General features: G+C 41.4%; 1 protein-coding gene across 2 annotated transcripts; it reads right to left on the bottom strand.

The window, feature by feature from the left end:
- Nucleotides 1–23,247: 23,247 nt before the first annotated feature.
- DSE (dermatan sulfate epimerase) lies at nt 23,248–87,848 on the bottom strand. 2 transcript variants are annotated; one of them, XM_089652144.1, is made up of 6 exons: nt 87,555–87,848; nt 46,115–46,583; nt 43,980–44,233; nt 34,801–35,040; nt 25,800–26,007; nt 23,248–25,278 (listed from the first exon to the last, which is right to left on the bottom strand). In XM_089652144.1, the coding sequence occupies exons 2-6, from the start codon at nt 46,528–46,530 to the stop codon at nt 23,529–23,531; spliced, it is 2,868 nt and encodes a 955-aa protein (XP_089508270.1). In that variant the 5' UTR covers nt 46,531–46,583; nt 87,555–87,848; the 3' UTR covers nt 23,248–23,528. The 2 variants fall into 2 exon arrangements, with proteins under 2 accessions (XP_089508270.1, XP_089508271.1); XM_089652145.1 differs by lacking the exon at nt 87,555–87,848 and having other exon boundaries at nt 46,119–46,252.
- Between the last annotated feature and the right edge of the window lie 56,331 nt (nt 87,849–144,179).

Below are 144,179 nucleotides of genomic sequence, written 5' to 3'. Positions count from 1 at the left end.
TGACCTGAAGGGACGCTTTTTGGACGCCATGGACATTTCCCATGGACAGTTTTAAGGCAGAAAGAACAGTAAAAATGCAGGCAGGGCACAGGACAAAGCACTAGGGACAAAATGTATGTGAAATGGTTTGATACAGTAATGTTTTACTATGTGATTTTAGTGTATTTAGTGAATGTCACTTTTAAAATTTTCACATTTCCCGCCAGTTCCGTCCCTGTATGTCCTGTCGTCGCAGGGAATGGAACCCGGAAGACAGATGACGGCATTGGCCGGAGGACATTGCCGGGGACGCTGCAGTGGGGACATCGCAGGAGCGTAGGGCAAGGTAAGTGCAGAAAAGATCCCTGAGCAACGCTGCAAAGTATTCCCGAGTGTAGCTCGGGGTGCTGAAACTTTACCCCGAGCTACACTCAGGAATACCTCCAGGGAGGTTAAGGACCCGTGGGTGTATGCCATCTGGTCCAGGTGCTTTATTCACCTTTATACTGTCTAAATATTTTTGGATCATATCAATTGTGAGCCAATGTGGATCATCTGGAGCTGTGTCATTACCATGCCCATTATGTACAAGAGCTCCCCCATGCTCCTTTGTATATACAGAGCTGAAGAAGGTATTTAATACAGTTGCCTTCATTTTGTCCCCAGGCACCCACTCTAGATTATTTTGTAAAGAGCCTACATGCTCGGACTGGATCTTTTTACTATTAATATACAGTTGTGGCCAAAATTATTCAACCCCCAATGCTGTAAAGGGGTTTAGGGACTATAGTGTACATTTGGAATTGTATTCAGAATCAAATCCTACAAGGACGTTGTAACTACCCAAATGCAACTAAAATGACATCAATTGTTTATGTAATACAGTAGTAAATGGTTCTTATGTGGTTTCTTCATTGCCACAATTATTCAACCCCTTAAAGACTACCACTCTGAAGAACAGAGGTTCATACAGGTGCTTTCCATCAGGTATTGAAAACACCTGTGGATGTCACCGAGCAGCAATCAAGCATAATAAGCACCAATTAGGCAGCTTTAAAATGACTGTGATACTCAGCTCCTTCTAGACATTTACTGGTGTGGTTACAAACATGGTGAAGGCAAGAGAATGGTCCAGGAAGACAAGAGAAGAGGTGATTTCTCTTCACAGGAAGGGCAATGGCTATAAGAAGATTGCAAAGATGTTAAACATACCAAGAGACACCTTAGGAAGCATCATTCGCAAATTCAAGGCAAAGGGCACTGTTGAAACGCTACCTGGTCGTGGCAGAAAGAAGATGCTGACTTCGACTGCTGTGCGCTACCTGAAGCGTAGAGTGGAGAGAAGTCCCCGTGTGACTGCTGAGGAACTGAGAAAAGATTTGTCAGATGTGGGTACAGAAGTTTCAGCCCAGACAATAAGACGCACACTGCGTAATGAAGGCCTCCGTGCCAGAACTCCCAGGCGTACCCCCTTGCTGTCTCCAAAGAATAAGAAGAGTCGACTGCAGTATGCCAAAAGCCATGTGGACAAACCACAAAAGTTGTGGGATAGTGTTCTGTGGACTGATGAAACAAAATTAGAACTGTTTGGGCCCATGGATCAACGCTATGTTTGGAGGAGGAAGAACAAGGCCTATGATGAAAAGAACACCTTGCCTACTGTGAAGCATGGTGGAGGGTCAATCATGCTTTGGGGCTGTTTTGCTTCTGCAGGTACAGGGAAGCTTCAGCGTGTGCAAGGTACCATGAATTCTCTTCAGTACCAGGAGATATTGGATGGAAACGTGATGCAGTCCGTCACACACCTGAGGCTTGGGAGACGTTGGACCTTTCAACAGGACAATGATCCCAAGCATACCTCCAAGTCCACTAGAGCATGGTTGCAGAGGAAAGGCTGGAACATTTTGGAGTGGCCATCGCAGTCACCAGACTTAAATCCGATTGAGAACCTCTGGTGGGACTTAAAGAAAGCAGTTGCAGTGCGCAAGCCTAAGAATGTGACTGAACTGGAGGCCTTTGCCCATGAAGAATGGGCGAAGATACCCGTAGATCGCTGCAAGACACTTGTGTCAAGCTATGCTTCACGTTTAAAAGCTGTTATAACTGTAAAAGGATGCTGTACTAAGTACTAAGATTGAATGTCACTTGGGGGTTGAATAAAACTGATAATGCTGTGAGCACAGAAAAGACATTTGTGGTTATTTCATTATAACTGTTATGTTATATTTGTCTGACCTACAAGTGCCTCTTTAATGTAAATGTAAGCAAGATGACTGAATGATCAAAAGCAATGTCAAACTGGCCAAAACACTCAATTTCAGTGGGGGTTGAATAATTTTGGCCACAACTGTATCTGTAGAATTTTTGGGGTTGGTCCTGCTATCTTTTGCAATCTGTTGTTCGTTTTCAATTTTTGCAGCCTTTATTTCGTCTTTGCATATTCTGTTATATTCTTTGTAATGTTTAAACGATGATAGCGTTCCTTCATTTTTTTATTTAATAAAAGCTCTTTTTTTATTATCTATAGCTTTTTTAACTTTGGGCGTAAGCCAAATAGGTTTGATTTTTAGCCTTTTAAACTTTTTGCACATGGGAATATATTTTGCAATGTTTTCACATACAGTCTTTTTGAAGAACTCCCATTTCTGTGTTGTGTTCATTGATGCCAATATTCCCTCCCAGTCTAAGTCTTGTAGAGCAGCTCTCAGTCTTGGAAAATTAGCTCTCTTAAAATTGAGCAGTTTTATTTTTCTGTGCTTGCTGTTTACAGCTAACAATAAATGAAATCATGTTATGGTCACTGCTACCCAGATGTTCTTTTATATGGACATTCGTAATAAGCTCTGCATGGTTTGAGATTACCAGGTCCAGCAGAGCATCATTCCTAGTTGTTTGCAACATGGTAACCTTCTTATCATCTGCTATAGCCCTCCCCCCATCTTTCCCCATTCCACCCACCAATAAGTACTGACCCCTGTCTGTCTGATCTATCTACCCCATTATAATCGAATTCTCCCTCCCCCCTCGATTCTAGTTTAAATACTCCTCCAGCCTTCCCATAAACCTCTCTGCCAGCACAGCAGACCCCCTTCTATTTAGATGTAAACCATCTCTAGCATATAGGCTGCACCCTAATGAAAAGTCGGCCCAGTGCTCCAGAAATCCAAATCCCTCCCTCTTACACCAGGTCTTTAGCCATGCATTGAGTTCTCTAATCTCCCCGTCTTTCCTGAGTTGTACATGGCACAGGTAATATTTCAGAGAATATCACCTTGGAGGTCCTTCCCTTTAACTTGCAGCCTAGTTCTTTAAATTGATTCTTAACCTCCCTAGCGGTTATATTATGTCAGTATTTCTGTGCTCAAAGCGGTACATTTTTTTGCATGGTAATATGTCATTTTTGTAATTGTAGGCCTATAATTTTTAGGAATAACTCACTGAAATCTGTCCGAACAAGAGTCTAGTAAACATCCTGGGTATGATAAAATTTGAAACACGAAATTATAAATTATAATATAAAAAATAATAATATAATAATACATTTAATTCAATAATACCACCCCTCCCAGATGGTTTACCCTCCCAGCTGTTAGGGATAACAGTGACCTCCAGGGCTGCCACCCCTGAGCTTGCCACCCCCACATCTTCACCCAACTTGGCAAATCAGTTTGGGTGCACAAACCCAGGGCCAGCCTTCCTTTTCTGTGACACCCTACCACTCCCTCTCTTTACAGTAACCCATCTTCCTACCTGATAATCCTGATTAGCCCCTCCACCCTCCACATCAATCCCATTAGCTACCTGCTCAGAGAGCAGAAGACCCCTTTCAAGGTTGTTAGGTCTGCCCAGTACTGCAACTTGCTCCTCCAGATCTCTAACGCAAATTTCCAGTAGGGCAATCTGCTCACATCTGTCACAGCGGTATCCATCCTGGAGATGTTGCTCCATTGTTGCATACATGCATGTTGTTATGCATGCATTTAAGGCCCCTTTCACACGGGCGGGCCGATCGGGTCCACCCGTCAGTTTTTTAGGTGAACCCAACTGGATCCTCCATGTGATGACAAACCTAGCTAACAGGTGGGAAGCCTCACTTTAATCATTCACAGCGTGTGCTGCTAGTAATACAGAGTTATGTCAGAGCTTAATGAGCTTCGAAGAGGGCAAATTGTTGTTACCCACTTAGCTGGTGCCTCTGTGACTGAAGTTGCCAGTTTATTTGCCGTTTCACAAGGTGCATTGTCAAAGGCTATGACGGCATATACAGTTTCTGGAAAAACGTCATTGGATAGGCATCAGTGTGGTCAACATGGTCACCTGACCGAAAGAGACAAAAGGACATTGCACAGGATTGTGACCCAGACAAGGAAAACAACTGCTGCAAAAGTGACTGCCGAGCTCAATCTCAGTCTTCATGTCGTCACTTTCACACCTGCAAATCATGTAGTGTTTCCTCTTTTTTATCTAACCCCTGTATTTGTAAGGTTTTTATTGCTTTCTTTATCCACATGAGGTTTCTGTTTCCTGCCCATCTTAGTTGCTAGTGCCAGTTGTGACAGGATGTGAGGGGAAATTCTCGGGACAGACAGCAATAAAACGTGACAAATAAAATAAACTTATATATAAAATCTATATATAAAATCGAGCGCAGTGTATAGGTGTAAGTACGGTAGCTGCTTGCACAAAAAGGCACCTCGGGAACCTCCAAAGTAATTGATAAAGAATGAGAGTGCAGCGCTAACCCAAATAGCGATTAAACATATGATAGACCACATATGATAGTGGATCAGTAAAATGTCAGTGTAAGTTCATCAGATGTGCTGAAAGTGCATACAGTCTCCAATATGTAAAGAACCAAAAGTAGTGACTTTCAGAAATGATAATAGCCAAATAATGCACTAACCAGATAGCGCATATTAAAGCGCATGGAGCATTTAAGACCTGCCCCTGGTGCTCAGCCACTGTATCATTGGAGCCAGGAGATGTCATCTATAGGGTGACCACTAGATGTCATCTATCCGGATGGAAGCTGAGTCCAGCCACTGTATTAGAGGATCAGGTGGATGTCATCTATAGGGCGACCACTAGATGTCATCCGTTCCAGGGGGAGCTGTGTCATGGATCCAGGGATGTCACTTGCAGATGTGTCCTTTGCTCAGCACAGCCCCAGGACCTTCAGAATTACAGGCTCCCCAGAAATAAAGAGCCCGTGGAAAAAGGCCTCAAATAGTGTGATATCGTTTATTAAAGTAGGTAAATAATCAGAAAAGAACTTACTAACAACGGTTCAGCTGCTCATAAACGGCCAGACCAGAGGTACATGTACACAGGATATAAATAGCTTGGCACTTCCCTAACGCGTATCGTGTGATGATGTGTACTCATCATCACACGATGATGAGTACACATCATCATCGTGAGCACCAGGGGCAGGTCTTAAATGCTCCATGCGCTTTAATATGTGCTATCTGGTTAGTGCATTATTTGGCTATTATCATTTCTGAAAGTCACTACTTTTGGTTCTTTACATATTGGAGACTGTATGCACTTTCAGCACATCTGATGAACTTACACTGACATTTTACTGATCCACTATCATATGTGGTCTATCATATGTTTAATCGCTATTTGGGTTAGCGCTGCACTCTCATTCTTTATCAATAAAACGTGACAGATTCTAACCATGAATACAGAGCTTCTTTTCATTGGCCAAGGTGGAGATAGTAGCATCATGTGGCCGCCTCTCTACCTCCCTCAATCAGAGAAAGCCTTGACACTGAAAAAATACAAGGCTTCTCCTAAATGGTGGAGATGTAGTATGGGTGACTCTATATCTGGCAGTAGAAGGGAAGTCTCTGGTACTGCTGTCAGAGCACAGCCCCACTTACTGTACTCAACTCAAGCTACTACAGTATATTACAGCCTGTCCTATCCAAGCTGGCCCAAATTATTTAAAGTGCTGGGAAACCTGGAATTCTCTTTTAAGTGTTGATACACACAGGTGTATTTTGTGTTTAAGCTGTATTTTTTTTTAAAGGATTTGAATTTTTTTTCTTTTTTAGAATCGTGTTTTATACAAAATTCATTTTTATGCAAAATTGGCACTTTTTTAATTTCCCTATGAAGTCAAAGGGAATGCCGTGTGAGCAAATGATAAATCATTTGAAGTGTATCTCAAATGCAAGCCATTTTCTTCTCGCGCTTGACCTGCTTCTGTGTTTGATAAGTATGCATACCAACACAGCGTGGTGTAGATATTCCCCATTGTGATCATTACACCTGTATGACTCAAATTTTCCATCTAGTCCAACTGAGTAACCTTTCCTTGAATGCGGAAAAAAACAAAACTCAAATTTGCACTTCTTTTTACCATTCCAATTTCAAAGCAAACACAAGGGGTCACTATAGCTCATGCTAATATGTATTATGGAGTCTGACAAGCATTGTTACTTCCCATACACTTTGTTACCTGTTACTGTTTATTTCACTAGATGTAAAGCTTAGTTCTTCATGGAAATATAGGAATGCCAGTTAAAGTGTTTCTAAACCCAGGGCCGTACATACATTATATCTGGTCTCCCACAGTACACAGAACATGGAAATGCGATTATTTTACTAAATAAAAACTGCTAAATACCTTTTCTCATCAGCAGTTAGATTAGTCTTGTGACTTCTACCAGTGTTCAGCAGAACACTGGTTAAAGCTTATAGGAGGAGTTTTCTCTAGAAGGATGCAGAACCCCTGACCTCTGTCTGGACAGTGCTGATTTGCCCTGTGTTGATCACATTCACTCTCCCAAGAAAAGAAAAAAAAACCTCTCTAGCAATACATACCAAACTGGGCAGGTACAGATTGTCTCCACATGATATATGTCTTATCAGGAGATAAGTGGGGAGCATTGGAAGAAGGGGAGGATCAGAGAAGTCAGGATCAAACAGCCTTTTTACACAATGCAGAGGAATAACCGCTTAGGTTCCACAGCGAGTATAACCAACATGTTTTACTTCATATATAGATTGATTTTACTGTTGTGGGTTTAGTAACACTTTAAAGTGTTACTAAACCCACAAAAGTAAAATCAGTCTGTGTATGCAGTAAAGCATGCTTGTTATACTTGCTGTGGAATTTAAGGGGTTAATCCACTGCATTGTCTAAAAAGGCTGTTTGATCCTTTCTTCTCTGCCCCTCCTCTTGTTCAAATGACCACCTGATGCAAACTGAATCCATAGCCCCATGCACATGCTCAGTTTGGTGTGTATTGCTAGAGAGGTTTTTTTTTTTATTCTTGGGCGAGTGAATGTGATCAGCACAGGGCAAATCAGCGCTGGTCCAGACAGAGGTCAAGGAATTTCACATCCTCCTAGAGAAAACTCCTCACACAAGCTTTAACCAGTGTTCTCCTGAAGTCACAAGACTGCTATATACGGTTGATGAGAAAATATATATAGCAGTTTATATTTACTAAAATAATTGCATTTCCATGTTGTGTGTTCTGTGGGAGACCAGATATAGTGAATGCAGGGTCCTGGGTTTAGTAACACTTTAACTAGAAACTAATATTCTTTATCATCACAGTTCCTAAAGTATACTTAAAGCAGTATTAAACACAAAAGCAAACATTTATTATATTGCAGCTTACCAATTTTTAGATGCGATGGCTGCATACGTTTTCTTTTTTAGGATTTCTTTCTTCTAATTTCATTTGGTGCTCCAACCAGAAAGTTTGTTGTTTTTCAAAAGCACAAGCTCTCCTGCAGAATGTATCAGTTTACATGGATGAGACAGACCACTTACCAATGATTAACATGGTCAGCTTTTATTTATATGTAAAACCTTTATCCCAAAAAGAAAAAAAAAATCAGTTTGCTGTAACTGAATATAACGTGTGAGCTGGAGTTTGGCTTCAATTTGTTATTATATTTAAATCCGCTAGTTCATTTAAAAATCCCCTCCCCCCAGACTGACAATGCTGCTGTCTGCTGTGTCCTGACTCATTCCTCCACAGTCGTGTTTACTATATAAGACAGTGAAACACGACTGTGATATAGATTTGTTACTGGCTAGAACAGATGAAAAGAGAGAGAAAAAAAAAAAAAAACTTATGCAGCTACCACCTTTACCTCGTGCTTGGCCGAACGCAAATGTGCGGCCTCCCAGCGTCTGGGCCTAGACACTGAGCGGCTGCACATTTGCATTCTATTAAAAAAAACATATGTGCTGAGAGTGTGTGCCCTGTGCGCTCCCAGCACACGTCTGGTACTCACGGAAAGGTCCCGATCTCCTCTTTCGATCGGGACCTTTCCCGATCATGTGACCGCTGTGACGGCGTGTCATGGTGGTCACATGATCCTAAACCCCGCCCCGCCTCCCGACTTCTGAAACCCTTAAAGGGCCGGGAGGCGCAGGCACCAAGGGGTTGAAGGCTGGTAAGCTGCAATATTTTCCATTTTTGATTTTGGGTTTAATATTGCTTTAGAACCCCAATAAACTTCCCTTATTTGCTCCATTTGGTTGACAAAAATAGTATTAACAATATCCTGAAAACATTAATGTTCCATGTACACGGGGCATTTTAATAACACTGGTAACGTTAGCTGTGTAAAGTCACGTTAAAAACTTGAGTTTTTCAGTGTTTTTAGATTAGCGTTTAGCCGCATTTGCGTTGTTTAGCTTTTTTTTCTAAAAGAAGTCCAAAAACGCCAGTTTGCTGCGATTTACCACGTTTTGCTGTGTTTTTCAGCGTTGGAGCATTTTTACAGCTAAAAAACTCTTCTAGGAACCCATTAGTCCTGGGATTTTTTTCCAGCCAAAATACGCCCCTGCCAAAAAACCTTGAGTACAGTCTATGTGTGCATGGACACATAGTATAACATGCTGGGGAGTTTACTGGCTGTAGAAAAAAACGTCAAAAGCCAAAAACAGCCGCTGTAAAAACATCAGTGTGCATGAGGACTAAGGATTCTTCCATATTCTGCGGTTCCCATAGAGTTATATTGTGCCTTGCGGTTTTGGTGTGCTTTCTGAAAATGCACCAAAACTCCTGCATGCTGGATCTTTGGTGCGCTTTCTGAAAGTGCACCAAACACATGGGACATTATTTAACTCTATTGGAAAGTGCAGGTAAGGTGCTCCAAACACATGGGTACATTACACTGCTCCAGTGGTGCGGTCAGACCGCACCGCATCAGTGTGAAAGCAGAGCTAGTATCCCAAATCTCACAATATGATTCTCCAGCACATTCTAGGAGTGTCTTCTCTCTAGATTTTGGATCCTTGGCACTTCCAAGATCTTGCCGGAAGTGATGTCACCATTGCCTAGGCACTGTAGACCATAGACATTAGAATAAAATAGAAAACACCAACATCCAATACAACTAATTAATGCAAAGAAGTATATTTTATCAATAATTATTTATTTCTAAACTGCACTTCTTTGCATGATACAAGGATTGAATGGTTGGCACTCTTTTGAATATGTAGCACCCCAATATTATTTTTTTTAGTTATGAATAGTGTGCAAAATGCATACAGTAGGCAGGTGTAAAGCTGGCCATACACTTTTTATTTTTTTAAGGTACTAATATAGCGCTGTCAATTTATACAACACTTTACATATATTGTACATTCACATCAGTCCCTAACCCTCAAGGGGCGTACAATCTAAGGTCCCTACACCTAACATACACATTAGGGCCAATTTAGAAAGGATCCAATTTACCTACCAAGAATGTCTTTGGATTGTAGGAGGAAACTTGAGTAAACCCACACAGGCACAGGGAGAACATGCAAACTCCATGCAGCCAGTGTTGTGATTGGGACGACCCTAGTACTGCTAGGCAGAAGAGCTAACCACTTAGCCACTGTGCTGCCCCATGCAATTGTACAATCTCCCTTAGATTTATCAAAACTATGTAGCATGAGGAAAAAACCTAGACAATCCATTCAATAGAAGAAAATCAGGCAGACCCTTCCACTACATATTTAATGGTAGATCTGCAGGGAATTGTACAAGCAAATTGTATGTGTATGGTTACATTAAGGTAAGTAACTGTTTAAATAATTTTCCACAGGTGTTTTCTCTACAGGTATAATCCACTTACATTTTGGGCCTTGCATTTTGGGTCAACGTCCGCTCTAAAAGCTAGGTGAGAACTTTTAGGGATGGTAATAGTTGGGGGGTGCACCCCTTTTCTCCAATCATGCTCATACGGACTTGTACTGTACTTTATTTAAAAGAGGTCCATAAGTAAAATGGAATCTGCACTGGAGCAGTTCCACACTGAAGATTTCAACAATATCATATTGCAATATCATAATGCATTAAAGTAAATCCAAATTTGAGAAAAAGTGTGCTATAATACAATTTATAAATCCTTGGGTGTGGTCGCTGCACTAGTTTTCCTTTCTTTGCATCTGCTGAACCTGCTATCAATATATTTCCTGTTTTAGGGTACCAAGACATTTCTGGTTTGGAATACAAACACACTACCCCCTTGCTTCTCCAAAATATAGAGGGTGGTTCTGTAGTTTGTAGACATAGCTGGAAACAAAGTGACCTACAGCATAGGATTGTAGCACAGGCAGATAGCACAGGAAGTTATGATACCATTTCTGTTAGAATCAACAGGTATATTTTATACTTAATAAAGAGATACAGTATGTCTGGATTTTTGTACTTACTATAAATCCATTTGTCTGAGACCATTGAGGGACACAGGCACAGAAATAAACACAATAGGTTATATAGTGTCAGCTCCAGTTAGAATGGACACTAAACCCAGTAACATTTGTAGATTAGCCCCTAGGGCTTATATAACCCTTCCCACACCAGCCACAATTAGTAGTCTGCAAGCAGTATGTGAAATAATAAGGGCTTTAAGGCCGGCTCATACATCTAAATTTGTATTTTATTTATCTTAGGGCAGAGTTTTGGGAAAATCAGTGAGCCAATCACACAAGAAGTAAAATTACATTTTTGGGGGGTTCTGTACACTTATTTTTTATTGGTACCTGCTCACTTTTCTGCAATCCTTGCCTAGGCAAGGATGATGTACCTTGCCCCCCCCCCCCCCACTCCCTAAGCCTCCTAGAACACCTCACATGTCCCAGTAGGCTATGCTTGTTTCAAGTGAACTTGCACTTGCAGAATGGGGAACCAACTCTGGTTCCTCAGGAAGCCAGATTCAGCTCCTATATCCATGATGGTATTGCTGGGGACCCACAATGGTTAGAAGACAGTGCTAGACTCAAGGCACTGCTAAATACTTAATTTTGAGTATTTGTTCCTCTTCAATGTTCAGGGAAGTTCCAAGGTTCTCCACAGAGGTTTTGCGATTTGTATGGAAGACATCCCCAGGAATGTAGCCTAGATGTAGCCCATGAAACATGGGAGTAAGAGGCCACATCTCACAAAGGTATAACTGTGCACGTTGCTCAGATGCAGGATTTCTTGCAAAGAGTCAGGGCCCCTATGAGGTGACAGAGAAAATCAGTGATGCCAACTACCAAGTGCTGTATACCAGCCCGGAAAGAGAAACCTCCTCAAAATATACCATGTTAACCTAATTAAACCTTGGAAGAATCAGGAGGATCTCTCAACAAAAAGCATCCCTGAAGTGTCACCAGCAAAAGGTATACCTGAGTTTAGGATCTCAGAAACTCTGTCTGCAGATTCAGGAGGTGAGAGAGCTCTTGCAGAAAGATCGAGAGATATCTTCAGAATTAACTGGCTTAACATGATTTACCATGACATTGTGACTGAGGCATAGTAAGTAAAGTTAAAACTTTACAGAGGAGATACAGAAATATTATCCATTGGAGTAATGGAGGAATCTAACAACAAATGGTCAAGTATCATGTGCTCTTCCCTCAACCAGATGGCAGCTTGAGGATCAGCAGCAACTTCAGAAAACAAAATTTAATTTCTTAATTTTATGCTTTTCCTGTGCCCTGGGTGGATGATAAAAGAGTTGGGTCCAGCTAGGTACATTACTATCCTTGATCTTACTAAGGGGTATTGACAGATTCCCTTAACAGACAGGGCAAAGGAAAAGAGCTTTTGTGAGACTGGGTGGACTCTACAAGTACCTGGTTCTCCCTTTAGGCCAGTGTTTCTCAACTCCAGTCCTCATGGACCCCCAACAGGTCATGTTTTCAGGATTTCCCTCAGATGAAACAGCTGTGGTAATTACTAAGGCAGTGAAACTGATCAAATCACCTGTGCAAAATAATGGAAATCCTGAAAACATGACCTGTTGGGGGTCCATGAGGACTGGAGTTGAGAAACACTGCTTTAGGCTTACATGGGACCCTGGCCTCATTCCAAAGAATGATAGACCACATACATTAGCTCCACCAAGCATGTGCTTCAATACTTCAACATATCTGAATGATGTTGTCATTTTGAGTCATGACTGGAATCCTCACCTACAGAAGGTCCAGGCAGTTTTAGATTTCATTCATAGGGGAAAATTAACAACCATCCTCAAAACAGATGTTTGATATTTGATCTTCAACTTTGGGCATGGGGTCATATTCCCCCTGATCAACAAGACTGAAGCAATGAAAGCCAGTATAAAAAAAAAAAAAAAAAAAAAAATGATTGGAGCTTTTCTAGGACTAAAAAGTATAAAAAATTGCATGTGCTGTATGTCCTATAAAAATATATCTTATCACCTATGAAATATACCACAAAATGTGTGCAAACATATCGCATGCGCAAAATTGCTGAATAAATAAATATAAAAGCCAAAACACACAAAAAAGAAAACTTCCAACATCAAATAAATTAATTTAAAAAAATACATTTTTGTAGTGTTCATATGTGATAACGTTGAATCATACACCTCCAAAAAAATTAAATATGGTGCAAATTCATTAAAAATTAATCCTCTTCAATAAAGTTCATAAATCAAAGTGTCCCAAAATTAATAAAATTATCACTGAAGTCTAGGATTGTGAATAAATGTATCCAAAAAATGCTGTTGTGCAAAAGTCAAACTCTGCCATTATAAATCAACATTACATCATAATCCAGAGCTCTCCAGGTACTCACCCTCAACCTCTAAAAAAAATAATTCCAGCAAGTGTCCCAAGCAGAGGTCAATCCAATAGTTTTATTTCTGTCAGGGCAAATACTTTCCTCCCCAGTCCAACAGACACTCTCATCTCCACCACGATGAGTGTTAATACTCCTCCAGCAACTAGTAATCCAATCTTGTCCTCCGCTCATACATAAACAACATGGGGAAAGAAGTACTGATAGTGTAAATCTTCTTAATTTATTGCGTCATAAAACTGAAAATACACTTACAATAATCCGAACAGACACTAAGGAATAACCGCTTAGTCACATATCTTCCCTTTCAGCTCCAGCTGTCATCTCAAACTGCCTTTTCTAGGGATTGCAGGATACTACCAAAGGTCTGTGCCTAACTTTACTATTCAGTGATCCCACCAAGAGGAGCAAGTCCATCATGGTGAAATGGAACAAAAAACAAGAGAGAGAGAGCTTTCCAAGAGCTCAAGTTAGTGTTGTGTAAGTGACCAATACTAACCATGCTCAACTTCTTGCTTCGGAGCAGTCTTTTCCCAGGAATTTAATAGAGAAGACCACCTAATGGCATACCTCAGCCTGATACTAACCCCTGAAGGATGAACTGTTCAATAGCAAAAAAGAGGTGTCTGTCCATAAAGCAGGCACTAGAGTCAAAAATTTAAGGCAGGGCATACCGATTGATGAAAGACAATGCTTCACTATAGTGGATGGCTTGCCACAAAGAAAACAATGCAAGGGTCTGGCTTTGCAAGACTTCACATTTCATTTAGAACACACAGGCCGGGGAGTGGGTGGCAACATGTGCTCCTTGCCACAGGTCTGAGCAGAGGGGAGAGGATACATGATACACTGGCTGGCAGGATTGTGGATAGTGTATATGTGTCACTAGCAATGGGCTTCATGTTCGAGTCGAACATAAGTTCAACTCAAACATGGGCCGCTCGTATGTTTGGCGAACACACAAATCGTAAGGGCGTTCGGCAGACTATTCACCCTGACAGGCGTTTGGCAGGCTATTTGCCCTGACAGTGGTGATTGGCCAAAGCAATGCACCTGATAATAGGTCAGGTGCAATGCTTAAGCCAATCACAGTGCATGATGATTTCACAAGGGGGTGGGGGTGACGTCATCACAGTATTTAAGAACTGTAAACCCCGCACACCTGTCAAACGGCGAGAACCAGCGTTGAGAACGGAGAAATTTTTTTTTCTTTTTCCGGGTCGGCGGGCATCATGATTAATGTTGAATCTACTTCGGGGGACATATTTTTTATTTTTCCTGATCTGCTGGGCTGCATGATCGGATAAAGGTCTGGTATGGATTTCAGGGCCCCCCCCATGCCATTTTTCCCCTCCAAATCCATACCAGACCGGAAGGGCTTGGTATGAATGGGGTGGGACCCTAAGCCGTTTTTAAAAGAAATGTATTAATTACTGGGCAATGCCGGCAATTCTTTTTGCATTGCGTGGAAGCCTGCTGACAGCTGAAATATTAAAGAATGTATTCACTACTAAAATACCGCATTACTTAATAATATAACTCATGCGGTATATTAATAGTTGTGCGGTATCTTACTGGATATTCAGATGCAGTAAGATACCGCTTAGTGAATTGTTCCTGTTCGAAGTTCACGGTCGAACTTTCGGTAGGTTTGAATGTTCAACCACGAACCAAACGGGGGGGGGGGGGGGGGTGTTTTGACTCATCACTATGTGTCACCCACCTATATATGGTGAGGGACTCCAGGGTTTGTGCCTATTATGAGGGAAACATGCTTTATTATATTGTGAAGCTTTGGGTGGAATAAAACCTCCAGTCCTAGGTTCACATTTTACCTGTTAGCTAGACCTTACTAATTTGTCAGCTGTCCACAGACCTTTTTATATCGGAGCTAACATATGCTCCAGGCTCTCTCTCACTCTCTTTACTGTGAGAGCCTGCTGCTGGGTGAAAGACTGACTGTTGACAAAATGCTAAAATAGAACATGTGCTGCTTGCATATTATGGGGAACCCAAATCCGTTAATGAGGAACCAACATAAGTTTAGTTACTGGCTCAGACAAGCAGATGTTTTGCTTGTTTTTTTGCTATAAACCTTCTGTACAAAGCCATACTGCATTGACCTGTTTGCTTACTGTCTTGTTGAATACAAATGCAGGACTAACCTGCTTGGACCACTTATGAATGTCCTTGACTCATGAATGGTTTACTGCTACCACTACCAGATATATATCTGGTAGTGGCAGCACTGGGATGGTTGCCAAACATAAGTCCTGTCACATTTGTAGAAGGAGCATTAGGCTACCATCACACCTAAGCATCACTTTTTCAAGTGTTTTTTCAAGTGTTTTTTTCAAGAGTTTTTAAGTGTTTTTTGGGGTAGAATTGCATGTTTTTGCAGCTTTTGTCAGTCATTTTTTAACTAGGCATTCTTTATATGGTGTGAGAACTCGCATTAGGCGATAGAACCTTAAAAGACACCGCTGCTCACTTTCTTCTTTTTTAAGGGCTATTCTTGCTCAACTTTACTTAAAAGAAAGCTCCATAAATTATAAATCAGAGGGTTTCCCACACAGGGGTCGTCAGATTTTCTCTCTCACAAAGAACACATGGAGCCTCCTGGTTTACACTTGCGCTGCTTCTCTGGCCTTACACTTCAGGCCTTTTTCTATCGTTCACAAACCATCTTCTTACACAACTCTGTGCACACAGCTAGCAGAGTTGCTAGCTCTGGCCCCCACATCTCACCTAGGTGGAGCCCTTCTGACTCCTAGGTAGAGCCCAGAACCATGGTCAGGTCACTACTAATAGCCCAGTTCACACCTGACCAACTAGTGTGCTGGTGGTTCTGAAAACCCAGATCCAGGACTGGAGACTTCATCCCACTCGGATCTCTTTACAAATTTCCAGGCTCCAGGTACCAAAACAGACTTTAGAAAACAATGAGGAAACTGAAAAGCCAGTTTCCTCTGCATTTAACAAACCCCCTGGAGCCCCTCAACCTGCCTGGTTGAGATCATGGATTATAATCTTCATTTAGACACTGGCAGGATACCGCACTACCACAATGTCTAATGGAAATCTGAAAGAGGGGCAGAAAGCTGCTGTTTGAGCTGAAAACGTGCGACAACATGCTAAAAAAAATAACACTTGAAAATGCTCATGTTGCTCCTTTTCAAGACATCAAGTGCTTGAAGTAGCAAAGCAACCCCAAAACATCAGTGAACCTTCACTATGTCTCACTGTAGGGACTGTATTCTTTTCTTTAAAGCCCTCATTTCTTTTTCCTGTATAATAAATTATATTATTATTATTATTATTATTATATCTCCTCACCTTCCTGGATCTTAGACCAGTGGTTGTCGACTCGTGCTAAAGGGGGCCTCAAATGCGGCCCCTGACATCACCACATATAATGTTTACTATATGTAATGCTTTAGAGGACTGTCAAAAACTGAAGACCTAGTAAAGGAAATGAGGGTCAAAGACTGTGGAAATGCAAAATTTTTTTGCTGGGGATATGATGCATTATATGAAACTTGTTACTCGAGGCTAGTAGGGATTTTTTTTAATACTTTACTCAAGATGTCCAGAATTCTGGGAATGAGAGGTGCAAAAAGAACACTCATATACATTGCAGTATAAAGGCATACTATGGTCATAATAAGGATAAACCAGCGCATAAAACCACTAAGTGCATAGATGTCCAGACAGAGAATGCAAACATTAAGTCAGCCTCCAGGGAAGAGACCAACAGTGCCATCATAGAACTGAGCAAATGTGGGACAGAACCTCACAAAAACCATGAGCATGCATAGGACAAAGGAATTTCACTTTAATTTGAGAAGTAGGTTGGTAGTGTGGGAACTCAAAAGGGAGGAGAAAGGAAAAAAAAGGGGAGGGGGGTTCACTGGAAGGATAATAACAAGATGCAGTCGTTTAATAAGTGTTCGATTTGAAAGGGGCTTTACCCTCGTCTGAGAACGTGAACATATTGCAATGAGTCCAGGTTTTAGAGTAGCACTCTACTCTGTCGGACTCTACTCTATGGTTATCTTGAGCTAGATGACTAGGTCTTTCATTATTTTCATCTCTTCAACTCTTGTAAGCCATAAAGAAATGGAGGGAGGGTATGGGTCCCTCCATCTCGGTGGGAGGGTATAGTCAGTAAATTTTTGTGCAATTCTGCACACCTTCTTCTAAAAATGTTGCAGTTTAGGGCAGGACCAAAAAATATGTAGGAGAGTCCCCCATTCCTCCTGGCATCTCCAGCAGCAGTCCGATACAGAGGGGAAATACTTAAGGAGTACCGTCAGCGTGCGGTACCAACCCGTGAGGATTTTGAAATTGCCTTCTTGAACTCACATGCAAATGGACGATTTCAGCACAAAATGAATGATACTAAGTTGAACTGGGGTAAAGGTTCTTTTTCCCACCTCCGGAGATAAGCGGATATAAAGTCTTCAGGTGGCACAATCAGGAAAGAGTACATCTAAGAGATGGTGTGGGAAAGAGGGCCAATGTCAGTGCAAAATCGTTCAAAGGCTGTCAAGGGTCTCTGAAAGCTGTCAGGGGACGGAATGGAGATCAGGAAGTGTCCGAGTTGTAAAGCTCTCCAAAAGTCAAGGTGGTACTGCCCTGTCCGCAACATCAACCTTGAGTTAGAGAGCCATTGAGCAAAGACCAAGAAATGAGAGGCTTAAAAACATTCCTTCTCCAAGAGAGAGCGAAAGGGCCCCCTTGGAGCGCAGGAGGGAAGCAGGGGTTCCCCAAGATTGGGTAGAGAGGGGAGTGAACTGTCAATAATGAAGTAGTGGAGCAGGTACGAAAGCAAATCTTCAAGGTGTGTCCCAGTGTTGGGTGTGTCTTAAAGGGGGGGGGGGTCCGCAAAGCAAGCATCAAACTGCCTGGGACTGCCCTCTGCAGCTGTTGTTCAAGTTGTGACCATAGCTTAAGATCAAAATGTCAACCAATCAGTCTCCCTAATTTGACCGCATGGTAATATTTCTGTATATCAGGTACCGCAATGCCACTATGTCGCTGGGGTAGAGTTAAGAGTTTTTGCAATCTGGGCCCCCTGTTCACCCATATGAAGTCGGTAAACAGAAAATTTATTTGTTTGAAAAAAGCCGTAGGGATGTGAATTGGCAAGGTTTGAAACAAATATGTAAGTTTGGGTAGGATAAAAATGTTTATGATATCGAACCGACCGAACCAAGAAAAAAGGTCTGTATTCCATTTGTGGAGTAGGTCACGTATTTTCCTGAGGAGCGGAGGAAAATTTAGGGTTTAAGCATAAGTCTGATTTAAAGGCGAAGGATGAAAGTTCCCAAATGTTTTAAAACTGTCAAGGTCCATTTAAAGTTAAAGCTGGATATCAGGATATTAATTTTGGGCTAAAGGCATAGCAATGCCTATCGCCTCTGATTTAGATTTATTTTTAGGTTAGACAGGGAACTATACACATCTCCATCTAAAACTAAGAAACCTTTCTGAGCTTTAAATACACTTTAAAGGATAAGTTCACCTTTCCACAAAATATAATAAATGCATTTTTCTGCAGGTAAAAAAAAATGTGCATTTATTTTTTTGTGTTAGGAGCCTGTAAAGTATTGCACCAACAATCAGCAGATCGCTGATGCCATGCAGGTCTCCTGCACACAGGAAGAATCAATGAACTACCACAGCACTCACAGCGCCGTGGTAGTTCATTGAAGACTACAGACAGCCCCTAAGGTTGTCGGGACTTGCAGTCCATTCATTCACAGAACACTGTGAATGAATGACGCGGCCGTGTGGCTGCACTGTTTTTGAAAACTGACAGCTAGTATGGGAAACTTCTCCCCATACTTGTCACAGGGAGGGGGGACAGCGGGCGGCAGCTGCAAGAACGGTAACATGTTAATGTTCCCAAAGGTGAACTTATCCTTTATAGGCATCGTCCTCTATTGCCTGGTCATAATACCTTTCTTAAAAGGAATTTGTTAGGATATAATTTTTGGAGCTATTATTTCTAATGCTCATCATACCAATTTCAATCAATTTTAGATTTACCAAAACTATTTAAAAGAAGATCCCACCTGAATGATACAATTAATCTGTATCCAATATGGGCAGCACAGTGGCTAAATGATTAGCACTGCCTCCTGGCAGTACTAGATTGTTGGTTCGAATCCCAACTACCTGCATGTTCTCCTTGTGCCTGCGTGGGTTTCCTCCGGGTACTCCGGTTTCCTTCCACCCCAAAGAGTTGTAGGTTAATTGCATCCTGTCCAAATTGTCCGTGGCATATGTACGTATAAACGTACGTTGGGGACTTTAGAGTGTATGCCCCTTGAGGGCTAGGGACTATACAATATATATGTAAAGCGCTGTGTAACTTGTCGGCGCTATACAAGTACCTGTAATAAATAAATAATAAAATAAATAAGGCACTCATACTGCATAGTTGTTAGTAGATATAAAGGCAATTGTGCAGTTAGATTGTAACATGCATAGTGAGCTTAACTCTTGGAAGCAGTCTCCAGCACTGTTACCCTTACCTATCTTTCACTACCTGGTGAACCAATGACCTGGAACAAGCCTGCACATATAGGCTCTATTATTATTATTATACAGTATTTATAAAGCGCCAATAGTTCGCTCAGCGCTGTACATTACAAAGGGGGACAGAACATGTGACAGAACAATACCAATACAATGCAAAACATGAGGGGATCAAGGGCCCTGCTCTTTCGAGCTTCCAATCTAGGCTCTAGATTTGCATATGCTAGTTCTGAGGTCAGTGATTCAGCAGTGAAGGGTAAGGACCACAGTGTTAAAAAAAAATGGAACATAATATTAAATGACAATGTTCATTGTTACACATTGCAATGCACTCTGTTTTGAAAAGTTTATCATGAAATACAATTTAAAGCCATTTAATTGATTTTGGGCAAAAACATAGAAGGTGTGAATCTGGTCAACAGCACACTCCAGTCAAACCTTTCCTGTCTTGATTTGAACAGAGTGGGAAACGGTTAGAGACCTGGAATGAATATTGGTAGGAAAGTCTTATTACTGAATATCGTAATTATCATGTTACTGCTTTTACGTAAATATGTATACATATACTGTATATTCCTGCACAGTTGTTGGCCGTTCGTCTCTGCTGTCACACCTCGGCAAAGAGGGTTTGCATACTTGATGAAAGTTTTTGGACTGATATGGTATTACAGCAAATTGTTGCCTTTTACGTCAAGTTGGTGTGCTGGCTTTCTCCTGTGCATGGAATTGTACAGTGCCGCCGTTTAGTCATGCATCCACCTTTACAGAAAATTCAGCATGAAGTATGCGCAGGTGGTTTGTGGTATTGCAGACAATAGAAACCTGACAGAGGTTATAACCCTGTCCAACTCTAAAACCAAAATATTACATTTTGGTTGGAGATGGCCTTTAATAAGAGAGCAGCCTCATTAGCTATATTCTAAACCTAACCTAATTATAGGCCACCCTGCAGCAACATCCACTTAATAAAGAAGGCAAAATGTAAATGTATGAATGTGCTTTATAAATCAAATTAATCCTGAATTAATCCAACATCTAGCCCCACATTTACCTGGCCTATCTAGGGCCTTAATGGCAAAATGATATTAAAGTAAAGTGAAGTGTTCAAAGCCCAGCACTCACTTGTTGCTAACCATTTGTTCTTGGAACTGATTTTTATTTCACAGCAAGCCGCTGCATTGTTAAAAAAAAAAGTGCAAGAACAGTGTGCACCTAAAACACCTCAAATTATGGGTAAAACTGCTAAAGATGTATATAGAAGTTCCTACTTTAGATGACAAATGTAAAAAAAACCCTGTACTGTAAGAAATTCAGGGGTTGTCACTGATGACCTCCTGCTAAATTCCCTAGTTGCCTGACAATATCTGATTTAGGTGATTTGGAGGAACAATGGAGCGAATGATCCCCAGTAGAGTACATCTCATCTGCATGCTTGCTTGAGGTCAGAAACTTAGATAGTACTTTGGACCCTGTCAACTATCATTTTTAAAAAGGGGTGATTAGCAGTAACAGCAACCATATTCCTCTCAACACATATTTCCTTTATAGTGATTTATTAGAATGTTACAATCAGCATTGACCTGTGGCCTCCTTTATAGTTATATGGTCTGATGAAATGTGTTAAGCTTGTGTTGCGTTATGTCTGTACATTACGTTAAAAGTGATTCTAAAGGCTTGTTTTTTTTAAAGAAAAAATAACAAACATGTCTATACTTACCTGCTGTATGCAGTGGTTTTGCCCAGAGCAGCCTGGATCCTCCTCAGATCCCCTGCAGGCTCTCCTGACTCCTCCCTCCTATCAGGTGCCCCCACAGCAAGCAGCTTGCTATGGGGCACCCGCTACTCCGTGTGCCCATTCACACACGGAGCTACGGCTTGGCCCTGCCCCCTCTCCCTTCTCATTGGCTCACTGGCTGTGATCCTCAGCCAATGAGGAGGGAGAGTCCTTAGAGATCCGAGGCTCTCATGTACATCGCTGGATCACAATCGGGCCCGGATAAGTATTGGGGAGTCGGGGGGGGGGGGGGCTGCTGCACACAGAATGCATGAAGGTAAAAACTTTGAGCCATTACAACCACCTTAAGATATCCCATTCATTTGTATGCACCAAAAATCAGTACAGTGCACAATAGTGTATAACTATGCATTGTGGTGCACTACAATGTAGTTGTGTTAAGAGGCCATTCAAAATGAATAGTTTGCAATGCACCATAGTATATGCATTGAGGTGACTTCTCATGTGCATGGCCAGAGGTAATGTTTAAACAACATCTATATACAATAAAGAACATAAAATAGATAACTTTGCACATACTATCCCAGTAAAACAAAATACCTCAACTCAATTAGCAATCCCATTCCCCACCAAGAAAGCAACCTGTTTCCATTTAGTAGGCCTACACCATTTCTAAAAGAACTTCAGTAAGGACAAAATTTGTTATAAAACTTGGAAAAATATCTGATTACATCTTTTAGCTCAATAGTTAGTTAAACTGTAGAACATAGTCCCTGGTTGCATAAAACACCTGCTTGCTTCTAGTTTAAAACAGCTGGCTCTGGAATTCTATATAAATTTGTTCAACTACATGGCATCAGCACACTCAGCCAAGATCTACGGAATGACAGAAAACAGCCATGGTCAATCTTCATCTGTAAGACAATGTCCTGTGCTATGAACCAATGAAATATTTTCATAGAGCCACTACTACCACCTGCATGGATTCAACCTATGTCTGTAGCCCTTTAAATGTCTTCGGTCATTTCTAGCCTCTGAGCTCAGGAGAAATAAAGCTCCGAACACCGAAGTGTACTTACCATCACTCAGCAGCAAAGGAGCAGATGAAGAAAAGTTCGAAGTACAGTATGGTTAAAAAAAATGTTTATGTTCAGCTTGATCAGTAAGCAGCCAGCAAATTCACATCACCCATATGAATGGATAATCATACCAAACCACATATAGCCAGCACTCAAGAACCCTTACCTATAAAAAGACCTATTTAACAAAATAAGAAAAAATGAAGAGGAAAGAACAAAAAAATTGAAGAATAAATATACCAAGCTCCTCTTCATAACAAACTACAGCCAATATAAATGAATGACCATACAACAGGAGAAAAAAACACTAATCTTTCTAAAAAACTTTTCAGAGGAGAAACTTCTCCTAATTGTAAATAATAGTCCTGCAAAAAAAATAAATTGTATTTGACAATATCTTGATTGCGACATAAACTGATAATAGTCCTGCTGTCCTCTGTACCAGGACAAATTAACACTGACAGTACACAGGTTTTTTTGTACTGTCAGTGTTATTTTCTCCTGGTACAGAGCCAAATCAGTTTGTGCTGCAATCAAGACATTTAGGAGAAGTTTCTCCTTTGGAAACATTTTTAGAACTTTTCATTAACCCTTCTGTGGACTGTCAGTGTTCATTTCTCCTGTTGTATGGTCATTGATTTATATTGGCTGTAGGTTGTTGTGAAGAGGAGTTTGGTATGTTTATTTTTCCAATTTTTTTCTCTTAGTTTTTTCTTATTTTGTTAAATAAGTCCTTTTATAGGTAAGGTTCTTGTAGCGCCGGTTATATGTGGTTTGGTCTAAGTGCAGTATGTTGGTCATCAAGTAAATTTAAAGCTAAATATATGAAAAATAATGTGAAGCTTTCCCGTGTTATTAAATATCAGCTAAATTTAATTAGCAACAGAATTTCATATATTTATTTAGGGAACTTGAAAAAAACAAACACTTTAGTCCTCCATTAATTAATTCCAGTCTTAATTGTACAGAGTTATAAAAGTCTTTTTATATTCTTAGTGCCTTTCCCTTTATGAAACATACAAAAATGATGTGCCTTTCAGGCATACATAGATAAGGACATTCCTCTTTCACAAGACAGCAGACAACTGACGTTTTGGCATAGGGTAAAGACTGCTGAGAGTATGTACAACTTTAACACTGTGATCGATAACATGACGAGTACAACCAAAGTAAAATGCAACAGTCAATTGAGAGTATGGCATAAAGACATTTTTTCCTCTGCATATTCTTAGTCTTTAGAAACCGGGATAACTGTAATGCTAGAAGAACTATGAAAATGGCAATGTTTAGGATTAAAAATAGCCTAGTATAGGAAGCAGATATGGATACAGCCCCATTATGTGTAGTCAGCGTGTGGTGAGAACCATATCTGCTGTAAGAACTAGACTTTTGTCTAACTGATGGCTTATCCACAAAGTCCAAAAGATCTTTCATTTCTTCATCCTCATTGACTGGAACTTCACTTTGAGCCAATGCCATGGCTTTTAGCCGTGTTTGCTTTTCGTTTACCTCAATTTGGGCAAATAAATCTGGAACAGCATTGATAAACTTATAGTTTCTAGCTCCCTTTCTTGTTCTTGAGATCTTGCCTTGTTGCTTCTGCTGTTGAGATATGGCAAATAGCTTTTCAATTGCCTCCTCTGTATTCCTTTTATCTGAAAACCTAAGTAACCTTTCAGCAGTCTTCCTAAAACTGGCGGTATTTTTTACATGAGACAAGATCTCTTTTTCCATTTGTTGAAAAACAGGTTTGAAGTGCTGAAGGTTTTGCTCCACAACCTTGACATAATCCTTAACCTCAAGGGGAGAAAAACTTTTGATGGATGAGGCTTTATCAAATACAATCTTTTGTCTGTCTGCAACTATTTTAGCATAGACTGACTGACTTGGAGTTTCTCCTGTAAAGAGGTAGACAGCATAAGCATGGTCACTAGTTGCAAGGAACACATCCACTTGTTGATAATCTCCATGAACACTGAAGCTTTCAACATCAATAGAAGGTCCAATAAAAAGATATATTGACCGTGTGATTGGTTTCCTGAGATGGGTTGTCACATTCACATAATTAGTTCCATTATACGGATAACCCTGGGGATAGTTTATTGATGTGATGACAGCTTTTTCACTCAAGCCAGTGTCATCCATCCAGTACATTTTATAAATATTCTCCCTGTGCTTAAGTATTGCCCCATGAACACCATCAATAGAGGTTTCCTCAAAAGGCAAGTCTACATTGTGAAAAAAAGTAGTTGTTGCATCTACTGTGCTACTATGATCCAAGTGTATATGGTCAACAAGTAGCAGAAGCTGTGGATGGAGTAAAACTAGATTTCTTTGAACACTTTTTAATTTCAGTTTAGGGCTGTAGGCTGACGCACCTTCACCCCTGATAAAAACAACTCCATTTTTCTCCATTGCTGCCACCACCCCTCCATGAGAGTCAGCTGCCTCCCCTTGTTTATATTTTAGCCACTTTGAAGTACAGTCCTCGGTCACCTGTCCTTCCCAAGGAGCAAAGCAGCTTTCTGACACTGATGGTGAAAACATAAGAACGTTATTTAAAAAAGTATATTTCGGTCCATACAAAGCCTCAGTTATAAATGGAAATCCATTAGGAGCAAATGTAAATGAATTTTGGTCTGGGTGCTCATGGCCAGCATTGAAATTCCTCCATCCCTTTACCCAATCTTGGTATTTGTTTTTGTGAACAATGTCAAATATTGCACGTCCTCCAAGTTTTCCTGATTTGAAGGAAATAAATGGCCTGTTGATCTCTGCAGGTAAAGAGCTTCCATAGGTCACTACTCCCCAGTCTTCAAAAACATGCAGTCTTGGGGTCCCAAAATCTGGTGGTGGTGTAGGCGTCAACAAAGCATCATACCTAAGTATACAAAGATAAGGGACACATTTAAATACTATCAGCCAAATCAAGTTCTGGCAATTTTCCAGCATAATTATTTGCACAACTTTTTAAATTTTTTTGGTTGCTACTAGTTTACCTTTTCCTTGTATTACTTAATAGCACTTGAACACCTAAAAGTGCCATAAAATGAAAACGTCAATCAAAACAAAACAAAAAAAGTATTAAAGTGTAGCTCCAACCAGAAGTGTTCTTTCCTAGTTATGGTAAAGTATGGAAGGGTTTTCATTTTTTTTTTAAATGAGGGTCTCACTACAGAACTCAGTGGTAACAAATACAGATATGATCATGACTTTGCATTTGTCCTGAGTCTAGCAAGCTCTGTAAAGAATATTGAATAAATCAGAGCAGAAACAAAGGGGTGAATACAAGCCCTCTGCTAATAAGATGTACACAGTATATTTATTTCATAAGATTTTTAGTGCCCGTTTCAATAAAATATAGAAGTCTGATAGCACAGCTCCCGTGATCTGTCTACTTACCAAAGAAACTCTGTGTGCAAAGTGCACCAACGTTGTCCTTTGGCAGGGGTCCCTGGTCCTTCTTGCACTCTGTTGGCTTGGATTTGTTCTGCCAACCAATTTCCACTTCCATTTCTCAGAACAAACTTATCTAAAAATACTAACTGACTCTCGGGACCATAAAACCAGTTGTAGTTCGAATCTGCTATGGCAACTGTTCTCTGAAAACCTAGAACACAGCACATGGTATAAAATCAATATATACTATATTGCAAAATGAAGTCACTATTTTGCAGATGGAGAATTGAACATGTATCAAATAATTCACCCGATTATTCAGATGCACCACAAAATGTATTATGTATAATGAGCAGTAAATTACAATAATGATGGTTTAAATTCTGGCTGTGATGGAAACAGAAGGTGAACACAAATATTACTGAAAACATTACAAGCATATAACAAGACCTTTGTTATGGCATGATTAAAGAATAAAAGGTACAGCAATATCAGTGGAGCAAAACGTTATTATAGTTTTAAAATACAGTCAACAATCATAGTAAGAACTGAGGATAGTTGAAAATGGGTTGGTGTATCTCTAAAATTAGTCATAAACCTGTAGATCTTGTTAACAAGCCTGACGATCAAATGAACAGATCTTAAATAAAAGATAGTGATTTTCTTATGTTTGAACAATATACCAGGTTTTGTATATAAGCAATTAAAAGATATCTAAGCCCAACAGAAAAAAAGCAACCTGTAAAATTTTGCAGCTTATCAGCCCTTCAATGTGGTCGCTGCATTCATGGTGGTGGCAGCATGAAGAGCAAAGAAAAAGAGGATGACATTTGTACTCATCAGTGGAGCATCCTAGGGTGACAACTCTGATTCCCTCCAGATACACTTCTATGAGTGTCTAACCGAGCGCTGGTTAATCTTGCAGGAGTTTTCATTCTCCTATGATTGTCCTATGAGGATGCATGACCCCTGACCCTGTGTCCAGTCAGTGCTGATTGACCCTGTGCTGTTTATATGCACCCTCCCAAAAAAGAAAAAAAACCCCTCTCTAGCAATACACACCAAACAGAGCACGTGTAGACTGTGTAGGCACTACTGCTCTAACTATTGCAGATGGATTGGGCATAGTAAAAGGAGAGGATCAGAGAAGAGAGGATCAAACAGCCTTTTTACACAATGCAGAGGATTACCCGTTAGGTTCCACAGTGAGTATAACAAGCATGCTTTACTGCATATACAGACTGATTTTACTGCTGTGGGTTTAGTAACACAATTTTTAATATAAAAGCAATAACACGTTTGACAGCTAAACACGCTTCTAGTTTCATGAGTATAATATCTTACTTTAACCACCTCCCGCCCGTCATATAAGGAAATGACGGGCGCAATGCGGTTCTCTCGTTCTGGGAGGATGTCATATGATGTCCTCCCACTCTAACCGCGCATGCGCGGCTCTGGAGGCGCGTTGCGCAGCGATCAGTGGTGCGCTGTGTCCCACCGATCAATGGAAAGAGCCAAAGACGTCGGCTCGGTCATGTGATCAGCTGCGTCCAATCACAGCTGTTCGTATGTAAATAAGGAAATGCCGGTTAGCGGCATTTCTCTCCTCACGAGCTGTCACGCTTACACGCTGTCACCTATCAGTGCCCATCACTGCAGCCTCATTAGCGCACATCAGTGAAGGAGAAAAAAATCACTTATTTACATTTTATAACAAAAACTAAGGAAAAACTTTTTTTTCAAAATTTTCAGTTGTTTTTGGTTTGTTTAGCAAAAAATAAAAAACCCAGGAGGTGATTAAATACTACCAAAAGAAAGCTCTGTCACAAAAAAATGATAAAAATTTCATATAAGTACAGTGTTGCATGACCGCGCAATTGTCATTCAAAGCATGACAGCGCTGAAAGCTGAAAATTGGTCTGGGCAGGAAGGGGGTATAAGTGCCCGGTAGGCAAGTGGTTAAACAAGTTGCAATGGTTGTTAAATCAGTTTAATTACATGCGCGCAAAGGTTCACTTTGCCATAGTGGTAAACTGAAAGTGAGAATGGATATAGAATATTTTCTTTCTATGAATCAACCTCAGGCAGTCAAGACTTGCAATTACAGTGCTGATTCATGTTTTGTGCGGTTATAGTGGCATATGGTGCTTTGTAAACAAGTCAGAGAACAGCTAGTTCTTCAAAGAATACTTGATGGACAGAGAAGACAACTTTACTCACAAAAAGCCAGACACAGCTATGCAAGCACTTTTCTAACTGTCCTAAGTAAATATAAAACGTCAATACGAAAAAGGAAAAAAGTTACATCATGAAAATACACAGTCAGTCATTCAATAGAAGGGCATTGTTTAAGATAAAATCAGACACAAGTCACAAGTCACACTGAGGAAAATTGCTGGATCTTCCGCAAAATGTCTCATACACACAAAATATTTCTGGTTAAAGCTGAATAAATAAAAACCTTTGAGACTGCAGAGGGTTTTCTTTATCCAAGCCCAATTGGTATTATATTACTGCCTATTTAATAGAATTAATTTAAAGTGTCACTAAACCCAGAACTTAAAGTGGTATTAAACCCAAAACATATTATATTGCAGTTTGTCAATCATGAGATGTGGTAGTTGCATTTGTTTTCTTTTTTCCCTTTGTTTTAACCTGTGATCTGACCAGTATCACACGTCCGATGTTAGTGAGACACCATTCTGAATGAAGGAGCACATTGGGGAGCACAGCAGGCAGCAGCATTGTCAGTCTGGGAGGAGGGGGTGTTATAAGTACTAGCCAATTTAGATACACCGACAAATTGAAGTCAAACTCCAGCTCACACTTTATAAGCAGTTACAGCAACATTTGTTTCTTTTTGTGATAATGGTTTTACATAAATAAATAACAGCTGACCATTGTAAGCACTGGTTTGTCCCAATCCTCTAACTGCTAAATCTGAAAGACAGTTTGTTCTTTGTAAAACAACAGACTTACTGGCAGGTGGATCAGGTGAAAGTAAGAGAAAGAAAGCCCCAAAAAAGAAAACTAATCCATCCACCACCTCTATGAAACGCTAAGCTGCAATATAATAATTGTTTGCTTGTAGTAAAGTGTACTACTTTAAGATACAAACATATATATTTGATTTTGCATGCTGTTAGTCACTATTAAGAGTCCATGCAAGTCCCTATTCAGAATGGCAACACTCTTCTAACATACTCCAAATTCTTTGTATGGCAGCTGAAGACTTCCTGTTTCGTCCTCAGCAATCTGCCCCATGTGGCACTTCTGCAAGTCACACATGGTGACTCAAGGATTGCGATGGACAGCTCCACTGCATATCATTGCTGCCTTTTTGAATAAGTGGGAGTTCTGGTGGTTCTGGTGGTCACATAATTGAACAAAAATAAAATATAAATATTACATAAAACAAAACACAAGTAAGCAGTATTCACATTTATATGTTCTCCTTTATAATGTTTTGTTTACATTTAGATTGGCTGAAAAAAAAAACAAACAAACAATAACATGAATTCCAGAGCTCTGCCCACTTGCAGATAGCCAGCAATGATAAACACAGTAGAGCGATGAAGAAATGCTCCACCTTCAAGTACGATCCTTGAGCTGCCCTGTATGACTTGCAGAAGTGTCTCTTCAATGATAAAGAGCATAATAAGTAAAGTTGATCACGAAAGAGGAGATGACAGAGTAATGAAAAATGTATAAAAGCTTTTGAAGCTGGTAGCCAAATCAGAAATTATATATATATATATATATATATATATATATATATATATATATATATATATATATAGGGAGCTGGGAGGGGAGGGGGTGCACTGCTGGTGCTGATCCTGTCACACGGAGCGGCTGCCAACACTTGGTATAGGGATCATTAGGCTTTCTCCTCCCTCCAGCCTGCCAGGGGGTGATATACAGCCGGCATGAAGCAGTGAAGGCAGAGTGTCCTTCCTCTCTCCTTCTCTCCGGAGGGGGGAAGAAAGGAGAAGCTGCATTCACAAGAAGATCTGTGAGTACAAGGGAGCAGGTGGGGGGGGGGGGGGTTACAACTGATGTAAGGGGGCACTGTGATGGGGACACTTGATGCAAAGGGGGACACCTGATGCAAAGAGGGGACACCTGATGTAAAGGGAGACTTTGACGAAATACCTGATGTAAGGGGGACTCTGACTGGGACACCTGATGTAAAGGGAGACTCTGATAGGGGACACCTAATGTAAATGGGGACTCTGATGGAGATACCCAATGTAGAGGGGGACTCTGATGGGGACACCCGGTGTAAAGGGGGACTCTGATGGGGACACCCGGTGTAAAGGGGGACACCGGATATGAAGGCGGACTGTGGTGAGGACACCTGATGTAAAAGTGGGCTCTGATGTGGATTCCTGGTGTAAAGGGGGACCCTGATGGGGACACCTGGCGTAAATGGGGACCCTCATGGGGACACCTGGTATAAATGGGGACTCTGATGGGGACACCTGGCGTAAATGGGGACCCTGATGGGGACACCTGGTATAAATGGGGACTCTGATGGGGACACCTGGTGTAAATGGGGACTCTGATGGAAACACCTCATGTAAGGTGGAACATCTGATATAAAGAGGGACTCTGATGGAGACACCTGATGTAAAGGGGAATTCTGATGGGGACACTGGATTTGTAGTCCTCTATAGCTGGTGGCATTCTGCATTGCTGTATAATGTATTGCTTGGATTTGTACTCCTTTAGAGCTGGTGGTATTTTGCACTGCTAAATTATGTATTGCAGGAATCTGTAGTCCTCTATAGCTGGTGCTATTCTGCATTGCTGTATAATGTATTGCTTGGTTTTGACTATGTAAAGCACATATTTTCCTTTTATGTTTACATTGCTTTATGGGTTTTTTTGTATTGTAATTCTTTATTTAGGAAGGCATTGTGCATATACAAGAAGTACCATCACATAGTAAACAATAAAGAAGATCTACATGCATTTTGGAAACGGTTATATGTGCCGCAAGGCACAACGGTTCACAATGTTCCTGGGATCAGGAGTAATAGGCCATATACATCCCATCTGTTACATATAACTATTGTAAGGCCACTCATGCAGGAAATGTAGGGCGATGAGCCTGCAATACACAAAGTCTAAAACAAAATTTTATATTTGAAAACCCAGAATCGGTCCGTCATGCAAACAAGGAGAGAAAAAAAAAAAAAGGGGGGGGGAAACTACTAATCTTCTTAACTCACTGGGAAGGAAGAAGGGAGAAAAAAAAAAGTGTGTGTGTGTGTGGGGGAGGGGAAGACGAGAGAGAGAGAGAGAGAGAGAGAGAGAGAGAGAGAGAGAGAGAGAGAGAGGACAGAGTGGGGGCTGACAGAGTACCGGAGACAAAGCTGGGGGGTGGAAGGGCAGAGTAGCACAGGGCCCTCTGTTCCTTCTACCCCCCTCCCCCCCTGCAATACCAATCATACGGTTTGGTGGCTATTTTACCAAAGGTGACTTAGAAGAAGTCTCAATCCCTCCCAGAGGAGTTGGGCACCTCATCCAGATATTGCGCTGAGCAAGTATACATCGTCCAAGGCCGCCACGTCTTCCTTATTGTTAAGGGAGGCAGTAAGGCTTTCCATTGAATTAATTTAATTCAACTTCGCAAACCAGTGACCCATAGTTGGGGGAGAGGTTTGCTTCCACAAATCCGGAATGCATGCCTGTGCCGCATTCAAAAGATGGACTGCCAGGGAGCGTCTATAGCAGCGTAGCAGTACCGAGTTGAGATGAAAGAGGTAGGTCAATGGGTCTGTTCCCAGATCAATGGAGGTCAGCTGTAAGACTAAGTTCCTCACTCTCCTCCTGAACTGAGTCAGCAGAGAACATTGCCAGAAGACATGCAGTAAAGTGCCTTCCTCCCTCTGACATCGCCAACACAAACTGGAGATTGAGGGGTAGAATTTGTTCAATAGCACCGGGACCCTATACCACCTGGACAAAAGTTTGTATCCCTGCTCTTGGAAACAATTAGCTACCGAGGAATTGTGAGCTAATTGAATGATCCGGACATTGCTTTATGTTAATATTGTTAAAGTTGTTGTTAATATTAATTGGTGGTGAGTAACTCTTAATGCCTGGCTAGTAGCCGTGTGTGTGTGTGTGTATATACACACACATATATACAAACACACACTGTATGAACTGTGTGCTCCATTTTACGCTCTCATGGTTACTTAAGGTTTTAAACCAGTTTGATCATTTTCCATAAATCAAAATTAGGAAGGGGGACAAACAATATGGGACAAGCATCTTGGCCGGCACATCAGTACTCAAAATTATTATTTTATTAACTCATTATTTAAAAGTCCACATTAAATTACCCAAACATAATGAAGCCTAAAAAGAATACAGTTTGAAATATACACAGCAGCTTTGCCCTATAGCTCAAATGTATCATCACAAAAATAATGTTATGGAAGTGTTATCATACTCTGTTGTGAAAAAAAAAAGCACACTAATGTATATAGGCTAATTGATCAGCTCCACATTGGCCTATGTAATTATACCTATACCACAGCATAGAATCAACACATAACGTCCATAGGAGCTGATCATGTTGTTAAAGAACTGTGTGCTTGAGGATAAAATGTGCTGCAGTGTAAGCATGCCCTTGAGCCCTAGATCAGTCTTTCTCAACCTTTTTACCCAAATAATGTTTGGGTCTCGGGGAACCCCAGGTAAAACCAATATATTGGGGGTAGTGTGAAGAAAAACCCCCCTTGCAGTCATGTTCAAACTGACACCATTATAGATAGCTAAAATGATTTGTGTCATACCACTGACTCATCATGTGGCATTGGACCCAAAACTAAGCAGGAGCTATCAAATGGGAGGCCAATCAGGCATAGCTCAAGGAATCCCTGGCAACCTCTGGAGGAGCCCTAGGGTTTGTTAGTCATGTCTTGGACGCTTTGCGCAACAGACTACTGACATTCTCTGTTATCTCCACAGTACCCATTAGTTCGTTTAGGCATAGAGGAATCCATTTTACAAATGCAATTTTGTATATCCATGTAAGATTCAACTATTTGAAGAGAGTGACATTATATCCTAAAGTGTGTGTATTGGATGCATCTTCAGCCTTAAGCTTACACTGGATTGTATTTTATCTTCAAGCACACAATTCTTTAACAACTTGATCAGCACCTATGGAGATTATTGTGTTGATTACCATGCTTCTATACTTCCATGCACAGTAACTCCCCTATACAGTACCTTCAATACCTATATCTCCTAAGCTATGCAGAAGCCTAAAGGGCATGAGCACTGGATAGCTGATGATTGAAAAAAGTCATCCCTTTAAGTGAATCCTTGTGTCACCATATTGGCAGGTGCAGGTGTTGAAAAATCCATTTAGAGTAAACTCATGCATGGCATTTGTCGAAGGAAGTATCCAACTACATTATTAACCTTGTTGAGTGCTGCAAGCAAAGATGTCTACATTGTAGCTTTAACCACTTGCCTATCAGGCACTTATACCTCCTTCTTTACCAGGTCAATTTTCAGCTTTCAGCGCTGTCGCACTTTGATTGACAATTGCGCAGTCATGCAAGATTGTACTCATATGAAATTTTTTTTTCTCACAAATAGAGCTTTCTTTTGGTGGTATTTAATCGCCGCTGGGCACTTTACTTTCTGCACTATAAACAAAAAAATTGCAAACAATTTGAAAATTTCTTTGTTTCTATTATAAAATTTTCAAACAGGTAATTTTTCTCCTTCACTGATGTGCGTTGATGACGCAGCACTGATAGGCACTAATAGGCGGCACTGATGGGCACTGATAGGCAGCACTGATGGGCACGTATAGGCAGCACTGATAGGTGGCACTGATAGGCAGCACTAATGAGGTGGCACGGATAGGCAGCACTAATGAGGTGGCACGGATAGGCGGCACTGATAGACAGCACTGATAGGTGGCACTGACTGGCATCACTGCTGGGCACTGACTGGCGGCACTGCTAGACATTGACTGGCACAACTGCTGGGCACTGACTGGCACAATCACTGGGCACTGACTGGCACAATCACTGGGCACTGACTGGCACAATCACTGGGCTGCACTGATGGGAACTGGTGGGCACAGGTGGGTGGCACTGATGGGCACATGTGGGTGGCACTTCTGAGCACAGGTGTGTGGCACTGCTGGGTGGCACAGGTGGGTGCACTGCTAGGCACAGGTGGGTGCACTGCTGGGCAAAGGTGGGCGGAACTGGTGGGCGGCAGTGCTGGGCACAGGTGGGTGGAACTGGTGGGCGGCACTGCTGAGCAGCAATCATCAGGGCACTGATCATCAGTGCCCTGATGATCGGTGCCGATCCCTGATCTGACAACGCGTTCTGACAGCGTGAGGGAAGTGCAGCCGAGAACCAGCAATTGCATTTCCCGGTGATCAGCGTGTCATTGGACACGGCTGATCACGTGGTAAAAGGCCGCTGTGATTGGCCTTTTACCACATCACGTGATCAGCTGTGTCTGTAGAACACAGCGATCACGGAGATCGCCGGGTGTGCGCCCCCGGGGGCGTGCAGGAGAGCGCATTCTTGGAGGACGTCATATTACGCCCTCCCAGAACTGGCCAGCCGCAGTGTAGCCGTCATTTGGCTATCTGCGGTCGGCAAGTGTTTAAACGTTGGACATAACATTCCCATGATGTGTGGCATGCTGTTACTGTGGCCACTGCAGGGGTGGACTGACAACTCATGGGGCCCCCGGGCAATAGGGGATCATGGGGCCCCTGTGTCCTTGCCCAAACTCAAAAAAGCCTATGAAAAAGGTACCAGGGGCATCTCATGGAGGCCCCTACAGACCCCAGGCCATCGGGCAGTGCCCGAGTTTCCAAATGGTCAGTCCGCCCCTGGGCCACTGCACAGACTCCAAAAAACCAAATCACATCCTGTAGTCTAGTGACATAATTTCAAATAAATGGAAAGTTATTATTTAAATGCACCACTTTAATGTCTCTTACCTGGCAGGATAGTTCTGTACATAAAAGCAAAATGCTCTTTTAACCAAGGATGGTTGAAGTGGTCGATATCAAAATGCCTTTGGACAAGAAACATATACTGAAAAAGTGATCTGGTGGTGTAGCTGCCATAGGCCACGCCTTCATACAGTGACCCATCTGTCACATCATTTAACAGGACTATTGACTTCTCCATTATGGTGAGAACCTGTTTTGTCCAGAAGTAAGCTTCTTGCAAGTACCCTGTAAAAAAAAGGAAAGTTTAACATTTTATAACATTTATTAATATCACAGCCTGACTGAAGTACACATTAGCTGCTTAAATATCTCCAGGACATCTAAAAATAAGGGGTTTTAAAAGCGACCCTTTGCAAAAGAAAGACTTACTATTTTTATTTCTTTGGTGGTCTGTCCTACTGATTTTGTTCAGTTTAAGCTTTACAGCATTTGTCAGGAACTTCAGGATTTTATGCATTTGGGAGTAAACAGGACTTGCATATCCCACCATGTATGAGTGGTTTCATACTCTGATCCTAACATCACTTCTGTGTTATGAGGTACATCACTGCTGTGTTGTGAGGTATGAAGTAGGACAAAAGAACTACAGAAATACTTTACACTGAAGCGAAGTTTGGTGGCAAATCCAGCTATGAGAAATATGCCTCTTCTTTTGCATGAAACAGTCTAAGATTTTTTTTACAAACCAACAGTGTTACTCTAAAGCGGATCTTCACCCTCAGTTTGATATTGTCTCCTCTCCACTACTCCACACCACAATGCACAGAACTTGTTTATGCCTGATGCCCACTGTGCCTCCTGGGATATGTACTTCTATATCCCAGGAGGTACAGTCCTTCATTGAGGAAGGAGGAGAGGGGCAGGCCTATCAGCACATCATCAGGAGAGCCGCTGGCTGAACCTGGAAAAGCTGGCAGCTTCCTGAAGATGTTATAAAAAAAGATGGCAGTGTGAACCGAGAAGGGGACAGAAGAGAAAAGGATCTCAGCAGAACGCTAGATCTGCTGGGCAGGTGAATATCTTAACTGTGCAGAACACGCAACCAAGGATTAACCGCTTTGCCCTGCCCTATAGCAGAAATACAGCTACAGGGCAGTACGGGTGCACAAAATCGTATGTGTGTGTGTGTGTGCGCGTGCTTTTGCAGTTCTGGGTATGTGGCGCGCGCGCCTTACCTGCACTGCAATTCACAGCCTCGGCTGTCAATCACTGGGTCCTGGCCGGTGATTGCCTGCTGGCACCTGGCGATCACCGACGAGGGAGAGACCTGTGTATAAACCACACAGATCTCTCCCGTCAGCTCCTGCACACTGCTTTGTATGGCTCAGCATAGCAGAGACATACAAATCAGTGTGCTTACAGTGTAACGCAGACACACAGCGCACAGTTATTAGCACTGATCACTGTATTGGTATCACTGGGGATGTCAGTGACACCATGTCAGTTCCCCCCAGTGTCAGTATGCCCACTGCAGTCCCGCTATAAGTCGCTGATCACCGCCATTACTAGTAAAAAAATAAAAAAATTCCAGTATATATACCGCCATTTGTAAACGCTATAACGTTCACGTAAACCAATTCATTTACATGTATTGGGATTTTTTTTGGCAAGGACATGTAGCAGAAAACATTTTGGCCTACATTTATGATGAAACTTGATTTTTTTTACATTTTTTTAATGGATGTGTTTAATAGCAAAAAGTTAAAAATATATTTTTTTTTCAAAATTGGTCTTTTTTTGTTTATAAAAATAAGAAAACGCAGAGGTGATCAAATACCACCGAAAGAAAGCTCAATTTGTGTGGGGAAAAAAAAGGATGTAAATTTAGTTTGGGTGCAGTGTTGCATGACCGCACAATTGTCAGTTAAAGTAACGCAGCGCCATATCGCAAAAAATAGCCTGGACAGGGGAAGGGGGGGTAAATCCTCTGGAGGGCAAGCAGTTAAATAAAATTTGGGGTAAGGGGATGTTGAAGAACTGCAAGATAGTAAAGTCATGGAAATCATTGCCTTCTGTACACTAGGTTTAAATAAGGAATAATATATTTAGAGCTACAGTATATTCTGCCTATATTCTGCATTCCCTAGTCCCACCCTTCCCTCCCCATCAACATGCCAAAGACATTTTTCATTAAAACCTTTCCATTTTCATTACATACCTTATTTTAGGCCCAGTGATGACATCACTGGGTCTGTGCTTTTCTATGCAAGCAGGCAAACCATGGCTGCTGAAAGGGCAGCAGGATGCTTTACACAGCTTCCTGAAAACATCACAGCACCTTGCCTCAGTACCTTCAAGAGCCTTCAGCCCTGATGCAAGCAATGAGTTGGCTCCTGAGAGGAGTTATGCAAATATCAATGGATTGATGTCAGTCTGGAGGAATGGGTATACCTAGGCAGATGCAGATGAAGAAATGAGGCAGGCTCTGAAGTTTGAACCTGCAACTTCTAATTCATACTGTGAAGAGCTCACAGTGTGCAGTAAAATCACAGTAAGCAATTTTAGTACAGGAGCATGTAAACTGTGCAAGGCTAAATGAACTCTATAAACACAATTTCCTTTTTGTATTCTGAAGTGAAGAAGTTTTCATTTCTTCCACTTAAAGAAGGCTCCACAGTGGATTAGTGGGGTGTTTTTCTATTTACATAAAATGTCCACATCACCAAAACCTGTTTGGTTTTGCTTTCCTCAGAACAAATGTACACAAAGTAAAATTTTACAGACAAAGCGATGTGAAGCACTTCAGTGGAATTCCCTTTTTTAAATTACAGCTGTACTCATCTTTCTACACAATTTATTTTAACAGCTAGCTGCAGGGTCTTGCAATTTATCATGAAAGTTAACCAGTAGCAGATTACTGCTGTTCCAGAATATCATACATTATACAAAGGGTAATGACCACTTGAATGTTGCTCACATGACAATTGTGTTCTTTTGTAAATGACTGTTTAACCCAGGGGTCCTCAAACTTTTTAAACAGGGGGCCAGTTCACTGTCCCTCAGACCGTCGGAGGGCCAGACTATATTTAAAAAAACAAAAACAAAACTATGAACAAAATGCGGACACAGTACAGGAGATGACCAGAGACTGCGGACACACAACGGCAGCGGGAATACTGGGCCGTCCGCTCCATAAGACGCACAGACAGACATTTCCCCCCAAGTGTGTCTTATGGAGCGAAATAGTGCACCATCATTGGTGTCAGTGGGAGGAATAGTGCCCCATCATTGGTGTCAGCGGGAGGAATAATGCCCCATCATTGGTGTCAGCGGGAGGAATAGTGCCCCATCATTGGTGTCAGCGGGAGGAATAGTGCCCCATCAATGGTGTCAGCGGGAGGAATAGCGCCCCATCATTGGTGTCAGCGGGAGGAATAGCGCCCCATCATTGGTGTCAGCGGGAGGAATAGCGCCCCATCATTGGTGTCAGCGGGAGGAATAGAGCCCCATCATTGGTGTCAGCGGGAGGAATAGCGCCCCATCATTGGTGTCAGGGGGAGGAATAGCGCCCCATCATCGGTGTCAGTGAGAGGAATAGCGCCCCATCATTGGTGTCAGTGGGAGGCATAGTACCCCATCATTAGTGTCAGTGGGGGGAGGAATAGTACACCATTATTGGTGTCAGTGGGGGGAGGAATAGTGCCCCATTGTTGGTGTCAGTGTGGGCGGGAAGAATAGTGCCCCGTCATTGGTGTCAGTGGGAGAAGGGGATAGTGTCCCAACATTGGTGTGAGTGGGAGGAATAGTGCCCCATCATTGGTGTCAGTGAGAAGAATAGTGCTCCATCATTGGTGTCAGTGGGAGGAATAGTGCCTCATCTTTGTTGTCAGTGGGAGGAATAGTACGTCATTGGTGTCAGTGGGGGGGAATAGTGCTCCGTCACTGGTGTCAGTGGGAGGAATAGTACGTCATTGGTGTCAGTGGGGGGGGAATAGTGCCCCATCGTTGGTGTCAGTGGGAGGAATAGTGTCCCATCGTTGGTGTCAGTGGGAGGAATAGTACGTCATTGTGTAAGTGGAGGGGAATAGTGCCCCGTCATTAGTGTCAGTGGGGGGATAGTGTCCCAACGTTGGTGTCAGTGGGAGGAATAGCGTTCCATCGTTGGTGTCAGTGGGAGGAATAGCGTTCCATCGTTGGTGTCAGTGGGAGGAATAGCGTTCCATCGTTGGTGTCAGTGGGAGGAATAGCGTTCCATCGTTGGTGTCAGTGGGAGGAATAGCGTTCCATCGTTGGTGTCAGTGGGAGGAATAGCGTTCCATCGTTGGTGTCAGTGGGAGGAATAGCGTTCCATCGTTGGTGTCAGTGGGAGGAATAGCGTTCCATCGTTGGTGTCAGTGGGAGGAATAGCGTTCCATCGTTGGTGTCAGTGGGAGGAATAGCGTTCCATCGTTGGTGTCAGTGGGAGGAATAGCGTTCCATCGTTGGTGTCAGTGGGAGGAATAGCGTTCCATCGTTGGTGTCAGTGGGAGGAATAGCGTTCCATCGTTGGTGTCAGTGGGAGGAATAGCGTTCCATCGTTGGTGTCAGTGGGAGGAATAGCGTTCCATCGTTTGTGTCAGTGGGAGGAATAGCGTTCCATCGTTGGTGTCAGTGGGAGGAATAGCGTTCCATCGTTGGTGTCAGTGGGAGGAATAGCGTTCCATCGTTGGTGTCAGTGGGAGGAATAGCGTTCCATCGTTGGTGTCAGTGGGAGGAATAGCGTTCCATCGTTGGTGTCAGTGGGAGGAATAGCGTTCCATCGTTGGTGTCAGTGGGAGGAATAGCGTTCCATCGTTGGTGTCAGTGGGAGGAATAGCGTTCCATCGTTGGTGTCAGTGGGAGGAATAGCGTTCCATCGTTGGTGTCAGTGGGAGGAATAGTGTTCCATCGTTGGTGTCAGTGGGAGGGATAGTGTTCCATCGTTGGTGTCAGTGGGAGGGATAGTGTTCCATCGTTGGTGTCAGTGGGGGGGGATAGTGTTCCATCGTTGGTGTCAGTGGGGGGATAGTGTTCCATCGTTGGTGTCAGTGGGGGGGATAGTGTTCCATCGTTGGTGTCAGTGGGAGGAATAGTGTCCCATCATTGGTGTCAGTGGAAGGAATAGTGTCCCATCATTGGTGTCAGTGGGAGGAATAGTGCCCCATCGTAGGTGTCAGTGGGGGGAATAATGCCCCATCATTAGTATCAGTGACACCAATGATGGGGCACTATTCCTCCCACTGACCCCTGTTCCAGCCTAGGTGTACTGCAGCCAGCATACCTGGTTGCAGCAGCACCATCTACATGGCATACTTACCTGTCAGCTGTCTTTCTTCACTCCGGCCTCTCCCTCACTCGATGTTAGCGGGGCCGCTCTAGCTCCGCCTCCTCGCAGGTGATTGGCCGCCTGTGTGCCTTTCCTGAGCTACAGTGCTGGCGCCCAATCACTGGTGAGGAGGCGGAGCCGAGCGGCAGGAGTGAGGGAGTGGCCGGAGTGAATTAAGGAGCAGCGCTTCCTGGACTGGATCGTCGTGGGACTGGTACCGGAGCCAGGTAAGATATAGCAGCCCCCTGCCCGCCCCTGTACTTCGTGTCCCTTCCTGTCCCGCCCCTGCCGGCGGGCCGGATAAATGGTCTCGGCGGGCCGTAGTTTGAGGTCCCCTGGTTTAACCTGTAACAGCTATCAAGATGCAGGATACCTTTGTATTGATTAAAAGTATGGCCAAACCTTTTTTGTCCATACTTCTCTTGTGGGTCAAAGTAGTGCACTTACTTTTGCTCTCCTGTGACCCAGAGTCAGCTTATAGCTGGGCTATTGACCTTTCAGCTGACATGACAGCGCTGCTCCAGGCTTTGAAAGGATCCCAACTATATTGTCGGGATACACCCAGCTGTCTAAATGACAGATGGCTTCAGCTTTCAGCATGCAGCTGAGAGCCAAAGCCAACTGCACGCACTCCTTCCCGAGCCTGACACTCCAGTGAACATTGAAGGGGCTGAGCAGGGAGCAGTGACTGACAGACTAAGAGCTGAATGATCAGAGGTCCTGTGATCGACTAGTTCTCGGTCTTAGAGCCGATGCGGGACAGCTGCAGAAACACACCAATGCTGCAGCATGGAGGTATGTACTCAGGGATGTTCAATTTATATCGCTGGGACATGTAGTTCCAGTGCTGGGCAGGTAGTTTTTTTTAACCTTTAGCCCTGCTGCAGGCAAACACTTGTCAGGTGGAAGCATTCAGGCGGCTGCACTGCCACGCAAATGCTTCCACACACTCCGCTACAGTGTCAGCCTCCAGCAGCCCCCCCCCTTCTCCTCTCGCTATGTCTCCCGGGCTCCGCTTGCCCCTCTGTGGGCCCAAGACAGATTCAGCAAGTGATGGCGGGTATAGGGGAGGGGAGTGGTCACATCTGCTCCCCTCCCCTTCTTGTCCTGACCCAGAAGTGACGTTGTGACGTCACTTCAAAGTTCCCGTCGACAGATTTCCCGGCCAGGAAAGAATGTAATGCAGTGCGATGTGCACTGCATTATATCAAGTGGAGTACAGGGGAGACATCCAGGGTCTTTTAGACCTTGGATGTCTTAATAAAGAGAACCTATCACCAAAAATCATAAAATGGTGGACTTTGTCCCCTATGTAAAAGGAAAAAAAAAGTTTTGTAAAAAATGTAAGTTTTACCTAAGCACATAACCCCCCCCCCCCAATAAAAAACTGAGCCCCCCCCCCACATACATATGCATGTACAAAGCATATGCTGGGGCGCCTATGCATGAAAATGTCAATTGCGATACACATGTGCCATATCACCACGCACAGCAGAATGAGACCACTAATTCTAGCAGCAGACCTCTTCCATAACACTAAACTGATGACCTACAGGTGAAACTCGAAAAATTAGAATATCGTGCAAAAGTTCATTTATTTCAGTAATGCAACTTAAAAGGTGAAACTAATACATGAGATAGACTCATTACATGCAAAGCAAGATAGTTCAAGCCGTGATTTGTCATAATTGTGATGATTATGGCTTATAGCTCATGAAAACCCCAAATCCACAATCTCAGAAAATGAGATTACATGCAATCAATAAAACAAGGATTGTACATAGAACAATATCGGACCTCTGAAAAGTATAAGCATGCATATGTACTCAGTACTTGGTTTGGGCCCCTTTTGCAGCAATTACTGCCTCAATGTGGCATGGTATGGAAGCTATCAGCCTGTGGCATTGCTGAGGTGTTATGGAAGACCAGGATGCTTCAATAGCGGCCTTCAGCTCTTCTGCATTGTTCGGTCTCATGTCTCTCATCTTTCTCTTGGCAATGCCCCATAGATTCTCTATGGGGTTCAGGTCAGGCGAGTTTGCTGGACAATCAAGCACAGTAATCCCACGGTCACTGAACCAGGTTTTGGTGCTTTTGGCAGTGTGGGCAGGTGCCAAGTCCTGCTGTAAAATTAAGTCAGCATCCCCATAAAGCTCGTCTGCGAAAGGAAGCATGAAGTGCTCCAAAATCTCCTGGTAGATGGCTGCGTTGACCCTGGACTTATTGAAGCACAGTGGACCAACACCAGCAGATGACATGGCTCCCCAAATCACTGGACTTCAATCATCTTGCAGTGTGTGCCTCTCCATTCTTCCTCCATACTCTGGGTCCTTGGTTTCCAAATAAGATGCAAACGTTGCTCTCATTAGAAAAGAGGACTTTGGACCACTGAGCAACAGACCAGGTCTGTTTTTCTTTAGCCCAGGTAAGACGTTTCTTGTTCAGGAGCGGCTTGACAAGAGGAATACGACATTTGAAGCCCATTTCCAGGATCCATCTGTGTGTGGTGGCTCTTGATGCACTGACTCCAGCCTCAGTCCACTCCTTGTGAAAGTCCCCAACACTTTTGAATGGCCTTTTCCTGACAATCCTCTCCAGGCTGCAGTCATCCCTGCTGCTTGTGCGCCTTTTTATTCCATACTTTTCCCTTCCACATAATGTTTTATTAATGTGCTTTGATACAGCACTTTGGGAACATCCAACTTCTTTTGCAATTACCTTTTGAGGCTTTCCCTCCTTATGGAGGGTGTCAATGATGGTTTTCTGCACAACTGTCAGGTCAGCAGTCTTTCCCATGATTGTGATTCCTACTGAACCAGACTGAGAGACCATTTAAGGGCTCAGGAACCCTTTGCAGGTGTTATGGCTTAATTAGCGGATTAGAGTGGGACACTTTAAGCCTAGAATATTGCACCTTTTCACAATATTCTAATTTTCTGAGATTGTGGATTTGGGGTTTTCATGAGCTGTAAGCCATAATCATCACAATTATGACAAATCACAGCTTGAACTATCTTGCTTTGCATGTAATGAGTCTATCTCATATATTAGTTTCACCTTTTAAGTTGCATTACTGAAATAAATGAACTTTTGCACGATATTCTAATTTTTCGAGTTTCACCTGTATAAGGAGCTTTTATATTTTTACCAAAAATTGGGTAATTTATTGCTTTTTTGTGCCATAAAATTAACTTAACCTAAGTGTATTTTTTACTGACATTTTGCATTTCCTAGACCTTTGTGGTAATATCGTGTGACATAAAAATTGGAACTACCATAATTGTATTCTCTAAGGTGTCTGCTTTCAGAAAATATATGTTTGGGGAGTATAGTGTAATCTCCAGGCCTAAAATGATTTTTTAAATGTGTGCAAAAATGGCTCTGGCAGTGAAAGGGATAAAGGATAAGCCCAACACTCCCCTTTCCTGAGAAGCACCCAATCGGTGCTCATTACACTGCAAGGTCTCTCCTCCCTGCTAGTCCCCGGGTGTTGTGCTGGAGACAGGCATGGAGGTGAGGAGCAGATAAACTGCGCAATGTTAAAAATATAAACCGTTTAACTCACCATAAAAACCCTGACATTCCTAAAAGCACCTCGAATTTAAATATGATTTTGGTTACTTTTTTTTTTATCATCTGGACAAGTAGATTGTCATGAGGGACAAGTAGATTGGGACACAAATTTAGTCCCTAGACAAGTAGTTTTTTAAAAAATTTCCACACCCGTTTATTTTTTTAAATACACACCAAATTTCCCTTTAATCTGGGTGCTCGGGTTTTTGCACATACTAAAGAATAAGAATAAACAGGATCTGAAAACAGAGTAAAAAGAAACATGCAAAAAGAATAATTAAGAATTGTTACTGCTACATCTGCTTACCTTGATTCATCATGACTAAACTTCCTGTTAACAGTGCTATACAATTAGTAGGTTGATGGTTGTGGAGATACTGAAACCCCCATCCTCTCCTGTATGACGTTTCATACATATAGCCTGAAGCATTGGCAATGACCTCAAGAAACCTCTCTTTTTGGTGTTTAGTAAAAGAGTTATACAAAAAGTCATAAGCAGTGGCAAAGGCCACAAGAGAGTGTGCCAGGGGTACCTCATCCCAGGGAGCATCTTTCACCAACCTAACATAAGAAAAGAAACAATAAACGTTTGGGTTCTTTCCAACTGTTAGCATACAAATTAACACAAATGACTAAAAACAGTATTTCAGCAAGGTGACCTACAATTTCAAGTGTACATAAAAAGGTACTAATAATCTAAAATACCAACAGTAAAATAATCTTAAAGAATATGTTACCCCAGCATTTCATATTCCTGATATTTGCATGTTGTACCATGTACTTGTGTTAAAAAGTATTCTGTTCTCCTCATATTGCATACTGCGTGTGAAATATTTGAAATATCCTACCAGTGCCTCTACTTTCCTATTTGGAAGTGACCGCACTAGGCATGGGAGCACATCCATCTCAGCATTCTCAGTTTTTTGGCTGTGCTGGGAGAACAGCCTGCCTGTCCACCATCGGCCAAGGCTTGTGTGCTGATAAGCCCCCCGCACAGCCATTTTCAGGGAAGATCAGTGTACTGCTGTTTCTCCACCCTCATCTCTCTGAGCCCCTCACACAGTTGGTTATTTGTTTAATATCCTCAAACTAATGTAAAGTGTGCTTTAAAGTCTTCAACAAAGTGCCTGGATGCTGTGAAAATGCTTTGTAGAGGTGTCTGTACACACTGCTGTTATACATTCTGAACCACACATGTACAAGTCCCTAAAGTGGTTGTAAAGGCTGAAGGTTTCTTTACCCTCATGCATTGTATGCATTAAGGTAAAAAGCCTTCAGTGTGCAGCAGTTCTACTCAGCTCCCCCAATAATTACCTGAACTTCAGGGACAGGTCTCTCTCTTCTCAATGGCTAAGTCAGCAGTGGGATCAATTGGCTCCAGCTACTGTTAATCACAGCTAGTGAGCCAATGAGGACAGAATGAGGGGCAGGGACGAGCTGCGTCAGTGTGTGAATGAACACACAGAGCAGTGGCTTGAGAGCAATCCTGCTTGGGTGCCCCCATAGCAAGCTAATTGCTGTGGGGACACTTGGCAGGAGGGAGGGGCCAGGAGCGCCGGCGGAGGACCCGAGAAGAGGATTGGGGCTACTCTGCACAAAACCACTGCACACAGCAGGCAAGTGTGACAAGTGTGTCATATAGAAAAATCTGTTTTTACAATCATTTTAAAGTGGTAATAAACCCAAAACCTAAAATGTAATATATTTCAGCTTACCAATCATTAGATGTGGTGGCTGCTTTTGTTTTAATGCTTTTTTCCATCTGTTTAAACCTGGTGATCTGGTCAGTATTACACCTGCTGTATTAAAAAGCCCCTACTCTGGATGAAGGAGCACAGAAAAACCTTTGGACACCAGCATTGTCAGTCTGGGGCAGGGGAGGGGAGTGTTAGATGTACTAGCAGATTTAAATACCCTAATAAACTGAAGCCAAACTCCAACTAACCCTTGTAAGCAGTTACTGCAACAGTTTTTTTTTCCTTTTGGAATAAAGGTCTTAGATAAATAAATAAAAGCTGATCAACCCTGTCAGTGGTAAATCGTCTGTCTCACCTGCTGCTGCTACATCTGCAGCACAGCTTGTTCTTTTGAAAAACAGACTTACTGGCTACTTTACCAGGTGAAAATAAAAGAAAGAAAGAAAGCCTAAAAAAACAAGATCAGGTAATGATAAATATTGTATGGGTCTGTTAACTGATAGCTCTTGGCACATAAAAAAAAAACAAAAAAAAAAACAACATCTCTAGACTTTGCGTGAAAGCATCTCATAACTAGGGGTACCCAAAGACTTAATTTGGCTTTAATTTCAGTTACTGTTTTTAATCATTCAGTAAAAACACTTAATAAATAAATGAGCAGCGTCAGGGATGTGGTAAGATGTGCTTATTAGAACAGTAAAATAACAGTAAAGTGCATTAAAAATAAACATGTTAAAAAATCTACCAACTAGGCTGTGCTGCCATTCGTTCCATATAATCTCTTGCAAAGCCAATTGCTTCAGTGTTGTCAGGATTCAAGATGCAGAACATTGCCAGTGCTCCTAAATTGTTGCCATATATTTCATTCCATCTGGCTGAAAAGTCTTTTGGTTCCCAAGGTGGAAGGTATTCAGTGGGGTTAGTCAGCATTGTGTGAACAGCTTCATCAATACGTGATGCAATGTGTTGATGGCTGCCTGCTGCTTGGGCACGCAGTTTCGCCACTTCGCCTTTGGAGAAGTACAACATGGGATAGCCGTCATATTTTGCATTGAGAAATGGGATTTTAGAATTTGTGCTCTCTTCTGTGCCACACACAATTATACAAGAAAGCAGGTATATGAAGAACACACTGGGGGCCACCCGTGTGAGTGTCCTCATTGTAGCATAAGATCTCCAGGCCACACACTCTGCCAGATCATCTTTGATACTGCCTGGGGAAGAGAAGAGCATATTTTGAAGATCAACAAAAGAGGAATAGACATTCTATATGCAGCCACTGGTAAAGCCTAAGTGATTTATAAAACATTGTGTCTCCTTATAGTCCTGTACCACTGCATGTTATGACTTGGGACTTGTTTTTTGCTAGGAATCTCTTTAAAATATTTTTTCTCTCAGTGCAGATGCAGCTTCCTGCGCTCACAGCAGTGATCTGTGCTGGCATAGCTGAGTAATAGCCACACCTCTCATCAAGATTCTTTGCACAGACGTACTGTACAGAAGGAAAGAGGGTAATATTTAGGCACCCTGTCCAGCTGCTGCAAAGGAGAAGTGGAGGTAAGACTATGAAAATTAAAGCAGTACTCAACTTCTCCCCACCCTTCCATGTTTTTTCCCCCACTTACCTGTAGTGCTCTTCCAAGCTTATACTAACCAGCACAGCAAATCCAGCGTTGTCCCAGTGTAGTCCCCGCTGTTCGGGTGGCAAACTCTCATGCCGCTATCTTGTTCCTCTTCTGCTGGCTGCTTCTTCCAGGCATTAGCAGCAAACTCCAATGATGCATTGGACCCCCCCCCCCTCCCCTGCTCGCCCTCTGACTGCTCTGTGTGCCTATTCTGCAGCCTTTTGAGAGATGTGATGTAAGTATCCTAGAAAGCTATTCAGGACTAGGTACAAATCATTCTGGCCCAAGCCGGAATGCTGGTAGTGCTAAAAATGAAAGAGTAAAAATAAATAAATAAAAAATATGAAAAAGATCAAACAAACATTTCCTGCAATTTTTTTTGTAGAGGGTGGGGGGGGGGGGGTTCTGTAATTTCAACTGGGCTTCAAAAAACTAGCAATTATATTTCTAAACTCTTAACCAGTTGTTGAACTCACCCAAGCTCAACCATTAATTAGTAATTCCCAACTGGAAGCCTGTGCTCAGGCTAAAACCATCCACTGGTACCTGATAACGTAAAATACTGGTCGAGAGTAAGTTTGTGACCAGCTTGTAGGTCTGGACTCGAAATTTTAACCCCTGAGTACAGGATCCATAAAAGCATTTATGGATCATGTACTTAAACATTGTAACCAATAAATAACTGGATTTAGAAGCAATCGAGTTGCCGGCTAATATTTTTGAAGTCTCTGAAGAAATGCTGCAGACCGAGGGCTCTCCTGCACCAGATCACGTACATGTACGTGATTTGGCATTTCCGGGTAGGGGGTGAGCTGTCATTTGCTACAGCACAAGCTGATTAGTGGGTACCAGTCAATGATTTATGGCCAGGACCCAGTGATCAGCTGAGCAAAATGACACAATAGAGCCCTGTGTTGGTAAACAACACAGACAACACAGGGTTCTCTACAGATAGCAGAAATGTGCTGTTTTTTCTCTCCCTGAAAAGCAGGGAGTAAACACCAGCACATTGCTTAGTAGTAACAGCACACAGTACACACAGTAAACATTGTTAGGCACACAGTTATCCCCTTTACTTGCCCCTAAATGTTAACCCCTTCCCAGCCAGTGTGATTAGTATATTGACAGTGTATATTATTAGCACTGATCACTGTATTAGTGTCACTGAAGATGTCAGTGTCAGTTAGCCAGTTCCTACAAAGTGTCAGTTTCAGATTGCCTGCCACCTTGCCAGTCCCACTATAAGTCGCTGATCACTGCCATTACTAGTATAAACAATAAAAAAATTTGGAAAAATTACAGTATATATACACATACCATTGTTTGTAGACACTATAACTTTCGTGGAAACCATTTAATAAATGCTTACTGTGATTTTTTATTTACCTGACATGTAGCAGAATACATTTTAGCCTAAATGTATGAACAAATTAGATTTTTAAAAATTTTTTATTGGATATGTTTTGTAACAGAAAATAATGAAAATAAAGATCTTTTTTCATTTATATAAATAAAACACACAAAAAAACTGTGGTGATCAAGTACTACAAAAAATTTGCGTGAAACAAATGATATAAATAATAAATGAAAAACTGCTCAAAAGTCACACGTCAGGTCAAAATTCAAAGCTGCAAACACACCCAAAGGATATCCCCCTCTCAATCAACATATATAAAAATCAGTGTTGAGCTAAGAGTGAATGCAAAGAACAATCCTTGTGAGTGAAGAAACAATATCTTGAATTAACAAGCAATGGTGAAAATTCTTAATTCCATCCAAAAATCACCAATGTGACTGGCAACCACCATGATAGCAAGTCGGAGGCTTGCCAGATTTTCAGACCCCTTAAGCATAGGAGGTCATATTGGGCTCAGTGTTAATATGAATCTGTCCGGACAGATAAACTATAATGGAACCCAGCGCTCTGCTCCGATACAGTCAAGCCGTTCCAATAGTAAGGATAAGGGTTGGCTCATAAAAATATAATAAAGAGGTGCCTCTCATATTGCAGTAAAATCAGTTAGTTTATTGAAACAAACAAAATTGCACTTACAGCAGCGCTGAAAGTAAAGGAATCAGTCTTTTACATATACAGTGGGGATCGAAAGTTTGGGCACCCCATCTGTGTAACTTGATGCCATCTGTGAAAAAGCTGAAGTTAAAGAAAGGATGGCTTCTACAAATGGATAATGATCCTAAACACACCTCGAAATCCACAGGGGATTACATCAAGAGGCGTAAACTGAAGGTTTTGCCATGGCCTTCACAATCTCCTGACCTCAAGATAATTGAAAATCTATGGATAGACCTTAAAAGAGCAGTGCGTGACAGACAGCCCAGAAATCTCAAAGAACTGGAAGACTTTTGTAAGGAAGAATGGGCAAAGATACCTCAAACAAGAATTGAAAGACTCTTGGCTGGCTACAAAAAGCGTTTACAAGCTGTGATACTTGCCAAAGGGGGCAGTGCATGCTATAAATTCTGCAGGGTGCCCAAACTTTTGCAGACGCCATTTTTTTGTTTTCTGTTATTTTGAAAGTGTAAATGATGGAAATAAAATCTAACTTTTGTTGACATATTATAAGAATGTCTAATCTGTAATGTGATGCCTTTTGGAGATTTTTCCATCTTTCCTTGGCTTCTTTATGCACATTAATACAAATTTTTAGCTGGGGTGCCGAAACTTTCAATCCCCACTGTAGGTGTTCCAAGATGGCGGACAACACGATGACGTCAGAAGGGAGGCTCCACCCGATGCATTTCGCCATAAACAGGCGTCTTCCGGATTGGGAGACCGCCCTCTGTCACCGCGTTAATATAGACCAAAACCAAGCCTCAATCTGGAATAAACCAACACCCGGATATAACAAACTGGAAGGAACAACACATCCGGAAGTAAAAGGATAATATAAGAATAGAGAGCTGTGCCATTCAAGCCTCTCTGTCATAACTAAATTTAAAATCAAGAAATAGTTGTTTGAATAATACCATATCAATGTCACATAATTAGGGATTCGTGAAACTGGGAGGTAAAGACACCATAATTAAATATACCATTAGATATTCCAAATTAATGGCAATGGATGATTGGACATCTAAACCAGCAGGGAGCCATCAAGTGTTTGAAAACTACTACCCTGATAAACTAAAAATAAATCCATAATGGAGTAGGTATCATAATCAAATCAGAGAAAAATATAAAAATAATACAAAACTAAATAAAAACTATGAACTATAAATAATAAAATCTTGATGGATAAAAACAATGAAAGCTACTCTAATAAATAAAACTAATTAGGCTGTCTCACAGCCCATAATATGACTCACAACCTCCTACAAGGTATTCAACTATGGTGAAGAGGATAATAATAATGGAAAGGGTAATCCATTGTGGAAAGGCCAATGTTGTGGAAGCACGAAAAAATAGTTAGGCATTAATAAAAGTGTTTATATCCCAATCGATGTTTAACCCATATGGTAGATAACACTTGACATTATGAATCCACTTGGTCTAAAGTTTGGAGATTTCTCTCCCAATGGAACTCCCTTGCCAGTGAGGGATAAATTTATCAATCCCCCAAAAAAAGGGTACCCCAGGGGTCCTTATTGTGTCTCATGGCGTAGTGTCTAGAGACACTATGCCCTTTAAAACTTCTCTTAATATTCCTTATATGTTCTCCCAGTCGAACTTGAAAAGTACGGGTGGTCCTCTTATATACTGGAGGCCACAATGGCACTGTAAAAGATAAACTACATTGGAGGTAGTGCATGTGACAAAAGGTTTAATAAGACGATTCCTAGAGATGGCAGTGGACATAAAGGACGTAACACTTTTGTGTGAAAACGTGTTAATTTGACACACCGCACATTTCTTCTATTTATAAAAGTCCTTTAAATCCTGAAAAAATGTAGTGTAACGGGGGGTGGGGGGGGGAGGGGGTGTCATATACATTAGGGACGACTAAATTACGTAATGGTAGTATCCTACGAAAGATGACTTGTGGCTTTGCGGGTAGTTAATAAAGGCTTGAAACTTATTCAAGCTCCTAGGTGAACATAATTGAGACCCTTATCCAAAATCAAACTCTCCGAATCAGTTGATTGTTTAGAACTTAGGTTGAAAACACTCTCCCCTTTTACACTCTCAATTTTTTTAGGGTATTGTTTCCTCCACCCTCTGACACCTCTCCTCATTTGGCTTGCCTTTTTGTGCCTTGATTGGCCCGATGAAAACCCGTTGTTTGAGTCCTATGGGGGATTGAGTATGCACATAACCCCTCTCATTAAGGTTTCTATTTGATGGGGGATATGGTCTCTCATGCAAAGAGTTGTCTCTCCCTTCCCCCCCATTTTTGAAGGGTAAGGTACACCCCTCTACCCTTATATGAATGGCCTTGAGAGTTGTTGTAATCATAGTTCAAATGTGGATCCCTAAGGGCCTCATATCTATTTTTAATGGGTACACTGTATTGAACATGCTCAACCTCATTATGATGATTTCTATAACCGCTCGTCCCTTGGATGGGACCCTGGTGATCCATGAGAGTTTATGACGAAACGCCTTCTGACATCATCCCGTTGTTTGCCATCTTGGAACACCAATATGTAAAAAAATGATGCCTTTACTTTCAACGCTGTTGTAAGTGCAATTTTGTTTGTTTCAGTAAACTAATTGATTTTACTGCACTATGAGAGGAACCTCTTTATAATTTTTTTTATGAGCCAACCATGATCCTTACCATTGGAATGGCTTGACTGTATCGGAGCAGAGCGCTGGGTTCCATTATAGTCTGTCTGGGCGGATTCATATTATCACTGAGCCCAATTTGACCTCCTATACTTAAGGGATCTGAAAGTCTGGTAAGCCTCCGACTTGCTATCATGGTGGTTGCCAGTCACAGTGGTGTCTTTTGGATGGAATGAAGAATTCTCACCATTGCTTGTTAATTTAAGATATTGTTTCTTCACTCACTAGGATTGTTCTTTGCATATGTGGACTTTGAGCACTATAGGGTCCTTTAAGGACTATTATTACTTGTGTGTTTAGAGCACTTTGTTTATTTATTTAAATTTTTTGTTTATATTTGTTCACTCTTAGTGCATCACTGATTGTTATATACAGTTGTGTTCAAAATAATAGCAGTCAGACATCACTAACCTGATCAATCACTGTTTTGGGTAGAAATGATATTTCTACATGGCAAATAATTTTCTAGCAGGTGTAGTAGAGTAATAGAAATCCAACAGACCCAACAGTCATGACATGCATGCTGCTGATTCTGTGTAATTGAATCACTAATTAAAAGGGGCATGTTCAAAATAATAGCAGTGTGGAGTTCTATTAGTGAGGTCATTCGTTCTTTGAAAAACAGGTGGCAATTATTGCCCTTATTTAAGGAAGGAAACAAATGTTGTACATGCTGGTTACAGTGCATTTCCCTCTGAAATTCTGAGGCAAATGGGTCGTTCCAGACATTGTTCAGAAGAATAGCATACCTTGATTAAAAAGTTGATTGGAGAGGGGAAAACATACAAAGAAGTGCAGAAAACGATAGGCTGCTCAGCTTAAATGATCGCAAATGCTTTAAAATGGCAACCAAAACCGGAAAGACGTGGAAGAAAGTGAAAAACTACCATTCGAATGGATAGAAGAATAGCCAAAATGGCAAGGACCCAGCCAACAATCAGCTCCAGGAAGATCAAAGAAGGTCTAAAGTTACACGTGAGTACTGTTACAATTAGAAGACGCCTATGTGAAGCCAAGCTATCTGCAAGAAGCCCCCGCAAAGTCCCACTGTTGAAAAAAAGACATGTGCTGAAGAGGTTGCAATTTGCCAAAGAGCACATTGACTGGCCTAAAGAGAAATGGCGCAACATTTTGTGGACTGATGAAAGTAAGATTGTTCTTTTTGGGTCTAGTGGCCGGAGACAGTTTGTCAGATGACCCCCAAACACTGAATTCAAGCCACAGTACACTGTGAAGACAGTGAAGCATGGTTGCGCAAGCATCATGATATGGGGATGTTTCTCATACTACGGTGTTGGGCCTATTTATTGCATATCAGGGATCATGGATCAGTTTGAATACATCAGAATACTTGAAGAGGTCATGCTGCCTTATGCTTAAGAGGAAATGCCCTTGAAATGGGTGTTTCAACAAGACAACGACCCCAAACACACCAGGAAACGTGCAACATCTTGGTTCCAGACCAACAAGATTGACGTTACGGAGTGGCCAGCCCAATCCCCGGATCTTAATCCAATAGAAAACTTGTGGGGTGACAATAAAAATGCAGTTTCTGAGGCAAAACCAAGAAATAGAGAAGAACTGTGGAATGTAGTCCAATCATCCTGGGCTGGAATACCTGTTCACAGGTGCCAGAAGTTGGTTGACTCCATGCAACACAGATGTACAGCAGTTCCTAGAAACAGTGCTTATATAACTAAATATTAAGTGATTCAAAGGAAAGCAAAATCTTCAAACATTTTTCAGTTTTATATAGTGAATGTTTGAGCTTGTAAAGAAGAATACAAACACTGCTATTTTGTTGAACAGTCTAATATTCACTTTGCTTCAATTTTTTAGAGGAACAACACAAATTTGATATATTTTTCTTCATGTTTTGATTTGGAATAGAATGTGTAGTGTTCCCAATGCATTTGTGTATGGAAATAAAAGCTATTGGAAGGATTTTGAGATTTATTCACTTTTTTCAACACACTGCTATTATTTTGAACACAACTGTATGTTGATTGAGAGGGGGATAGCCTTTGGGTGTGTTTGCAGCTTTGAATTTACGTGACTGTGTGACATTTGCACAGTCTTTCATTTATTATTTTTGTCATTTGTAGATATTCAAATCTACTGCTGCACTGTCCAGATTTATGATGTATGTATTTGATTTTAGAGCTAATTTGACCATTAAACTGAGAAGGTTTTTATTAAAACAGCCCAGATTGGAGATACAGATATGGGTGGCATTTTTGTCCACCTGAAAAATGTTCTGTTTTCTGAATTACATACCAAATGGGACATTGTGTTTCTAGAACAATATGTTTCTGAAGAGATGGTTCCGCATAGCCTTAGATGGGATGTGAGTCCCCAAAAGGGTGAAGCTGAATTGATGGATTGGTTCAAATATTTTAATGAAGCTGGTGTTAATCTAAGATTTTTGATACAACGGAAAAAAGATAAACTTAAACGGATAGATCTTGAAATTAGATAGCTTAAAGATAAGTTGTCTCCCTTCATGAGTGACAATGAATATAAAGATCACTCTACTAATCTTTGTAACATTTTAGAAAAAGAGGAGTTTGAACAAAAAAATAATAATAAGAAGAAAAACAACAGAAACCGTAATGTGCATGTGGGTTATGTGCATACTCAACCCCCGATAGGACTCAAGCAACGGGTTTTCATCGGGCCAATCAAGGCACAAAAAGGCAAGCCGAACGAGGAGAGGTATCAGAAGAGGGAGGAAACAATACCCTAAAAAAACTGAGAGTGTAAAAGGGGAGAGTGTTTTCAACCTAAGTTCTAAACAATTATCTGATTTGGAGATTTTGATTTTGGATAAGGGTCTCAGTTATGTTCCACCAAGGGGCTTGTACAAGTTTCAAGCCTTTATTGATGTACACAGATTTATTATGAAATTAAATATTAAGAGGTATTTTTCTAGTAATCCATATACATCTAAGCCAAATGCCTATACCAATGTTCAACATTCAGGTTTAAGTAATGCTTGTTTGTTTAATCCCCCAGGTGTGACGGCTTCCTCTATTAAGGTCTTTAGGGATTTGATTCTTAGAGATCTTGAGGGTTTAAAGGCTAAAAAACCAAAACCCCAACTGGACCTCGAACAGGGGATACGACAAATATGTGACAATAAGGACCTTATAGTCAGACCAGCTGAGGGGGGGGAATTATTGTTCTTGATAAAAGTTCTTATATTAACCTCTTGCCGACCGCGCATAGCCGAATGACGGCTTCACCGCGGCCGGCCAGTTCTGGGTGGACGTCATATGACGTCCTCCCAGAACGCGCTCTCCTGCGCGCCCCAGGGGGCGCACACCCGGCGATCTCCGTGATCGCTGTGTCCTACGGAATCCATTAGGTTCCACAAAGAGCATACCAAACATGCATTACTACATATACAGACTGATTTTACTGTTGTGGGTTTAGGAACACTAAGTGGTTAAACAATAAAGTAGAACTGGTGTTATGTTACAACTCAGTCTACTATAAAAATCTACTATGAAATGAACAAATGTAACTGATGGAATATTACAGTATCTAAGGCCATGTATCTCAAGTGGTAAGTGGATCATTAGCAGTCCTAGATACCAGAGACAGACATGTATCAAAATGGTTTAAAAATGCACCACAGTGCACTTATGTTATTACTGTAGTCTTGAAATGATTCAAAAGTATCTAAATCTTTAATAACTCTTTATCTCTTTTAGCCAGGCCCACAATAAATATACAATCCATAGTAAAACCAGCTAAAAAATAATTGAATAAATATCTTTTTATGTGACGTCTGTTCAGCCATTACACTCTGCAGGGACAGGGCAATGCGTAGGTCATGTATGCTGCCTGATTGCAAATTCAAGAAATATTTATATCACTTTCAGTGGGATCACCATAGACAACTCCTCAGCTTTTACAGCCATTTTTCTTTTCTATGGTTTTGATAAATAGACCCTATTTGTGAATGATTGCCAATTGTTTTGCACATAAATATTTAACTGTGGTGTGTGCTCATAACTCAGGAATCATAACAGTCTTCCAAAGACAGCAGAGCAGAAGGAGTTTGCCTTTATAAGTTCTCTAATTTAGAAACTTGGAAATGGTCTAAACAGAGCAATTTAACTTTAACAGTTTGAGCTATTGAGCTCTGTAAGACTGCTTTTTTCAGCAAAGCATGTAATGATACCATGGAAAACGTGAAAAGAACTCTAAAGCTCCGTCCTCTGACGTGCCATAAAAATATCAAATATTCATTTATAATATTTACCTGTTAAAACAGGCAGTAAACTGACTAAATAAAGAAAATATATGCAAACCACTACATATTCCCTTTATTATCCCTATAATATCTACTACTATATTCTACAACCAGAACTGGCACCCTCCCAGTATATAGTATTCAGAGGCACGGAACTCCTCACTTAACATTAGGTTGTTGGAGGTTGCAAATAAGATCCTGTTCAGCCTCAAACAATTGTGCATCTGCGTCTACCACCCTGTGCATGAGAGAGGCATCATTATATTTTTAATGCATCTTTTTTCTTTCATTTTTATAGCACTTACATATTATGCATTTTCTGTTGGAATAAGTGCTGCATTTAAAGATGTTTATTTGACTGCAAACGTAAGATTTTTCAAATTCAGAAACATATGCGCAGTAGCACACCACAAACCCCCATCATGGCTATTGATTGCCATCCCACTCAAACTGGTCATACATGGATGAAAATTCGTCTGGCCCAGCAAGGGACTGGCCAAATTTTGATTCATGTATGGGCAGTCTGGTTGTACAGAATTCTATCTACCGATTTCTGCACAACCAGTCTGCTGGGAAATTTCTGCATTATCAGAGCCGCCACTGTATTATGACAGCGGAGAAACATCCCCGCTGTCAGAAAACAATACCTCTGCATGAGTGATTAACCCCATCCACATCGAGTTTGTGGATGGGGGAATCGTTTTATTTTTTTTCTTTGTTCAACTTGATGGGTGAAAAAAAAATAATGTATGGGCTGCCTAAGAATCAGCAGCCCCAACAGGTTCAGAGCTCTTTAGTAACACTCTCTAGCATACCCCTTTGCTGTTCTCTGGTTGGTAAATAACAATGTTATGCAAGGAGGTGAGGGGAAGGGCAGAGGAGCTGTGCCAGCACAGACAGCAATTAGACACTTTCATAAGAGGAGAGATATACATGAAGAAGCAGAATTGACACTTGACCTGGCAGGTTTAGAGGCATATTGCAATCAAGTCAATAAAATCATGAAATTTATGGAAATGAAAAACAAAAACTAAACATTTAAGCCAGGAGTCAAACAAATCCCAGGTGCCAGGTTGCCACAGCAACTAGAAATTGTGTCCTGGTGCATGGGCTCAAACACTGCCTCCCACTGACTTCAATGCAAAATTGTGTCCCATAGACTTCAATGAAAAACACCTCCCATAGACTTCAATGCAAAAATGCATCCCCTAGATTTCAATGCAAAAACACCTCCCATAGACTTCAATCAGAAACCTCCTGTCAATAGCAATCCTATGTGAACACTTATCCACGCATGCCACTCTACTCTATCATTTACGAGCCTAGAACACAATGCTACAAACTGGCACAGGACACTTTTCGTAATGGCACTCAAAACACAATGCGTGTGGATCACATCTGTGTGAACCACCTCAATAGGAACACATAATATCTAGCCTGTCATGCTAATCTGTGAGTTTAAAAATGCATCCAGAATCGCATATGTGTGAACCAGGGCAGCTCCATTTACACCTGGGTGTTTTGGGAATGCGGAAGAATCACTGTGATTGCAAAATGCAGGTTCGGGTGCCATTATTGTTAATGGCACCCAAAACATGGTGTGGTTTTGCTGTGATTGTCATGCAGGAAATCGCATCGTGTGAACCTTGTTGCCCAAAAGTTTCCTTGCCCCAGGCGCTGAAAAAAAACTGGCTCCTAACTGAAACCCTGATTTAAGATACTTTATTTTTCTGTGCTTTACCTTGCAACACCACAGGTTCTCTAAGGAGCAAGATGCAGCCCATTTTTGGAAACCCAGTGCTTTTAATTGCTGGCCAAGATGTTCAAGCAAATTCAAAATTCAGTGAGTTAAAGCTGTGCTAAAAAAAGCTTACCATTTTTAACGTTTTCAAGTGATGCTATCTTTTAAAACCACTAAGCAGCTCTGTTCAAACAAACTGGTGGGTAATCTAGAAGAGATAGCTGTCACCACACAGTCACAATGTCCCTTGTACCATAGGCCTGAACAGAGCAATCTTTTTTTATTTTCTAAAATGAAGCGGTTAAAATTTGCAGTTACTCATTGTGTTGGCCATCGATGGCAGGCTGTATAAAGGCAGTCCTAGGAAAATGAGGCCATGAGCCAAGTTTATTGTGAAAGTGCACACTCATTCAAGCAAAAAAAAAAAAAGAAAAAGAAAAAGAAAAAGAAACGGCAGATTCCATTTTCACTTCTGGATAGTATATTTAACATGATTCTGTCTTATGATTTTCCTTCTGCACTAACCTTTCCCCTCCGAAGAATGTAAAGAATTCCTTGTCCTTCCTCTAGGGATTTTTGGCTTGTATTAACCCAGACAAGAAGTTGAAAGTAATACTTAATGGCTAAAACATGCAAGAACGTTGCCTGCTGATTACTTTTGCATTTCTTTATACCTATGGTAGTTGTACCTGTATTATTGCACTTGCCTATAATGCCTGGAGGAATTACTACTGCTAGAGCTTTCAGTGTATGTTTAAATAGACAGATCTGGACAAGAAGATGATTCAGTATACCAAATAGTAATGCAGCTACTTCCTGTAATAAAAAAATAACATGCACACAGCCCTTTTGCCTATAAGGCAGCAGCAAGACAAGGTCATGCTAGTATACTCTATCAGCCTTATATTGAAATATTATTTACATCAAAGTAGCAGAAAACAATTACCTTTTATGCAACCAAATTTACCCATATATTTAGGCCATTTTTCTCATAGTCAAAAGGAAAATGGCAATCTTGGCATTATATTGTAGCTTACCTTCAGCTATACTGAAACTCTAGTCCCAGACCTTGGTTCCTGTTCTGCACATTAACCAGCAAACTACACATAGCTCCCAACTGACCCTCATTTGGAGGGACTGTCCTTTTAAAACCAAATCTCTTCATCCCTTGTACAGTTTCAGTTGTCCTCTTTTTGGTCTAATGTGTACATTTCTATACAAAGTGTACTAGTTTACTATCACACATAGTATGTTGCACTATAGTTTTATCCAACTATGTTACTAAATTTGTTATTTTGAAAAGCAAATTAAAAAAAAAAAAAAAATGTAAAAAAGCACTTGTGTTGATTAGTCAACAATTTTTCGGATCTTTGTGGTCTGGGTAACAAAAGGTCGTGGCAGGTACATGTGTTTAGCCTACATACTGTGTGCTACAAGGTGTCCCTCTATATCATTTCAGAAAGTTGAGAGGTATGTATTACAGCCAACCTTTGGTATTTGGCAGCACATTGGACCTTGCCTATGGCATTTGGCAGTCTATTCTATCTAGGATCCAGCTGCTCACAGCACTTGGATCATTGACTCCATCTCTTTCAAAAGTGCACTGCATCCTATCTGTGGACCACCGTCATTAATCTTCAAATAGTTTCTGTATTGTCTAATCAGCATTCTATGTATTGCTGTGCTTCTGTAAAGTAAAGGTTGGTTACCTGATCTTTTAATTACACACAAACAGAAATGTAATGTCTGGTAAAATATTCCAAAATATCGGTTACCCATTCTGAAACAGTGACCCTGGTTTTCGAAAGGAGTAGAGCTTGTTCAACGCTAAAAAAAATACATTCTGGGCTAAAGTTCTAACGAAATTAGATTTTTAAAAAAGTATTTTATTGGACATGTTTAATAGCAAAAAGTAAAAAAATATAAGTTTTTTTCTCAAAATGGTTGGACTTTTTTTTTATAGCACAAAAAATAAAAACCGCACAGGAGATCAAATACCACCGAAAGAAAGCTCAATTCATGGGAAAAAAAGGGCGTAAATTTGATTTGGGTGCAGCATTGTATGACCGCGCAATCATCAGTTAAATTAATGCAGTGCAGTAACACAAAAAAATGGCCTAGTCAGGAAGGGGGGTAAATCCTCAGGAGGGTAAGTGGTTAATGTAGTGAAACAGCATTTTTTGCATGCACATGACTGGATGATAGTAGTCAACAAAGTTCATTCAATAAGCTATGGGGACAATTCCCTTGCAAAGAGAGCCGTCTATTTTTACTTTAGTAAATCACCCCCTGTGTGTATATGTTATTAAAGGAGTAGATCATGTTCAATGAACTTTCACTTTGTAAGGAAATCTAATGATAATTGGTGCATCGCATACTAGCACATTATGAAAGACTTACCTTAGAATGAAGCGCTCCAGTGGCGCGCTGTCACCGCTGACAGGGCTTCCATCTTCACCCAGTCTTCCTTCCAGGTTCGCAGGCTCTGACCACATGATTGGCCGAGCTGCAATGATATCACTCCCGCACATGAGCACGGGAGTCTCGGCCTCAGCACAGAGCTCTGAAGGGTATGAGGCTCCTTCAGACAGTGCATGTTTAGGAGATATTCCTTGTACCTACAAGTAAGCTTTAATATAAGCTCCAGGTACAAGTGTCTAGTGGGAGTTTACTCCCACTTTAATGGTTGTAGGCTAGAAATAATTGAAATCCAAAGTGGAATTGAATATATGATTTAAAATTTTGACCATAGATACATTTTAAATGTTTTGTTTGTGTGTATTTGAGAAATGAAGGATGGCATTTCTATCTGTAGGTTTAGAAAAAAAAAAAAAAAAGAAAAAAAAAAAAAAAGGTAGAAATCTTACTAATTCTCACTGATATGGCCACATCCAGAACAATCCATGCAACTGTTGTAAAAAAAACAGGGTTAAATTCAGTAATGGCATTTGCAGCATTAAAAAGCTAATGAATTTATCAATTCACAAGATGAGATTTTCCAAACTGCAAAAATATTGTCAATGTATTGAAACCAGGCCTGAACGTAATATTAATACAATGATGAGGTAAAAATGCATTTCTCTTGTAGACCTACAACAAGTTGGCAAAGGCAGAAGTCCATCTATCACTGTGCCTAAAATTGGGTTGTATATAGTGTCTTTAAACCTAGAGAAATTATTTTCAAGAAAAAGGCCTTGCAAGATGAAATCTGTAGGTCTGCATTTTGCTGTGCAATGTGCAACCATTCTATCTGTGTTAGAAATGTTTGTATATAATGAACTAATGTCCATGCTGGTCAAGGTATAATTTGGGGATAATTCAAAGAAAGTGATTAGTATCCTGAAAGTAAGAAGGCATGGCAGCTGCAACAATGATCCAAAAAATTTGGTGAGAAATACTACCAAACATAGCTTGTTCGTGTTTCAAAGGATTAAAGCCCTTATGGACTTTCAATAATCCACACACGGTCCATACACAAATGTACTAAGATACATCCGGATTATACCTAACATGGAGACTCCAAAACTCAATGTAAAAATGTGACATTTACTCAATACACTAAAATCTCATAACATTACTGCATCAAACCATTTCACATACATTTTGTCCCTAGTGCTTTGTCCTGTGCCCTGCCTGCATTTTTACTGTTTTTTCTGCCTGGAAACTGAGAAAAGTCCATGGCGTCCAAAAGGCATCCCTTTAGGTCAAAAGCGGTTTTAGATCAGCTAGAGAACAGCGATAGTAAATTAGAAACACTTGCAGAATTGAGTGATAATGATTCGTGGGGAAATTCGTCATCAGACACTGAAAACGGTTTTGCGACTTTGCTCAGTGATGTGCGAACTTGGCGCTATCATTCAAATTTCAGTGTTTTTGGTTTGATTACATTATTGAATTTAATTATTATTATTTTTTAGGATTATTTATTATATTATAATTTATGATTTCGTGTTTCAAATTTTATCATACCCGGGATGTTTACTAGACTCTTGTTCGGACAGATTTCAGTGAGTTATTCCTAAGAATTACAGACCTACAATAAATAAATAACATATTTCCATGCAAAAAAAGTACCGCTTTGAGCACAGAAATACTGACATAATCAGACCGCTACGGAGGTTAAAAGTATCCAAATTGGTGTATGGCTTCTTATGGTTGGCATATGATAAGGTGTCTCAGCAAACTGTTTTGACTAATTTATACAAATTTCCTTGTGGAATAAAGGTACACCTCAATTTAAATTGTGTCCTCTGCTTGTTTGTAGCCAGACCAAGAGATAAAGTGTTGTTTGAGAACTTCAGGACTGCCTAATGGTAAATATACATCAAGGTTTTGAAGTGGTCTACCTGCGTTATGGCTGCAGCTGGATGTCATAACCCCAGTACTAAAAGTTTCCTCAACTGCTGCTCTTTCTGCTAAAAGAGCACCCGATTAGATGCTTGATCACTTTTAGAAACAGCAGAAGGGGTTGACCTACCCCACCCCCGCTTTCCGATGGTTCTCGGGCTTACCTGTCTCATCAGGAAGCCCAGGAACTGATCCGGAGTTTGGGTGGCTGGCCATAGAGATGACCAGAGGAAATATGGCCTTCATCAGCTCTATAACCTAGGAGGGCAGGGGCGACATCATGTCGTCACTTCCAGCTTAGGGCTGATGTAAACAATACCATTTTTTTGTTTGGGGGGGGTAGTATTTTTTGTTTTTTTTGTATCTAATGCATTCCATTGTGGAGGAGAGATGTGGGGTCTTATAGACTCCAGATCTCTCTATAAAGAGAACCTGTCATGATGTATTTTTATCACAAGGGATGTTTACATTTCTTGTGATAGCAATAAAAGTGATTAAAAAAAAAAGGGACAGTATAAAAACAAAATAAAAAAAAATGAATAAATAATAAAAAAATGTTAAAGCTCCATCCCCCCTGTGCTTGCACACAATTGTGAACACATACGTAGGTCAAGCCCACATATATAAACAGTGTTTGCACCAAGCATATGAGGTGTCGCCACGAATGTTATAGTGAGAGCAATAATTCTAGCACCAGACCTCCTCCTATGTAACTCTAAACTGGTAACCTGTAAAAAAGTTTTATATATTGAGATTTTTATGTACCGTAGTTTGGCACCATTCCATGAGCGTGTGCAATTTTCAAGCGTGACATTTTAGGTATCTATTCACTAGGCATAACATCATCTTTCATATTTTCCAAAAATGTACATTATATAGTGTTTTTTTATGCTATAGGGCTTCTGATAAAAAATATATAATGTTTGGGGGTTCTAAGTAATTTTCTAGCAAAACAAATTACTGATTTTTACATGTAGGAAAGAAGTGTCAGACTAGGCATGGTCCTTAAGTGGTTAAGCAATCTCTCAATTTTGAGTCATTCCACATCCAGTTGAAATACACAGACACAAATTAGGGTTTGGTGGACAGAAGGGTCAACAGTTTAATAGTTTTATTTCTCCCACTGTGAGCTGGCAGCTGGAGATGTTAATAACTGCAATTTACTTGTTGGATTTTGCTGGCTTCTTGAAAAACCACAGATTGTTCCTTTTATTTTTTGTTTTTCCTGCCACCCCTCTTGGATATCCCACGGCTAATCAAAATATCCTCAGCATAACCAATAATGTAGCCAAAAAGGAGGAAAAAACAATGCAGGGTGTGCGTTGCCCAACCAACCAGATCTGGCCCTATTCCAGGAGGAAAAGAGCAAAATGCAGGGTGCTTTTTGCCCAACTATTCATATCTATCCCTTGTCCAAAAGGTGGACCTTGTACAATGTAGGAAAAAAAAGTAAGTGGCAACCTACCATACAATTCCACACAGTTGAGACCTGCAATCAAGTGGTAGAGAGGGATATTAAAAGCACTAATTGGTCCCATAGATGATTGCGTCACAAACCACCTAAATACAGCATGACAGAATGGGATACACTAAGGGCCATTTGTGATGAAAAATCCCTGGTTAATAAACCAAAAAAATATGAACAGCTTTAATTATTATTCTGATGTTATGCTCCAACTTTTAGACCCCCATTCTGATCCTCTGCCCTCTACTCAACTTGATTGTCTTAAATCCACAAAAATCAATGCCTCACCAGGTTATCCCATTGTTGTCAGCACTAATACTGTGTTTAAACCGCTTGCCGTTTTTCTTCATTTAATTCTTTAACCCAAATTGAAGACAATTCAGGAAATGTTTTGTCTCCTGGAGGAAGAGGGCACGGCACGCTGTCTCATACTAGATCTCAGCTTTACAGCTCTAATGAATCTCAGCCTTTGCTTCATTCCCAGTGGTTCTCACTTTTAACTCTCACTCCAGGCAAGTATATTTCAGACTTGTGCATGCTGACTTCAGCCTTTCAAAAACCAAAAACAGGTAATTGGCTTGCTGTGCTACTTACCCCTAAAGATATGTACCCTTGTGGCCATTACACTCAGTGCAACCCCATATAGAAGGGTGACTATCACTGTCACCCCTGCACAGGTACCAATTCCCTACCTCACTTTTATAGTTGTAGTACCATTAACATAATCTAATTTCCTAAATGCCCATGAGGTCTTGGCTATATTGATTAGACCACACAGGAGTAAACATTGTATCAATATACAGTTGCAAGAAAAAGTATGTGAACCCCTTGGGATTACGTGGAGTTTTGCATGAATTGGGCATAGAATGTGCTCTGAACGTCATCTAAATCACAACAATAGAAGAACACAGTCTGCTGAACATAATACTACACAAACATTAGATGTTGCCATGGTTTAATTGCACATAACATGTAAACATTCACAGTGCAGGGAGGAAAAAGTATGTGAGGCCCTAGCTTAATGACTTCTCCCAGAGCTAATTGGAGCCAGGAGTGAGCCAACCTTGACTCCAATCAGTGTGATGATATTGAATGTGTTGCTGACAGCTGTCCTGCCCTTAAAAAATACACACCTGTTTTGGGTTTACTGGTTTCAAGAAGCACTGTCTGTGAACCATGCCTCGCAGAAAAGAGCTCTCAGAAGACCTACGATCAAGAATTGTTGACTTGCATGAAGCTGGAAAGGGTTACAAAAGTATCTCCAAAAGCCTTGATGTTCATGTGTCCACGGTAAGACAGACTGTCTACAAATGGAGAAAGTTTAGCACTGTTGCTACTCTCCCTAAGTGTGGTCGTCCTGTAAAAATGACTGCAAGAGCACAGCGCAGAATGCTGCATGAGGTAAAGAAGAATCCCAGAGTGTCAGCTAAAGACCTACAGAAATCTCTGGCACATGCTAACATTTTTGTTGACACATCTACAATAAGGAAAACATTAAACAAGAATGGAGTACATGGGAGGACACCACGGAGGAAGCCATTGCTGTCCAAAAAGAATATTGCAGCACGTTTGAAGTTTGCAAAAGAGCGCCTGGATGTTCCACAGCACTACTGGCAAGATATACTGTGGACAGATGAAACCAAGATTGAGTTGTTTGGGAAGAACACACAAAACTATGTGTGGAGAAAAAAAGGCACAGCACACCAACATCAAAACCTCATCCCCACTGTAAAACATGGCGGAGGGAGCCTCATGGTTTGGGGCTGCTTTGCTGCCTCAGGGCCTGAACGGATTGTTTTCATTGATGGGAAAATGAATTCCAGAGTTTTTCAAGACATTTTGCAGGAAAACGTACGACCATCTGTCCGCCAACTGAAGCTCTGCAGAGGATGGGTGATGCAACAGGACAATGACCCAAAGCATACAAGTAATTCAACAAAACAATGGCTGCAACAGCACAGAATACGCCTTCTGGAGTGGCCCAGTCAGAGTCCTGACCTCAACCCGATTGAAATGCTGTGGCATGACCTTAAGAGAGCGATTCACACCAGACATCCCAAGAATATTGCTACACTGAAACAGTTTTGTGAAGAGGAGTGGTCCAAAATTACTCCAGATCGTTGTGCAGGTCTGATCTGCAACTACAGGAAACGTTTGGTTGAGGTTATTGCTGCCAAAGGAGGGTCAACCAGTTATTAAGTCCAAAGGTTCCCATACTTTTTCCTCCCTGCACTGTGAAGGTTTACATGTTATGTGCAATTAAACCATGGCAACATCTAATGTTTGTGTAGTATTATGTTCAGCAGACTGTGTTCTTCTATTGTTGTGACTTAGATGACGTTCAGAGCACATTTTATGCCCAATTCATGCAAAACTCCACGTTATCCCAAGGGGTTCACATACTTTTTCTTGCAACTGTACACGCCTTTGAGTTTGCATCCCCAGTTGCAAGACACTTTGCTGAATTGGGACATAATCCTGTTTTTTAAATACTTTTTCACATGACATGCACATAAACTTTAAGAATGCTAGTCTTGTGTTCTTTTGGCTGTACCCCTCCTGGATCTTCACTTGTACTGTCCTCTTGAAAATGAAGTTCAGTTGATTACAATTGGGCAGTGTACATTTGTTCTGTATCACTGTCAGTTATTTATTAAGCAGGTTATGGTCTGATGATGTGGGAACTTTTTTTGGAATTGCTTCTACTGCTACATGTAAGTTGGAAGCATTTGTGCTGTGAACTAACGCATTCTTTATTGTAGCCCTGGCTATTTATATTTCTCTTTTTTATCACATTTCACTTTATCTTTCCTACAGAAGAAGAGATCAGTTTCTATACATTGCAACTCTGTGGTAACAGAGGACTGCAAATTAGACTTCTCTTGAAGTGTAAGGCCTCTTTCACACTGGTGTACTTTTGCTGCACTTTTCCAGGGCAACAAAAGAGCATGAAAATTATTCCTTATCAAATCCTATGCAGCTGTTCACATTGCAGCTGTGCTGCGCTTTGAAAAGTCCTGCATCTTTGTTGCAGGTTTTCAAAAGCGCACTAAAAAGTCACCTTCCATTGTAAGTCAATGAGAAGGCATCAAAAGTGCATCAGTGTGAAAGGGCCTTAACATAATAAAAAACGCTTAAAAAAGAAAAAAAAAATTGTTCCCCTGCAGGTTAATGTCATAATGTGCAAGTACGCACAGCATAATAGCACATTATGACAGACTTACCTGTACAGTGTGGTGCGCTAGCACCACTAACAATGCTTCCATCTTCCCCAGGTCTTCCTTCCGGATTCACATGGTCGCACGCCGTTTGAATAGCTGGGCCATGATGATGTCACTCCTGTGCATGTGAATGGGAGTCACAATCGATGCACAGAGCTCAGAATGGATGGCACACTTGACTGTGCCATTCATTTAGAGTGCAGTGTGCATGCACCAGTGGTGTCACTGGGTGCTACAAATGTGATTATCTCCTAAATGGTTAACCTTTAGGGTTGTTTTGCTGCTTCAGGCACTGGATGTCTTGACTGTGTGCATGGCACCCAGACATGGTTTAAAGCAGAACTCCCTTTAAAACTTTTATTTTCCCATGCAGTGGGGCTGTGCCAGCACTGCATGGGTTAAGTGCCTGTTTTGTCCAGGGATTCAGGGAAAAGCTGTACTTACCCATTCCTCCGATCCTCTGGAAACCCGCACTCCCCCATGTCCAGCGGTGTACTGTTCCTGCTGTCCTCACGTCCAGAGCTGGTCTATGGGAGTGATGAGGTCGCAAACAGCCCATTCACAAGACCACTAGCATGCGGGGGGGCAAGAGCAACGGGGACCGCTCGCAGGCTCAGAGGATCAGCGGATTAGGTAAGTATATCTTTGCTTTCTGAGCCCCTAGAAAAAAACGAGCATTTAAACCATGCATTGCAGGCACAGCCCCAATTTCGCCTGGATTTCTTCTTTAAGACAAAGCGGAGAGTACTGAACTGGCCAGCAATGAGTTCAGATCTCAATCCCATAGAGCACCTTTGGAGAGATCTCAAAACAGCAATCTGGAAAAAGGAACCCTTCCAATCTGAGAGACCTCGAGCAGTTGGTGAAAGAAGAGTGGTCTAAAATTCCAGTAGAGAGGTATAAGAAACACATTGATGGTTGCAAGAAGCAAGTTCAGTTATTTTTTCCAAGGGGTGTGCTAACAAAAGAAATAAACATGGGAATGCCTGAATATTTGTAATTACAACAATTTTCTGGGCAAAATGGTTCATTATCTTGCATAAATGCAGGGTTTCCAATATTTTTGGCCATGACTGTATTTAAAACTGGTAAAAACAGGTCAAGATCCCTCTCTACTCGCCCCTCCCTACCTGTTGCCATACCATACTACCCAGGGCCTCCCAGGACTTCACCATGTACATCACAAATAGCTGCACAAGCTGAAGTAGTAAAGTGGTATTTACTTTATCATGTGCTATTTTGTCCTTCCCTGCCTTTGCCATGTGTACATTAATGGCATTTTTCTCTCAGTTAGCTTTGTCTATTACTTAGCAACATTTCTGTCGCACTTGGTTTTTGGGTGGAAACACAAAGGTGCAGTGTCCTCCCATCCACCCATACATGCGTGGGTTTAGTTCTTCCACTCTCCATCACACAGGGCAGGCAGAAGTTTATTTTGGCGTTTTGTTTTTTATGTTGGCGTGCTGCCTTTAGCAAGAGAAACCTGCCGAAGTCCCTTCCCTTCCCCACTTCATCAAAATGTAAAGAAGCTTTGGCTTAATCTGGGCTTTAAATGAAGATATGATCTCAAATAATTTTTGAGCATGTGTAGCAGAAATGTGGGCAGTTTACCAAACAACTTCTCACAAATTCAAGTATCAAATGGTAATTTCAATTCTTTAATTAAAATGAAGAAAGAACTTGACAAAACAGGAAGTATGAGGCACTAGGTGAAACCAGTACGTAAATATTATTTTTCAGTTCCCTTAAAAAAAAGCACGTATTGGAATCTCTTATTTCTACCCAGTGTTCATTCTAAAATTACTGTATATTTACTACAGCTAGCTTATATAGAGGAGTGCTTAAACAAACCCTGTATGTGGGCTGCCTCTGCCAGTCTTTTGCTAAAATGCTAGATATCTCAGTTAGGACTCCTGATCTGCACATTGTTTTATGGTGACGTAAACATTTAACATTTTTAACATTGTGCTGTAAATTTCCTCCTCCCCTCCCTGCCTGTCTCCAGCACTGCACCCAGGGAATAGCAGGGTGTGGGGGGAGACCTTGCAGTGTAATGAGCACCGATTGGGTGCTCGTCAGGAAAGGGGAGTGTCCGGCTTATCCTTTATCCCTTTCGCTGCCAGAGCTGTTTTTGTGTTTTTTGCATAGGTTTAAAAAATAACTTTAGGCCTGAAGATTACACAAAACTCCAAAACATGATATATTTTCTGAAATCAGAGACCGTAGAGAATAAAATAGTGATAGTTCCAATTTTTTATGTCACACGATATTATCACAAAGGTAAAAAATACACTTAATTTTAGGGCACAAAAAGCAATAAATTATCCAATTTTTTTTGTAAAATATAAAAGACGAGGTTGCATCAAGTAAATAGATATCCAACATGTCAAACCTTAAATTTGCACGCACTCGTGAAATGGCAACAAACTTTAATAACCTATATTTTCTATAGGCGACGCTTTTAAAGCCCCTTATACAGGTGAAACTCGAAAAATTAGAATATCGTGCAAAAGTTAATTTATTTCAGTAATGCAACTTAAAAGGTGAAACTAATATATGAGATAGACTCATTACATGCAAAGCAAGATAGTTCAAGCCGTGATTTGTCATAATTTTCGTGATTATGGCTTACAGCTCATGAAAACCCCAAATCCACAATCTCAGAAAATTAGAATATTGTGAAAAGGTGCAATATTCTAGGCTCAAAGTGTCCCACTCTAATCAGCTAATTAAGCCATAACACCTGCAAAGGGTTCCTGAGCCTTTAAATGGTCTCTCAGTCTGGTTCAGTAGGAATCACAATCATGGGAAAGACTGCTGACCTCACAGTTGTGCAGAAAACCATCACTGACACCCTCCATAAGGAGGGAAAGCCTCAAAAAGGTAATTGCAAAAGAAGTTGGATGTTCCCAAAGTGCTGTATCAAAGCATATTAATAGAAAGTTATGTGGAAGGGAAAAGTGTGGAAGAAAAAGGTGCACAAGCAGCAGGGATGACCACAGCCTGGAGAGGATTGTCAGAAAAAGGCCATTCAAAAGTGTTGGGGACTTTCACAAGGAGTGGACTGAGGCTGGAGTCAGTACATCAAGAGCCACCACACACAGACAGATCCTGGACATGGGCTTCAAATGTCGTATTCCTCCTGAACAACAAACAATGTCAGAAGTGTCTTACCTGGGCTAAAGAAAAACAGACCTGGTCTGTTGCTCAGTGGTCCAAAGTCCTCTTTTCTGATGAGAGCAACTCAACTCAATCTCATTTGGAAACCAAGGACCCCGAGTATGGAGGAAGAATAGAGAGGCACACACTGCAAGATGATTGAAGTCCAGTGTGAAGTTTCCACCGTCTGTGTTGATTTGGGGAGCCATGTCATCTGCTGGTGTTGGTCCACTTTGCTTCATTAAGTCCAGGATCAACGCAGCCGTCTACCAGGATATTTTGGAACACTTCATGCTTCCTTCCGCAGACGAGCTTTATGGGGATGCTTACTTCATTTTCCAGCAGGACTTGGCACCTGCCCACACTGCCAAAAGCACCAAAACCTGGTTCAATGACCATGGGATTACTGTGCTTGATTGGCCAACAAACTCACCTGACCTGAACCCCATAGAGAATCTATGGGGCATTGCCAAGAGAAAGATGAGAGACATGAGACCGAAAAATGCAGAAGAACTGAAGGCCGCTATTTAAGCATCCTGGTCTTTCGTAACACCTCAGCAGTGCCACAGGCTGATAGCTTCCATTCCAAGCAGCATTGAGGCAGTAATTGCTGCAAAAGGGGCCCAAACCAAGTACTGAGTACATATGCATGCTTATACTTTTCAGAGGTCCAATATTGTTCTATGTACAATCCTTGTTTTATTGATTGCATGTAATATTCTAATTTTCTGAGATTGTGGATTTGGGGTTTTCATGAGCTGTAAACTATAATCATCACAATTATGACAAATCACGGCTTGAACTATCTTGCTTTGCATGTAATGAGTCTCATATATTAGTTTCACCTCTTACGTTGCATTACTGAAATAAATGCACTTTTGCACGATATTCTAATTTTTCGAGTTTCACCTGTATGTCATCAGTTTAGCGTTATGGAGGAAGTCTGGTGCTAGAATTATTGCTCTCATTCTGGTGTGCGTGGTGATATGTAACGTGTATCACAATTGCCGCTTTCATGTGTACATGCCCAGCGCGTGCTTTTATGTTTGTATGTGCATATATGTGGGGGAGGGGGGCCTTGAAAATTTGGGGGGGGTGTAACTTTCATTTTTTTTTTTTTTTTAACTTAGCTTATTTTTTAATCACATAGGGGACAAAAACATCACACTGCAATCTGCCTCGATGGCCGGGAATCTGTCAACAGGGACCCGCAAGTAACATCATATTACTTCCAGGACAGGACAAGAAGGGGAGGGGAGGGGAGCGGATGTGTCTGCTCACCTTCCTCCTCTATACCAGCATCCTGCTGGCAGCCACTGAACTGGTCCCAGGCCTGCAGATGGCCAAGCGGAGCCCTAGACATATAGCGGGCGGGGGGAGTGGCGTCTGGCACTGTGGGTTGTGTGGAAGTAATTGGACAGCAGCACTGCTGCCCAAATCCTTCCACCTGACAGGTGAGCCCTGCTGCTTGCCCACAGCAGGGCTGAAGGTGAAAAAAAAAAAAACTACCTGCCTGGTGCCCAGAACTGTATGTCCCGGGCGTCGGGCAATATAAATTGAACATCCCTGAGGTCACTGGTGGGCGCAGCTATTTGCAGCTTTCTGCACAGCCAACGATTACCTGGGGTGATAACTGCTGGATATCCAACATTGGTCTCCGTTTATGACACAGAAAATAGCTGCGATCCAGAGGATCGCAGCTACTCTCTGGTCATTCACAGTTTATGACACTCAGGAGATCAGCGGAGAACATGTTTAGCCCTTCACTAGCAATCCAGAGCTGGAGAATCGGAGGGATCGCAAACTAAGCAGCGATAATTTACCTCTGTTTAGTAAACTGATCTTTTACTGTAATCTCGCGAGATTATAGTAAAATCAGCCGTTTTCCAGCGTTTGTAGACCGTTCTCCCTTCGTTCGGAGAACTGATCTACACCGCTTCATAAAAGGCATTCACAGGAGAACTGGATTCTCCGAGAATTCCAGAGAACTGAGCAGCGATCGTTTACCGCTGGTTCATAAACGGACACCATTGTCAGCTGAGCTGGATTGTGAATACATTGTATCTCTGTGATTTATTAGGAGCAGGGCAGCTAGTGGCCAGCAGGAGTCTGCAGCTCATCCAGCGTGCTGTTTTAACTGCATTAATGTGATGTTCAGGCATCTTGTGTTTTGCCTACAGTCTATTATCATTGTGTGAGTAGGCTACCTATATTTTACATAAAGTGTTTTTACCACCTCAGCTCTGGAAGGTTTTACCCCCTTCATGACCAGGCCATTTTTTGCTATTTGGCACTGCGCTATTATAACTAGTAATTGCATGGTACCCAAACAAAATATGTATAATTTTTTTCATACAAATAGAGCTTTCTTTTGGTGGTATTTGATCACTAGGTTTTTTATTGTTTATTATATAAATGAAAAAAGACCCAATATTTTTTACTTTCTGCTATAAAACATAGCCAATAAAAAAAATTGAAATTAAATTTCTTCATAAATTTAGGCCAAAATGTATTGTGCTACATTGTCTCTGGTAAAAAAAAAAAAAAAACAGTAAGTGCATATATTAATTGATTTATGTGAAAGTTATACAGTCCTCAAACTATGGTTTACATACTGGAACTTTTTTTTATACTAGTAATCAGCGACTTATAGGGGAATTTTGCGGTGGGCAATCTGACACACAGGGATTTATTTACTAAAGATGACTTCTGCATAGAAAACAATCAGCTTCTAACCTCAGCTTGTTCAATTAAGCTATGGCAATAAAACTTGGAAACTGACTGGTTTCTATGCAGTAGTAAGCCTGATTTTGCACTCTCCAGCTTCAGTAAATAAATCCCAGTGTGCCAGATTGACTGCCGCAAAGTTCACCTTTAAGTCACTGATCACTACCATTACTAGTATAAACTAACAGCGAGTGGGAACTAACTGACACCAGTGACACCAATACAGTGATCAGTGATACTATACAGTACACTGTCACTGTACTAATGGCAGTGGCTGGAAAGGGGAATAACATCTCAGGGAAATCAAGGGATTAAGTGCATGCCTAACAAGTGTTAATGTTTGTAATATGTGCTGCTTTTTACAAAAAATCTCAAAGAGATCATTCCCTGTGTTGTTTACTGATTCTTGCTGCTCAGCCTATTTAGACTAAGGAAAGTCTGGCAGCGGCCATGACTGTTCGCAGGTAGCCACATACAGTGTGTCAGCTGTGGTTGAAGACAGTTGTCCAAACCTGGTCACAGCTGGCTGTGTATCTTGCAAATTCTGTGCCTGGGAGGAGGAAGGGTTGTCAGCCACTGAACTAAAAATCTCCAGCGTGTGCTGTGACTGCATAGCACTCAGATATAAAAGGCAGACATGCCCTGCCACTAGATGGTTCTATACACCCCCAACCACTGCTTTGTCCTGCAGAAGCTGCTGGCCCCCTTATATCTTCCTCTGCCCGACACGTTTTATAAAAGAGAATACTCATAATTAATGGCAGCTATGGCAACATGGGGAATAATTAAATGGTGCTTTGGTGCACAATACTTTACCTTGCAAGTAAAGCTTGCCATAAGTAAAATATATATTGGTGCAGAAAATGTGTAGAAATAACCAATCCAAATGACAAAACGCATGTGGGTAATGAATGCGTTTTGCTCATAAAATATACTTGTACAGTAATTGTAAACTCATTAATATCTGAAATTAATCTGAATTAAAAAAAAGGTACAAGTGTCCACAATAAACACACAATCATAACATGCGTAAGGATCATAAAAAAAGTCAATAACTTCTTAAAATTAGATGTGGTCTCCAAGTCATTTCAGTAAAATCCCAGTGTGCTTATTCTCCTTAGAGCAATAAGCATAGGCTGCAGACCCCCAAAATAAAAAAAAAATAAAAAAAAAAACCTACACCCATTTTTTTAACCTAGCAGACATTTTTAAAAAATGCAGGGGGAAAAAAAAAAAAAAAAAAAAAGGGGGATGTGAGAGAGGCTCAGCCACTAAACATAACCTACAGTGAACTACACAAAAAAAGTAGTCCTAAAGGACTTTTAGGTTTCTGACCTGTAAACACAGAGGAAGTACAAGAGAATACGAAGCCCATAACACTGCAATCCAAAGTAATTTAGTGCACTACAGCACAATATTGCATCTAAATCTTCCTACGATCGCAGCCTGCTTTCCCTAACCTTCTCCAACACACACTGACAAACAGCTGCTGGGAACCCACCCTTTTATAACAAAGTGCCCATTATTAACCCCTCTAAGCCAGCTAAGTTCAAAGGTAAGGCAGTGCATTATAGTTACTAAGAATTTGGTCTGGTGAATTTCCACATTCATTTACCAGAACTGTGACTTTCCAGCTTGCTTAATCAAACCCAAGATAGAGATGAACCTAAACCTCAGTCCTAATTGTAATTACACAATCAGGTTGCATAGTATTTCATATGTTAAAGGATAAGTTCACCTTCTAACAAAAAATAATAAATGCACATTTATTGCAGGTAAAATAATGTGTTTTATTATTTTTGTTTCTGGAGCCAAAGCATTGTACCAGCAAGCAGATACTTACTGACAGGAAGACTCCATGAACTACCAAGGCGCTCCACAGTGCCGTGGTAGTTCACCGACAACTACAAGCTGACAGCTGCAAAAGTTGTTGGAACTTGTAGTGTTCTCTTTCATAGAACACGGTGAATGACCGCTGCCACATTTTAAAAAAATTGTGACAGCTAGCTCCCCCACTAGCTATCACAAATGGGATCGGTGGGAGCGGTTGTTACACCCTGAATATGGGCGTAACATGTAATATGTTACAAAAGATGAACTTACCCTTTAAATAGAAGGGTCTGGGAAGCCAGGGGAGGATCTAACGCTGCTTAGCTTGCAAGTACAGGTCAGGATAGACCACAAAGTTTCAAGCAAGGGTCAAAAAGCAGAATCAGGAACACATTGCAAATAGAATAAAACAGAACACCTTAAATGCATTCTTTTTAAAGGGAATCTGTCACACAGCACAATACCTTAATAGAAATCTACCACTGTCCAACTCCAAGGTGTGTCTCAGTAAAGTTGTACCTATGCAGCTTCACTGAAATTGATTCATTACCAATTTCTCACAGAAAAATATTGCTTTTTCACAATTTCCTTAATCTGTGGAGCGGCAGTTGATGCAGTGCCCGCGATACGCATCAAGATTAGAAAATATATATATATATATATATACATACACACTGCTCCAAAAGATTAAAGGAACACTTTTTAATCAGAGTATAGCATCAAGTCAAATAAACTCCGGGAATATTGATCTGGTCAGTTAAGTAGCATTGGGGGTTGTTAATCAGTTTCAGCTGCTTTGGTGTTAATGAAATTAACAACAGGTGCACTAGACGAAAATACAAAAAATGCAGCACACTACTAAATAATCAAATAAATATACAAAAATCTTGCTCCGCGACAATTATAAAATACTGTATGTGCTAAATCATATCACCTTATAATAAGCATCTAAACGTGCTCCATCCCATAATAGTGTCCATAATAACCATGAGTTTTCTGAAACATATTCACTGGGCGTTTATGTATTAACAATGTCCCAATATAAATCAACCGTCCCTTTAAGACTCAGTGCTCCAGATGATAATGTGCAATCTCTCCTCAATATATATATACATCCGGTGATTTCTTGTGACCCCCAGTGCTATATCCTCCTCCAACACACTTCTGCGCTCACCTTGTGTATTGACCTGATCTGTAAGGTCAAAAGCGCGCCTTTCCCTTTAACCTGGGCAGATATGTTAATGTATCACTCTCCGACTCCTCCTGCACCTCCACACTCCAAAATGCACTTCTTGGAAGTTGTCCCGAACCCGCAGGTCAAAAGCGCGCCTTTCCCTTTAACCCAGGCAGGTATGCTAATGTATCACTCTCCAACTCCTCCTGCACCTCCACACTCCAAAATGCACTTCTTGGAAGTTGTCCCGAACCCTCAGGTCAAAAGCGCACCTTTCCCTTTAACCCAGGTGGGTTTGCTGGTGTGTAATATTTCCAACTCCTCATGCACCTCCAAACTCTAAAACGCACCACAGAAATTGAAAAAATGCTCCAGATGGTGAAGTATATCAAACCAATAACAACTTTTATTAAAACTCTAAAATCAACCAGCGGTTGCGGGGCGTTTGCGAGGCATTCGCGGAGCGGTAACACCATTCAAACTGCATTATAGGCGTTTGTGGGGCATTTTTAACGCTCGGCAAATGCCTAGCAACTGCCGCTAAACCACGCATGCGGCGTTTGCCGAGCGTTAAAACACGCTCCGCAAACGCCGGACCAACGCTTGCCAAATGCTATAGGGGCGTTTGGCAAGCGTTGGTAAAACAGCCAAGTGTGAACGAGCCCTTAATGTTTTTACAATAAATTTCATGAAATTTAACAGCATGGTATATGAATTGCATCATTAGGCAATTTTAATGTTCTATGTTTGAGAAAGTTTGTTTTGGTCATTAAAAATGAATTAAATAGTGTTTTTAGTTTGTGGTGCTCAGATACAGTATAGTTCTGCTTTAAAGTGGAACTTTAATGATACTGCCCATGCCTACTGACCGATGGAATATTTGCTACCCTATTGGGGTTGTATTTTATTGTTTACAACTTCATTGGTTTATGTATTCTTATGTGTCGAAATATTCCATGAATCTGATTATTTGACACAACTCACCATGTAGGTGGGTTATGTTTTCTATTTTTCTGTATACTACCTTTTACAGATTTTCAATAAAAATATTGAAATATAAAGTGGAACTTTAGTCAAAAAATTAAGTCATGATAGATCACTTCAGGCTGGTCCCTTTTGCGAGTATAGTTATGTAAAACATCACTCCCATACTTAAAAAACCCTCCCTGGGTCCCACCGACCTGAACAACCTTAGACCCATCTCCCTGCTGCCATTTACATCCAAACTCCTTGAGCGCTTAGTCTATAACCGCCTGAGTTCCCACCTCACCGACAACAACCTCCTTGATCCCCTACAGTCTGGATTCCGTCCCCTACACTCCACCGAAACTGCCTTACTCAAACTCACCAACGACCTGCTAACCGCCAAAGCCAATGGCCACTATTCAGTGCTCCTACTCCTCGACCTCTCTGCGGCTTTCGACACGGTTGACCACCCCCTCCTCCTCAAAAAACTACACTCTCTCGGCCTCAGAGACTCCGCTCTCTCCTGGCTCTCTTCCTATCTATTGCAGCGCTCCTTCAGCGTCACCTATAACGCTACCACCTCCCCCTCAGTCCCCCTCTCTGTTGGGGTCCCTCAAGGTTCTGTCCTCGGACCCCTTCTCTTCTCCATCTACACCTCCTCTCTTGGCCAACTGATGCACTCTCACGGCTTCAACTACCATCTCTATGCCGATGACACGCAAATCTATCTCTCCTCCCCTCGCCTCTCCCCTGCAGTCTCCGCCCGAATCACTTGCCTACTGAACGACATATCGGATTGGATGTCACTCCACTTCCTCAAACTAAACCTTTCCAAAACCGAGCTCCTAGTTTTCCCCCCAGCCTGCGCCCCCCCTCCTGACTTCTCTATCACGTCCAGCAATGCCACCATCAGTCCCACCCCGCAGGCCAGAGTACGAGGTGTCATCCTAGACTCCAACCTGTCTTTCCAACCCCAGGTCCAATCACTGACAAACTCATGTAGACTCCACCTCCGCAACATCTCCAGAATACGTCCGTTCCTAACCCCGGAAACTACTAAGCAACTCATCCACTCCCTTATCATATCACGACTTGACTACTGCAACTACCTCCTCACCAGCTTACCTCACCACAGGCTATCCCCGCTTCAGTCTATTCTGAATACTGTGGCCAGACTCATCCACATTACTAACCGCTCCGTATCCGCCACCCCCCTCTGCCAATCCGTCCACTGGCTTCCGATTGCCCAACGGATCAAATTCAAAATGCTAACTTTGACTTACAAAGCTGTTCATAACACTGCCCCAAACTAAATCACCAACCTGATATCCAAATACCACCCTAAACGTACTCTCCACTCCTCACAAGACCTCCTGCTCTCTAGTTCCCTGGTCTCCTCCTCCCATGCCCGTCTCAAGGGCTTCCCCCATCCTCTGGAACTCCCTACCCCAATCCATCAGACTATCACCTACCCTCCCCTCTTTTAGACGCACCCTGAAGACCCAACTCTTCAGGGAAGCCTACCCCGCCCTCAGTTAATAGCCGATCTCCTTCACTCTTCACTCTTCCTACCACTCCATTCCCCACAGCTATCTCCTCCTGTACCACTATCCCCTCCCTCCTAGATTGTAAGCTCCAAGGAGCAGGGCCCTCGAACCCCTTGTGTATCGAATTGTATTGTTACTGTACTGTCTCGTGTACTGTCTCCCATTGTAGTGTACAGCAAACCGTTGGCGCTATATAAATACTGTATAATAATAATAATACATTAAAAATAAGTGCATACACTGTTTAAAATCAAGTAAAACACTGTCTCACTCAGCTCTGAACATGCTCTGTTTCTCTCTATTTTTAGTCACTGTGCCAAATTTGTAGAGATAGATCTGCTGACAGTCTAAAGATTTACTGCTGCTCAGGGGCTCTGGGATTCAGCAAATGGCAGCCGCCAGCAAGAAGAAACAGGAACAATGCTGGAGGCAATTTACAGCACACACTAATTTTGCTAGCATAAATGATAATGTGGAATGTACATTTCTTGCTAAAGAATATTTTTTTATCAAATCGTTATGGGTTAGGTTCTGCTCTATGCTGATAACACACAAACAATCCTAATTTCCTGTTTCTTTATTGAACACACCCAATAAACATTCACAACACTGCAAGGAAAAGTAAGTGAAGCCATAGACTACATAATTTGATGAAAGCAAATTGGAGTCAGTAGTCTGCACACCTGACGTCCAATTAATGAAATGAGTTTGGAGGTGTGGTTTAGAGCTACTCTGATAAAAAAAAAAACACATACAATCAAAAGTAGTTGATCTGCATAAGGGTGGAGAGGGATACAAGGCAATCTCAAAGTGTTTAGGCATTTATCAGTTGACAGCAAGACAAATTGTCTATAAATGGAGACTGTTTAGTACTGTGGCTACTCTTGCTATAAGTGGGTGCCCAGACAACATTACTCCCAAGGCATAACACAGAACCCTCAATGAGGTAAGAAGAACCCATGGGTAGCAGCTAAAGGCTTGAAGACATTACTGGAAATGCCAAACATGAGTTGTTGAAATCTATCATATGTAAGTCTTTGAACAGGCAGGCTGACCATGGAGGAAACTGCTGCTCTCAAAACAAATTGCTGCACTCCAGAAGTTTGGTAAAGAACACCTTGGCAAACTGCAATGCTACTGGAAAATGTTTTGTCAACTGATGAAACAAAAGTTGAATTGTTCAGGAAGAATACTCAGCACTATGCATGGTGAAAAAAGGAAACAGGTTACCACCATCAAATCATAATTCCAACAGCGAAATATGGTGGAGGGAACACCATGATTTGGGCTTGGTTTGCTGCCTCAGGGCCTGGACAACTTGCCAGTATCCAGGGGAAAATGAATTCTCAAGTTTAACAAAATATCCTACATGATAATGTCAGGGTGGTTGTTTGTCTTAGTAGACGTTGGGTGATACAGCAGAAGAGTGACCCTAAGCATTGAAGTAAATCCATCACAGACTGGCTTTAGAAAAAGAAATGTGCCTTTTGGAATGGCCCAGTCAGAGTCCAGACCTTAACCCCATAGAGATGCAGTGATTACTACTGAATGTTTGCAGGTCTGACATAGAGCTACTGAAAGTGTTTGTATTAAGTCACTCCGGCCAAAGGAGGTTCGAACCGCTATTAACTCCAAGGGTTCACTTTCTTTTTCCTACACTGTGAGTGTTTAATGAGTGTGTTCAATAAAAACACAATAAATTAGAATAGTGTGTTATCAGCTTAAGCACATTGGGTTTGTCTACTGTTATGACTTACATGAGGATCAAATCACATTTTATCGCACATTACTTCAGAAAACAAGTAAATTCCAAGGGGTTCCCATATCTTTTTTTTATTGCCACTGTGTATATAGAAGCTTCTTTATAATTTATAAAAAAAAATTATAATATTTCTAACATACTAAATGACATGATGCTACTGTAAATGCAAACCCTCTATCAATTTACCTTTCAAGCTGATAATATAATGTAAAATGCAATGTAATGTAGCCAAAATGATGAAAGACAATTTCTGAGAGGTTCTATGGGGTACTTTGCTTTGTATCTTTGCCTTTAGCAGTTCTAGCTGCCATGTTCCTAGGAAAAGGTAAATTCCATCTAAAAGTAGGTGACAAATTCCTTTTTGTGTAAAATAGTTGCCATCCTTATAACACAATACCACAGAGTGCAAAAATGTGAACACTGCCACAGGGAACATCAAAGAGATAACAGATTTTCAAGAAAATGGTATGCATTCACTAAACAATTTGTAATTATATTATGTTTATGTAAAAGTGCTGCCATGAATTCAATGGAGCTTGTCTAGAGATCAACAGCATTTGTGCACTGTGGGTCTCAATGGGACTAAGAAGGTTTGATATAAGCGATTTATCTTCTATACTGTCACAGGCACGTGTTCTTACAAACTATTCAATTTACTACGCATTTTTCTGCTTTGTTTTACTTATGTGTGTTTTCTATACAGATCTTTCCAAGAACCACATTGCCATTTAAACTATAACAATAACTACATATGACCCCATTTACACTAAATGATATAAGGATTTCATGTGGTTTCCCTCTGTTTCAGACCACATAAGTACAGTGCTGGGACTCTGAACCAGCAGATCAGCTATTCTGTGCAGGCTGACCATCCCTATGACAGTGTATCAACCAATTACTACACTTGATTATTTAGACTAATTCTGACTATAAACAGGAAAGAAACATTTACTTCTGTTGTTTTTTTAACTAATGAACTCACCTACTTATCTTAAAATGTGCCCTATATTTTACCTAATGTAAAGTAAATGAAACCCACATTTTGTACTGAATTAGAACACAACATGATGTTAAATTGGAACTTTAATTAAAATGCGAATAGGCAGGTTTTTTTAATTGCAGAAGAGACATACTGGGGAAGATTTACTAAACCTGGTGAGTGCAAGGTCTACTGCAGCTATGCATGGTAGCCAATTATCTTCTAACTTCAGTTTGTTCAGTTAAGCTTTGATAATAAAAACCTGGAAGCTGATTGGTTTCTATACAGAGCTGCACTCTCCAGTTTTAGCAAATCAACCCCAACCTCTGCATAAGGTACCATACACACTAGCGTTTTTTTTTAAGCTTCTAAGAAGCTATTATGAGCATTTTTTTTTCTGCTTCTAAAAGCTAATAGTGTTATCCTATGTGTCCTTGCACACAATTTTATGCTAGAAGCGCTTTTCAAGCTTCAGCGTTTATGAGCAGAAAACAAATATGTTTTTGTAGGATTTTTGGGAACGTTTTTCCGGCAGAATAAAAATGCTAAATGCTTCTAAATGCTATTAAAATGCTCCTAACGGTTTTTTTCCTGAGTGTTTTTTTTTTCTTGTACTGTAAATACGATAATAAAATCGCTCATAACCACTTCAAAACGCTACTAAAAACTGGCACAAAAATGCTATTATCAGCCTTTTTCATCCAGCGCTTTTTTTGTTCTAGTGTTTTTAGAGCTTATATAAAACGCTAGTGTGCATGGAGCCTTAAAGTCCCTTATCTGCCTTTTCTCACTGTACAATGAGCTGCGTATGTGCAGCTCAATGTACAAACTTGGCATCTGTCAATATATGAATAATGCCTGTGCATGGGTGGCAGTGATGTAATCTACACCCAACCAATCAAAGCAGCTGAAGATGTCAGTGGCCAGTGAGAGAGCTCCGAGACACTGCAGCTCTGGAGTGGAGGTGAATCTATAAACCCTACCTGGATGTCAGTTAACTTTGTGTCATAAACAATTGCCATCCTATTTTTCCCATAAAATGTTTTCACTTTTTTCATCCTTGGTTGTGTCTTAGTGCTGCTGACCTTAAAGTGGAACTTTAGTCAGAAAATGTTTTCTGCTAGATCACTTCATGCTGGCCCCTTTTGCATCTATAGCTATGTAAAAAGTGTCTATACTGTTTAAACCCAGCAATATCTATTTTCCGGAACTGTGCCGAAAATGTATAGTTCGATCTGCTGACAGCCTAAAGATTTAAAGCAGAGTTCCGGTCTCAAAAAAAGAAATAGTCAGCAGCTACAAATACTGTAGCTGCTGACTTTTAACATAAAGACACTTACCTGTCCAGCTATCCAGCGATGTCCGCACACGAGCCAATTTCCTTAATCAGCTTCGGGTGCAGGCGCCGACATCTTAACTAAGGTAAACTAGCAGTGAAGCTGCTTCACAGTCAGTTTCCTACTGAGAATGCAAGAGCGACGCTGTGCTTTGTGATTGGTCCTGCAGTCTTTAGGGACCTGTGATGTGTCCCAGAAGGCTGTAGTGGTAATGAGGAAGGGCTGGACATTGCTGTGGAGAACTCAGCTGAAAGTGGGAGCGGGTACCTTTTAAAACCAGGTATCCACTTCCCCCCAAAATGTGACAAATGTGGCAGTGGAGGGAGAGAGGATGCCAACAAGTGGAACTTCCCCGTTTGGGTGGAGCTCCTCTTTAATGCTGCTCAAGACTTGGGGCTTCAGAAAAATGGAAGCCTGCAGCAAGAAGAAACAGGAACAATGCTGGAGGCAATTTACAGCACACAATAATTTTGGTAGCAGAATAATTAATGTGGAATGTATGTTCCTTGCTAAAGAACATTATTTTTTATCAAGTTGTTATGGGTAAAGTTCCACTTTAATCCTTCAGAACCACTTAGAACCACTTTAAAAATTACAAAGCAGAGAAGCACCCAGGATCCTCTTAGAAAAATAAAAAAGACTGGCTGATATCAGACGGGCAACTCTGCTGCCAGCAATCTTGCCAACGGTGATTTGTTGACATTGCAGGCAACAGGATTGCTAAAGCTGGCCATACAACATTAGAATTTCATTTGAAATTTTTTGTTTCCAGAACACTGGTTTGATTTTCTAATGGTTAGTGGGGTCAAATCAACTTTCATTTTCAACAGTAGTGAAGAGAAAATTTGAAGGAGCAGGATGATAAATTTTTCTTGAGCAAACAAATTTCTAACTATGAATGTGGTTTTCATTCAGGAAAAAAAATCAAACGAATTGTAATAAAACCTGTGTAATACATCTGGGATTCCATTCAAATAGCAGGTCTGGACCAAATTTAAAAGGCTTTCAAGTGAAATTATTTGACTCAATGATGACAAGAAAGAATGTTCTGATAAATAATTTTTCTTCAAACATTCGACCGAATATCTAACCTTGTATGTCCATCTTAACACAGAACTGAAGTTCTGGTGTAACAAACAGCAAGCAGGCAGGATTTTATTGCGGAATAGATAGTGCATATCTCTTCTTCAATAAAATACCCCTACCTACCTGATTGATGTCTTCTTCAACGCGGCAAACTAAGCTGTGCATCCAGAGCTGGTCTCTGAGTACCAGGATGACTAGCTCCTGTGCATACACAGTAGTGATGTCATCCCTCATCGGCCTATGAAGAGGCCTGAAGACCAGCACTCAGAAGATGCTGGTGCTGGCAAGGTTCCCTTTGACAGGTATGTATTCATCCCTTAGTTCCACTTTAATCCTGGGTTCACATATATGCAGTGCGGTAGACCGCCTGTGGGAACCGCACCGCATTCCTGTGCAAATCACATGCGATTTGTGTGCAGTTTGATTGGATCTATATATTTTGTAAGGCTTTAATCGCACTGCACCCACATCAAAAAGGTGCAGGACCCTTTTTTGAGTCCGCACTAGAATCGGATCACATGGGTATTCACACCTATGCAATCCGATTCTGCTCATCGCACCACGTTTTGCAGACCGCTTTCAGGGTGTTGTTAACTTAACATACACAACCACAGCGGTTCGAATGAATGGGGTGCGATTCTCATGTAGTGCGGAATTTGCACAGAAAACGCTGTGAATTCCACATTGCATCAGTGTGAACCAGGGCTAAAGGAGAAGTAGGGCCGAAGCTCTTTTGGCCCTACTTCTACGGATCACAGGAGTGCACAGTGGGCTGAAAAGCATATTGCTGGGATACACCCAGGTGCCTGACCGGCAGCTAGCTCAGCCTCTGAGCGAGCCGCTGAAAGCCTGAGCCAGCTGCTCCTGCCCCCTCCATGGCCCAGCGCTCCAGTGAGTGCTGGAGGGGCAAAGAAGAGAAGAGCTGGTGACTGAAGGCCACCGGCTCTCTGCAGACTGAAGACCCAGAACTGAGCGATCAGTGGACTTTGGGGGACAGATGAAGCATTGGACTGATTCTGCATACACCTACGTGAGTATGTATGTATTTTTGTAAACCTGAACTTCTCTTTTAAGAGGCTGCCTGTTTGTCTGCCTAGTAGAGATGTGCTCAGGTGTCCTTCAAACTCATCTCAATCTGAACATCAAATTGTACTTTTTATTTTTTTACTCCAGTCAGCTTCAGGTTGGGTCATTCCCAGTAAACAAAGAGGAGAAATGCTGGCGAGGTCATTGCCTTTATAATGACACATGTCCATATTTAGCTAATGACACTGTGTCCATATAAGGGCAGTGACATCACTAGAAGCTTTGTTTATGTGACGCCCCTTAGAAGTTACACCGCCCACAGCCGAATAAAGCTGCATTAAGGTAAAAAAAAACCTGCATGCAGCTCCCCTCCAGCTCCTTCTGAAATACTTACCTGAGCCCGATCTCAATCCTGCACTGTGCACAAGAGCAGCATAATCTTTCTCATTGGACAGAGAGCCAGCAGCGGGAGCCATTGTCTCATGCTGCTGTCAGTCACAGTGAGGAGAGAACAGGCATGGGGTCAACTTACACTCTGTGTATCAATGGACACACAGGGGTTTACTTCCTAAAGCTGGCTCATGCAGAATCTTGTGCACTTCTGCATAGAAACCAATATGCTTTTATTGCTAAAGCCTAGTTGAACAAACTAAGGTTAGAAGCTGATTGGCTACCGTGCAGGAGATTCTGAGTCAATCAACTTTAGTAGATGAACCCAACGGGGTCGGTTCAGGAGCGAGCACACGAGTGCCCCCATAGCAAGTGGCTTGCTATGTGGGCACTCTGCAGGAGAAGGGGCCAGGAGCACCGGCGGGGGACCCGAGAACAGGAGGATCGGGGCTGCTCTGTGCTAAACCATTGCAGCCAAGTATAACATAGTTACATAATTAGACTGGCTGAAAAAGAACAAAAGTCCATCCAGTTCAATCAAAAAAAAAGTTGTAATCCTATACCCACAGTTGCTCCTGCAGGGGAAAAAATCCCTTCTTGATCCCCGAGAAGCAATCAGATATTCCCTGGATCAACTTTACCTATAAATGTTAGTATCCAGTTATATTCTGTGTATCTAGGAAAGAATCCAGGACTTTTTAATCCACTGAGCTTACCAGAACCAACTCTTGAGGGAGTCTATACCTCATTCTCACAGCTCTTACTGTGAAGAAACCTTTCCATATTTGGATATCAAATCTATTTTCCTCCAGACGTAAAGAGTGCCCCCTTGTCCTCTGTGATGACCTCAGGGTGAATAGCTCTACACTGAGTTCACTATATGAACCACTGATGTATTTATACATGTTGATCATATCCCACCTAGATTCTTTAATCTTTCCTCATAGCTGAGCTCCTCCTTGCCTCTTATCAGTTTGGATGCCCTTAAAAAAATAAAAATGTTGCCTTTAGAATTACTTTAAGGTAAAAAAAATGTGATTTATTGTTCAGATCGAGAGGGTTCGGAAGATGCCCAAGCTCATCTCCAGTCTCTAGGGCAGGGGTCTCCAAACTTTCAAAACAAAGGGCCAGTTTACTGCTCTTCAAATATTGGGGGGCAGGAGTGTGGCCAGCAGGAGTAGAAAGTTCCCTGGCATAGTCAGGAGTAAACAATGTCATAGGCTTGGTGGTCTGTGGGAGTAAAACATATTACATCATTGGTGTCAGTGAGAGGAATGGTGCCCCATCATTGGTGGCAGTGAGAGGAATGGTGCTCCCATCATTGGTGTCAGTGAGAGGAATGGTGCCCACATCATTGGTGGCAGTGAGAGGAATAGTGCCCCCATCATTGGTGGCAGTGAGAGGAAAGGTGCCCCCATCATTGGTGTCAGTGAGAGGAATGGTGCCCCCATCATTGGTGGCAGTGAGAGGAATTGTGCCTCATTATTGGTGTCAGTGAGAGGAATGGTGCCGCCATCATTGGTGTCAGTGAGAGGAATGGTGCCCCCATCATTGGTGGCAGTGAGAGGAATGGTGCACCCATCATTGGTGGCAGTGAGAGGAATGGTGCCTCATTATTGGTGGCAGTGAGAGAAATGGTGCCCCCATCATTGGTGGCAGTGAGAGGAATGGTGCCCCCATCATTTGTGGCAGTGAGAGGAATCGTGCCCCCATCATTGGTGGCAGTGAGAGGAATGGTGCCCCCCATCATTTTGTGGCAGTGAGAGGAATGGTGCCCCCATCATTGGTGGCAGTGAGATGAATGGTGTACCCATCATTGGTGTCAGTGAGAGGAATGGTGCCCCCATCATTTGTGGCAGTGGGAGGAATCGTGCCCCCATCATTGGTGTCAGTGAGAGGAATGGTGCCCCCATCATTGGTGGCAGTGAGAGGAATGGTGCCCCCATCATTGGTGGCAGTAAGAAGAATGGTGCCCCCATCATTTTGTGGCAGTGAGAGGAATAGTGCCCCCATCATTGGTATCAGTGGGAGGATAGGTGCCTCATAATTGGTGTCAGTGGGAGGAATGGTGCCCCATCTTTGGTGTCAGTGGAAGGGCTAGTGCCTCCTATCAGTGGAAGAAATAGTGCCCCAAAGGCCAGATAAAGGCAAGGAAGGGGTCACATCCGGCCTGCGGGCTGCAGTTTGGAGACCTCTACACTAGGGAATGGGCGCCCTCTGATGTGAGGCAGTAAGATATCACTCCCATTGCTATCAATTGAAGAAGCCAGACTGGGGGCTGTAGACTTTAGCGATCCTGCACACAGGTGACTTATCTCTGCCTGTCAAGTGGCCCGTCTGCAATCAGCCTAGGAAACAAACCAGTGGAAAGGCAGCATCACTCATTACAGCTGCATTATGTGACAACACTAAGGAAATGTGACTATTTGTATACAGATGTTAGAAAGAAACACAAAGGAAGAGATGCACAAAGGAAGCCCTAATAGCAGCCTACCTTCCCATAAGGAATGCATTAGGAGCCTTCCCTGCATTCATCACCCACATGGGCCCCATGACTCTCTGCTAGCCCAGTCAGAGAGGTGTGAAAACCTTCCCAACCTGTCACTCATTTCTTCTTATTGGAATCAAATCTGATCAGCAAGAAGTTGTTGCTGAGATGCTGCGCCTACGTCCAGTCCCCCAGGGTGTGAAAAGCACAGCTTCCCCTTCCCCTCTACACGTTTGCTCTGTCCCTCTATGTAAGAGAATAGGAATACAAAAGTGAAATAAAGTTTGGTGAAATAAAATTTCCTCACCCAGGTGTGGACCCTGCGTCAGCGTCGGCCCGCTTGCGCCTGTTTAGCGCCTGGAGCCCCCTGAGCCCAGCACTGTGCGCACACCATCCTCCTCCAGGTCGGGCAGCCCGGGCACTCCTCTCGGCTCATGCTCGGAGCCTGCACTGAGGCAGCCTGTGGAGTTGTCAGCCGCTACTCAGTCAGGAGACGATGCTCCGAGTCCCAGACTACAAGTCCCGGCATCCCAGTGAGAAGAATGGGGGGGACACAAGTCGGAAAGCAGAGTCCCGTCCCCGAGCTGTGTTGGCAGTCAGGCCCCACCCCAAGCATGCATTAACCCTGGGAAGCCTGGGGGGGCTAGGAGAAGGAGAAGGGCCGTCTGTACAAGTTTGCTGTTCTGCAACGTCAGCAAGAGACGAGCTCTGTCTGTTTCTGTTCCATGAGGCAAGGGAAGTGAGGGGCAGGAACTGTACAAATCACAGTACAAGTGATAAACAGCGTGTTAAACATGTTACAAAAAACCCCATAGCTGGGGAGCAGGCAACCTCCATTAGTACTGTACACAGACAGCCGCCTCAATTATCACCTCACTCTGTGGTGTGAATGGAGCTTGTGTTGTGTCAGCAAGGCTCCCACTTTGGTGGGTACACAAACATCCCTGAGGCAGCCACTCCAGGGACAGAACGGAATGAACCCTGCTGTTAGAAATCCTGTATAATAATATTCCACTACGCAAATCAGGCTGCCAGGTTTATAGTGGTGTAGCGTTACCCCCGCAGGAACTGCTGCATTTGTTTGGGTCCCCCACAAGCAGGCAACACTCATTTTCCACATCTTCACGCACAGAGTCAGTGAAACAGTCCTTGAGCTGTTTTTTTTGTTTTTATTGAGGGGTTAACAACTTGGATGGGATTATATGGGGTGTCCAAGGAACTGCAAACTTTAGGACAAACGTCTTAGCAAACTGTACCCTGTATAAAAATGTGGATCAGAAAAATAGCACTGTCTACCTCAGGAGCACTGAGGTCCCCTTGATGTACTGCCTCAGACCCCAGATGAATCCATCCTCCTTCAATCAGCTGCACTGAGGGTATCATTAGCAAGGGATTCCAAGAACTGCCAATTTAGTAGTCCCGAATGAAAACTGGTTGGGTTCTGCACCTGACCACCCTCCACATTTATCTGGCCCAGGGGGTGTAGAAGTACTCCCTCTGCCCTATCCTGTTAACTTAGTGTGTTGCAGCTGCTTTCAGGCCTTACGCTGGGCTGGCTCCTTCCCTGCTGACAAGTTGTCCTCCCTAGGAGACTTGGCACACCGGAGATCCTTCTGTCCAGCAATCAGCCTGTAGGTAGGCTCCTCTCCCTGGGGCCTCCTTCCAGGCTCCACTCTCCAGCACCTTCCGTCAGTCCATCTTCCACCCGACTCCCCTGCTGCACAGGCTCTGTCATATTTAAAGGTTGGCCTTGGCCACCATGCCTGTCCTGCTTGGGATTGTTCCTCTAAACATGTAAATCTGGTCCTCCTCCAGAAAATTCTCTGGAAGGGTGGGCGGGCTCCAGAAGCCCTGATCTGTAGAGATTCGAAGCCTGTCCTCAGGTGAACTCTCTACCTCACTCCCAGGCTGACATCCCAGGCTTTTAACAAGCCTGTGACTAACACAAATCCTAGGGAATAGTCGACCTTAAGGTGGACCTCTGCGCTTAGAGATGAACATATACAGTATGCATTTTCAAAACTGTTCTCTGGTTCCTCTTGGGTTTTAACAAGCCTGTGACTAACACAAATCCTACCTAGCAAAGCTAAGCAAATGTGTCTAAATGCTGAGCAGCCGATTGCACCAGATTTGCAAAGATCTGCAATAGGTTTATAACTGTAGATGGGATTGATTTCACTCAGGCTACCCTTTCCCGTCAGGGAATAGTTGACCTTAAGGTGGACCTCTGTGCTTAGAGATGAACATATACAGTATACATTTTCAAAACTGTTCTCTGGTTCCTCTTGGGTCCCTGTGTAAATGTACACCTTCCCACTGTAGCTTGAAATTAGGCTGGTAGTGCCAAACACTGACCACAGCCATCGGTCTGGTGTTATCCATTACCAGTCCTGGAAGCAGCACAAAACCCTACCGTGCACATAGCGCAAGCCCCAACATGTACTTGACTTTACTTTTGAACGTCTGTACCGCTGTACAGGATGGGGACATCTGCAATACAGTTCGGCTCCAGTTGCTATGGGAGATGGACCATGGCATAGGGAGTGCCTACAACATCTTCCAGGTAGAGGCTATTCCACCTATAACAGGAACATGTTCCAACAGGCTGCTTGCTGACTTTGTTGCTTGTGGCAAGTACATGTATAACTACAATGACACTTAACGTGCTGACTCTTCATACCCCATGTGACAGTGAACCAAGCTGTAGACCAGGGGTGCTCAATATTTTCAAAAGCAAGGGCCACTTAAGTGATTTAGTAACTAGTCGCGGAAGACAATGAAATGAAATGGCTCAGAATTTAGAATTTATTTTTAATTGCATAATTTTCCTCCCGCAGTCATTGAATGCTGGCATATGTAAGAGACAAGGAACAGTTGAAGTAGGAAAATAGAGAACACCATTTCCTTTATATGCTACCCCACCGTCCCTGCTTTCAAAGTGTAAAACAGAATCTGACATGGAGGCTGCATGGTCCCCCTGGAGCATAGGGTGGTATCAGCATTCAGGCGATTGGGGTGTGTGGTAAAAACACGTCAGAACCAAGGGGTTCCCCCCCCCCAACTGCAAATATAAATGAGCCCTTACTTTCCTGTGCCCTTTATTAGGCCATTTTCACACTGCTGTGTTGCAGTTTACCAGCACTGTGGATGCAATGCAGTGCATCTACAGCTTCTCTGCGGGTTAGCTGCACTTTGCTATAGACTCCTATTATATCTTGTGGGTGTGGTGCACTTTTAGAAAGAGCACTAAACCCACAGGATAAAATAGAAGAGCGCTTCCCTGTTTTGAGGTCAAGGATCACATCAGAGGGCTCTGAGAGCCACATGTGGCCTGTGGGCCACAGGTTGAGCACCCCTGCTGTAGTGTGTGATAATGCCTGTTACTTGCAATGCATCCCTTTCAAGGACTTCAGACCAGACAAAGTTTCAGCACTTTACTCAGGTTAAAGGGTATCATTACAAAAGAGTCCAAAGCAGACTTGACAGTCCAGTAGGACTTTAATAAAACAGTCGACATCCTAAGTCTCTAGTTCCTACTCCTAATCAGGCTGTGTGCTGCCCCAACGGACCTGCAAAGGTCTCCAGAAAGATTGCTCCAACCATACTCAGTGAAAGCTTTTCAACTGGAATGCCTCACTGTTAGGAATCAAGCAGTGGGGTGACAAAGTGCAACAACTCCCCATCTTAAAATTGAAGATGTGGATGAAGAAGCTGATGAGATTAAAAAAAAAACCCTGACTTGACTGTAGGAAGGCTTAAGAGTAGTATCAGGTGAACCTCATCCATGTACTGGAACTGGTAGTAGTGACAAGGGCCTTGGCTCTTGCTGTGGCAAAGAAGACCCACTTGGAGTAGGACACTGATGTTTCAACAAAACATTCACCTGGTTCAAGAAACAAGCCATGTGTGTGGGTCTGTTCCAGTTAGTTGAACAACACAGGGATCTGCGGTTCCTTCTTCTGCGCACACAGCTGCATATTGTGCCTGGGAATCTCTCCCTGGACACCTGTCTGTATGGCTGCCAACCAGGGGTGGACTGACCATTTGGAAACTCGGGTCAGTAGGGGGCCCCATGAGATGCCCCTGGTACCTTTTTCAAGGCTTTTTTGAGTTTGGGCAAGGACACGGGCCCCATGATCCCCTATTGCCCAGGGGCCTCATGAGTTGTCAGTCCGCCCCTGCTGCCAACATTATCAGCCTCCTCTTCTTTTCCTTAAGAGCAGCTGCTAAGAGGGGGTATCAAGCAAAACAAGCTATTTCCTAGCACCTGGGGACAGTAAGCAATCTCTGCTAGGTGTCACATCCCATCTGCCATTTGGCTCAGTGTTTTTAACACTTTCTCCTTTGTTTTGACAGCATGTCTGACATGACATAAAGGGGATTATGCCTTTGCCTTGGAGCCCAGGGAACAGGTTTGTACTTTGTGAAGTCTGTGGCATCTCCGTGGAGTGGTCACAAACGGGATTACTCCTTTGCCTTGGAGCCCAGGGAACAGGTTTGTACTTTGTGAAGTCTGTGGCATCTCCGCGGAGTGGTCACAAAGGGGATTACTCCTTTGCCTTGGAGCCCAGGGAACAGGCTTGTACTTTGTGAAGTCTGTGGCATCTCTATGGAGGGGTCTCTGGAGGGCTGTCTTTGCTTAGCATCTGGGTCTCTCCCTGAGACCTTTTGCAGCCCAGGGTTTTCTCTATCCCATGGATTCATTTTATTTTCAACATAGAACCCACCTTAAACAATTCAATACTGGGCACTTTTACAACAAAAATGTGCTAAAAATGCATGCAACCAATGCACATTACCCAGTGCTTATGTATGAATGGTGAATTCACTCAAGCTTGAGAGCTAGCTATGTTATGTTTAAAAACAATTGTCATGGATAGCAATCAATATAACATTAATCACAGCAGAGCTCCACATGTTTAAACGTTCATAGTTTTCCACCAATTGGTGATGAAAAGTGCAACAAATCCCAAACAGTCAGTGAGATGTTTTCCTCTGGATAGATAGCTCACAGCTTCACTCCACCTTTAGGCTCCATGCACACTGGGCATTTTGGTAACGCTGGTAACCTTAGCTGTCTAAAGTCACGTTAAAAATGTGAGGTTTTCAGCTTTTTTTTTGCATTAGCATTTAGCACTGTTTTGCTGCAAATAGCAGTGTTTTCCCGTGTTTGCTTTTTTTTTTCTAAAAAAAAAAAAACTTTTTTGGAAAAAAAAATTAAAAATGCAGATTTTCAGCGGTTTACCATATTTTGCCACATTTTTCGCGTCAGAGTGTTTTTACAGCTAAAAAACTCCTCTAGAAACCCACTAGTCCTGGTTTTTTTTCTAGCCAAAAAACGTTGATTACAGTTTATGTGTGCATGGACACATAGGATAACATGCTGGGGGGGTTTAATGGCTTCAGAATAAAATATCAAAAGCCAAAAACAGCAGCTGTAAAAACATCAAGTGTGCATGAGGCCTTTTAATCAGAGTAGCAGATCAAGCACCTTTTGTACTCAGTGAACCACATCCCCTCAGGATACAACACTCACCACAAGCAAATGCCTGTCATATTACTGATAGGCAAATAGCACTTTTATTCTGTCATCCATTTAGGTGGATCCATCCGAAATCTTCCTTCCCCACAGAGGTACTTTAAAATTCTAAAAACTCAAGATAAGGGAACAAAGCAACACAAATTTATTGCTTGTTCATTCCCTTTAAAAACTCACCCACAAACATTAAAAGAATGATTGCTTATCACAATCCCAATTTGTTAGATGTCAGACCTCTGTCATCATAGTACTGCACCACCCTGTTGATCCACAGACTGATGTTACTTCCTTCACACCGTTTAGCCACATCCCTAACATTTTGTCTTTACAACTTCTTCTGAGGGAATGCTCAGAGCCCACCTTATCACAGTTCAAACCCCTCTTTAAGTCACCTACAAGCCTAAGGGCTCTGCTGAGTTTTTTCTATTTTACTCCTTTTTTGATTCCTTCATTTTTAAGAAGTGGAGGCATCTAACCAAAGGACTTGCTATGACAAAACATTTTTTGGTCCCATTTGTGAGTCTACCTGTCTCCAGACAATTCCATGACTAGAAGAATGATGCTCCATCAAGGCTCCATCTGTCTGGAAGAAGAGTCTGTTGTGTGCTTGATGTACATTATTAAGTAAACCCTACTGGGTCCAGTTTTGACCACAGCACTTGATACTCAAACAGAAGTATCCTGATAAGGATTATCACATGTCACTCATTGCATAGTATCCAAATGTATTGAAAATGTTTTCAGTTTGTACCACTGGCTGACTGGTAAATGCAATGTAACTGAATAGTAGAAATTAACTGCAACATTGTATTTATCAGTCACCTTGTGGTACAAGCAGAAAAAGTTTGCAATACACTTGGATACAATTTAATGTTTTTATATTGTGTGAAAGTTTATCTCCTTGTGAGAAGGACTAGTGATGTCAGTGTTACTAACTGAATCATCTTCTTTGAAACCTATTTAGTCTCTAGTAGGAAGCAAGTGCTGGCTGATCTATTATTTGTATTTTGGTTTCGGGTAGCAGCTGAGAGCCACTGTTAATTGAAAACTGTAAAAGGCACATGTAGAGACATGCTGTGTGCTCATTGCATAATGATCTGAATATAGGTGTACTAGACAAACATATCAAATGTATAGAGCCACTGGATTGGCCATTTGAAATGACGGATGAGGATGATGGCAAGGCACTCCCTTGCAACTCGTTTTCATTCTTCCCTCTTCTTCAGGGCTCTTTCACACGAATGTTCCGATCGGGTCCGCCTGCCCGTTTTTCAGGCAGACCCAATCAGAACCTCCATTCTCCTCTATGTCTCCATTTACACCTGCCAACATCTGATCCAATCTGCCAAAAAGGGATGGATGGGGATCCAATTCCCCTTCTTTCCATCAGATCGGATCGGATGAAAATGGACAGGCGGTCCATTTTCATCCGACCGCCCATTGAGGAGAGTGAGCAGTTCTGTCTCTGCTCTGAAGCAGCAGAGGGGACACAGAGCTATCATCCGCTTGCTCAGTGTGGATCAGTGGAGAGATCCCCCACTGAGCAAGCCGATTCGCTAAACGGGTCCGTCACGTGGAAAGAGCCCTCAGGCTAACAGTCTGGTTGCAGACTGCACAGATCACTGTTAACTCTTTCCTGTGAATACTGGAAGTTCAGGAAAGCAGCACTGACAACACAGTGATTAACCTTTAAGACTGCAAATCGATCCTTCCTTCCTTCCTCCCCTCCCCTGTTTTCAGGTACAAAAGGAGCTCAGGGAGCAGAAACAGCAGCATGCTGATCTTCCTAGTGAATGGATGTGCAACAAGGGCATGTCAGTACAAGTTTGATCATTGGATTAACTCCCAGCATAGCCATAAAACTGACCACGCTGTGCTCTCATGCCTAGTGTGGTCAGTTTTTCATAGGAATGCTGAGGGACTGGCAGGAACACCAGGGATTTCACAGAAAGGAAGGAATACACAGAGAACAGGATACGTTTTCATACAAGTACATGGTACAGCAGGCACATATCAGGAATATGAAATGTTGGGTTTACATATTCTTTAAGTCCACAAAACAGGCAAATGTGTTCCCATGTTTTGTATGTTGAAGATAATCATAGATGATGTTGTGTAGTTGTGAATTGTGGCGCAATGGTTTGGCATAACCTGTGTTAGAAAGGTGAAAATTATTTGTTTGAACAGTTTTTTCCAGAGCACTGCTGACACATATCCCTCTGCAACTGAATGGATAATACTGTCCTCAACTCTTGTGAATGAGTGTTATGAGGCATCCATTCCATTCTTGAGGGTAGTAGCCAACACTCAGAATCAGGCTTTAGATATTGCAGCATATATGGAACTGGGTTTAATTATCACTTGCAGGATTACATCGATACCCCTGGTTTTTTTTTTACTTTATTAGTTTTTGTTATTTCTGGCAGTGTAACTAGTATGCCTGGTGGGTTTTGGAAATCCTTGCTTTTCTGCTCCATAGTATTTAGTCTCGTGATGATGTGTTTTTATTCCAGTTAGCTCCTCTTTTGGATCAGCTATGTAAGGCCCCTTTCACACGAGTGATCTGATCAGGTCCGCCTGCCTGTTTTGAAGGTGGGCCTAATCAGATGGCCCATGTATTGCTATGGACTGGCTTGTGTTTGTTTACGCTTGCCTACTTCTGATCGAATCAGATCCACTAAAAAAAAGGAGGGTGATCCATCCCCCTCTGTCTAGGTGGATCAGCTTAGACAGCATAATTTGTTTACACCTAGCCATCCCATTGAGCACAGTAGTCTCTGTCTGTGTCCAGTCTACAGAAACTGATCAGCAGGGGATCAGTGGACAGATCCGCTACTGAGCAAATCAGATTCTGCCCTGTGTGGAAGGGGCCTAAAGGTTTTGAAGTAGTTATGCCAGAATTTGTCGTTTTGGATGTGGAGGTTGTTTTTCCTGTGTCCTAAGCTAATGTGATTACATATCTCTCAGAAATATCACATTATTATTATTATTTTTATTATTACTATTCACAATTTACTGTATATAGCACCAACAGCACTTAACTAAAAAAGGCAATACAGAACAGTTTCAATGCAATTCAATAGAAGTGAATTAAGAGGACCCTGCTTGTGAGAGCTTACAATCTAAACAAACTGTGTTTTCATAATAAGAAATGAAGAGCATCACCAGTGTTGAGATAAAGTAGTATTTTGAATATGCAAGAGTGCAAGACACATATTTTAGAAGCAGATTGTGACACTTTACAAGTAATAGAGTAATACAGAGGAAAATCTTAAGTGTATAAAGGATGACACTGAAAATAGAATGACGTCCATTCTGTCCTCAGAAGGACAGTTGGACATAATAATATTGATAAGATTATCACATTCCTGGCCTTTTAGTTTAGCACGAGTAAACAAAATTCTTGTTTCACAGATTTTTTTTCTATACGTTTTGTACTATGTACATTAATAAAATAAATCAGAACATATGTTTAAAAATGTTAAAGCTTATATCACAATTCTCAAAAGAATTTCATTTCATTAATTCGTTAAAAGATTTTGTTAGTTTTTTGTATACACTCAAAAAAGAATTTGTGTTTCTCAAAAAATATGTGCTGTTTTTTTCATGTCAATTAGACCTTTTTTAAGACTAGATATGCATAATTGTGAAAAAAACAAAAACGTGCACATATGCATATTTAATTTACTATTTTAGTTAGTAAAATTGATATCAATAGACATGTATAGCTTATTTGCACATTCTCAAAATTGAGAAAACTCCACAATATATTTGTTACATGTTCCACACACATTCATACAACATGCATTTAAAAAATTTTTTTTTTACCAATATTTCTTACCTTTTAGGTGTTTCTCAGGAAAAAGGGTATAATGACTGACTGCAAGGTTAGCAGACTGAATAAAAACAAACTGAGAGATTGCTGTACTAACAGAAGCAATGCCATTGGTTGCCAACGCTGTTCAGACGTGGTTCGGAGGCTGGCTGTCCAGCATGCCCATTCAAAAGCCAGTTGTGAGACCAGATTCTATAGAACAGACAGTGAACACATGAGCCAAAAGTCATCCGGTTCTTGCCAAACTGGCATATTCGGATAGACTTTTGGCCCATGTGTACAAGGCTTTACTCTGTCTCAAGCTTGTTGTCCTCATTAACATAAAGTAAAAGAAACACAGCCTCTACACCTTTATCTTTTTGTCAGGACAGACAGTGTTCAAATCTAGTTAAAATTGACATCGAACCTCTGCCTGCACATTACAGACAGGGTTGTACAGCCTATTACACACTGCAAGCTTTTTTTTCGTTCAACACAGGGGGTCAAAATAAAAAACTGATGGATCGTTGGACCAACACAGGTGATGTTGGTGCAGTGAACCCCACGGCAGTGCTATTGAATTCTGACACTGATCAGATGCTGGTTTTTCAGCATATTCCTTCAACAAAACCTGTTGTTAGTCCTGCTGCTGTTTGACACACTGCTGTACACACTGACCAAAAGTTTTGGAGAATGTGTAGCCAGCTTAAACCAGTGCCAATTGTTGCTGTTACTATTTGATTGTTATGCCTCTGTGACTGTATTTGTGGTGTTTTGTCTCTTTAAATAGTTTGGCTGATCTCTGCAGGGGTCGGGCCATGTGTGATTTTGTCAGGAGATGTGTTATATCATGTATAATTGGGTATAAATACTTCTGAAAAGGACCGACATATGGTTGCTGTTGACCTCTGGGGTCTCTGCGGTTGTTATTTCGATTTTTTTTTCAGTTTGCTATTTCAACTTTATTGGTGTAAAAGAACCATTTCCTACTATGCAGGTTTATTGCACCATGTCCTTGGTTGTGCTGGTGGACCTTGGTGCCCGAGGGAGGTCGGGTGGTTGATTAAGGGAAAGACTACCAAAATGTATCCGTTCTGCTGTCAGGAGGTACATTCCCTTGGGGGGAGCAGAGTCGGGGTTCCCAGTAGGGTATGGATTCTGTAGATCTATATGGACTCGTGCTACCTTAACTAGACCTTGTTTATCAATTATTGCTACCTCATGTGGATCACTGCAAGTTATGGACGTTTCATGGAAAAAGACTCTCTTGTGGACTTGTAGCCTAATTCAGGTATGAGTACTTATTGGAGCATTTAGAGAACTTTGTATAGGAACGTGTGTGAAAGATATCTGAGAATTGTTCCTTTGTCACCTTTAGCTATTTCATTAAAAGATCTTTATCTGCCTTATCTGAAGTCTCTAAAGGGGTACATGTAAGGTCAAAAGAACAGGGCTTACAACAGGAGACTGAAAAGGTTAGAGAAAATACAGTACAGGAGTCTAACGAGCAGATAAGCTGTCCTAAGGAGGCTATATTGCCATTGTTAATGACTACCTATATTTGTCAATTGCTAAAGCCGCCAACCAGCCATGAAACTGGTGATATGGCAGGGGTGATGGATGCTCTGGTAGTGAAGGGGTGGTATGCCTGGCCCCTTTTCTAGCAATCAGTTTCCCACACACCAGGACCGACCTCATGGCAGAGTACCCAGGGACATAGCCTAGAGTCATGAGAGTGTAGTGGGGCCTGGGAGGAGAACAAGCATGGAGTTATGGAGTGGTATGATCCCTGTTATCCAATAGCAACATAGAGATCATTGCCACTGGGAGTGAGGTAAAGGGACTGCTGAGTTGGTGGAGACTGGTACAAGATCCACTGTACCGGCTAAGAAATGCTGCACACTTGGGGAGAGGTTATATCTAACAAGTTGTTTCCATAGTGCAGTAATGTCAACATTGTAGAGGTTTGGCTATGAATTACAAAATGGTAACTGTGCAAGTTGCTTGCTTCTAAGTAAGGAGTGCCACCTTAATGTTGAATTCACATGACCGTGATCTCCACCTGCAGTGCAGGCATTAGCAAGCACTGTTTGACAGTGCCCTCATGATAGAGAGGATTTTAATGTGTGGATGGGAGAATCTGGTTGGTTGAATGGAAAAAAATGGACTCAACTATGGCCAGCCTAAGACTATGAAAAATTTGTAGTTTTATTTTTACAAGATCAAATGCTAATATGGAAAATATAGTAATCCTAGCATCCAGCATTTATCTACTGCTAATGTGACTACCATATCATGGTTGATTAGGGGATGTTACATTTTCCCCATCATCATTGCTTTTACCCTGGGTTAGTAAATAACCTTGATAATGAAGTAACTTTGTATGAACTGTTAGTTATATACTTTGTATTGCTTAAATTTGAAGTACAATATAAAACAGCGATAATGAATTGACACTTAGCAATATAAAGTCTAGTAGTTAAAATGTACCTTGTATTGGTTATAGAAATGTATACACATTGTACAGTATGTGGTCTGCTTATCACCTTTATGGTGCCTAAGTATATGTTACTGTGTTTTCCTACCCTATACTTTACTAAAAACCTCTGCCCAGACACTATAATGCATTTTGTCAACACAGAGCAGGCCCTGTATTTTGGTTTGTGTGGTTTCCCTCTCACTGGTTTACACCACATAAGTACAGTCTCTGGACTGTAAGAAACAGAAGATCAGCTACTCTGTACAAAGTCTAGCCATCCTTATGGCAATGTACCAAGCAATTACTGCACTTGGGACAATCTGACTAATGCTGACTTTTTATAAACAGGAAAGAAATAACTACTTGAAATGAATTTGAGCTATATTTATAACTAATTTAAGACTAATTTAGTATAAAATGTTCTTCTCATTTGGCTTAGCTGTAATGGTACTCCTTTAAAACTGGTGTACATTTGTCTTATGGTCATACTTAAACTAAACATTGCTCAATAGTTCTATAGACCATAAGAGGAATAAAGGAGAGAACAATTTCCTGGCATATTATTTTAAAATAAGGATGATCAGTCATTTACATTTTCACTCTGAGTGTGACCACCTGTTTACACTAAATTATCCTCACACACCTAAAAGGTGAACGGCTCTCAAATACAACATAACACTTAATTTAACTATGAAAATTCAAATAGTCCTCATATCAGTACAAATAATATTGAGCAACCCTACATTGAAGAATAATTCAAGGCATCAACATGCTTTACATAGTTACATTGGTCCAGCTTGGACGTACGTCAAATGCTTCTAGAAGCTGGAAATCACTGAAGAAGATCTTTGCTTGCTTCCGGGTCCCGCGACAAGCGGCTGCTGTCCTTCATTGTGAACACAGGAGGACAGCCACTCGGCATGGATGCCATTCAGAGAATGCTTTGCATCTCCTGAATGAATGCAAAATGTTCTCGGATTGGGCAGGGTGGAGAGGTGGGGTGACGTCACGCTCTTCACCTTTTCCAATTAGAGAATGCTTTGCATTCATTCAGAAAATACAAGGCATTCTTTGAATGGTGCCATGCTGAGTGGGCGACCTCCTGTATTCACAATGCATCAGGAAAACTGCTCAGCACAGGATCCCCAAGTAATTGGACATCACTAAAGTAGTAGTGACTACTTCAGTCATTTTCTAGCTTCCTATACTCATATACTACAACCTTTTTGTGATAAAATAAAATTAAAATAAAATACTAAACTCTAATTAAACCTTACAGTGTCATATGTAATCAAAAAAAAAACCATAAATTGTCCAAAAATGAAAAAAAGTCCAATGAAAAATCCAGTGTCCAAACAAAGAAAGTCCCAGATTTCCAAACTTTATCCTCCAATCGGAAGGAATCCTATTTCATCCCGTGATACCTCAAAAAAAAAAATATATAGATACTCTAGTGCATTACCTGTTATATAAAAATATGTTCACTCTGTGCAAAACACAACCTAAAAAAATGTGCAAAAACTCTTTGTTGAATTAATTATTATATATAGTGCACATATAAAATAAACTGTGACCACTCCGTGAACACTGCAACACTGTGCATCCACCAACACCAATAGTATTACATACTTTACCCTCTGTATATATATAATCAGCATTAAATCAGAGATCTTCTTCGTCTGAAGTCCGGAAGTGACGAAACGCGTTAAGGGTGTGACGTCAGGACGCACGTACGCAGACCGGAAGTGTCGCTGCGGCCATTTTTTTGGTTGTTCACACATGGCTTACTGCATTTGTTTGGTAGAACTCGCATAGGAGCCATGTTTGGAGCTGGATATGTGGAATTTTAATGTAAGTGGCTATTAAAATCTTTCCCTATACTTTGGAGATGAGTCTTGAAACCCTTCTTGTCTTTTGAGGACCTTGGAAAATATCTTTGGAGAGGAAATAGAAGATCTCTGATTGAATGCTGATTATATATATACAGAGGGTAATAGTATGTAATACTATTGGTGTTGGTGGATGCACAGTGTTGCAGTGTTCACGGAGTGGTCACAGTTTATTTTATATGTGCACTATATATAATAATTAATTCAACAAAGAGTTTTTGCACATTTTTTTAGGTTGTGTTTTGCACAGAGTGAACATATTTTTATATAAAGGTAATGCACTAGAGTATCTATATTTTTTTTTTTTGAGGTATCACGGGATGAAATAGGATTCCTTCCGATTGGAGGATAAAGTTTGGAAATCTGGGACTTTCTTTGTTTGGACACTGGATTTTTCATTGGACTTTTTTTCATTTTTGGACAATTTATGGTTTTTTTTTTGATTACATATGACACTGTAAGGTTTAATTAGAGTTTTAGTATTTTATTTTAATTTTATTTTATCACAAAAAGGTTGTAGTATATGATTATTGCACTTTCTAGGGAGAAGGTATGACTTTTTGAGGGGTTTTGGGGTGGAGGAGGTTATTTATTTATTTTCTAGCTTCCAGCAGCATCGGGCAGATATGTCATAATCATAATTCTTTTGGTCCAAACATGCCAATGCTTGAAATTATTTTTTAAAAACACAACTAGATAACCACTGAACATTGGAACCATATGAGCACTTGATCTGACATAGCTTTCTTGTCTCCTTGTTGGGTGACATTTTCTAAAGGGGAAGGGACCACCTAGAGAGTAAGAGCTGCTACCTAGGGGTTGATTTACTAAACGAATAGAGGCCGTTTACTTAGTCAAGTAAATTTTGAATTAGCCCAGTGGATGTGGTAAAACAGTACTAACTTCAATGCCCAATCATGTACAACAAAAAATTCTGTTTTCTTCATTTTAATTATTTTTTTGCAAAGTTAAATTTCACTTCATTCACAAATCTAAGTAAAAAATAACTTTGCTAAGTGAACAGTCTATCCTCTTTTAGTAAATCAACCCTCTAGATCAGTGACTCCAAACTGAGGAACTGACCTGGGGCTGGATAAAGCCTTTTGCATGCCTTTATCCTGCCCTTGAGTTATTATTTCTGCCACTGACACCAACAATGGGGCATGATTCCTTCCACTGACAGCAACAATGGGGTATCATTTTTTCCACTGATACCAACAATGAGGCACTATTCCTACCATGGACACCAACTATTTCTGCCCCCTAGTACTAAAGATCGGGCATTGTTTACTCCCACTGGTCACAGTCCAGTCCCCCTAAAGTCTGAAGGACAGTAATCTGGTAAATTAATTGAATACGTACATTAAATATATATTTAAGAGGTCTAATTAAAAGCATTCCCCAGGCAAGAACATTGCAGAGACTAAGGAAAGGGTGAAAGGCCATCTCCAGATTTTACGTTCCCCCAACTCTGGGACATTGCTTCATTTTATTACATTTTTTGCAGCATAGGAATTGCATGGACAACACAACATTCTTTATGAAATGTATGTATCAGGTTTTTCCATTTTTAGTGCAAATAATTAGCAACTTATTTTAATGAATGTATGTAGCAAAATTATAATAAAACATAGCCACACTTGTGGAAGGTTGACAACATGTTTCTGACATAACCTTCAATATGTTAAATATTTGACACAAAAATACTTTGAGACATACATGCTCTTTACATAGAAGATGACTGAATGTCTTTGTTCGGTGAAAAGTTTAGAGTCTGCCAAACATTCTGCATTAACAAATGGAATTTGCCACCTATTTCTCATTGATTCCATGCTGATCAATTTCGTCAGACACATATCCATACAGTTTTTCCTCTTGTCTAACACAGGACTTCACCTGAAAATGGCAGTGAGATAGATTGCAAAGTTAACCCTTGCTTTAGTGCTGTTAGGTGATCAGGGATGATGGGTAATCACATGGTAAGATGGCTGATCTCCTGGTGTGGTGGCTACATCAGCTCATTAAGAAGTTTTTACTGATGCCTAACAGAGCTTGAGAAAGAATATTAAAGTGGTTGTAAAGCTTTGTTGTTTTTTAAAATTAAAATAATAAACATGTTATACTTACCTGTTCTGTGCAATGGTTTTGCATAGAGCAGTCTCGATCCTCCTCTTCTCAGATTCCCTGCTGTCGCTCCTGGCATCTCCTCCTTATCTATTGCCCCCATAGGAAGCCACCTCCTTTGGGGGCACTTGTGCGGGCTTGCTCCTGATCCCTGCTGCCTGTGTCCATAGACACAGACAGCGAGACACGGCCCTGCCCCCTGCTCCCTTGTCACAGAGTAGATTGACAGCAGCGAGAGCCATTGGCCAGTGAGGAGGTACAGAGCAGTGAGAGCCGTTGCTCTCATGCACAGCACTGGATCAATATGGGGCTCAGGTAAGTCCAAGGTGGGGCTGGGGGGGTTTACTAAATCCAGGACCCTGCATTTACCATATCCGGTCTCCCACAGTACACAGAACATGGAAGTGCAATTACTTTAGTAAATAAAAACTGCTAAATACCTTTTCTCATCAGCAATGAGAGCAGCCATGTGACTTATATCAGTCTCCAGCTGAGCACAGGTTAAAGCTTGTAGGAGGAGTTTTCATTCTGCTCTAGGAGGATGCAGAACCCCTGACCTCTCTGGACAGTACTGATTGGCCCTGTGCTGATCACATGCACCTATCACATGATCACATAAACCTCTCTAGTAATGCACACCAGACTGAGCATGTGCAGAGTGACTGCACATGATATGTCTTATCAAGAGATAAGAGGGGGACACTGGAAGAAGGGGCGGATCAGAGAAGTCAGGATCAAACAGCGTTTTTACACAATGCAGAGGATTAACCCCTTAGGTTCCACAGTGAGTATAACAAGCATGCTTTACTGCATATACAGACTGATTTTGCTGTTGTGGGTTTAGTAACACTTTAAGGCTTTCCAGTCAGTTTAATTTCTGTTGGATTTGACCATATGAGCAAATACAACCTCACAGTGTATAGGGGCCCTAAAGGAACCCTGTCCCCATGTAGAGCAAAAAGAAAAAAAAGTCTCTCCTTATTACCACCAAAATGCTCCATTATGTATCGATTTATTGCCAAAATAGAATGACAACAGTGTGGAATAAATGAGCTTAAAGTGGAAATTTAGGCTAAGGAAATAAAATTGGTGGACGGGCAGGATTTTTAATGCAGAGGATACATGCTTTGTCTCTTCTGCATTAACGCTACTTACCTACCTGTCCATCCTTGTACAGTGAGCTGTACGCACGCTGGCCGATGACAGCGGCTGGCAATGGAAACCTGGAAGTGTCCATGCACAGATAGGTGATAGAGGAGCTTAGAAGCAGAAAAAAATGCCCACAACCAGTGCGTCCGTTTTGGCCCTTGAAATGAATTAACTCCCAAGTGCTTCACGCACCTAAACGCACTACATGCCTTTACAAACGTCAAGTGTTTTCTCTACCACACTGCTGAGGCCAGGAGGAAAGGTGTCTAGAAGAGATGGCCAAACGTCAGTGCAGGCACAGTATGTATCTCAGTTTTCACGGAGTATGTATTTTACTTCATGTTTGCATGCAGAGTAGGCTGGCAGATGTTAAGGAAAATACAAGCCACCCAAACACAGTGGAGATGTAAATCAGTGTGTAGTCAACTGATTAGGCCTATCTGTTTACTAGGAATAAGTCACACTGCTGCAATATGAAGCATCATTTGTTATAACAATACCACTAGTTCATTTTTCTGACTATGTTCGCTCTAAGCATATACTGTATATGTGTAAAACATACACAGTACTCTGTATGGATCAATCTATATGAGATCTACAGTAAAATTACATTCTAATCCCATTTTTTATTTCATGTATCTCTGTCATTATTTTACAACAGCTAATCCTCTTTGTAGTGATCAAGAGATATTTTCATTTCATTTCAGTCTGTTGTTTTCTAATTTTGGAATGGCTCTCTAATCTTTAATGTCTGGAACATAGCGCAAGGTCTGGAATAGATTGGCAACAATACTCCATTATGTGTTACAGAAAAGCAGATATTCAAATACACCCACAATAAAAGTGTAGCTTCTTTTATAACTAAAAAATAGGTTTTGGTGGATAGCAACATCCAAGAATGCTTCACACAGACCTCAAGTTGAGCAATTTGGTATTGAAAGTCTGATATTTCCATTATTTCCTGCAAAGAAAGTATTTCACATTATTGGCTATCCATAGTTTAAGCCACAACAGGGTTTGTGACAGTACATTCCTCAGTAGTGTTACAAATATTATGATAATCAGAATAATAAAGTGGTTCTAAAAACTGAAGGCTTTTTGTGCAGCTTCCCCCCCCCCCCCCCTTTATACTTACCTGAGCTTGATCTTGATCCAGCAATGTGCACAAGAGCAGCATCTCTCTCTGCTCTCTCTCTCCTCATAGACAGCAGTGGGAGCCATTTTCTCCTGCTGCTGTCAATCACAGCCAGTGAGGAGGGTACAGGGGGCTGAGCCACATTTTTTGTGTTAATGGGCACACAGAGCGTGGCTTGGGAGCGAGCCCAGACTGGTGCTCCCTTAGTAAATGGTTTGCAATTGTGGGCACTTGGTAGGAAAAAGGAGCCAGAAGCGCCAGTGGAGGATCCGAGAAGAGGAGGATTGAAGCTGCTCTGTTCAAAACCATTGCACAGAGCTGGTAAGTATGACATGTTTGGTATTAAAACATTATGGGTTGCAATCAATTTAAACCTGACAGTGTTTAATCATTGTTCTCAGTTTTGGATAGATTTACACTGCATTTGCTTACACTTTTATATGCAGGTAAATAAGGCCATAAAAGCAAGTGGATACATAAATTAAAATTCAAAATGAATTGATGTTTGAAATGTGTTTGTATTTTTACAACATTTTTTTAACATTTAGTTTGTGTGCAAAGATGGCGGAAGCAAATGTGCAAGCAACATGTGTGGGGTTGTGGGAAAACAGGGCAGCAGTACATATGAACAGGCACTTAAGCATGCACTGATAGCTCTTTGAAGACGTCATACTTCAAGAAGATAGTATTTTGATTAAAAGCTAAAGGTTTTTTAAAATATGTTTTTGAGCACCTTCAGGTTTAGAGCAGTCAGCTGTGCTGTCAAAACAGCTGGCTAAGTACAATCTGTGCTCAGTTTAGCTGAGGGTAGTGCAGGAGAGGCATTTAGACCCTGTGTAATAGCAAGCAAGTTAAGTGCAAAAAAGAGAAACAATTAAAATTTAAAATAAATAATAAATCAAAAAATCCTCCCCGCACATGCTTACACATATAAATGCAAATGGCTGTGCATGGCACACAAAGGTATGTAAACTATAAGTTTGAAACACATATTGGGGATCCCTACACACACCATAGTAATAGGAATAGTTCTAGGGCCATAATTATCAGTTAACACTACTGATGAGCTGTAGAGATTTTTATTATTATTTCAGGTACTTTTTTAAAAGCTTCACCTATGGAAAATTCTAGTTATCACAGTTTGATGCCCTGTTGAGGCTCCACTTAGTTTTGTGTCCTGACATATCCATTCAATAAAACATTTATAATTGCAGCGCTACACAATTATAATGTTTTTACTATCATTTTTATTTGTGAGTGATACACAAGGGTGTGCAAGCTAGCTTCACTTAAACACACACACATTTATATTCATTGCGCAGACACATTTTACACAAAGAATTCCTTCTGACATCTCTGGTATCTATTTACTCGACGGTCTCATCTTTTACAATTTAAAGACATTATGGAGATTACATTGTGATTGTGTGTACTAAAAATAACTTAACTGTAATTTTTAAGGAAAATATAGATTTGATAAACAGTTGCACTAATATTGTAAAAAAAATTGCAACTACCATGTTTTTAGTCTATGGTCCCTTTGTTTTAAGAAAATATATAATGTTGTGAGGTTTTCATGTAGCAAATGTGCAGTTTAGCATATGAGCAAAAAAAGAAAATGGCCCTGGCAGGGGAAGAATTAAATAGCTGGACCAAGTCTTTATTTATGGTGAGTTCACATTGCAGATAGTTCATATTTAATCAGTGTGAAAGGGTCCTAAGACAGACTGTCCAGTGTCTGCCAGCAGAGAGGGAGGAGCTGTGTTATTGCTATTTAGTCTATTTCACAGCACAGTTATTATTTGATCTCCAAGAATGGAGCTTAATACCTGCTGGCCGCAAATGGTAAATATGAAACAATAATTTATATAGGTTACACTGAAAAAAAAAAAACTAGCTTTTGTTTATAATTTCTTTGTGCATGCTTTCTAGGTTGTATGCCAGTGTATAACATGTTGCATTCAGCTATGAATAGTATGGGTGTTCAGTAAACTGGGTGAAATTTAAGACTTTCAAAGGGACCAAATCATTGGTGTCCATTTAGCTGGAGTGTTTAAAACCATAACAGACAAATTTGGTGTTTCAAACACAGTCTTTATGGGTTTGAATGCATACACAGACAACGACAAGACTTTGTCGTTTGAAATTTTCTTGACCAGGCTTCAGAGATATTTCTTGATTGAACATTATACAATTGCTGGATTTGCTTTCTTTCTGTTACTTATGAGGTTTAGTTCTAGGTAGTGGTACACCGAAATTAAAATTCTGGTGCTGAAACTGATACCGAAAATTCAGAATGCATGTGGCCGAAAACCGAACCAAAACCAAAATGTCTGCGTATGTGGGAGTGGGGAGGCTCCAATTTTTTTTTCGTATATTTTTCTACTTTCATGCATTTTTTTATAACTTATGATTTTATTACTATTTCATAGGGAACCAGTAGTCCCCTATGTGATAACATATGTGTGACAGGTCCTCTTTGTGGGGGGGAAGGGGTGGGGGGCAGTGTGTGTAAGAAGGAGGCAGGAGGGGAGCAGTGTATACAGTGAGGGAGCAGTGTATACAGAGAGGGAGCAGTGTATACAGAGAGGCTCCCTCACTGGCTGTCACTATATGTCAGTGCCGGTTTTCAAATGCAATTGCCAGCTTTTTTTTTCTTCACTATAGCTCAGAGAATTAGCTGTCACTTTCCCTGATGATAAAGGAAACTTTGTTTCTTTTAACTCTGGAAATAAACTAAAAGGAAACTGTGTTTCTTTTAGCAGGGGGGAAAGTGACAGCTAATTCTGTGAGCTATAGTGAAGAAAAAAAAAAGCCGGAAATTACCTTTAAAAACCGGCACTGAGGTGACAGCCAGTCACTGTATACACTGCTGCTCTCCTGCCTTTCTCAGCTACCCCCTCACATCTGCAGTACACACAGTCTCCTGTATCGGCACCTGTATCGGCTAAACTTTTCTTATCGGCAAAATGCCGATAGGGCTATTTTTGGCCAGTATGTTTTGGTGGCTGAAAAAAAATATATTTTTATACTTTCTGCTATAAAACATATCCAATAAAAAATGTAAAAAATCTAATTTCTTTATAAATTTAGCCCAATATAAATTCTGCTACATATTTATCCCCCAAAAATCCAAATAAGCATGCATTGATTTGTTTGCACAAAACTTATAGCGTCTACAAACTATGTAGGAGCTCAGCTATGAGGAAAGATTAGAGGAACTAAATTTATTCTCTCTTGAGAAGAGAAGATTAAGGGGGGATATGATCAACATGTATAACTACATCAGTGGTTCATATAGCGAACTCGGTGTTGAGCTATTCACCCTGAAGTCATCACAGAGGACAAGGGGGCACTCTTTATGTCTGGAGGAAAAGAAATTTAATCTGCAAACATGGAAAGGTTTCTTCACAGTGAGAGCTGTGAAAATGTGGAATAGACTCCCTCAAGAGTTGGTTCTGGCCAGCTCAGTGGATTGCTTCAAAAAAGGCCTGGATTCTTTCCTACATACACAGAATATAACTGGATACTAACATTTATAGGTAAAGTTGACCCAGGGAATATCCAATTGCCTCTCGGGGGATCAGGAAGAAATTTTTTTCCCAGCAGGTGTAAATTGGATCATACTTTGCTGTTTTTTTTGCCTTCCTCCGGATCAACTGTGAATATAGGATTATAACTTTTTTTTTTCTTTTCTATGGTTGAACTGGATGGACTTTTGTCTTTTTTCAGCCAGACTAACTATGTAACTATGGGATATATACTGGAATTTTTTTTTAATACTAGTAATGGTGGTGGTCCACAACTATAGCTGGACAGCAATATTGTGGTGGACAATCTGAGAATAACTGACACTTTGTGGGAACCAGTGGCACTAATACAGTGATCTGTGCTAAAAATATACACTATCACTGTACTAATGACACTGGCTGAGAAAGAGTTAAACATCGAGGGCGATCAAAGGGTTAACTTTGTGCCTAACCAGTGTTTATTTTTATATGTTTTCACTAAGAAATGTGCTGTATTTTATTCCCTTTGCAGGGAAAGAAAATTCAGCACGTCCCAGCTGACAGGCTGGAGCTCTGCACTGTTTATATATCTAGAGCTTCATCCAGTGTGTCTCCTCGCCAATCAGTGGGATTTGGTGGTCATTCATTGGCCGGCACCCGATTAGCATTTGCTGTGACGCGGTGGCAGCATGCTTGCAAGCCCCCTACCCGGAAGTGCATTCTGTACAGAGCAGCCACCCTGTAGCAGTAAAATTGCTATAGGGTGGTCGGCAAATATATAATAGCCAACATGGATTCATTAAAGACTCAAATTGTTAAACTCCTTTCCTTGTTAGGGCAAATTGGACCATGCACTATAAGGGTTTTTGCCTTCCTTGAGATCTGATGTTGGTTTTAAAACATTATTTTTTAGATAAAGTATAATTAATCTCTGAGATTGTAAGCTCGAAAGAGCAGGGCCCTCGAACCCCTCGTATATCGCATTGTATTGTTACTGTACTGTCGCGTGTTCTGTCCCCCTTTGTAATGTACAGCGCTGAGTGAACTGTTGGCGCTTTATAAATACTGTATAATGATAATAATTATTTAGCCTTATTAACTATGCCACCATGTAATTATTTTATGAATGACATACTAAAGACGTTTGGAGGCAGCATTGCTGACATTTCATTCTAAAAATACTACTTCCCTGTTTATCATGCTGAACCTACAGTTGTGGCCAAAATTATTCAACCCCCACTGAAATTGAGTGTTTTGGCCAGTTTGACATTGCTTTTGATCATTCAGTCATCTTGCTTACATTTACATTAAAGAGGCACTTGTAGGTCAGACAAATATAACATAACAGTTATAATGAAATAACCACAAATGTCTTTTCTGTGCTCACAGCATTATCAGTTTTATTCAACCCCCAAGTGACATTCAATCTTAGTACTTAGTACAGCATCCTTTTACAGTTATAACAGCTTTTAAACGTGAAGCATAGCTTGACACAAGTGTCTTGCAGCGATCTACGGGTATCTTCGCCCATTCTTCATGGGCAAAGGCCTCCAGTTCAGTCACATTCTTAGGCTTGCGCACTGCAACTGCTTTCTTTAAGTCCCACCAGAGGTTCTCAATCGGATTTAAGTCTGGTGACTGCGATGGCCACTCCAAAATGTTCCAGCCTTTCCTCTGCAACCATGCTCTAGTGGACTTGGAGGTATGCTTGGGATCATTGTCCTGTTGAAAGGTCCAACGTCTCCCAAGCCTCAGGTGTGTGACGGACTGCATCACGTTTCCATCCAATATCTCCTGGTACTGAAGAGAATTCATGGTACCTTGCACACGCTGAAGCTTCCCTGTACCTGCAGAAGCAAAACAGCCCCAAAGCATGATTGACCCTCCACCATGCTTCACAGTAGGCAAGGTGTTCTTTTCATCATAGGCCTTGTTCTTCCTCCTCCAAACATAGCGTTGATCCATGGGCCCAAACAGTTCTAATTTTGTTTCATCAGTCCACAGAACACTATCCCACAACTTTTGTGGTTTGTCCACATGGCTTTTGGCATACTGCAGTCGACTCTTCTTATTCTTTGGAGACAGCAAGGGGGTACGCCTGGGAGTTCTGGCACGGAGGCCTTCATTACGCAGTGTGCGTCTTATTGTCTGGGCTGAAACTTCTGTACCCACATCTGACAAATCTTTTCTCAGTTCCTCAGCAGTCACACGGGGACTTCTCTCCACTCTACGCTTCAGGTAGCGCACAGCAGTCGAAGTCAGCATCTTCTTTCTGCCACGACCAGGTAGCGTTTCAACAGTGCCCTTTGCCTTGAATTTGCGAATGATGCTTCCTAAGGTGTCTCTTGGTATGTTTAACATCTTTGCAATCTTCTTATAGCCATTGCCCTTCCTGTGAAGAGAAATCACCTCTTCTCTTGTCTTCCTGGACCATTCTCTTGCCTTCACCATGTTTGTAACCACACCAGTAAATGTCTAGAAGGAGCTGAGTATCACAGTCATTTTAAAGCTGCCTAATTGGTGCTTATTATGCTTGATTGCTGCTCGGTGACATCCACAGGTGTTTTCAATACCTGATGGAAAGCACCTGTATGAACCTCTGTTCTTCAGAGTGGTAGTCTTTAAGGGGTTGAATAATTGTGGCAATGAAGAAACCACATAAGAACCATTTACTACTGTATTACATAAACAATTGATGTCATTTTAGTTGCATTTGGGTAGTTACAACGTCCTTGTAGGATTTGATTCTGAATACAATTCCAAATGTACACTATAGTCCCTAAACCCCTTTACAGCATTGGGGGTTGAATAATTTTGGCCACAACTGTATGTACTTCCTGAGACACTTACAGGGGGCAGACAATATCATATAGTTCATCGATCTTATTCTTAAAGGACAAGCTCACTTGCAGTACACTATAGTGACACATGCAGCTCTGTATGGTAAATATTTTCACTGGTATGCAGAAATGTGAAAGTAATAATTGTACTATATGAACACTACAATGAACCACAATGTGTGGGCAGCACAGTGGCTAAATGGTTAGCACTTCTGCCTGGCAATACTAGGGTTGTTGGTTCAAATCCCAACTACAGTACCACCTGCCTGAAGTTTGCATGTTCTCCTTGTGTCTGTGTCTGTTTCCTCCAGGTACTCCAGTTTCCTCCCACACTCCAAAGACATGCTGGTAGGTGAATTGGATCCTGTCTAAATTGCCCCTAGTATGTGTGTGTATGAATGTAAGTTAGAAACCTTAGATTGTACCACCCTTGAGAGCTAGGGACTGAAGTGAATGTATAATATATACAGTGGGGATCGAAAGTATGGGCACCCCAGCTAAAAATTTGTATTAATGTGCATAAAGAAGCCAAGGAAAGATGGAAAAATCTCCAAAAGGCATCAAATTACAGATTAGACATTCTTATAATATGTCAACAAAAGTTAGATTTTATTTCCATCATTTACACTTTCAAAATAACAGAAAACAAAAAAATGGCGTCTGCAAAAGTTTGGGCACCCTGCAGAGTTAATATCTTGTACTGCCCCCTTTGGCAAGTATCACAGCTTGTAAACGCTTTTTGTAGCCAGCCAAGAGTCTTTCAATTCTTGTTTGAGGTATCTTTGCCCATTCTTCCTTACAAAAGTCTTCCAGTTCTTTGAGATTTCCTGGGCTGTCTGTCACGCACTGCTCTTTTAAGGTCTATCCATAGATTTTCAATTATGTTGAGGTCAGGAGATTGTGAAGGCCATGGCAAAACCTTCAGTTTACGCCTCTTGATGTAATCCCCCGTGGATTTTGAGGTGTGTTTAGGATCATTATCCATTTGTAGAAGCCATCCTCTCTTTAACTTCAGCTTTTTCACAGATGGCATCAAGTTACCATCCAAAATTTGCTGAAATTTTATTGAATCCATTTTTCCTTCTACTCGTGAGATGTTCCCTGTGCCACTGGCTGCAACACAACCCCAAAGCATGATTGATCCAACCCCATGCTTAACAGTTGGACAGAGGTTCTTTTCATTAAATTCTGTGCCCCTTCTTCTCCAAACGTACCTCTGCTCATTTCGGCCAAAAAGTTCAATTTTAACCTCATCGGTCCACAGAACTTGTTTCCAAAATGCATCAGGCTTGTCTATATGTTCATTTGCAAAGTTCAAACGATGATTTTTGTGGTGAGGATGTAGAAGAGGTTTTCTTCTGATGACTCTTCCATGAACACCATATTTGTACAAGTATCTCTTTATAGTGGAATAGTGTACCACAACTCCAGTGTCTGCCAGATCTTTCTGGAGGGATCGTGCAGTCAAACGTGGGTTTTGAATTGTTTTTCTCACAATCCTGCGAGCTGTTCTGTCTGATATTTTTCTTGGTCTTCCAGATCTTGCTTTAACTTCCACTGTTCCTGATGACTGCCATTTCTTAATTACATTCCGAACAGAGGATATTGACATCTGAAAATGCTTTGCTATCTTCTTATAGCCTTCTCCAGCTTTGTGAGCGTCAACTATTTTCAGTTTCAGCTTTCTAGACAACTGCTTAGAAGAACCCATGGTGCTGATTGTTGGGGCAAGGTCAGATGAGTCTGGGCATTTAAAACCTTTGAGATTGACATAACCTAGTCTTCCCAGACGATGATTGAGAACAATCCATGACACTGGCAGGTCTTAAATTAAATATATAAATTGTGCCGCGCTCCTGTGTATAAATAAGTGCAATATTCACTATTTCAAATGACAATCCAAAGAGAGAAAAAAAATAAATTAATTAAAAAAAAAATAAAAAAAAAAAAAATATATATATATACTTATATCTAGTGTATAAAATACAATTATCTTCTGCTTATAACATCATAAATAAATACCGCATACTGTGCTGGTGACAATAGTAAATAGTGATAGTGATTAAAACAATATATATGAAAAAGTGCTCATAGACAGTCCTCTTTCAATTTAAATTATGATGGTGCAATCCCATAATCCACGTGCAGTGTGATTTTATTATGCGCTCACCTCAGGTTTTGCCTTATAAAAAGGCAAAACTAGCTTTTTGTCCTTAAAGGACTGCTGGGATGATCCTCCTGCTTAGGATATTCCTGATGGCAAATGGGATGATTATGCTCGATCTTAATCCACCTGGGATCTCTGGAGTGATTATGCCTGCTGCTGATCAGGATTTGATGGCTGGATGGATATTTTGCTTTTTCTTCCAAAGGTCTCCTTCCTCCTATACTGATTTCTCTCCAATATATCACAGGATGATTGTATGAAGAAACAAAACCATCATAGTGCTTTATCCTTTTAAAATTAAGGCTTTATTTGCTGCTGCAAGTTCCATACAGAGTTTTTAGCATAGGCTTCAGAGTAAGGCAGTTTCAGCCTGTCCTGCAGTTTCTGCTATGCTTGCCGTGCTGTGCTGTGTCCAAGACAACGTCGTGATGTCAGAGCCCCTCCCCTACACGTTACGTCACCGGGTCACGTGACTTCAGCACAGCACGGCAAGCATAGCAGAAACTGCAGGACAGGCTGAAACTGCCTTACTCTGAAGCCTATGCTAAAAACTCTGTATGGAACTTGCAGCAGCAAATAAAGCCTTAATTTTAAAAGGATAAAGCACTATGATGGTTTTGTTTCTTCATACAATCATCCTGTGATATATTGGAGAGAAATCAGTCTAGGAGGAAGGAGACCTTTGGAAGAAAAAGCAAAATATCCATCCAGCCATCAAATCCTGATCAGCAGCAGGCATAATCACTCCAGAGATCCCAGGTGGATTAAGATCGAGCATAATCATCCCATTTGCCATCAGGAATATCCTAAGCAGAAGGATCATCCCAGCAGTCCTTTAAGGACAAAAAGCTAGTTTTGCCTTTTTATAAGGCAAAACCTGAGGTGAGCGCATAATAAAATCACACTGCACGTGGATTATGGGATTGCACCATCATAATTTAAATTGAAAGAGGACTGTCTATGAGCACTTTTTCATATATATTGTTTTAATCACTATCACTATTTACTATTGTCACCAGCACAGTATGCGGTATTTATTTATGATGTTATAAGCAGAAGATAATTGTATTTTATACACTAGATATAAGTATATATATTATTATTTTTTTTTTTTCTCTCTTTGGATTGTCATTTGAAATAGTGAATATTGCACTTATTTATACACAGGAGCGCGGCACAATTTATATATTTAATTTTCTCACAGAACACTGTCTAATGAGTAGGTGTGAGTGCCAGCGAGCCACAGGTGTATCATATATTGTGTTTTGTTTTGTTTGTCAAATTAATTAATGGTAATAGTTTAGACAAACACCATAGTAGCTCACAAGTACACTCATTTATTTTTTTGCACAACTGGCAGGTCTTAGCTTTGCAAAGGGGGCAGTGCATGCTATAAATTCTGCAGGGTGCCCAAACGTTTGCAGACGCCATTTTTTTGTTTTCTGTTATTTTGAAAGTGTAAATGATGGAAATAAAATCTAACTTTTGTTGACATATTATAAGAATGTCTAATCTGTAATTTGATGCCTTTTGGAGATTTTTCCATCTTTCCTTGGCTTCTTTATGCACATTAATACAAATTTTTAGCTGGGGTGCCCAAACGTTCGATCCCCACTGTAAGTAAAACACTGAGTAAATTGACAGCACTATATAAATGCCTGTAATAAATAAATAATGTGCATATTTTTCTTATCTAAACAATAACACCTTTGACTATAAAGAGTGAATTTATCAGTAATGCACAGATTGGCTTTAAATTATCCTTTCTGGAAATTGTTTTGTTTTTAATTTGATACGGATAGGGTTTTAATGCATATAGGTCCACTGCAAAACCTTAAAAAAATAAATAAAATGAGAGGCAATTTATGTCAATCCCATTAGCCATTGATGTAATCAAGCATTGACTCTGCCACTTCTAAATCTCTAGTTAATTTGGTTGTCATGTGTTTGCAGAGTAATGCTGTATTTTTTTTCCCAATTCAGATTTTTTTAGCATCCAGAGACTACTTAAAAAGAAACTTAACATCTGGAATCAGTTCCACTTGGCATCATATATCCTGCAAACGGATGTTTCACTTTACAAACAGTATTCTGTAAAGCCCTCCCCCTTTACAACTACAAACTGGGGATTAGCTAGTGTAGTGTCCTTTTTGCCTTCAAGCCCTGGAACAGTATCATGACCTGGAAATGTGTGCTGCATTTGCACAAGTTTTAAGGAAGGGCCAAATTTAACTTGCACTCTAAAAACTTTACAAAGCAAATAATACGGAAATGGATTTTTATTTTGTTTTGTAAAAATTACATGATAAGCATAATCAAAACCACAGAGGGATATAAAGTGTTAGTGTGACAGCAGTGTAAAGAGAGTAGCTGAACTTTTGTACAGTTTTAGCCCTGGTTCACACTGAACACGGCTTTGCAATCAAGCTACTTTGTGATTTCAAAGCCACTGATCAGTGCGCCTTCATGTGCAGCTTGCCGGCATCTGTGCAACTTCATGCACAGATGTTGATGTAAGTCACATATGAAATCACAAAAAAATAGCGCAGGAACATTTTTTAAAAATAGATTGTATATAACAGAGCCACAAATAGAATGTATATAACAGAGAATGAATGACTTGAGTCAAATGATCAAGTTGCTGCCAACATCCCACAACATAATGGAAAATAAAATACAACAAAAACTTTAAAAATACTTTAAAGGCCCCTGTACCCAGGGTTTTTTTTTTGTTGTGTTTATTTTTCTCCATATTCGCAAATAGGGTGTGACTTGTCATGTGACTTTGATCTGTCAAGTTGCATGACAAGTTCCACTGTTGTGAACCAGGGCAGAAAGGAAAATGTCAAAATCACACAAGTTGACAAAGAATAGTTTTCTAGGAGCTTGTAAACACTTGCCTTTGCCACCCTTCTGAGAAGCAATTTGTGGTAGATCACTTTTCAAAGGGCAATTGGCAGGCAGCTGGGAAGGTCACATGTTGCCTCCTCATTGGCTGTTTTAACCCTGAAAAGCCTGAACCACCATGATGCATTACACACGATTGCAGGGCAGTTGGGGTGTGGCCCAATTTACTTGAATGGGCTGTGTTCGGTGTCGGTACTGGTACATGAGGTATAATTTTTGCTTTACCACCTATTTTTACCCCCCCCTCCCCCATATAAATGAGCCCTAACTTGTTATTCAGAATGAGAACACTGAACAATTTGATACATGATACAGTAACAGATACTGTATACTACAGTTCAACCTAAAGTGCCATTCTGGATACACACCATCAGCTGGTCTTTGTAGCATGGCTGTTACATGAACCAGGACTAGATAAATCTCAGAAAACTGCATGCCATGCCAAAAATGTTTTCTAGTTTTGGATACAGTAAGAAAGGATTAGAACTGCTGTCTGTCTGTATGGTAAGCGGTCCATGTTCCCTTCCTTGTTGGGTGCCAAGAGTTGGTCACATAGGAGGCATACCTGGGGAAGGGGGGGTTCTTCTGGGCTATGCTAAGCTTTGCTTTAGTGCTGCTTTCACTAATGCCTTGGGACAAGGCTGAGGCCGCCGTGGGGAAATACTCAACCTTAAGGAGGGGCCTCTGCTTTTAGAAATTAATGTACACCATGTACACTTGCACCATAACTGTTCTCCAGTTAACTTTTGGGTCCCTGTGTAAATGTACATCTTCTCACTGCAGCTCGTAATTAGGAGGGCTGTGCCGAGTACTGACCACAACCCCCTGTCCAACGTTTTCACTACTGTCCCCAGTAGCAGAGTGGGCTACAATGTGCACTTGACTTTAACTCATAAGGTTCCATACCTCTGGACAGGATGGGGACCTCTGAGGTGCAGAAATGTTCCTGTTGCTATGGGAGACAGAACGTGGCATAGGGAGTGCCAAAAACATCTCTCTTGCGGCAAGAGGCTGCACCACCTGTAACAGGTACACACCATCGACAGGGTGCTTGACTGACTGTAGATCTCTGTTGCCTGTAGCAACCTCATTTAGAACTGCACTAGGATAAGCATTTACATGCTGACTCTTCATACTCCAATGTGCTAGTGACCTGAAACTAGCAAGTTACCGGTTACTTGCATTACACTCCTTTTAATGACTTCAGACCAGACAGAAGGCAAAGTTCAACAATTTACTGAATCAAAGTGCAAATATTACAGAGTTCAACAAATGAAAGCAGTCTTTTCCTAGACCCCTAATCCCTACTCCTACTCAGGCTGCCCCCGCATACCTGCAAAGGTAGAGTCCATTTGTTAAAGGTCCATCAGTGGCATTCTGCACTCAGCTGGTGACTTTGGGTCAAACCCAAAGTCAGTGGGTTTCACATCTCGCTCTTAAGTGCCTGTACTCCTCGCAGGATAGAGGGACCAACAGCAAAGCTCTCAGACTCTTTCCTAGAAACTCTCTGGCCTCGGACCACTGTCCCTTTTTATATTCACAGGACCAGAGAGTCAGACCAAAAGATCCTGCCAAAAAGATAAACCCAGGAACTAAGTTAACCAGGGGCGGACAAACCATTGGGGAACTCGGGCACTGCCTGAGGGCCCGGGGTCAGTATGGGGCCCCATGAGATGTCCCTGATACCTTTCATAGGCTTTTTTGGGTGTGATTGGAGTGTGGACAAGGACACAGGGGCCCCATGATCCCCTATTGCCTGGGGGCCCCATGAGTTGTCAGTCCACCCCTGAAGTTAACCATTGCCTTCCCAGCCAGGGCAGCACCTAATTAACTATTTTTAACCTGTTTTTTACTGTTATCTTGGCCTCCAATAGAGCAATTTACCTTAATTTTAGTTTGATGAAAAATTTTCACTTTATACAAACGCACAATTAAGAAGTAGTTGGGGTCCAGTTGCAATCTATCACAGTGCTACTTAGGGCACTTTCACACTGCTCTGGTGCGGTTTGACCGCAGTGCAGGTGTAGTGCAGTGTACAGGCAGTGTACAGGTTACCTGCACTTTCCCATAGATTTCTATTATGTCCTTGCCAGTGGGGTATTTAGGTTTTGTGCTGCCCTAGGCAACACAAAAATCGTCTGCCCCCATGGACACCGAATAACACCCCCCCACCCCCTCCCGCAGAGAGAGCCTGATAACACCCCTGCCCCCCACCTGGGAGAACCTTTCACTACCCCCCTGGTGATAGAGAAAAAGACACTCATCTTCACAGCTCCGGACATCCCCAGGAACAAGAGTTAGGCTCTACATACACAATCAAGCAGCCTTTCTGGGATCCCACCTGTCCCTTCCTTCATCGCTCTTCTGGGGGGAAGTGCTGCCCCACTGAAAAATGCCACCCTAGGCAAGTGCCTTGTTTGCCTTGTAAATACGCCCCTGGTCCTTGTGTGTTTGGTGTGTTTTCTGAATGTGCACCAAAGGTCCGTAATCACTTTTCAGAGCAGCGGCTATATTTGCTGCATGTGTGAACAACAGGGGATTTACCTCACTTTAGAGAGTCTATGGTACTTATTTTAGTACCTACAGAACGGATAATGAAGGAAAATTTCCTGATACTGATGGCAAAAAAAATCCTGACAATGTTTTAAACTTTCCCTAATCTGTACAAAAAATATAAAAATTGGCTATACATACTGTACTGTACACTTTAATGTCTTGTGTATCTTGTGCCATGGGATGCTTTAATATCCTTTTTATCCCATGTCGCAGGAACACCCTGTAATAACCATTTCTATGTTTATAAATGAACAAAAATGTTTATTAAAATAATTACAAAACAGATTAGATTTTCAATTTATAAACTAAAACATATTTAAATCGACCCAAAACCAATGTAGTTTCCTTTAACCAATTAGCAGCCACCCACCCGCTATGTACTGCGGACAGTACGTCTCTCCCTACTTCCAGGTTTCGGGTCGGCGCGCACTGTGGTGTACACAGCAGAAGCTTGTCAGCAAGTCCTTGCTAATGAATCCGGGCTGGGACCTGCTGATCAGATGTGTACAATCGCAGCCCAGAGCTCTGTGTTGACAATCAACACAGAGCTCTGTACAGAGTGAACAATCTTTGTTTTTCCTCCCTGCAAAGCAGGGATGAGAAACTTAGACATCTATTAGTAAAAGCAGAACACTTTACACACATTACACATAGTTCGGCACACATTTAACCCCTTGATTGAACTTTTGTTTTTTGTTCATTTATATCACAACAAATAAAAAACCCAGTGGTGATCAAACACCACCAAAAGAAAGTTCTATTTGTTTAAAAAAATTATAGCAATTTTGACTGAGTATAGTGTTGCATGACTGCGCAATTACCAGCTAAAGTAGTTCAATACTGTATAGCAAAAAATGTCTTAGTCATCTCCACTGACGATTGCTTCCATAGCCCCTGGTTTCGGCACCCCCCCCGGGCGTGCTCCCACCATGTATCCAGGCTCCGCTTGCCCATCTGCAGACTCGGGGAGTGCCATGGCGGGTGCCAGTAGGTGGAAATAAGAGCGGACGAGGGTCCGCTCTCCTCCCCTTTTTTGTGTGACCTGGACGGCGGTATCCATGACATCACTTCCGGGTCATGGTTGTCACTTTCTGGCTAGAATAGCCGGGGAAAGATGTATTGCAATACCGTTTGCATTGCAATTTATTTATTATTTCTTACAGGTAGTTATATAGCGCCATCAATTTACGCAGCACTTTACATATATGTTGTACATTCACATCAATCCATAACTCCCAAAGAGCTTACAATTTAAGGTCCCTAACTCACATTCATACATACACATACTAGGTCCAATTTAGACAGGATCCAATTAACCTACTAGCATGTCTTTGGAGTACATCTAAAGGATCACAGAGGAGACATGCAGGGTCTATCAATAAAGATAACCTGTCACCACAAAATCATTACATGGGGACTTTGTGTCCCCTATGTGATGAAAAAAAAAGTTAAGTAAAAAAAAAATGTTTTTTGTAAAAAAATAAAGTTACACCCAAGCACAAAACATCCCCTCCCAATTTTTTTTTGAGGCCCCCCCACCTATACGCATGTACAAACGTAAACGCACATGTTGGGGCACTTACGCGTGAAAAACAATGATTATGATGCACATGTTACATATCGCCATGCATGCCAGAGTGAGAGTAATAATACCACCACCAGATCTCCTCCGTAACACTAAACTGATGACCTATAGGGGCTTTCAAAATGTTGCCTATAGAAAATGTAGGGTACTGAAGTTTGTCACCATTTCATAGGCACACACAAATTTAAGGTTTGGCATGTTGGGTATCTATTTACTTGGCACACCCTTATCTATTATATTTTATCAAACATTGGGTAATTTATTGTGTTTTTTTGCCCTAAAATTCACTTTAGTGTGATTTTTACTGAAATTTTGTGTTTCGTAGACCTTTGCAATAATATTGTGTGACATAAAAAGTTGGAACTACCACTATTTTATTCTCTAGGGTGTCTGCTTTCAGAAAATATATAATATTTTGGGGTTTTGTGCAATCTCCAGGCCTAAAATTATATTTTAAACACGTGTGCAAAAAAAAACAAAAATGCGAAAATGGCTCTGGTAGTGAAAGGGTAAAAAAAAGTTGACATTTTGTAGTAATACTTCATGTCTTGGCAAGGAAACTGCAAATTTCAGCACAGACCTTGACATTTAAAAGATGTACATAATAAATGACTCCAATTAACTGAAAGTTATATAAAAATATTTATTTTTTATTGACCAGATAATGTTATTTTTAGATTTTAGGATAGATGATAAACTTATGTTTCCTGTTATTAAATCCAGTTAGAACATTTCTCAGGAAGCTGAACAGCTCTGTAAACCACCCATAAATAATGAAAATGTTTAGTGTAATAAAAATACAGGTTATTTATAGATAAATTAAGCAACACACTTAATTTATCAAAGGAATAGAACATGTTCATTTTGTCAGTTGTATGTTCGCTTTGCAAAACTCTTCAGCTTAAAGTTTATCTAAACCAAAATTTTTTTATATAATATACAGTATTGATGCTCACCAATCCTTAGATGTGGTTAATGTATTAGTTTTCTTTTTCAGTTTTTTTACTTTATTTTCACCTGGTGATTCTGCCAGTAAGTCTGTTCTTTTTGAGCTTCCTATAGAGGAGATGTGTGGGAATAAAAAAAAAATATATATACTCATACACATACCTATATGGCTGCAGCATCAATCACTTGACTGCTGATTGCTCGGTTCTCAGTCTTCACTGAGCAGAGAGTGGTGTTGACTGTAAGTCACCAGCTCTCAGCTCTGCACCTCCAGCGCTCACTGAAATGCCATAGTGGAGAAGGTGGGAGTGGGGTGTGGGTAAAGAGGAGCAGCTGATTCAGGCTTTCAGCAGCTTACTGAGAGGCTGAGCCAGCTGCTGGTCAGGGATCTGGGTGGATCCTGACACTATTGTCAGGATCCTTTCACCCTTTCAGGATCCTGCACTAGCTCTGTGACATCAGCTGACAGAAGGCTTTAGCCTGTTGTCAGCTGATTCTAAGTCACAGGCAGGGGCGGACTGACAACTCATGGGGCCCTCGGGCAATAGGGGATCATAGGACCCCTGTGTCCTTGCCCAAACCTAAAAAAGCCTATGAAAAAGCCAATGAAAGGTACCAGGGGCATCCCATGGGGCCCCCTACTGAGCCCGTGCCCTCGGGCAGTTCCCGATTGCTCAAATGGTCAGTCCGCCTCTGGGTTCAACTGGCCTATAGACAGATATTGGATAGAGTGGAGAAGTCAAATTTCTATAAGTTTTTTTTTCTGGATTGTCATTGAGGAGACCTTCTCTTACTTTCTCCTTATGACTTATGAGAAGGGACAAGAAAGGCATACTAGTAGTTCAAAGCATGCAATAAAAATTTTTCTTTATATTGTTAGTATTTATTTTTTCTATAAAACTGCATTGATTGTCTGCCTTGCAAATGTTATACTCACTGTTACCCAGTCTCACTAATCTACCTTGTCCTGAGCCTGTCAATATCCTAGCAAGGGAGTCCTAATTTCCTGACCTGTGCTCATTCTTCGTTATTAATGCGATGCTTTTTTGCCTTTATGTTTACCAAGTTATATTCCCTCTTGAATCTTTGTGTCATTTTTAAAGCATATGTAAACCTTGTAAAACAACCCATACAATTTAAAATGGAAATGAAAGGCAAACCATTTGTGTATAATTATAAAAAACATTAGAGGTAGGGATGTCAGGCAAGTCTGATCATTGGAGTTCCCACAGCCAGCAAACCGACCATGACGTGCTCTCATGCCTAGTGTGGTCAGTTTTTGCTAGGAAAGCAGAGGGACTGGCAGACACACCAGGTATTGCACACAACAGAAGCAATAAAAAGACAGCAGGATACTTTTTCAAGTACATGGTACAGCAGGCACATATCAGAAATATGAAATTTTGGGTTTATATATTACCGTATTTTTCGCTCCATAAGACGCACTTTTTTCCCCCCAAAAAAGGGGGAAAATGTCAGTGTGTCTTATGGAGTGAATATGGAGCGGCTGGTTCGGTATTTCCACCACCGCCGTATCAGAATACCGGGCTGGCCGCTCAACTCTGCAGCATGACCTTACCTGTTCCTCGGTCCAGCGCTGCGCAGTCTTCCCACGACGGCTTCTTTAGTGTGGGCTCTCGGCTTGACAGGCGGGTGCCCAGTGCGCATGCGCGAGAAGCTCTGCGCTTTGTGAATGGTACAGCGTCTTTTGGGACACATGACAGGTCCTAGAAGGCGTCGGACCAATCACAAAGTGGAGCGCTTCTCGCGCATGCACACTGGGCACCTGGCTGTCAGCCGGGTGCCCACTTTAAAGGGAGGACAACTCCGCGGAAGTGGGAGCGGGTACCTGTCAAATTCAGGTACCCGCTCCCCCTCCCTCTCCAAAGCTCAGCAGTCTCTTAGTCATCTCCTGTACTGTCTGCAGTCTCTGGTCATCTCCTGTACTGTCCGCAGTCTCTGGTCATCCCCTGTACTGTCCGCAGTCTCTGGTCATCTCCTGTACTGTCCGCAGTCTCTGGTCATCCTCTGTACTGTCCGCAGTCTCTGGTCATCCCCTCTACTGTCTGCAGTCTCTGGTCATCCCCTGTACTGTCTGCAGTCTCTGGTCATCCCCTGTACTGTCCGCAGTCTCTGGTCATCTCCTGTACTGTCCGCAGTATCTGGTCATCTCCTGCACTGTCCGCAGTCTCTGGTCATCCCCTGCACTGTCCGCAGTCTCTTGGTCATCTCCTGCACTGTCCGCAGTCTCTGGTCATCCCCTGCACTGTCCGCAGTCTCTGGTCATCCCCTGTACTGTCCGCAGTCTCTGGTCATCCCCTCTACTGTCCGCAGTCTCTTGGTCATCCCCTATACTGTCCGCAGTCTCTTGGTCATCCCCTGTACTGTCCGCAGTCTCTGGTCATCCCCTGTACTGTCCGCAGTCTCTGGTCATCTCCTGCACTGTCCACAGTCTCTGGTCATCTCCTGTACTGTTATAAAAAATACAGAAATCCCCCTGCGCTCCACAGAACCTAGTGAGTTAGCTGCTATCACCTATTCTATATACCACAAGATAAGTGAAACAAAATAATATAAGTGGTGAAGCGCTCAACTTAAATACTCAAAAACTAGTGCAATATCCCCATATATAAATATTAAATCCCTAGTGATATAATAATACACAAATGATACCTCTTAGGCTATGCAGCTATACAAATAATACTAATAAATAATAATGAATAGAAACCTAGTGCAATATCCTCATATATAATATATATCCCTGGTGATATAGTGATAACTAATATCTCTTAAACTGTGCAAAAAAGTGATACTGAAATGCAATTGATTATATCAATTTAAAATAAAATATTAATTAAAATAGTGATGCCACACTGTGCAAAAATTATAACAAAGTGTTCAAATATTGCCACTCCATGCTGAAATAGTGCTCTTCGTGAAAATCTTGACGTGACTCCCCTCAATAGCAGAAATGCCCCCTCACCTTCCACATTCGACCCTTGCGGGTCACAGAGCTTTTTATATATATATATCTCTCTGCCAGATGTTAATCTCCTCCACTGCCTCCACCGACCATGATCCTCCTCCAGGCAGTCAGTACCACTCCAATTACTCCCCTCACACAACGAACTCTGCCAGAAAGTATTCTCCTCCACTGCCACCAGTAAGCCACAGAGCCGCGTCACGGCACCTTGAGTATCTGTGGTCCTAACTCTACAAGTCTAAAGAGTCCTCACAGTGGAGGCACATGCATGTGCCTCCACTGTGAGGACTCTTTAGACTTGTAGAGTTAGGACCACAGATACTCAGGGTGCCGTGACGCGGCTCTGTGGCTTACTGGTGGCAGTGGAGGAGAATACTTTCTGGCAGAGTTCGTTGTGTGAGGGGAGTAATTGGAGTGGTACTGACTGCCTGGAGGAGGATCATGGTCGGTGGAGGCAGTGGAGGAGATTAACATCTGGCAGAGAGATATATATATATAAAAAGCTCTGTGACCCGCAAGGGTCGAATGTGGAAGGTGAGGGGGCATTTCTGCTATTGAGGGGAGTCACGTCAAGATTTTCACGAAGAGCACTATTTCAGCATGGAGTGGCAATATTTGAACACTTTGTTATAATTTTTGCACAGTGTGGCATCACTATTTTAATTAATATTTTATTTTAAATTGATATAATCAATTGCATTTCAGTATCACTTTTTTGCACAGTTTAAGAGATATTAGTTATCACTATATCACCAGGGATATATATTATATATGAGGATATTGCACTAGGTTTCTATTCATTATTATTTATTAGTATTATTTGTATAGCTGCATAGCCTAAGAGGTATCATTTGTGTATTATTATATCACTAGGGATTTAATATTTATATATGGGGATATTGCACTAGTTTTTGAGTATTTAAGTTGAGCGCTTCACCACTTATATTATTTTATCTCCTGTACTGTGTCCGCAGTCTCTGGTCATCTCCAGTACTATGTCCGCAGTCTCTGGTCATCTCCTGTACTGTGTCCGCAGTCTCCGGTCATCTCCTGTACTGTGTCCGCAGTCTCCGGTCATCTCCTGTCCTGTGTCCGCAGTCTCCGGTCATCTCCTGTCCTGTGTCCGCAGTCTCCGGTCACCTCCTGTACTGTGTCTGTAGTCTCTGGTCACCTCCTGTACTATGTCTGCAGTCACTGGTCATCTCCTGTACTATGTCTGCAGTCTCTGGTCATCTCCTGTACTATGTCTGCAGTCCATTGGTTCAGAAAATTTTTTTTCTTGTTTTCTGCCTCTAAAACCTAGGTGCGTCTTATGGTCAGTTGCGTCTTATGGAGCGAAAAATACGGTATTTAGGCTTTCTGGCCCCTACAGGCCTTGGAGTTCTGGAAAATGTAAGGGTTTCAGACAGGAGCAGGCTGACACTCATTCCTACTGCTGACTCAGGACTCATAGTAGGTTTAGATATGTATGTACAGTATATATTAAAATGTGGTGTGACAAAGCCATGTATAGTGACTATTATCCTCTTTTGTCTTCCCACAATCCAAGAAATCTTGTTCAGAAAAGTTTATGATACAAGCCCTGGAGAGCGTGAAAAGGTATATACGGTATAAAACGAATACTGACTAAAAGAAACAAAAGGACATTGCATAGGATTGGGACCCGGAATATGAAAACGACTGCTGCAAAAGTGACTGCAGAGCTCAATCTCTGTCCCATGAAGATCACAGCTGGGTTTTTTATTTTTTTGCGATATAAACAAAAAAAGACTGAACATTTTGAAAAAAACAAACAAAAAATATTTTTTACTCTCTGCTATAAAATTTATCCAATTAAAAACATCAAATTTCTTAATACATTTTGACAAAATGTATTCTGCTACATGTCCTTGATAAAAAAATTCCAATAAGTGTATATTGATTGGTTTGCGTGAAAGTTATAGCGTCTACAAACTATGGTATATATTGGAACTGACAGATTGCTGTGTACAGAGCTCTGTGTTAAATGTAAAATGTGCCGTAAATCATTGGCCGGAACTTGCTGACAGGCTCCTGCTGTGTGCAATCACAGCAGATGCTGGCGGTAGCGCGCGTGCATGCACTTGAAACCTGGAAGCAGGCAGCGATGTACCCTTACATCGCTTTTCCTACAGCAGCTGCCTGTTCGCAGTACAATGTGGCTAGGCAGTCATAAAGTGGTTAATCTAGAATGCCGCATTTTTGAAGGTAAATCTAAAGAAAATTGAATAAGAAAACTGCATAATGTATTTAAAGGATAGAGCTTCAAAAGCCAGTTATAGACTGACGCGGGTGCCATTTTACTGTACTGTTGAATTGTAGGTGAGTGGGTGCACCGGACACCCTGGCTGCCATTGTGCTATATGCTGGGTGTCCAGTGCACTCCTGTACCTTTAAGAGGGTTGGGCTCCCTCATGTTCACCTGCCCTTGATCTATCCTTTAAATACATGTGCCTCTACTATGGGGGCTCTCAAAATTTGTAGAGTTAGGACCACAGAATACCAGGGTGCCTTGATGTGGCTCTGTGGCTTGCGCATGTATTTGCAAATGTGTGCTAACTAAACCTCTGTTTTTAACGCATACTGTTAGACAGGTTAATTTGGTTGTTGGCAAGCTGGCTGGCAAGTTGATTTTGAACCTCCTTTTTTTCCTTTTTTTTTTTTATTGACATGCGTTGCCCGGTTCACGTAGTCCTTGCTTCAAAAGCCAGTTTAGACTGGGGTGGGTGCCATTTTGCTGTACTACTTAGCAATATGCCCCTGCCTTAATTGTACCAGTAAATAAGAACTCTGATCACCTTAATGGACCAATAGAGAACCTAAGAAGGTATGAAGGGGAGGGACAAAGAAGCACCAACATAATAGCTGAGGTCAAAATGTATAGTCAATATTTTATAGCCAATAGAATTGGCAGGGTGTTCTTACGAAAGGTGGGCTGCCCTGCCAAAATGTCGACATTAACAAAACCACATTGGAAATTCCTCCTGTTGCAAGTCCTGCTGAGTGCTTCTGTTGCCTGCTTCATATTTTAAAGCAGTCTTAAACCCCAAAACAAATATGTATTATAATGCAGTTTACTAATCCTTAGATGCGGTGACTGCATTCGTTTTCTAATTTTATTTTTTTTCCTTTGTTTTACCTTGTGATCCAGCTATTAACACACCTTCTGTATTAGGGTGTATTAACAGATAACTTTGGACAGCAGTATTGTCAGTCTGTGGAGAGGATAGTATTGGATGAACCAGCAGATTTAGATGGACTTGACTAAAAAAATTGAAGTTGAACTCCAGCTAACTTTCTAAGCAGTTACCTTTGGGATAAAGGTTTTACATAAATGAATAAAAGTTGACCATTGTAAGCACCATCTAAAAGTTGACCATTATCAGTGTTAAATGGTTTGTCTCAATCCTCTAAGTGCTACTTTGTCTGAACAGTTTGGTCTGTTACACCTCATTCAAACCATGGTGCAGAGATGTCAGTTTTTTTGCACGTGTTTTACAAGCGCACAAAGAAACAATTGTATCACGTACAGATTTTTTTCTGTGAAGGAATCTGGAACATGTATGCAGTTTTCTGTACTGAAAAAAAAGTGACCTGACATCAACAATGTGGTGTGAATATGGCAGAATAGAAACTGATGACACAGGGTGTGATGTTTATCTGTGCATAAAAATAAAGTGCATGAAAACTGTCAATGTGCATAAAACTCACTGAAATGCGCATGAAAACTGATATAAACTTGTGTCCCTGCAAGTGAAATCTGTGTGTTTTTTTTTGTCAGTTTTTATGTGTGTATGGTGTGAAAGAGGCCTTAAAGAAAGATGAGAGAAAGATGAGAAATTACAGACTTACTGGCTCAATCACCAGGTGAAAATAATGGAAAAAAGCCACCCCCCCCAAAAAAAAAAACAAATGCAGCCACCACATCTGAAGATTGGTAAACTGCAATACAATACATTTTTATTTTTTGTTTTAACTCCACTTTAAATTAATAAATAAATATATATATATTATACACTATGTTGCCAAAGGTATTCGGACAACCCTCCAAATCATTGGATAATCACCTCCATGGACACAGGTATATGAAATCAAGCACCTAGGCATGCAGACTGATTCTACAAACATTTGTAAAAGAATGGGTCTCTCTCAGGAGCTCAGTGAACTCAAGTGTCGTACCGTGATAGGCTGCCACCTGTGCAATAAGTCTATTTGTGAAATTTCCTTGCTACTAAATATTCCACAGTCAACTGTTAGTGGAATTATAACAAAGAAAAAACAACATTCAAGCCTTTAGTATCACTTCGATTTGTAAAGTTACTGATAGGTCCCCTTTAGAAAAGGAAAAGGAAAGATTTTATGAATATGATTAAAATAGTAATTGCAAAGTATGGGATTTTGCTTTCTATATTTTAACCTTTATTTTTACAATTGCAGAATTCATCAAAAACTTTGTTTTTTTTTTAATAATCTAGTATAAAAAAAAGTAAAAGTAAAGCAAAACACAAAACATGAATGCTCTTACAAACAAGCACTGTAAGTATACAATGTAAAGGATAAATGCACAGGTAAAAAACAAAAAGTGCATTCATTATTATTTTTTATCAGCGATCTGCTGACAGTGTAGTTGTCTGCCCGTACCTCCTGTACAGGCAGGCAGTTACTGAGGTCCAGTAATATGTAAGAACTATGTAAGAACTATGAAAGTGCTCACCAGTGCTCTCGTAGTTAATCAACTACAAGCCGTCAGTCACAATGGCTGATGGTAGTTGTAGTTCATTCATTCACAGAACACAATATGAAAGGTGAAGTTATCGTTTAAGTGGTAGTAAAGCCATTTTTTTATTTTTACCTATAGACAAGCCTATAATAAGGCTTACCTATAGGTTCAGTAAATGTCTCCTAAAGGTGCACCGTTTAGGAGATATTTACTTTTGCAGCAGCCATGATGTCACCGGCTCATGCACTCTGAAAGAACGGCATACCTGTTGCATTCCTTCAGAGCATCCATAGGAGTGACGTCATCGTGGCTCATCTATCCATACAGCTGAAGCCCGTGAACCCGAAAGGAAGACCAGGTGAAGATGGAAGCGCTGTGGCCCATGACAGCACACCTCTGGAGTGCTTTGGTTTCAGATAAGTCTGTCATAATGTGTTTGTATGTATTAGCACATTATGACTAAAACCACCCGGAGGCCTGTTTTTTTGTTCTTCTTTGCTGTGGTTTACTACCGCTTTTAGCACAATAAAAAAGTAGGATTCTGTAGCTTATTGTACACAAAAAAGGACTCAATGGCTCCATTGTTATCGTCTATTTATGTCTACAATTACAAGGATGTCCAACCTTTTGACTTTCCTGGGCCACATTGGAAGAAGAATTGTCTTTTGCCACACATAAAATACACTAACAATAAGGATAGCTAATGAGCAAAAAAAGTTGGGCAGATCACATTAAGTATGAATGATATAGATATCTAGGTACATATTTGAGTAATAAAACTTCATTTTTTTTGTAATATTTTTAATATAAAAGTAAAAGAGGGCAACATAAAACTAGTGCGATATTTGACATGGTTTTGATAAACTAAGGCAGGTCATAGATTAGGTGATTTTCTTAACTGCAACCAGGGGTGTATGGACAGGGGTCGTGATTGTGACCTGACCCTATGCTCCAGGGGGCCTGTGCGGCCCCGCCTCTGGATAGCAGGGGTGGTTGCATGTAGAGGAGCCAATCCTTCCATGCAGCCTCTGAGTGCCCGCTTCTCCTCAGATATTCATTGGCTGTAAGAGGGAAATGGAAGGTATCGGTTGCTCTACATGCAGCTCACCGCCTCTCTATCCCTGTGCTGCTACCCCAGACCCCCTGTATGCTTCCCTTACCCCCTCCCCCTTTCATAGCTGAAGCATAGTAAACGGTGTTTACTATGCTTCAGTTTGTGAATAGAATGGGAATCTCTGTACAGAGCTATTAATGTTCATTCATTCTGTGCTACTGAAGCTGCAGAGATGGAGAGTCAGGGCTGTGTCTTCAATCTCCTTTCCCCCGCATCCAATACCTGTGCCACGCTCCCTGGGAGTGCGCGGCACCTCGATTGGTGGAACACAGATCGCTGTACTGGACCTCTGTGTGAGGTCCCGATTCATGTGATCACTGATTGGCCAATCAGTGATCATATGCATAGTAGTAAACAAGATGTCACTTCCTAACATCATTGCTTCTTACTTGTAAAGTCTGTGAATGATCACAGAGGTCACATGGTACAAGGTTAGTCACAACAGCCTTGTGCCATGTGGCAAGCTGTGACCAAATAACAGCTCTTACAGTATTTCTCAATGGCTGCAGGAATGCAGCCAGAGAGAAGGAGAAATGATTGCTTTTACAGCCTTTATAGGTGTAAAAGCAATCAGTGTAAAAAAAGAAAAAAAAAAGCTTCATCACCCTCCACAAATAGTACAGAGTCACTATGGTGACACTATACTGCTAGGGTGACAGTATGTTAAAAAAAACCCCAAAAACATAAATAATATAAAAAACAAAATAAAAATGTAAAATACATTTTGAAAAATTATAATTTTGGTTATAAACTAATTTGAGTTATCTTTTTTTTACTAGATAGATGAATACATTTTGGCCAAGATTTATAAAGAGAGATTATTTATTTGCAAAATGTTATAAGAAAAACACTTTTATTCAAAATTTTTGGAATTTTTTATTTATATAGCGAAAAAATAAAAATCCCAGTGGTGAATAAATACCACCAAATTAAAGTTTTATCTGTCTCAAAAAAATGCTAAAAATTCATATGGGTACAGTGTTGCATGATCGCACAATTGTCATTCAAAGTGTGATAGCACTGAAAGCTGAAAATTGGCCTGGACTGGAATGGGACGAAAGTGTCCAGACTTGAAGTGGTTAAAGGTGAAACATCACAGGTCTATTTAGACGCCTGATATTTCACCAAAGCCCCCCAACGGGGCTCCTAAAAATGTTTTTAAAAATAATTAAAAAACTGTAAATAAAAAAGAAATGAATAAAATTGTAAAAAGAAATTTAAAAATAAAATAACAAAAATTAAAAACTACTGACACCAGTGATGGAATACCGGGGTTACAAAGGTTGGGTGGGCCCTCCATGGTTTCTTTCATCGGGGCCCTGAAGGTTCCAGTTCATATAGATTGAGATGCACTGCAGACCATTTTTGTGCTGGATCTTGCGTCTAGCTTTCTGCCAGCAAGATCCTGAGTAAATTTATCTGCCCATGTACATGAGGCCTAAGAAAAAATAGATACTTGAGGCGTGCAAGGATTAAATATCTGTTTTACATGGTTGCCCACCCAGGCAGTGTGATTTTAACGTTTTGGAAAGAAAATGATTGTGTGATAAAATAATGGACGCAGTTAAACAACTCTTACAGTATACTGAAGGAACAACCATGAGACCCATTCACCAGAAACTGTAATGCTGATATAAGCACTTCTGTGGTTAGAAAGACTCATAGTTGCAGAAGTGAAGATCAGCATTTGTAGTTCCAATTAAATGCAAACCTGCATATAGACATACATTCTTCAATAGCTAGATTAGTATATGCAGGGTTGTATTTACCAAATATAGGTGGTGCCGAGGTTGTTGAGCGTCAGATGGTTCTCCACAGTTTATGTTACTCAAAACTATATCTTTTTTTCTTTCTGTCTAGCTGAACAGTAGTTCTGCATATAAAGCAGACTGTATGTTGCACAAAACAATCACATTACACAAGAGGGAGAGCTTACAATAAAGGTTCCCATCTTTTAAGGGTGCCTAGGGCAGCATGATATCTAAATATGGCTCTGCATAGAAAATCATTGCGTGAATTTACATGCTTGTACTTACGGAGAAAGGAGAGGGGAGCACTTACACATCCCCCAAGCTGGATCCACTTGTGGGGAAACAATAATAATTAGCAAGTATACACTGCATGTTCTCTGATGCCAACATGCATCTTAAGGGTTCCCATAATTAAGCAGATGCCTTTCCAAGAATAAAGGTAGGGACATATCTGCTGATCTTCAAACATTGTGGCAGTTCCCATCCAATAATGTTCACGTCTCTCAAAAAAAAAACAGTGTGCACGTAAGTGTATGAGGTGCTTAAGATGATGAGGGTGGCCTTTGGCAAGTGTCTGGAAAGCAGAAGAGCAGCGATGACGGCACCCCAATTTCACCCAGACCAGTAGAGAGCAGAGCTGGGTCATAAGCTGAGTTCAGTAACAGCCAGGTAGGAAGGCACAAAATCATGAGCAGGATCAAGGTCAGAGATGAACAGATGAGGTACAGCATCGATAGGCAGAATCTCGGTCTTGGTCAAGAGTCTATTCTAAGGTTCATAACACAGATAGTCAGCAGATGTAAACAGGCAGGGGTAGTCCAGGGGCAGGTCAGACTTCAGCCAAGTCAAAAACAGAGTCAGGCAAAATTCAGGATCAAGGATAAGGTCCCATACAGGACTCAGGTTTAAATAGTCCCCTAGGCCCAGAATCTGTGGTGGATGTGCTTGTACGACCATATACATGTCATTGTGCTGCATTCCTAGTCGTGTATGCATTCTCACATGCTTCCATGCCGGAAAATATGTGCATGTTTATGCACATGCAAATGAAAAGGAGCACAATATCTCTGATGACTTACAAGAGGCTCCTGTCACAGTTCACGTGCTTTTTACCATATACATTACTGTAGTTCCTTTTCAAAGAGAAAAGTAGGATCACCCCTGTTGTGTGTCTAACATGTTGAAAAATGTAAATGAAAAGAAATGCATTGAATGTCAAAAGCCACAATGGAATGCCAAATTAAAGCTGAACTGGGCTGTTTATAGCAATTCCAGGTCCGGTGAGACTGTGTTGGGCAGCTATTCCTGTGCAGACCCACCGTAAGACAAGGCAAAATGCCTTGTCTCCTACTGTATGTGCCCGGTTCCCACCAATGCATCACGGTGTGTGGTGAATACAGTACGGCACTGCCTCGCTTCATGCAGTGGCCAGTACAACATAATGAAATGTCAGTGTGATTTCTCAATAAAGTTGGTTTAAAAATGGAACAGTGAGATGCTCCTTGATCTGGCGGTCATCCCAACTGTACCCCACTGCACACCAGCTCCTACATTCTAATGCTGAGGTTGGTGTGAATTAATCCTTAATCTCAGTGGGGCCAGAATCATAAATACAGTCTATTTACAGTAACTAGGGTCACGTCACACACAGGATTTTACATTTTTGAACAATGTTTGTACATATCCGTTTGTTAGCAACAATACTGTATGTTAAAGGCTCACAACCTATTAGGGCTGTACATAGGCCAGATCAGCACATTTCTGCAGCTGATAACAGCCAGGTGTTTCAGATCAGCCAAAGTACAAAAAGTGACCGGCTGACACTGTAGGCAGCTGTCTGCATGTAATTGCACATGGAGTGATTACCTGCAGTTAAGGACAGATGTGCACCCTAGGGCATAGACAGATCACATCCACAAGCACCTATCAGTCCCAGACCACAGGTAATTGCTCCATGTGTGATTATATGCAAACAGCTGTGGACAGTGTCAGCCTTTCACTGATTTGTACATTCTTGTTGTCTGTGGCTGATCATAAATACCTTTCTGTACCTGTGACAAATGCAGATCAGACCACTGCCCTTTTCACCCACTTGTGACAAATGACTGGTCAACCCCACACCATGCTGTCACTGATTGGCAACAATTACACTCTCAGTCCTACCCTGTACAAAGATTTTCCAACTTGCGGGAGCACATTAGTCTTGGGTAGATATTTTACGGCATGCTGTGTATTCCTAATGGGTTTAATTGAACTACAAATCATGGGTGACAGAACTGAAGGATTTTGTTATAGTTTTAGGATGAGTCAATCCCAATCCTCTGATATTCTGTAGATGTTGATTGCTAGCAGACACTGCCAGATCTCTAGGCCAAGTCAAGATAACCGGTTCTTGGAACTCCAGACCCTTGTATAATCAAGCTACATGTCAGTGAAGATGCACTTTTGAAATTATACCTATGTTCTGGAAGTAGGGGGGAATATTTAAACCCTCAATACATGTGCCTTAGGTTGGCTGGACACAATGAGCAGCTGGTTAACCCTTTCAGTTTCCAGGCCACCTGCCTGTAGACCTTTCAAGACTATTTGTCTTGACCCCATTGTCCCCATCAAGGTTTTGTATATGTTTCTCAGCAGGGGAGCTAACAGTTGGCCTGCTGAGTGCTACAAAGTTTTGATAAGTCTGCAGTGCTGGCTGAGAAGTGGGACTACACATACCAGTCAGCTGTCCTGTGACACACAAAGACAACTGCTGTAGTGAAATTAAGGCAGAGTCCTATGGGTCAGAGCAAGGAAAAGGACCATACAGACCATCCCCTGGATCAGTGAGTGACCTCCAACAATGACAAAACATCATCATTATACTCAGTAATTACATTGTTAACATCCACTGCACATGCGTTTGATACCTGCAACTGCAAGTGGGTCTCTTCTCCTTCCCTCGGAAAAGGAGAACCCTGTACTTCCATTCCACCCTCCAACTCACTCTGTCCATCCACAGGTTGCCCAGATATTAACGCAACATCTATGCACATTACCTTGGTAAGTCTAGAGAGTCCCGTGGGAGTATCCAGGTTGTTCCCCACAGGTGCATAGTAGGAAACAGGGGTACCTAAATAGACACCTAAAATAATGGCTTTGTGAAGTACCCCCAACACTGGTGAGGATAAAAAACTTTCAGGGGATGATGTCCTTTTCTTCTATCAACTCTGATCTGACCATTGTTACTTTTGCTCCTGTGTCACGGAATCCAGTTATAGTCCTGTGGCCCATGGTGACTGGCTGAAAGAAGGTGTTGTTTACTCCTGCTTTCATGCTGACAGAGGGTTGCTGGCCGGCTGACCAGGTGATGTGATCCTCTTCTGCTAAGGGCACTGAGATGCCTGAGTTCTCATAGGTATGATATAGGTATCTGCCAGTGCTGCTGCTTCGGCAGATGCTGGTTTCCTCTCCAAAACAAACTGCCTGACCTCTGCAGGACAGAGGTGTAGCAGCTGATCTTGAACCTTGAGATCTTTCAAGGATTCAAAGGAATCTGCTTTCAAGCCTTTGGTCCACTGTGTAGGCAACTTACCACATCCCTATAAGAGTCCCCAGGTCCTTTTTGCACGTACCTAAATTGCTTCTGGTACTCTTCTGGGGTAACTGATAGTTTTGGATGATTGCATCCTTTATGAACTCATAACCCTCATCCTTTTCCACTAGCAATTTTATATAGGCATCCAGGGCCTTGCCTCATACTGGGCCCGTTGTGCTTGTGGCAGCTGGTATTAACGACATGTTTTTTCAAAGGACAGAAGATACACATATATGTCACTGTCCTTTTCTATTACCAGAAATTTGGTGGCCTGGCTAACAGGGAGAGAGGTGTCCCTGTGCTCTAGGGATCTGAGGTTTTGAATCTGTCACTGCTGCTGGAGCCTAGTCATCTCCAGTTCATGCGTTTGATCAGCATGTCTCTGCGCAGCCTCTCTTTCAGCCTGGCGTTCCTCTCTTTTAGCCGCAGCCTGGCTTTCCTATCTCTCCGCTTGATGCTTGAGAAACTGTAGGTATGCCAGGGGATGTGCCTCCATGATGCGCTGTAGTGCGTCCTGCATCTGCAGGGAGTCTATGATAGTTGTAGGCACTTTGGTGCTGGCATGCTGACGTTGTGGATTGGGGGTGGCATTCATTGACACCCAGTTCCAGTCTCTGCTTGCCCATCCTGTGCCCATCCTGCGAGGCTGTGTCTGATCCACTAAGCTCTGAGGAAGTAGTTCTAGGTTCCCCTGGGTTCTGGAATGCCTGGATATCATTCTCCTGTAGGGCAATAGTCAAGCTTTCTCGTTTCTGCCAATAAACGTCAATTCCTTTTATTTCACACTCAGCACACAGATCATCTTTGCTCATTTTCTTGTAGTCTGCCAAACCAGGCATGTTTACAAAAAAAGATAGAACATAAAACAGAGATAGGGAGGGGATGTTGCTGTATGTCTCTTTGAAAAAATAATTTTGCATGGCTTATCCCTAAGGACTGTTTCCACAAAGGTTACAATCGTTCAGCGCAGAACTAATTCCTAATGCTGCACTGAATGCTCTAAGCAGATCCATCCTATTACACTGCCAGCCAATATGTGACAAATGCGGGTCAGATAACTGCCCTTTTCACCCACTTGTGACAAATGACTGGGCAACCTCACACCGTGCTGTCACTGATTCGCAACAATAACACTCTCAGCCTCACCCTACACAAAAATTTTCCAGTTTGTGGGACCACAATCTAAGTGCCAACATACTGAGGGCAATTATCACTGGGTTTAGTTAATTAAGCAATTAACTCTTTAAACTGCCACCAACAACTATTTTATAGAGAAGTAATTAAATTTCACAAGATTAGCAATAGCAACTTAAGATCTTAGAGTAAATGTCTGTAACACACATTGTCACGACAGACAGGTATATTCAGAGATTTACATTACAGTATTGCTCTTCAAGAGACAGGGATTCTATTAGTTTGCGTTAGCACATTAGAGACAGTTTTAACACTCTTCAAAATAATGAAAAGGTAAAAAAATGGTGCAAATAACATTTTAAAAAAAAAAAAGTATTACAAAGAGACAACGAGCAACAGTAAGACAAAGGGGTGAAAAAATTAAAATACTTGCAAGTCCTGGTGTCAGCAGACTTCAGTCAGTGAGCTATGTGATATGTTGGCTCTCATAACTTGACAGATCTTCCAAAGTTTGATGGTACATGAGAGCTTCCAAATGAGATTGCAGTCCACTTTTCTTTTACATCAAGGGCATCAATAAAGGGCATAAAACAAAAAGTACTATGTAGTGTTTTTTTTAAATATATGAGTGGCTGAGTGTTAAGGAAAAAGGAGAGAGTTGGATATGAAAGAGAGCATTTTAAAGGGAAAGTACATCAGATGGATTTGGTTCTCAATTTCGGTCAAAAGGATTGGGAGTGGTGATATAGGGTACACAGGAAGCCCACTTAAAAGGGAAAACAAGACTTATATGACCTAACATTTTATTTAGGTCAAATATTTAAGGTGAAAGCACATCTGGTGAAAGGGGAAGCACAGAGGTGTGGAAGAGTGGTGCTATGAACTGGTTTTGGTGTAAATAATAAAGGAGAGCACAGCAAGTTTTCAAGAGACTTTTTATTGAAATTGGAACTTTTACATACACACATTGATATATGTTAACAGATATAGGGGTTGATTTACTAAAACTGGAAAGCGCAAAATCTGGTACAGCTGTGCATGGTAACCAGTCAACTTCTAACTTCAGCTTGTTCAATTAAGCCTTGACAATAAAATCTGGAAGCTGATTGCAGAGCTGCACCAGACTTTGCACTCTCCAGTTTTAGTAAATCAACACCATAGTGTTTATGTAGGAAGCGCTACACTGTTTGTATTACATTATTGAGACACCAATGAGAGTGTGTTGGTGGCAGCAGCTGACAAGTATCTTTCACTTTGGTCTTGATTTTGAATTTAGTTAATTTTTTATTTTGAATTGATTTATTGGTTATAGCAGCTCACAAGTTTTACTTGTGTATATATATATATATATATATATATATATATATATTCTGACCAGAACTCACAACATGAAAGCAGATTTTTCAAGTAATCTTATATTGGATTGACAATAACTAATACTTGTATTGCTATTGCAATGCTGATGTTATAAAATGAAAGTTTGTGTTTTGACCACAGATCTCCTCGCCCTCCAGAGGATTTCCCCCTCTTCTTGACCAAGCCACTTTTTTATGACACGGCACTGCGTTACTTTAACTGAAAATTGTACGGTCATGCAACACTGTACATAAATTAAATTTATGTCCTTCCCCCCCACAAATAGAGCTTTTTTTAGTGGTATTTGATCACCTGTACGTTGTTTTTTTTTTAAACAATGTTTTTAACCACTTGCTGACTGGTGATAGCCATATGACGGCTTCACCGCGGCTGGCCAGTTCTGGGAGGGCGTCATATGACGCCCTCCCGTGATTGCACTTTCCACGCGCCCCCAGCAAGGCACATCGAGAACTGCAAGTGATGACTGTGTCCCTCGGACACAGCGCATCACGAAGAGGGGGGTGAAGGGCCAATTTCAGCGGCTGTTTACATTTGTCATCATTGGACAGAGCGATTTCCATTTCTGGGTATGGGGGTATGGAGCGCGCACCATGCAAAGCTGACAGGGGAGAGACACTGTACTAATGACACTGGGCAGGAAGGGGTTAACTTTTGGGTGATCAAAGGGTTGACTGTGTAGTGTGTGTTTTACTGTGTGTGCTGTTTTACCTTGGAAACATGCTGTTTTGTATTTCTGTGCTGTACAGAGAAATACAAAAAACAGCGTGTCCTTGCTGGCAAGAGAGCGACCAGTACTGTTTACACACAGGTCTCTCCCCTGTCAGCTTTGCACTGCGTGCGCTCCATACCCAGAAATGGAAATCGTGTATAGATACATGATTTTGCACAGCCCTGCCACCCTGTAGCATTATTTCTGCTACAGTGGGGCAAAAAAGTATTTAGTCAGCCACCAATTGTGCAAGTTCTCCTGCTTAAAAAGATGAGAGAGGCCTGTAATTGGCATCATAGGTAGAACTCAACTATGAGAGACAAAATGAGAAAAAAAATACAGACAATCACATTTGGAAAGAATTTATTTGCAAATTATGGTGGAAAATAAGTATTTGGTCACCTACAAACAAGCAAGATTTCTGGCTCTCACAGACCTGTACCTTCTTCTTTAAGAGGCTCCTCTGTCCTACACTCATTACCTGTATCAATGGCACCTGTTTGAACTTGTTATCAGTATAAAAGACACCTGTCCACAACCTCAAACAGTCACACTCCAAACTCCACTATGGTGAAGACCAAAGAGCTGTCGAAGGACACCAGAAACAAAATTGTAGACCTGCACCAGGCTGGGAAGACTGAATCTGCAACAGGCAAGCAGCTTGGTATGAACAAATCAACTGTGGGAGCAATAATTAGAAAATGGAAGACATACAAGACCACTGATAATCTCCCTCGATCTGGGGCTCCACACAAGATCTCACCCCGTGGGGTCAAAATGATCACAAGAACGGTGAGCAAAAATCCCAGGACCACACGGGGGGACCTAGTGAATGACCTGCAGAGAGCTGGGACCAACGTAACAAAGGCTACCATCAGTAACACACTACGCCGCCAGGGACTCAGATCCTGCAGTGCCAGACGTGTCCCCCTGCTTAAGCCAGTACATGTCCGGGCCCATCTGAAGTTTGCTAGAGAGCATTTGGATGATCCAGAAGAGGATTGGGAGAATGTCATATGGTCAGATGAAACCAAAATAGAACTGTTTGGTAGAAACACAACTCGTCGTGTTTGGAGGAGAGAATGTTGAATTGCATCCAAAGAACACCATACCTACTATGAAGCATGGGGGTTGCAATATCATGCTTTGGGGCTGTTTGTCCGCAAAGGGACCAGGACGACTGATCCATGTACAGGACAGAATGAATGGGGCCATGTATCGTGAGATTTTGAGTGCAAACCTCCTTCCATCAGCAAGGGCATTGAAGATGAAACATTGCTGGGTCTTCCAACATGACAATGATCCCAAACATACCGCCCGGGCAACGAAGGAGTGGCTTCGTAAGAAGCATTTCAAGGTCCTGGAGTGGCCTAGCCAGTCTCCAGATCTCAACCCCATAGAAAACCTTTGGAGGGAGTTGAAAGTCTGTATTGCCCAGCAACAGCCCCAAAACATCACTGCTCTAGAGGAGATCTGCATGGAGGAATGGGCCAACATACCAGCAACAGTGTGTGCCAACCTTGTGAAGACTTACAGGAAACGTTTGACTTCTGTCATTGCCAACAAAGGATATATAACAAAGTATTGAGATGAACTTTTGATATTGACCAAATACTTATTTTCCACCATAATTTGCAAATAAATTCTTTCCAAATCAGCCAATGTGATTGTCTGGATTTTTTTTCTCATTTTGTCTCTCATAGTTGAGGTCTACCTATGATGCCAATTACAGGCCTCTCTCATCTTTTTAAGTGGGAGAACTTGCACAATTGGTGGCTGACTAAATACTTTTTTGCCCCACTGTATAGGGCGGTGGGCAAGTGGCTAAATTATATAGACTCAAAACACACGTCAAACCCTTTATTAATTCATTTTGTTAAACGTCCTATATACAGAATATGCATGTATTCTTGTATTTAGTGGTTAGAGCTTTTTAGCTTATAAACACATAAAATATCTCAAAGTTAAGTGTAGAACACATTTTAATGGGGAATATTTATTATGCAGGGACTCGTTTATATGCAAATCAAGCAGCCTCTAATTCAGCAGAGTCTATGGGACAGTTTTAGGGGTGTATTTGTAAAAATAATTAGCATAGCAATTCACCCAGTGCATGTACATGTGTTGAGTGTGAACAGGGCAAACAACTAATGTCATTAGGTCATTTCCTGTGCTGGCCCAATGCTTGTCATTGATTTAAAACAGAAAATACCACATTTAACTGCTAGATAGTACTAAGTATCTTAGGAAATTTCCATGGCACATAACATCTAGTAGCTAAATGTGTTTTTTTTTTTTAGCAAAAAAAAAATTAACTATCTCAGGAAATAACCTAATATCATTCATTTGTGTCCAATTTGTACAGAACAAATGTACAGGTTGACCAACGGGAGTTGGACTGTTTTGAAAAAAGCAGTATTCTGTAGATTTTCAACTCGAAATGTATTTATTTTTACAAAAAAAGAGGTCAAGACATGCTATTTGAGTTACTTATTCAGTTATGAAAAATATTGTAATTTAGATGACGAATATCCTCTTGAATGCAGTTTTCAATCCTTTGCTTGAAATTGTCCATCACTTGGTCCAACAGCTGTTGGTCAATTGTGAGCACTTCTTGTCGGATGGTATCCTTCAATTCATTCAAATTATGGGGTTTATGAGTGTACACATGGCTCTTCAGGTACCCCCATAGGAAGAAATTATATGGTGCATCACCGAAACGTGAAATGAGGCGCCCAGGGAACATGTTTCGAAGAACTTCCATTGGTATGTTGGCAGTATGCGCTGTGGCACCATCCTGCTGAAAATAAACATTTCTCATATTTTTCGGCGTCTTCGCAGTTCTGGTCGTAAGCAGTTGTTCAGCATGTGAATATAACATTACGAGTTAACAGTCACTGTTACGCCATTTTCCTTGAAAAATTACAGGCTAATGATGCCAAAAGTGGCAACCGCACACTACACTGTAACACGTGTAGAGTGAAGAGGTCTTTCTTGAGTGTTTCTAGGATTTTCAAGAGACCAGTAAGGTTCCATGTACACAAGCAGCTCCTAAACTCGTTTAGGAGCTTTTGGCATTTTTTGCTGTGTCCATGTACACATAGGCTTTTAGCAGAGTTCAGGAGCTGCCATGTTTAGATGAGGTTAAACCTCCCTCTCCTGAACACAGAAAAATCGCATTCAGAATAGGAACGTTTTGACCGCAGGAAAACACTAAACCGTGGTACTGCGGTTTCCGCTTTTTGCCCTGGTTTTGCCGCAATTTGTGGTTTCCCGCTGCTGGCGGTCAAGGGTAGGCTTGTGTAGATGGAGCCTAACGAAGGTTCTGCTTATTTACTGTTTCATGAAAATGAGCTTCGTCGCTCATCATGATTATTGCATTTTCTGGGGAATGGCCCCCTGTCAACCAACATTGGATTCTCAACAAAATAGCTGCTGCGTTGCTGTGACAAACTCACCACTTCGAACAAAGCTGTCGTAAGCAAACAAACAATGTTGTAACGTCCACTGCTTCATTGTGACTAAATTGGTAATCCAGTGGGGGGGGATGCTTAGCTTGTCCCCCTCCCACCACCACATACCGTGTACTACCTGTTCTAAAGACTTCCAACTCCCCGTCGGTCACCCTGTACAAGCACTGGGTAAATTGTTGTACATTTTTTTTTAAATACACCCCTTAGTATGTATTTGCAAATCTAGCACTTGTAATCTTGGGCAGCCAACTGCGACAGATTCAATAAGCTGAAAGAACACGGGTACCATACTGTAATGATAAACTTATGTTCCGCATCCAGGATCAGAGTTCCTTCTACTCAATTCATGACACTTTTATAAGAGATGTACCCTGTAGGTATAAATAACAAGAAGTGCTGAATGCTTATTTTAGGCTTTCCTCTGTCATACTGACCTAAATACGTCACTTTTTGTTTAATGTATATATGTATTCACTACTGTATGTAAAACAATACATATTCATACATTTTAACCAAATGACCTTGGTATCAAAGAGAGTATCCCAATTTGGAGAAAAAGTGGCCCCTGAACTTGAACATATCAGAATGGATGCTAAACTTTAGCACTCGGCTGCCACATGAGCCATTGTTTCCTAGTTAGTGTATGCATAGCTAACACATTCTTTTGTTTTTAGTTTGAATTTGAACCGCTGTCAAGTTTTTTTTTTTATTACTTTCTGAGTCACTGCTAGGCAGATTCTCACTTTCTGTCTGTCCTGATCAACACTGTCACTAAGATCTAGGAGTCGATTTACTAAAGGCAAGGGAACGTTCTCTTAATTTTCTGCAGGGGAATCTCCTCTCAAAGAGGTGAAGCTCTGCTGACTTGAATCATCCAACCACGCGCAAGCAAAAATACTGTTCTTGCACATGATTGGATATTTTTTGCAAAGTGAATTTACACCACATTCACTTAGCTAAGGAAAAATTCCCTTGCAAAGTGAACAGCTTATTGCCTTTAGTAAATCGACCCCAGAAAGTGAATGGAAATCCAAACTTTAGAATTGTCAACAAAACAGATACGAGTAATTGTTCGGGCTAAGACACTTGATTTGGAGACAATTGTCTAAGGGCAAATTCACACAACAGATAGCTACCGGAACTACCCTCTGTGGCCGCTGCCCATTCCCGACTACAATAGGGGGCAGAGTGGTACTTGATTCAGCGCATCACACACAGCTCCTTTTTTGTTTGTGGGGTTTTTTTTGTAAAAATTTTTATTACAAAAGTATGCTGTACAGTAAAATGTGATTCTGCACAAAATGCTGTAATTGTTTTCTGTGTGTCCTTGTGGATAATGCAGTAAAATGTCTGTCACAGCACTATTATTATTATTATTATACAGTATTTATATAGCGCCAAAGGGTATGCTCAGCGCTGTACAGTAGCAGGGGGG

Source organism: Staurois parvus, unplaced genomic scaffold, assembly GCF_062004578.1.
Source record: "Staurois parvus isolate SC_StPar_1 unplaced genomic scaffold, SC_StPar_1.0 ptg000672l, whole genome shotgun sequence".
Lineage (NCBI taxonomy): Eukaryota > Metazoa > Chordata > Amphibia > Anura > Ranidae > Staurois > Staurois parvus.
The sequence above is the reverse complement of the archived record's forward strand: the minus strand, read 5'-3'. Positions and strand labels throughout refer to the sequence as shown.

Coding starts and splice junctions, on each gene's coding strand:
- DSE (XM_089652144.1), bottom strand. CDS start 46,530: ATGAGGACACTCACACGGGTGGCCCCCAGTGTGTTCTTCATATACCTG. Junction 44,234..46,114: donor ATGGCAGCACAGCCTAGTTG/GTAGATTTTTTA, acceptor TTCTTATGTTAG/GTTGGTGAAAGATGCTCCCT. Junction 35,041..43,979: donor TTTAGTCATGATGAATCAAG/GTAAGCAGATGT, acceptor TTTTTTTTACAG/GGTACTTGCAAGAAGCTTAC.